At 40.7% G+C, this 144,179-nt stretch overlaps 3 protein-coding genes and 3 long non-coding RNA genes across 25 annotated transcripts in view; 3 read left to right on the forward strand and 3 right to left on the reverse strand.

The window, feature by feature from the left end:
- Window positions 1–6,527: 6,527 nt before the first annotated feature.
- LOC125095676 (uncharacterized) lies at window positions 6,528–9,074 on the forward strand. Its single transcript, XR_007125922.1, has 3 exons — window positions 6,528–7,292; window positions 8,202–8,208; window positions 9,064–9,074. It is a non-coding gene; the product is annotated as an uncharacterized LOC125095676 (long non-coding RNA).
- Window positions 9,075–13,132: 4,058 nt separating this feature from the next.
- Window positions 13,133–79,518, reverse strand: SLC19A3 (solute carrier family 19 member 3). Of its 17 annotated transcripts, none has more exons than XM_047721603.1 (8): window positions 52,799–53,195; window positions 49,271–49,449; window positions 45,552–45,636; window positions 35,937–36,097; window positions 33,142–33,955; window positions 28,827–29,019; window positions 22,705–22,846; window positions 13,133–13,862 (listed from the first exon to the last, which is right to left on the reverse strand). In XM_047721603.1, the coding sequence occupies exons 4-8, from the start codon at window positions 36,084–36,086 to the stop codon at window positions 13,686–13,688; spliced, it is 1,476 nt and encodes a 491-aa protein (XP_047577559.1). In that variant the 5' UTR covers window positions 36,087–36,097; window positions 45,552–45,636; window positions 49,271–49,449; window positions 52,799–53,195; the 3' UTR covers window positions 13,133–13,685. The 17 variants fall into 17 exon arrangements, with proteins under 17 accessions (XP_047577559.1, XP_047577561.1, XP_047577549.1 ...); XM_047721605.1 differs by lacking the exon at window positions 52,799–53,195 and adding an exon at window positions 36,993–37,149 and having other exon boundaries at window positions 49,271–49,724; XM_047721593.1 differs by lacking the exons at window positions 35,937–36,097; window positions 45,552–45,636; window positions 49,271–49,449; window positions 52,799–53,195 and adding exons at window positions 66,164–66,315; window positions 79,008–79,518 and having other exon boundaries at window positions 13,133–13,596; window positions 13,712–13,862.
- Window positions 53,646–57,441, reverse strand: LOC125095324 (uncharacterized). Its single transcript, XR_007125849.1, has 3 exons — window positions 57,430–57,441; window positions 56,191–56,199; window positions 53,646–55,507 (listed from the first exon to the last, which is right to left on the reverse strand). It is a non-coding gene; the product is annotated as an uncharacterized LOC125095324 (long non-coding RNA).
- Window positions 79,519–81,947: 2,429 nt separating the features above from the next.
- LOC125095323 (small cysteine and glycine repeat-containing protein 4-like) lies at window positions 81,948–83,437 on the reverse strand. The gene has a single exon (XM_047721609.1). The coding sequence runs from the start codon at window positions 82,949–82,951 to the stop codon at window positions 82,385–82,387; it is 567 nt and encodes a 188-aa protein (XP_047577565.1). The 5' UTR covers window positions 82,952–83,437; the 3' UTR covers window positions 81,948–82,384.
- Window positions 83,438–101,397: 17,960 nt separating this feature from the next.
- Window positions 101,398–103,770, forward strand: LOC125095523 (antifreeze protein Maxi-like). The gene is made up of 2 exons (XM_047722014.1): window positions 101,398–101,497; window positions 103,370–103,770. Exons 1-2 carry the CDS (start codon window positions 101,398–101,400, stop codon window positions 103,768–103,770), a joined length of 501 nt encoding a protein of 166 aa, XP_047577970.1.
- A 2,841-nt stretch (window positions 103,771–106,611) lies between these two features.
- The window catches only part of LOC125096304 (uncharacterized), a 39,866-nt gene continuing 2,298 nt past the window's right edge, over window positions 106,612–144,179 (forward strand). The window contains exons 1-4 of one of the 4 annotated variants that reach the window (XR_007126131.1): window positions 106,612–106,727; window positions 119,844–120,047; window positions 121,175–121,351; window positions 140,017–140,093. This is a non-coding gene — a long non-coding RNA (uncharacterized LOC125096304). Of the gene's footprint in view, window positions 106,728–119,843; window positions 120,048–121,174; window positions 121,352–129,616; window positions 129,688–130,716; window positions 131,611–140,016; window positions 140,094–144,179 lie in introns of those variants that run through there. The other 3 variants (XR_007126130.1, XR_007126129.1, XR_007126132.1) reach the window with 3 other exon arrangements.

A 144,179-nucleotide genomic window follows, 5' to 3' on the forward strand; every position in this document is an offset into this window, starting at 1 on the left:
TTCACTGAAAAGTTTCCAATTAAATAGGACATAGTAAAAACAAGGACATGAAAATTCCAAAAGAAGAGCTGACATCATGGAGTTCCATCAGATAGGATCATGTTATTATTCTTAGATGTATGTGATTATTTCCTTCCCATGTATGTGCTTTTATGTCTACTCCTTTTTTTATCTTGTATTTCTATTTGTCAATAACACTTTTTAAAATTTTCTAGTAAAAACTTTAATCACTAAAGTTTCTCTTTGCCTTTATTTTGATTTTACCTTATCCCACCCCTTAGAACATCTTAATCTCACTTAAACATCCCTTAGAAGATGAGTAATCCCTTAGAAGATGAGAATAGTTTTCTTGCCACTACTGCCCATGCATTCCAGCTATGAACACCAATGGGACACTTGAAAGAATGATGTATCTATATTCTGAATTCTATTTTGAAATGACAGTTACAGAGAAACAAGTGCCCCCCCAAAAAAGAAAGAAGTGTCCCTAATTCATTAAGAATTGTGTCCCTAATTCATTAAAAAAAAAAATCCTGTTTTATTCACAAAGAACCAATTCAAACCCATTTTCAGAAATACATCTGCTACCAAAATATGGATGGTTTCATTTGCTTTAGATTCCCATCTATTGTGGCCATTTACTCTTTGTGTCAAGGGCAGAGTTCCACCCCTCCGAGCAGGCTCTTTCATTTTTCCCCCTATAAACTCAGCCAGCAGTGCCCATTTAGACTTTTGGTATTATTAGTTTAGCTTTCTATCTCCCTAACTACAAAAGGCAATGCCAGCAGGTTGTGCTAAGTGGGTCGGCATTGGTGGACATGAGACTTATCTTCATTCTCTTCTGTTTATATTAATTAAACCTCAGTTGGGGTCTTGCTGAGGCTCAAGCTTTCTTTTGACTTTACTTCAAATCTATTTTTTCCCCCTTTTTTTTTTAAGGGGGGAGATACAGAGGCAGAGGAAGTGAGAGAATCTCAAGCAGACTCCATGCTGAGCATGGTACAGGGCTTGATCTCATGACCCTGAGATCATGACCTGAGCCAAAATCAACAGTCAGATGTTTAACTGACTGAGCCACCCAGGCATCCCTCAGATCTTACTTAATAACTCAAACTGTGATGTGTGTTTTAAATAAAAATTTTTAAAAGATTTTATTTATTTATTTGAGAGAGAGACAGTGAGAAAGAGCATGAGAGGGGAGAAGGTCAGAGGGAGAAGCAGATTCCCTGTGGAGCTGGGAGCCGGATGCGGGACTCGATCCCCGGACTCCAGGATCATGACCTGACACAAAGGCAGGTGCTTAACCTACTGAGCCACCCATGCACCCAGTGATGTGTGTTTTTAAGTTGTATTTCAATTTTTTACAGACTCATGAGCTTAGAGGGGATCTGACTGGTCATTGAATGTGTGTCCTTTTGCCAGACTGTGGTAGTCTATTCCTGATAGGAAAACAGTTTTATGAGCAAGATCTCTTTCCTTTACACCTGGAGCAAACTAGAGTTGAGTTAATCCCCTATAGCCATCATTCACTTGGAAGATACAAACTGAAATACAAATGACATTTTATGATTCAGATCACGAGTAGTACTTAAAAGGATTTAAATATTTCAGAAGAATCTACTTCTTTCTTTCAGAGAAACTCCTAGATATAAAGGTGGGTCTAAGGTGTTGAAGCCAGTTCAAAGATAGAGTAGTTCAAAGACACCCTGCCTTAGGGTATCTTTGGGTGGGGTGGGTTGTGTACAAGGAATTGTAATCCAAGGCCAAGTGTGATGCTTGCTGCAGCTGTTTCCATCAGAGGTGGAGAGATAGTTCTCAAAAACACTCAGAGTGGCTTCAAAGCACTGTATCTCATGGCTTTCTTGCAAACTCTTCAGTGTATGTTCTCTCTGCCACTTTGGTCTACTTTGGACCAGAGCCAGAAAGTGGTAGAGGTCATTGTCCCTGCAATGTGAAGGTCAGCAATTGTTGTCTCTGCATTAATTTTCCTCATCTTTTGCCACAAGGCACATGTTTCTCAGGTGGACCCAGTACTGACAACAAAAAGATGGATCACAATTTAAGGAAAATATTTCTGTAGTTCAACTGAGTTCAGCAAATATTTTCATTATTCAATCTGATATGTTTCTGCCTTTGTTTTCAAATCCTTATAGGCCCTGCCTATACCTTTCCCAATTATTCAGATCACCTAAATGAAGACCCGTATTTTACAATTAGATTACAGAGAGGAACATTCAAGAACTGAAGTGAAATGCAGGTTGTGTGCCTTCCCATGCTTTCCAGCCCCTGTCACCAGAGCCCCCATTCATGGATCCTGTGTGATTTCCTTGTGGATTCTGCGATAGCTTTATGTACTGGGAATTAGTGTGGACCATGTTCAGGAGGAAGAAGAGAGAGCTAAGTGTGACAAGGAAAACCAGGAACCACACTGTGTACATGTGCCACATTGTGGCTGCAACATCAGCACGTTTCTTTCTGTGTGTCAACTTAGAATTTGAGGAAGCTCATCTCAGACCCTCTCCTCAAAACTTATCTTCTGAATTTCAAGGGGGAAAGGAAGACTATCTTTTCAGGGGCTCCCTTTGGAGATTTTACTTGACATGGCTACTCAATTCATATATTGTTTGGTGATTTCATTGCATTTGGTCAATTCAGCCTATGTAAGCATCTAGTTTGTCAGGCTCGGCTGACTCCATGTGGATATGTGGTGTTGGAGCAAGAATGTCCTTCTGAAGACAAACCACAGGGGCTTGTCTTCCCTCCACCCCAGCTTCACCACCAGACCCAGCTAGGAGACCCCTGCCTCCTTTCTCTCTCAGCTCACTGCTAAACCAACCATGATGGATTAAGAATCTGGAAACCACAGAAAAGAGCCAGGGATCACTATGGGAAATTAATAGAAAGGGTGTTCAGGAACACATTTTGTTGTGTGTATGGTGTGGACTCCTTCAGACAATGCTGAGGGGGTGGTATGAAAGTTTCCCAGTTTGATTATTTTGAATCTAATGCTCATCTTCTGACATTACATCTGAAAGCCTATTTTGTAGTTTGTAGTGGCTGACAGACAGACTTCCATGGCCCCTACCATGGCTCCAGAAGAACTTCTGGGAGAGCTGCTTGGGAGGGTACAGATGCTTAGTGCGGTGGTGGCTGAATGAAAAACACTCATGGACTATAGAGCTAATGGGCAAAGAGATGTGAGAGACTCAGGGCTTCCATTTATGTTGCCTGTTGGAGTAATTCTCAGCTATGAGGCCATGACAGTCAGGATCAACATGCAGTAGAAAAAGACTCTAGGAGTAGAAAAAAGTGAGCATCATAAACGATAAGCCTCAAAAGTGACAATGCTCTTCAGTGATCAAATGACTACGCAGAATCTGTATGAATATTCACGCACTCAGACTGCTGTTGCTAAGACTCTATCAGAAGAGAGATTTAGGAAGAGTTTAGTTTATGACCTTGGCACATCCTGCCAAGATAAAGGATGTGCCTGCTGAGTTCTTTGCTTCTTGATAGACCTACAATGGATTAACCATTTACTAACCCATCTATATCCATCACAAACAACTTCTCTTGCTTTTAATTCATTGTCATGTTCACCTATACACTACCTGCCTCATGTTGAGATTGAAATGCATTGTTCCAAGGGATAGATAGTTTAGAGACTGGCAAACAAACAAACAAACAACAACAACAACAAAGGTCTTTGAGGCTGATTTAGTATAATTTATTAAGAGTTGTTTTGCATTTACAGAGATGGCAATGCAATGGTAAAAATAGGACATAAATAAACACAAAGTTAAAGGCATTTCAAGAACACAAAACATTAGCTATCTTGATTCATTTTTGTCAAGGCAATATTTGAAAGTTAATGGACAGAGGAGGCTGCCCATTAATTACTTTGGCTGGTGTTTATTAAATGCAAACAGGATGATAGAAACCACAGAATGTGGGATTCCTGTGGGTTGGTGACCAGGCTCAGGTCACGCTTGTGACTTAAAAGTCAGAAAGGAGCCGACAGAAAGGGAGGGGGAAGTCTTACCTACAGCATCGTTACCTGCATCACTTCCCCAGAAGCCGGCCGGCTGCCTAGCAGCAGCATTGCTGCTTGCAACAGCACTTCTGCTGGCAACAGCACTTCTGCTGGCAACAGCCCTTCCCACCGCCGCAGCCACATGAGCCACAGCCACACGAGCCACAGCCACATGAGCGACAGGAGCGGCGGCAGCAGCAGACCACGGGGGTACTACAGCAGCCCCCGCAGCAGCCACAGCAGCAGGGGCAGCAGGCGGAGCAGCAGCCCACGCGGTAGCACCTGCAGGTGGTGCAGCTGCCACAGCCACCACCGCAGCCACCACAGCCGCCACCACAGCCACCACAGCCACCACCACAACCACCACAGCCGCCGCTACAGCCACCGCAGCCGCCACAACTTCCACAGCCACAGCACCCCATGGTGTCAGGAGAGAGGACTCAGGAGGGAGTAGAGAGGAGCAAAACTCAGGAGGTGAGAGAGGTCTGATGCCACCTTCTGCTGGTGGAGCCCTTATATACCAGCACTGGGGGGAAAGCAGGAAGACACATGACCACTTCCTTGTTGCTATTTGGCTCTATTTACAGGGAAGAATCATATCATCTCTTATTTGCTTCCCTTTTAGATATCTTTGTCTTCATCACATGTTTAGTTTATTGTTTAAATAAACCTTTATTCCAGTTTAACTTTGAAAAAAAAAAAACAAAGTTCTAAGGAGGCATTCTGGGAACCCAGAGCGTAGTGAAGCTATCAACAGGAATGGACCGTATCTCATCTTCCCACGATACCTGTGTCTGTGGGGCTTGCAGACCACACCCTGGGCCAGGTGATCTGTGAGCTCCCAGGGGCTGGGATGGTCCCTGACCTCAAAGAGCTTGTAATGGGAAGTAATCCTGGGAGCTGGGGATGTGACAGGCCAGATAACATCATTGCATTTATTGACCAGTGAAAATTTCTGGAGCTGGAAACTTCGACTCCTTTCCTCTTCATGTGAAGCATACCAGTGTTCTTTCTCACACCCAGGTTCTAATGACTATTTTAAAACAAATAAATCCTCTTAAGAGTCACTTTAATGTAAATGGACAAGGAATTAATTTTTAATTTTTGTCTTTGAGTAGATAAGATCAGTTGATGTCTTCACTAAGGAGTCTGACCTTGGAGATTTAGAAAGAAGGGTGGGAACTTTGAGGGGTGCACGTACAGAGGCCAGAGATGCAAGGAGGGGCCCAGTGTGGTGAGAAAAAGAGTGTGAAATATGGTGAAGTGTGCAGCTGCGGTCCTGGGTGGGATTGGAGGGCTAGCGACTAACAAGGAGGTGATAGAAACATAGACAAGGAAAACAAGAGCACCAGTGGGCTCCTCATCACGTGTGCTGTTGGAGGAGCCCTCTGGCCTCTGAGGGAGTTCTGCAGACCTTCATGGAGATTCCCCAAACTATGATTTATAACTGGCTTGCTGCCCAGAGCCTATTTTCCCAATCTGGTGAGATTGTTCTTCAGGAATCTGAGTGAGAGGAAATGTTGTAAGGTCCCAGAGGCATGTTGGCATTGTTATTCATGATCTCAAACTATTTCTGAGGTTTGTGGACCAAGGCATGCATTTCAACCACCCAGCTGAGATGGGCTAGGGTGCGGGGGACAGTGGGGTAAGAGATAGAGGAATAGGTGTGAGAGCTTTTAAGGAGGCACAGTCACAGAATTCAGTGGAAGACCAGATATGGGGCTAAGAGAAACAAAGGATTCAGAGCTTTTTAATGGATTGTCAGCTTGATGGAGAAGACACAGCGGAGGAATATGGCTTTTTTTGGTGGGGTTGGTGATTGGGTTGGGGAGATTATGCCTTCAGCCTGGGGCCTGGGACATGGAAGGTGGATCTGGAGCATGGAGGAGATTTGAAGTTGGAGGAAGGAATCTGGGAAATGCACATGGAAACTAAAGCCCTGGGTGTGGATGTGAGCACGAAGGGAGAGAGTGTAGCAGGAGAGACAGGAACATCAGGTCAAGATTTTCAATAGACAGCTTACAAGGTTGAGGAAGAAAAGAAGGTCATTTAGTTTAAAAACAGTCCACATCTCTTTGGAAATACAGCTGTGAACATGTAACGTCACAAGAACTAATATGGCCCATTTAACGAGGTGTAAGATTCATGAGAGTGATAGATGTGAAAACCATTGGAAAGAAGTGGCTTGTTCAATTTGGTTATTCATATGGACTCTACCTCTCTGAAGTTTCTATTAGAGCGGGGGGTGGTTTCTGCTGATGATATGGAGAGAAACCCATTGAGGAGAGGCAGAAAAGGAGCGAGCAATAATTAAGCGATTTCATTGTTCTAAATCTCAAAGCTTCGGGCGCCTGGGTGGCTCAGTTTGTTAAGTATCTGCCTTCAGTTCAGGTCATGATCCCAGAGTCCTGGAATCAAGTCCCGCATCGGGCTCCCAGCTCCATGGGGAGTCTACTTCTCCCTCTGACCTTTCCCCCTCTCATGCTCTCTCTCACTTTCTCAAATAAAATCTTTAAAAAAATTAAAAAAAAATCTCAACGGTTCATCTTTTTTTCTCTGGAAATGAAGACAACTCCAGAAGGTTAGCGTCTCTTTGCCTCTAAAATGACTTTAAGAAGAAAAGCTAAAATAAGAAAATGTACTGGGTCAAATATCACCCATAAGAACGTAAACAAGGAATAGCCCTGGATGAGCTTCTTGTGGAAACTGCTTTGGCAGCAGTGAGGAAGTGCTGGGTCATGTGTCCTGGGTCACTCACTCCATCATCTTCCTCCTCAAGATGGTACATAAGGGGCTCCCCCAGCAGAAGGCGGCATCAGACCTCCCTCACCTCCTGAGTCTCCCTCCTCACCTCTCCTGAGTCCTTACTCTCCTGACACGATGGGGTGCTGTGGCTGTGGAAGTTGTGGTGGCTGCGGTGGCTGTGGTGGCGGCTGCGGTGGCTGTGGTGGCGGCTGTGGTGGCTGTGGTGGTGGCTGCGGTGGCTGTGGTGGCTGTGGTGGTGGCTGTGGTGGAAGCTGTACCACCTGCAGATGCTACCGGGTCAACTGCTGTCCCTGCTGCACCGGCTGCTGCGGATGCTGCTGCACTGTCCCCGTGGTCTGCTGCTGCCGCCGCTCCTGTGGCTGCAGTTCCTGTGGCTGTGGCTCGTGTGGCTGTGGCTCATGTGGCTGCGGCGGTGGGAAGGGCTGTTGCCAGCAGAAGTGCTGTTGCCAGCAGAAGTGCTGTTGCAAGAAGCAATGCTGCTGCTAGTTGGCTGGTGCATAGGTGCCACCAGTACCCATTCACTTGGTAAGACTTCCGCCTTCCTGTTGCTCTTCTGCCACCTGATGGTCCTGAAAATACCCTCTTCCTGTCTTTGGTGCCTTAAGTCCTTCCATCAGAAGAGTCCCTGAACTCAGAGAAATCATCTAATGGAAGAAATACTGATGCAGTGGAGCACCAGAGTAATTATGCAAATTACTAATGAAATCATGATCCGAATACATTGGTTTGATGGAATTCTAGTGCCTTGCAGGTTTGTCTTTGACCACTTTTTTCTGTCATCATGCATAGTCCTCCCCCACCTTACCTTTTCTCCTTCCTAGGCCATTACATATACTCTCTAAATTTCCCTAAGAAAATAAACACGAGAAGTCCATAAAAAGTGTTTCTTTTTGTCCTTTGTTGTGTTTGAGGTGCATGGAATCCTGGTTGTTCTGAAACTTGAGAATTTACCTTTGCACCAAGTTTTTAAAAACCCTTGCAGCTGTAACAGGTTCAAGCCCCAGCCAGTCCTTGGGACCACCCTCTCCTCTCAGTGAAACTTCACTTTCCTGCCAGCCTCCTCCCTCCCTTACCAGCTCAGTGTGGCCAACTCCCCCTGAGAGACACAGTCCTCATGTACTAATATAAGGATGTGGCCCTTCAGCAGGCATTAAACACTACATGGGCATTCCCATCAGGACCCAAATACAGAATTTAATAGTGGGCCTGAGACCTTTTGGGCTTTCCATGGGGTTTCTTTTGTGGACATATTAAATCTTTTCCTTCTCCTCTTTCTGTTTTTTTGGTGTATGCAGTTTTCTTCTTTCAATTATTTCAGTAGGTAGTAACATTTGATGATAACAGAGACGCTGAAACTTTTCTAAATTTTTAAAATGCATTCAGTTGCCATAAATTCTTCCAGTGCCTCTGTCTTCTCAATTACCTTCAGCAAAAGTAATACATGAAAAGAACCCCTGGGGAAAGCGGGTTTCCAATGCTTTTTTGAGGGGGGACATCCTTTCTTCCACTGCTTCAATTTTGTCCACAAGAAGATAACCTCTTTTCTTTTCCTTCCTTTCTCTTTCTTTTCCAGTTCCTTTCTTTTCTCTCCTCCCCCTTCCTTGTCCTTTTCTTTCCTCTAATTATTTTCTACAGATTTTTTTTCAGCTGTTGAGATTCTGCTATTTTATTAGCAGTAGAGACTGTAGGCCAAGGAGATTTTGGATCACGATGGTTCAGTATTTTCACACATTGATGCATTTGTCCAAAAAAGGGAGGAAGCTCTGCTGGATAACATGTTCAAATGAAATAAATTAACCACATCTCTGGGCTCAAAAACAAGATCTGTATCTCTGTGGACCAAACACAGAACAGAAATGCAGAATGCCAGGCTGCAGCCATGTCCTTGCTGGGATCTGGGTCTGGAAGTGGGCTACAGACATGTGGAGAGTGGGAATATGAGCACAGAGATCAGATATTCCACACAGAGAGGGGATGATATAGCTAGGCTCACTTGAGATATAGTGTGAGGATGGGTCCCCTTCTGTCTTGAAAAAATCCTATGACTCTTTGCTGCCTAGGTTTCTGGCCTATAAACTGGTGTCCACCAGAGACATATGGATATAGTCCCAAGATCACAAATTGACTTAAATCATCCAGAGGCTTGAGAATAATCTACGATATCCCATTACACTATGGGGTGAGGCTTGGATGTAGGGCAGGAGAATATAACAGCAAAACTTCTAGACAGGTAAAAGCCAAGGTGAGGGTTGAGGTAAGAAGAGAGAGTGAGAGAAGTGAAAGTAGAAACAAAGCACTTCTCACTTAAAGGAAGTTGGCAAAGTTTCAAAAACTCTTTGTAGTAGGAAGCTCTAACATGGTTCCCTGTGATCCCTGTGTCCTGGTGTTCATACCCTTGTGAAATCAATCATCGTCCCTGGAGTACGTGCTGGATTTAGGGACTAATGAAGAGAATACCACAAAAGTGACAGGACGCCACATTCTTGATTAGGTTACAAAAATCTGTGACTTCCCTCTTTAAGCCGATCCTTGATTTCTTGGCTTGCACACTTTGATGAAGCAAGCTGACATATTGGAGAGGCCCACATGACCAGGAACTGAGCACAGTCTCCAGTCAACAGCTAGCAAGAAATTGAAGCCTTCTGCTCAGTGGCCACGAGGAACTGAATCCTGCCAACAATTACATGGACTTTGAAATGCATCATGCCCCATTCAATGCCCTGCCTCCTTGAGATGACCACAGTCCAGTCAACACTTAGCCTATGGAAGACTTTGAAGTAGAAGACTCAGCTAAGCTGTACCCAGATTTCTGACCCAGAAACTATGAGATAATAAATGTGTGGTGTTTTAAGCCACAAGTGTTGGGGTAATTTGTTATAGGATACTAAATAACTAACACATTTGAAAACATCAAATGTTAGGAAAGGGCAGCAAGGGCGCCTGGGTGGCTCAGTGGGTTAAAGCCTCTGCCTTCGGCTCAGGTCGTGATCCCAGGGTCTTGGGATCGAGCCCTGCATTGGGCTCTCGGCTCAGCAGGGAGCCTGCTTCCTCCTCTCTCTCTGCTTGCCTCTCTGCCTACCTGTGATCTCTGTCTCAGATAAGTAAATAAAACCTTTAAAAAAAAAAAAAAAAAAGGAAAGGGCAGCAAACTTGGAACATGAATTAATTTTGGATGAAACTGACTTTATAGAACTAACAATGTCTTTTAAACAATATTTTTTGGATCCTTAAAACAATAAATAAAAGAATGACTTTCATTTAAAAATGAATATTTATTGTGAAAATACAGGTAAAAACAAAATAAGAATGGGTTGCTATCAAAATCCTGGGAACAAAAAAAATGAGTTGAAATAAAAACTCAAGCAACAAAATAAGACACTATCAAAGAGAGAATTTGTGAATTTCAAGATGGATATCAGGTGTTCGCTTAGCACACAACAGAGAGAAACAGAGTCCCAGAATAGAAACTGAAGTAGCCTGTCTTGACATGAAATCTAATCTGGGAAAAAGGTTTTGAAGACTTTCCCAGTAGGGCTACTTCTTATGCCCAAGGATATCTTTCTACTACCATCAAACTTATTCATGTTGGACTTATATTCCAGATACATTTGGATGGATTAAATTTCAGGCAACTTTTACTCTACTAAAAATATTGGGATCCAAATTATCATGAAGCAGTGGTAGCATTTTCCATTATGACTGCTACTGAATATTGAATTTCTTAAAATTAATTAGAGTCCTCTGGCTCAAAGTTCAAGTAAGAATTCAGCAAACAGTTCATCTTTTTCTTTTCTATGGATTATCAATGAGCCAACACCACAATTCTCTGTGAGTTAGACTATTCTGACCACTGCTTTGGCTCCATTGTCCTTTATGATAACCACACCCATCTTGTCTTCAGCAACTAAGTGTCCCCATGTAGCCCCTGTGTCCCTAGGATCCTTTGATCTCCATTGTATATAAGTATTCCAGTTCATTGATAACAGTTCCCACTTAAATTATTGATCTATAGAGCAAAGCAAGTTCTTCTAGCATGCTGGGCTATTCTCTTGAATGTATTCGCACAGTTATGATAGAAGGTGTGTCTTCTGGATCCTCCCAAGTTGGGTGAACAAATCCACATGATAAATCCACTCTAACATCATAATTTCAGCAAGCTTTCGAACACCTTCTTCTAGAGCATACCAAGGCAGTTCTGGCATTTCAGCTGATTTAGTGTGTTCCACCTGTGACTTCATGTTTCAGCTAACCAACCAAACTGGCAGCCCATATCAACAAATTCTGCTTGATCCAACTTTATGTTCCTTCTACCATGATCCCACATCCTTAAGATCCATTCCCATACATATTATCTAGATTTCTGTTTATAAAAACTGGGAGAATCATGTAGCTCTTTTGGAGCATAATGCATCTCCACACTTTTTTTTTTTTTTTGGGCCTGCCGATACTTGAGACTATTTATGGGTTTAGAGACAAAGAGGGGTGCTGTGGAGGTGGGTCTGAGGAGACTCAACAATGTCTTGCTACCTCAGTGGATGCCATTACAGGACTACCTCATTAGGCAGGGGTGGAAGGACAGCTTCTAATGGCAAAGACTTGGCTGATCTAGGGCTTAGATATCCCCAGCTTTATTGAGATCTGACCATGTGTCCCCATTCCAGTTTTCAGGATTCCATTCATTCCCAGTGAATGTCCTCACTTTATCAGAAGACACCCTGCAAGGTCAGGAATTCAATTTTCACTGTAAAGCAGCCAATTTCAGAATGAGACTCTTGGTTTGATTATCAGAAATCTCCACTCTGTGGTTGCAGGAGACAATGGTTTATTCAGGGAATATATTAGAGCTTTCAGGTCATTAATACAAGCACTCAAGCTGGGAATTTGAAGCCCTGATCCTATCCTTTTTTCCTCCCTTATTTTCTCCAGTGCTGCCAGGAGTAACCAACCAATTCCATTTTTCTCTTTAGTTTAACTAAAATAGTCTAAGTTGACAAATACAAGACAATTCAGAATCTCACCTTCTATAGGTACTGCTGAATGTTGACCTCCCCACCCCCAAATTTATGTTCATCTGGAACCTATAAATGTGACTTAATTAGGGTTGACCTAAATCCAATATGGTTGGCCTCCTTATACTAAGAGGAGACTTTGGACATAGAGACAAGGACGCACAGGGAAAACATCATGTGATAACAGAGGAACAGATTGGAGTGATGTGTCTACAAGCCAAGGGATGTTAAGAATTGCCAGCAACTGCTCAAAGCTAGGAAGCGTCAAGGAAGGATCCTTTCCTAGATATTTTCAGAGAGAAAGTATGGGCCCACCAACACCTTGATTTCAGACTTCTAGCCTCCAGAACTGTGAGAAAAGAAGTTTATGTTGTTTAAAGTGACTCAATTTGTGGTCATTTGTTATAAGAACATTAGGAAACTAATATAGTATTTGATTAGGAGTATCCAATGGTGACACTTATGTGTCTAAAATCACATCATGCCATGACTACTAGTGCCTGTTTTATGACCAGAAACAGATTCATAGTGGCTTTAAATCTAACTAGATCAGAAAACAAGTTCCAGAAAACCCAGAAGCTGTACAGAAAAGTCTTTCTTAAAAATCTGTCCTCTACAACCACTCCTGGTACCAAAATCTGTATCAATCAGAATTTAGCCTGAGAAACAACCAGTGGAGATATATATTGAAAAATTTATTTAAAGGAGTTGGCTTACTTGATTGGGGGAGCTGGGGAGGCCAAGTCCAAAATTCACAGGGCAGGTCATCAGGACAGGTAGGCTAGAATTCTCAGGCATGTCCTCAGATGGAACTTCTCCTTCCTCTGGGAAGGCTCAGTTCTGCTCTTAAGGCCTTTCAACTGATGGAATTGGGCCCATCCAGGTTATCTACTTACTTAAAGTCAACGGATTATGAACTTTGATCACATCTACAAAATATATCACAGCAACACTTCGATTAGTACTTGTTTGAGTAAATAAGGAACTTGAGAACCTAGTCAGGATGACACAAAAGACTGACTGTCACAAATTACAACAAACTTATCCATTAGTTTGAAAAGAATTGAAATCATTACAATATTCAATCTTTTCATGTAAGGTCATTGTAAAGTTTAATAAAAACTTTTTTCCTTGAGGCGCCTGGGTGGCTCAGTGAGTTAAAGCCTCTGCCTTTGGCTCGGGTCATGATTCCAGAGTCCTGGGATCGAGCCCCGAGTCGGGCTCCCTGCTCAGCAGGGAGCCTGCTTCCCTTCCTCTCTCTCTGCCTGCCTCTCTGCCTACTTGTGATCTCTGTCAAATAAATAAAATCTTTAAAATTTTTTTTCCTTATTTTTTGGCCTAATTTTATAGGAATTAAATGATTTTCCTCATTCTAACTTTTTTCATAGTATATAGTATGAGTATAATCATAATGGTTATCACATGTAGATCATTTACTATGCATCAGGCCTGCATGAGAAACTTTTTAATCTACTATTCAAACCAAAACAAATCACACTTTTATGAAGTTGGGCACAAAAAGCCAGTATACATCATTCACTCTGTGATATTTCATGTTTCTGTTCTTGCATGGTCCCATTTGTCTGATTTCCATGTTCTTTTGGGGTGGATTCGAAAGTATTAAAACTGTATTTAGGGTCCTAGTTGCTCATCAAGTCCATAAAGATGGCTGGTTTCAACTTGGCTGACTACAGTTTTTGGTTGTATCCAGTTCACCAGCCCATAGCAGAGATTTTGATGTGGTGTTGATAAGGTTGATGATAATCCTGTCTTTTATGGTTTCTTAATCTAGGACAAAAAATTAAAATGTCACGTAGTATAGCACCATATATTTTCAGAGTTGTCCTCCCTTTGAGTCCATGTTAGGAGGGACCAGGCTAAAACTGTGTTACTGTGTTCATACCAGACATGGAGTTCTCCGGTTCACTTGGATTCTGACCAGTAGCAGTAGACCTACATTTTTCCTTTCCACATTTGACTGAACAGATTATGTAAATGCTTCTCATCAGGAAAATTCCAGCAATAATAGAAAAATAACTCCCATAAATTAAAAACTACAAAAGAAAAATAAATTAATGAATGACATTAAAATGGGTATTCAACACTGAAGGTAAATAGTGATGCTTTATTACTAGCTGGGAGATCTTAAATAGGTCATGGATTTTCTCCATTTTCTCAACTGTGAAATTAGAATAATAACAATATTTACACATTTGTTGTGAGGATTAAATGAGTTATTACATATAAGATATATAGAAAAATACCCATGTAGTAGAATTCAATCAATGTTAACTGTCTGTGCTTCTGAAACTCTCCATCTATATAGTCTTCCTTCTTGCTTGCCTTCTTTTTTCATATTCACATTTAGTGTATGAAATTGGGAGTTTATTTTTTTCTTAGAATATAACATGCTTGACAGTATTCTATCCAAAAAAATAAAAATAAAAAGAAAGAAGACAGCATATCTATTCAAAATATTGAAATGATACTAATAGATGTACAGAAGTTTAGAACTTGTATATGTTTCTAATGAATTGATGAAATGTTTAATCATTTTTAATGATTCTTCTTAGATATACAGATCAAGAGATCTTAATTATGTTTTATCTTTTAAAAAATTTGACTGTATTTGCTTTTAAAATTTTTGTTTGCATGGTATGAGTTTTCCTTCCTCCCTCCCCCCCAAACTTCACATGTCTTTGTAATATTAAATGTGTCTTCTGTAAATAGACTATAGTTGTAAACCTTTAAGAATCTAACCTGAAAATACATTTTTATTTTTTTTCCTGGGTTGTTCAGCTTTGAATTGCTTGATTTTTATTTTTGGAAAATTATAAACATTCACAAAAGTGGACAGTATCCAAATGCCCATGAATCCATGACCTGTTTTCATCAATCACCAGCTCATAGTCACTCTTGTTTCTACAATTCCCCAATCACTTCCCCTTTCCCCTCGCAGATTAATTTGAATCCAGTATCATATAATGTAATAAATATTTCAGCTTGTATCTTTAAAAAGAGGGACACACAAGAGCGTCACCATGAATCGTTAATACACCTAAAATATTAGCAATTGTTTAATGTCTTCTAGTCAGTATTCAAGTTTCCCTGCTTGTCTCATAATATTTTTAGTTTCTGGGTATGAATCAGTATTCAAATAAGATCCACACATTGTGATTGATTACTGAATTTCTTAAGACACTATTGATCTTTTTTTAAAATTTTATTTGTTGAAAAACTAATTTCCCAGATGTTGGGGTTTTTTGGTGATAATTCTGGGTGTCATGTAATGAGTTCTTTTGCTTCCCCTATTTTCTGTAAATTGGCTGTCCAATCTATGAATTAATTTGTTATTTTAGTGGCAACTAGCATATTTGTGTTTTTTGCCACCATATTTTTCCGATTTTTATGCTCCTTAATTTTCCCCTCCTTTCTTGAGCTCTTTCATGTGACTCTTTTTCCACATTCTATTTAATTCCTCTCTTCTGTATAAAAATTGCATATTCTAATTTTTTTTCATGGTTACACTTGAAATATTGACTCTTAATAAACAAATCAGTAATGTATAAAGGTGATGGTGGTGGGAGTTGTCTGCCTTGGGTATGGGCAGTAAGTGGGGAGAACTCTGTGCAGAGAATTTTAAAACTATAATAAAACTGATTAAAAGTCTGTTGCATCTCATTATCGTCATGCTGCAGCAATTTAAACAATGCTGGTGATGAAATCCGCCTCCCTCCCAGATGGACTCCCAACCCGTTCTCTGCTTAGTGTGTCGTCCTAGCAGTTTCTAATCAATAATTCCTCCCTCCTCCAGAAAAGCACAAAAATCCTGAGTTTTGAACATCCTCTACTGATAGATACTATTGTTGTCCAGTACTTTGGGCATCTTTTAAAAAAACTCCTTAAGATATAAAATATAAGTATTATTGTTTTATTTTTTACTTTTAAAGATTTTATTTATTTATTTATTTATTTATTTATTTTAGAGAGGATGGGGAGGGGCAGAGGGAAAGGGAGGGAGAGAGAATCTCAAGCAGACTCCAAGCTGACTGCAGAGTGCGACAGGGGGCGCCATCCCAGGACCCGAGATCATGACTTGAGCTAAAATCAAGAGTTGGATGCTTAACTGACTGAGCCACCCAGATGCCCCTAAGTATTAATGATTAGTGTTTGTTTAGATTTACTCACATGTTTAGTTCTTTTTTCACATTCCTTCTTTTGGGAATACCTTCCTTTTGGGATAATATTCCTTCTTCCTCAAATGCTTACTTTAGAAATTGTTTTTGTAAAGGTTTGTTGGTGATAACACACTGATTCTATTTCCGTTTGTCTGAAAATGTCCTTGTTTTACTCTTATTTTTATAACAGAGTTTCTCTTTGTCTATGATTCTGGGCTGGCCATTATTCTCTGTAACACTTGAAGCCATTGCTTTGCTGGCTTCTACTGTAAGCTACTGACAGGTCCACTCTCGACCACCTATAGCTGATTTCCGTTTCTCTAATTTTAAGATTTCTTTTTCTTTGGTTTTCTGCATTTAACCATAGTGTGCTTAGAAATGAATTTCTTTTTACTTACTCTTTTTGAGATTTTGGGGGCTTTTTTCTTAATTCTGAGAATACTTCTGGAAAATTCTCAGTGAATATTTCTTTTTTGGCATCTCTTTACTGCTTTTATTATCTCTTCAAGGAATTCCAGATAGATATTTGTTAAACTTTCTCAGTTTCATCTCCACATGTGTTAATTTTCCCATTTCCTTCTTTCTTTGCTGCATTTCTTGGTGATTTTTTCCCCCATTCAGTAATTTTTCCTATTATGTGTCTAACTTGCTCTTAACATATTTAAGTTTCTAATCTCATGAGTTCTATTTTTCCCAAATATTCACAAGCATTCATGAAGTACCTCATTCCATTCTCATGTTATTATTTTCCTTTGTGTACAAGCCTGTCAAACATCTTTATATTCTAATGCTGGAAATTCTTCTGTCTCAAATCTTTGTCAGTCTGATTCTGCTTTTTATTATTTCACTTGGCTGGCTCATGCTACTTTATATCCAGGCACGATTTTGGACTTTTTAAAAAATAATCTCATATTTGGTGGCATTTTATCTGTGGCAATTTTTTTTTTTTTTTTTTATTTCTGTATTGAGGGACAGTCTTTCCAGAGAACATTTGTTTTGATACATACAGGTACCTGGGGGCCATTATCAACCAGGGGCATTTTAAAGTAAATACTCAGCTTTAGGAAAAGAAAAAAAATGTTTAGCCTGTAGAAACTGGGCCCTAGAATTATGTGAGTGCTGGCTTATGAAAGCAAATTTCCAGGGTAAATTCCTCTGATACCACCCAGATTCATCTTCTATGTTGGCATTTCCCCCATAATTTCATGTTTTGTTTCTGCTTCACCACTCATGGAGGATATAGCTTTTGGGGTTGCCACTAAAACCAAAATTCCAGGTCACTGGGAGAATCAGCAGATGCTCAAGCACATGAGAGATTCAGTGCTTCCTTATCTATCTGGTTTCCTGTTCCTGCTTTGACCTCTGCGGAGTGTTCTTATTTCTTACCAATTCAGCCATTTATTTAAAAAAAAAATCTTAAATTTATATCCAGGAGTTCTAGGTGTTTTGTAGTGTAAAGGACTTTTTCTGATATCCAGTTATTGTTGCCTTAATGGAAATAAGCCTTTCTTATTTTAGTATTTCTTAAATTCTATAGCTCTTAATGGAAGTAAGTCTTTCTTAATTTAATATTTAAAGAAACAACAACACTTGTTTACTTTAAACTTCAAACAATGTGGACACCACCCTTCTTTTCCTTCTTCAAACACAATCCCTCAACCCCACTCCTCTCAAGGTATTTGCCTTCAGACCATTTCCACTAGAACAGAAAAGTAAGAAAACAAGACAATGTCTGAAGATCAGGGCTCAAACTCACTGAAAATCTGTATAGGCAGTTATTTTGTTTGATAATGAAAATCTGGGCTTACCTTCAGTTACTCTTTAAGATTCCAAAAATGGTTTATGAAATAGTGAAACCCAAATCCAACAGACCACACATCTCACATGTTTTGAGTTAATGAATGCGGCCTGAAAACATTCATCTGAGCTATCTGGACTAGCCAATAGTCCATGCTTTAAATACATCAAGAAAAATCTCAGAATTGATATGGGAGGCTTCCCAGAATCTAAAGGAATCCCCATTCCATGCACTCAAAATAATAGCGTCACTGTTCTACTTTTTGTGAGATAATCTTTCTGTTTAGAGTGCCACTTCCCTTATTAAGCCCTTTGGGGTTAAAACTAAAACTCCATTTTCATGATTCTAATTTTTATTTAATTTAAGGCAGCCAAAAGTACCAGTTATCCTAGCTAGATAATCTAATGGAGTGTGTAATCGGGGGTACATCTGGTCCCCTAGTGGCTGAGTGCAGTGGCTTCCTGCCAAGAGAACTGGGGAGGATCATTTCTCATTTCTCCATGAGGACATGGCAGATAGAGCAGAGCAGCAGCTGTGGTGTCCATGTCATCGAAGGGCCACTTTGTATCAGTGGCCTTCCCCTTTTCTTTTTCTTGTGTGCTTCCCCAACTTGGTGGTGATGGGGTTCAGGACAAGTTACTCCCAAGTATGACACTTTGGCATAGTGAATGTTTTTTAACTGAAGGAGTCTGAGGCACGGCAGGTGCAGGAAGGACTTTCCGACCTTCCTTTGGAGCAGGTCGTAAGAACTGAGTGTCTACACCCGGAGGAAAGGAACATCCTTATCTCCAAAGATAAAAGGACACAGAGAGGAATCTGAATGAACAGGCAGTGTGAAGTTCCCCCAATTTACTATTCTTAGTTCATATCCTTTTTGTCCTATCATATTTTTTTTTTCCCATAACTTTCCACCCTTTATCAAATCTAGCATAAAAACATTCAGGCTCAACTATTACTTGGGGTCTTCACTTCCTTACGAAGGTTCCTTTGTTACACAAAACTTAAATCAAATACATTTGTATGCTTTTGCTAATTTGTTTTTGTTACAGAGATGCAGCTGAGAACCAAATTGGGTGAGAGGAAACAATATTTTTCCTCCCTGACAGGATCAAGTGTTGCTTTTCATGTTAAGCTTCAAGATCATCCAGCGAGGAGGCTGGTGAAAGTAATGAGATTCATGAATGGGAGTTGAATGAATGTCAACTCTCTCAATCAATAAAAAACTGATGATTGGGGCACCTAGATGGCTCAGTGGGTTAAAGCCTCTGCCTTCGGCTCCGGTCATGGTCCCAGGGTCCTGGGATCGAGCCCCGCATTGGGCTCTCTGCTCCGCAGGGAGCCTGCTTCCTCCTCTCTCTCTCTGCCTCTCTGCCTAGTTGTGATTTCTCTCTGTCAAATAAATAAAATATTAAAAAAAATGATGATTACCAGTGTGTTCTCCATTCCAAAGGGCATCTCTGCAAACTGAAGGGTGGAACCGGGTGGGGAGTGAGAGCAATGGAAGGATATAGTAACAGGTAACCAACCTGTGAGTAATTGGGTGTTTTCATGTGAAACCTAACAACGGGATTACTTTTTTAAAGATTTTATTTGTTTACTTATTTGGGGAGGTGGAGAGCAAGCATACAGGGGGAGGAGCAGAGGGAGAGGATGAAGGGTATAATTTCCAGAAGACTATCTGCTGAGTGTAGAGCCTGATGCCAGGCTCCATCTCAAGACCATGAGATCATGACCTGAGCTGAAACCAAGAGTCAGACACTTAACTGACTGAGCCACTCAGGTGCCCCTCAAAAGGATTATTTTTTAAAAAATTAACCTTTTTGGATTTGTGTGATTGTTCACCCACTCCGTCTAAAAGTCCCTCATATTTATACCTACGAATTTTGTCTATTTTTTAAAAACAAAATTCCCCCCTGAAAATTATTTTATATCATTAGTGTACCACAGTGTTCTTATGCCTTCAATAAAGCTATATTCTAAAGTTACTGCTTCTTACATAACTAGCTAAATTACTTCTTAGCTTTTTCTAGATGAGGTAAAAAGATTCTTTTAGCTGCTCTCATGGGCATTTTTCCCCTAGCCTTTCAGTAATATTCAAAGATATACGTGGAAACTTTTTTTAAAGATCTCTATGGTCCTTTTAAATTGAGAAATCTATAAAAGCCTATGTTGGGATAACAGGCTGAGAAATAATGAGGAAGTGGAGGAATTAGTTCAGGATGCTTCAATGCAAATTTCTTCCCACCGAATCTCTAAGTTCTATGAAAATGCTGACTTAGGTTGTAGTTTCTATTTTTTAGATTCCAATCTTTTAAAATGGCACTTGAAATTATATTAAGAAGCTCATGGGATATCATTAAGTGCATAACCAATGATAAATGGACATTTATGATCGAGACTTGGGAGTTATTAATCAATATAGCTCTTTATTCTTGGTTTTCTGAAATTAATCCAAGCGTATTTCATTAGATTTCTACCCAAAATCAATTTTAAGAGGGCTGCTTTTCAAACCCAGAAATCTGCAGTAACACTTTTTTGTCTGGGGGATATTTGATAGAAATAGGGGTTGTCTTCCCTTATGCCTTTGGACTGTATATTTTGTGCTTACCCTGCTCTGGCACCTGGGGAAACTAGTACTTTATTTAGGAGTTGAGTTTTACTTTACCTAACTAACATGAAAGAATCTCAAAGAAAGTTGTTGTAGCATTGAGGATAGTGGCAGAGATGATAAGACAAGATAGGAATACAAAGAAAGATTTTAGAGGAGTGCCCTGAATCTAGATCCCTTGGTTGAGAAGATAAAAGGATTTGGAAATCTTGGCTTATCAGGGGAAACAAAAATGAAGCGTGACTTTTTCTGCCAAACTTAATTTTCACCCCCGGCTTTGGATGTCCACGTGAGCTCCTCCGAAAGGTCAAAATTTATTGATTTTCCCACAAAGTTGTCATTTAAATCAGGTTACACAAAAAGTGCAAGGAGGAGGATGGACAGACTGCCAGGCAATTTTCTTCTTAAGTTCTGGGTTGCCTCCTTCAGTTCTAGGAATTCATTAATTTCAGATTAAGACTCAATGGATTTGTGGAAAAATAAAGGAGATATCTGGAGGATATTCCTGCAGAAGTCCTCAGAAAAGGTAAGTGCATCCTAACAGAATTGACTCATGTGAGTATCTCTTGTTTCTTTGTATTAAGAAAGGAGAGAGACACATCTATGCATTGAGTGCACTGTAGCCTGGGAATGGCAAATTTTATAGGCAGGCATTTAATCTGTGTAAGAACTCATGAAGTAGGTATTATATTTTCCATTCTACTGAAGAGAAAACAGACATTAAAAAAAGAAATTACAGGGGGCACCCAGGTGGCTCTGTTGGTTAAGTGTCTGCCTTCAGCTCAGGTCATGGTCCCAGGGTCCTGGGATCGAATCCCATATCAGGCTCCTTGCCCAGTGGGGAATCTGCTTTCCCCTCTCCCTCTGTGCTCTCTCATGCTCTCTCGGGTAATAAATAAAATCTTTAAAAAAATTATATCTCTAGGGGAAGAATGAGGAAATGTGTGGCAGGTACAGATGAAATAAGATTGGCCATAAATTTGAGTGATGGATGCCTGGGATATCATGACACTATTCTTTCTAGTTTTATAATAGAATTAAAAGTTCTTAAGAAATCACTCATAGGGGCACCTGGGTGGCTCAGCGGGTTAAAGCCGCTGCCTTCGGCTCAGGTCATGACCCCAGGGTCCTGGGATCGAGACCCGCATCAGGCTATCTGCTCAGCAGGGAGCCTGCTTCCCTCTCTCTCTCTCTGCCTGCCTCTCTGCCTGCTTGTGATCTCTGTCTGTCAAATAAATAAAATCTTTAAAAAAAAAAAGAAATCACTTGTAAACATCAAGATTTATATCCATACTTTGTTGATTTCAGGCTTGTGCTCTCTTGATCACATCACATACCCAATGATTTCTAAAAAGCTGGAAAGCTGGATGATAAAATAGGAATTTAAATTTTATTTTAGAAAGTAACAACTGATCTCTTTATGTCTTCAAAAAGACACGAGCCTATAGTAATCTTACTTTTAATATTTATTCAATGAAGTTATCTTTCCTTCTGTTAAACTAGTTTGAGATTAAAATAGATTTCTTAAATACTACTCATTCAATTGTGTATCCTGAAATGATTTCTTTTTCTCTTTTTGTTTTTAAAGAAGATGACTCAATATTCTAAGCATTTGCATTAGGGATGTGTAGAGACATGTAAGATCTACCATTTTGTCCATGAGACTGAGTAGGCTTATGAAATCTGTGAACTAAGCATTCATAAGATTGAATTTTAACCAGGGCAAGAAAAACATTTAGCTGTGGGTAATGAGAACCTCTTAAACTGGAATGACTTATGGGTCTATTTTAGGTAATGCTTTCATTCTTTCACCTGCTCAATGAAAAGGTCACCTGTTTAATGAAAAAGTTTCCTAAGAAATAGAATGTATTTTAACTACATCGTATTTATACCTCTCAGTATAAAATTATTCCAGTGAAGACACCGTGCTAAATGAAAACAAGCCAGAAATAAAAGGCTATGTCTCTATGATTCCATTTATATGACTTCCTAAAATGACAAAACGATAGGGATTGAAAACCCATCAATTGACTGGGGAGGTAGCATGGAGAGAGGCAGCTGACAGCAAGGGGGGCAGGCATTGTCTGGCTGAAAGGGTGGTTCTTTATTTTCATGTGGTGGTGGCTACACAGCTGTGTGTTTGCCCAAATTAATAGAACTGTAAATAAATTTTTTATATGTCAATTTATTTTATGAAAATTATATCTCAGCAAGTCCAATTACTATGTGTAATAATATAAACATATGTATGTGTGTGTATAGTTTTCAAAGTATACCTCTGTGTCAGTGAGGGCACAGAGGCATGCCCTTACCTGGATGCTGACCGGAAGCCCCAGTCCCTGGTTGTCAACCACAGCTACAGTCATGACAGTCTGGATCACCAGGGCAATGAAGGTGTTGATTCCGAACACCAGGGCATAGCGTTCCACACTGAGATTAACAGCAACCTGAAATCTAAAAGTGTACAAATGGAAAGAGTTTTGAAAGTACACATATGTGGGCTTCTATTTTGTTCAAAAAAATTTTTTTTATTCATTTGGGAGAGAGAGAAAGCAGAGAGAGCACACAAGTGACAGTGGGAAGAGGCAGAGCAAGAAGGAAAAGCAGACTCTTCACTGACTAGGAAGCTCTATTCAGGGCTTGATGTGGGGCTCCCCAGGACCCTGGGATCATGACCCGAGCTGAAGGCAGATGCTTAACCCACTGAGCCACCCAGGTGCCCACATATGTAGGCTTTTGAATACAGAGCAGGGAGTTGTGTTGTTTCCAAGATTTGTCTCCCCTCAGGCAGCCCAGGCTTCTGTTGAAGTTCTTGCTGAAAAGTTTTTCTAGCAGAGAAAAAGGAAAGAAGGGTAAATGGAATAGTGAGGTGTTATATTTTTAACATTCCATGTGATGTGATATATTATAAGAATTTAAAACTAATTAACCTTCTCTAAAATTAAGCCAAATATTCCAAATGTTCTGTAACTAAGGAACACTGAACATTATTGGACATGGATATGGTTTAACAGTCACTCTTTAACCTTGATATATCAATGAGTAAATCACAAGTCTATTCGATGAGTTTTTACTTATTTGGATTCTCTGCTGGATCATTGACTGTCTACATTAGCAGTTTCAGAGTCTAATAGATGAATTTTTCTCTGGAAAACTCACAAATTATTTGCTCTCACAGTTGGTTCAGTCTGTTAGTTCATTTTAAATAAATGATTGGGTTTTTGAATTTAGTCAGGCAAGACTGAAATATATGCATTCAAATTCTTCCATCTAATTTAGCTAAAATATTTATAACCTGAATTTATTTAAAAATATGAAAACAAATGGAAAATTTTAAACAATTTTTACATCCTCTCCCCAAATCCTCACATTAAAAAACAAATATAAGCATTTTAAAATTATGTGATTCAATAAAAATGTATTATTTCAGTGCAAAACATTACCAACATAACAAAACCCATAAATTATCCTGAATCCCACAAAGTGAATATAACATGTGGTCCAGGTGAGCCTTATAATTTCAGGAGTTTTTTGCTCTGCTAACAAATTTTCGTTTGGGGGAAAAAAAATGCTATACTAGGTAGATGCTCTTGAAACCTAGATTAAATCAAATGGCAGATTCCCTTTTAGTATACAGATTATTCCAGGTTGGAATCTTGATTTAATCTGTACAGATGCTTAAACAAAGTATCAGTGATTACTTTGTTTTGGATAAGACTTTCATATGTGGTAGATTCAGATAGAGGCGTAATGATGACCTCAGGCTCAGCGTGGCATTGAATGCTAAGCTTTTTCAGACTAAACCCAAAAATTACTTCCCAGGTAACTGAAATGACAAGGAATCATAGTATCTAAAACCTTTTTCAAAGCTCCTATTGGGTCATTTTACATAGGCATAAATCTACCATGCTGAGTACACTGCTCAGGGCTAATAAATTCTTGGGAACTGAATTGTATTCATGTTCTGTTAGGCAATTAACACTAAATACAGATAAGCCTGTAAGATAGTCTGTAATTTAAAGATAGAATCACTTTGAAATTTTATTTGATCATTTATGTTCCATATATTATGGCATTGTGGGATTCAATTTATCCATTTACCCTGTATGTTAAAGGAAGTCATAGGAACAATTTATAAAGCAAAGAAAAACATTGCTTTTTGCCCCCCCAAAAATTCAATAGCCTAAAGTTTTTTTAATGTTATATTATTGCATTTGTTCGTAGTTTTTTTTTTTTTTTAAGATTTTATTTATTTGAGAGAGAGAGAACATGAGCAGGAAAAGGGACAGAGGGAGAGGGAGAGAGAAGTGGATTCTCCGATGAGCAGGGAGCCTGACATAGGACTTGGTTCCAGGACCCCAGAATCATGACCTGAGCTGAAAGCAGATGCCTAACAGACTGAGTCACCCAGGTACCCCTTGCTTATTGTTATTGTTGTTGTTGTTTTCCAGAAATGCTAACCAAATGTTCATTATGAAGCAGGGACTTCATGGGCATACCAGTGCACGAGCGTGATTCTACTTTCACTCCAACAGGGAATACTTAACTGGACCCAGATAACGGCTTTGACTAATATTAATTAAATTTATCACTTTTGTCATGAAACAGAAATATGAAGTAAATATCTTCTTCTGTAGAATAATCAGATTTTTTTATATGAACTTCTTGTATCACATGATGGTTGAAACCATGGATGGTCAATCACCTTAGAATTTAGAATTTAGAATTAGAATCTTCCAAATCTGAACTCTAATCCTTTGCATTAGAAATACACTTATCCTACACATGCTAAATTTATTTTAAAAGTTTCTTAGAAGTTAGAGTAGTAAAAAGATGTAAGTGAGGTTACAGAGACTGGATTCACCTACAGAGAAAATTATATTCTATTAGTATTCTGAAGTTGGACATGGGAGTGATAATTTCATTTAGCACCAAATTTCGTGGATATTTGAGGTCAAGTTCTCTTCCCCACTCCCCTGTGAGTGTGTATCCTAACACTAAGATACTATTTGTTGAGTCCTGCCCAGTAATTAGATAATTTAATTAATGTAACCAAAGTTAATTACATCTAAAATAATACCCCTTTTCACTAAGGTTATCAGTCATCTGACTGAATTGACATATTAGATGAAAGATGATCATTGAGCTTTATGTAGAATGCTCTGATCATACTGTCTGGGAAAACCCTGACAATCAAAATATGAGTTCCATCTTCATGGCCTCTCAGAATCTTAGCATTCTTACTATTCCTATAGTTTAACCCTTGCTTCCTCATGTGTATAATAAATCATTCTGAGAATTTCTCAAAACATCAAAACATTTGGGTTGTTTGTTTTTTCCTAAACCATCTCATATTCTGACAGTTAATCTTACAATTTTTTTTCAAAATTTCCTATTTGTTTCTTTAGTAGAGCAAATTGACTCGCTTCACAGTATGCAATAAATATGCAGATGGCTGTGAACCAATCTGTTCTGAAATATTCAAGAATAATATACTTTTTACTTTTTCACTATATGAAAGCTGTGGTCAACAACAGTAAAAATAACTGAAAAAATTTTTTTTACTTATTTGCAAGGTCTCCATCTTCCTAAATGTAGCCATTGAGCATTAAATCAAACTAATTTAGGTTTGACTTAAGTTCCTTTTCCAAATCAAAAGTTAGACTGCTGAGAGAAAATGAAACCTTTCAAATAATTTCTAAAATAAAAGTGGGGGAAGATAGAGATCTCCTTGTTAAGATGTTGATGGTCAGGAAAGACTAAAATAACAATAAGAAAATAACAGGGCAAGCCAAAAATCATACTATTCCATAAAGAAAACATAAGTATAGTAAAGCTGCTGAAAATAAAATAAAAATAGAAAATCTTAGAAATAGCCAAAAGCAAAATTATCATCACATTTAGAGGAAGAACAACAATGAGAATGACAACAAACTCCTTAAGGCAAGCTGGAAGACAATGGAATAATAATAAACACTTAAAGTGTTGAATGGGGGAAAAAACACTATCAACTTAGAATTCTAATCAGCAAAAATATACTTTAAAATGACATAAAATGTATTTTCAAATAAATAAAATTTGAGCAAAATTGTCACCAGGTGGCTTGTACTAAAAGAAATGTTAAAATAAGTTTTCAGTGTGCCTGGGTGGCTCGGTTGGTTAAGTGACTGCCTTCAGCTCAGGTCATGGTCCTGGAGTCCCAGGATCGAGTCCCACATCAGGCTCCCTGCTCAGTGGGGAGTCTGTTTCTCCCTCTGACCTCTCCCCTCTCATGCTCCCTCTCTCTCATTCTCTTTCTCAAATAAATAAATAAAATATTTAAAAAAAATAAAATAAGTTTTCAGGCCCGGGGAATCAATAGCAGATGGAAACATGGACCTACAGAAAGAAATGAGAAGAATTAGGAATTGTAAATCTATGAGTAAATATAAAAGATTATTTTTTTGGTCCTAATTAAAAAATTGTTTTCCTGTTTAAAGTAAATAGACTAATAATGTATTGTAGGGTTTATAACAGAAACTGGAGTAAAATCTCTAAAACAGTAGAAGGCACAGGGAGTAAATGGAATTATGTTGCTGTAAAGTATTTACACACAAAGTGGTATAGTATTAATTTAACAAAAACTGATGAGTTAAAAATCTAATCCCACTAAAAACATAAAGACTTAGCCAAGAAAAACAAGAAAAATGGAATTAAAAATGAAAACTCAATTAACTTCAAAAGAGGAATAAAGGCAAATGAAAGGTGGGACAAATAGTAAACAACAAACTGGTAGATAGAAACTCAATTGTAAGTTACATGGAGTTCATGGGTGAGCCTCTTGAATGTACAAATTAATGTTTTAAATGAATGTTCATGCATTTTTTGAATATATGATTAATGCTTTTGATCAAATCTGGGAACTTTCTCACCATTATCACAACACTTTTTTTCTCCTTTATGTTCACTTCTTCTGGGACTTCATAATGCATATATTGATATAGTTTTTTGTGTTCCATAGGTCTCTAAGAAAAATTTAAGGCCAAATAGCATGTCCAAGATTATACAGCTGATGTTAGGTCAAGGAAAATATTTTTAGATGTTTGCTTTGTCTTTGATCAACTTCCTAATTAAAATTAAACATACTGCCACACAGGAAATTATGAGCAATACCTACCTAGTCCTTTTTTAGGCATTCTCTAGGCAACATTCATCACTTCCTTAGCTCATTTTCTTTCTATTCTAATTAACCGAGATAAAATATTCCCTATCTTTAAACTACTGTATGATTTAATGTTTCTTATTTTTATATGTAGTTTTATAGAACAGCTTCAGTTCTACAGCTGCTCTGAGACTATTTGATAATTTGTTTCAAAAAGAAACAGATGTGCTATGATTATTCAAGCAAGTAGGGGGTGAAAACTAAACCGAGTCAAAATTAGATACAATCACATATCAATAAATAAAACAAAATCAAATTGGAGAAATTAGAACTATGGTACACTGTTGGTGGGAATACAAAATGGTACAGCCATTATGGAGAACAGTATGGAGGTCCCTGAACAAATTAAAAATAGAACTACCATACAATCCAGAAATTCCCACTTCTGAGTATTTATTGAAAATAATTGAAATCAGGACCTAGAAGAAATGAGAGCACTCCCATGTTCATTATACTGCTATTCATAATAACCAAGATGTGGAAACAACCTAAACGTCTGTAGATGGATTAATGAATAAAGAAAATGTGGTATATACGTACAACCGACTATAATTTAGCCTTAAAAAAAAAAAAAAAGGAAATCCTGCAATATGGGACAACATGGATGCATATTGGGTACAGTAAGCTACATGAAATGTTTCAGTCATAGAAGGACATATGTTGCATGATTCCACTGATATGAGTTGTCTAAAATAATCAAATTCATAGAAGGAAGAATAGAATGGTAGTTTCTAGGGGCTGCGTGAAGAGGAAAATTAAGTTGCTATTTAATGTGTATAAATACGTATCTTTCAGTTATGTATCATAAATAGGTTCTAGCAGTCTGATGTACAGTATTGTACCTACAGATAACAATCCTGCAGTGTGCACTTAAAAGTCTGCAAAGAGAGATAGAACTCATGTTACATGTTTTTACCAAATTAAAAAAAAGGAGGGCTATAAATGAAAAAAATTGATAAAATTATTCTGTTAAATAAATACAATAAAAAATATAAAAAATCAAAACCTCAGAGCATATTGCTATTTATTATGAGAACTTTGAATTTTTTTTGCCTGATTAATAACCTTAATCAAGTTCCAGGAGAAAGTCTGTTAAAATAGGAATATCGTTGTTGTCTCTTATATTAAGCATTAAATATAACATTGCAAATGCTATTCAGAAGAACTAGAAGAATAAATAAAGAAACCTGTTCTGTTGCTTGAGATTTAGATAAAGAAATGACAAATACTTACGCTGCTATCGTTATGAGAAGCATGTAACTTGACTTGAATATCACGAAACCAGCGTAGCACACCCAAATATTATTTGTGTAATGCATGAGAAGTAGAGAACCTGCATCCACTGCTGAGAACATTGCCAGGGCCATCTCTCCCAGGAGATCCCAGTTGACTTTCACACAGCCTGCTGTGAAGGCTGCCAGAGCCCCTGGAAAGGAAGGAATCAATATATATTACATCTTGTCATTCCACACATACAAAGTAGGATGATGTTTTGTTAAAATTCACACTGGATGGGCACTGAAGCATTTCCAGGCTATGTTAAAAAAAAAATGTTGACCAATCATGAACTCTGATTGAATGACAGTCACTTGATCCACCTCTGGGAAGTGTGCATATCTTTTTCTCTTAAAGTTTGAAATAGACCAACTGAATTTGGGTCTCCATAAATCACAGACTGGAATGGCCCCAGAGAGGCCACTTTTTCCTTTCTTCTTCCCTTTGCAGAAGATAAAACTTGGGTTCAGAAACCTGGTGTCAAACAAAAACAAATCCAGACTTTGATAGGGGGAGGCTTTATTTAGAAAAAAGAATTGCAATAGGAAGGACACTCTGATTGCCAAAATCTGCAAGCATCTTAAAATCAAACAGAAAGGGGCGCCTGGGTGGCTCAGTTGGTTAAGCAGCTGCCTTCGGCTCAGGTCATGATCCCAGCGTCCTGGGATCGAGTCCCGCATTGGGCTCCTTGCTCGTCAGGGAGCCTGCTTCTCCCTCTGCCTGCCATTCTGTCTGCCTGTGCTCGCTCTCTCTCCCTCTCTCTGACAAATAAATAAAAAAAAAAAAAATCAAACAGAAAAAGGGTTTACTTTTATAGTATAATCCTTCACTGTAGGGCAAGCAGCCATAAATGGGATCTTTGGAGAGGAAGCTGGACAAGGAAGGGGAAACGATCAGTGGAGACTGACAGGAAAGTGTCCTGCTGCGGTCCATTTTCAGAAGATGATGGGGGCTGGGGCACATTCCACCTCGTGTTGTGTTTACTCAGAATTGGGGCAAGCAGAATGTAAGGGGTCTGTAATAAGGAGACGAGCCTGACTCAAGTTCAGTCAAGAAAAAGCACCGTGGAAGGAACAGTCAGTTGTGAACACTTGGTGACCAAGTGAGGCACCAGGTTCTTCAGACTGAATGCCAGCCCTTGCTACCATGTCCTCCTCTGTGCCGCATAACAGATGTTCTAGCAAGAAGGGATTCTCTCTCTCTCTGTCCTTATCCCTGTTTTCTCTATCTTCTCTATAACATCAATTTAAAAATTCCCTCAAATCCCTAAAACATAACTATCTTCTTTTTAAGAATTCTCTCTATACACTTCCCCCATTTGTTGGTTTAATCATTCCCCTCTTTGTTGACTCATTTATTCACCTACTCACTCATCAAATGTTTCTGAGCTTCTCTGTGAGAAAATATGGTGGTAAACATTGGCTCCTTGCTCTTGAAAATAATATAGCCTACTGGAGAAATGAGATGTATCAATTTTTCATTTTAATAGTGTGTGACAGAATTGTAGAAATGCTGACCTTAACTCAAATTTAAACTAATCGTAACCTAGTGGTTCTCACAAAGGTGTTTTTGTCCTTCAAGGGAGACATGGCAGTATTTGAAGACAATTTTGGTTGTCATGACTTGTCAGGGGTGTGGGGTGGTGCTGGTGGTGGTATGTTAAGGGGATCTAGTGGGTTGGGACCGATGATGTTGTGGAACATCTTACAAAGCACAGGACAGCCCCCCAGGACAAAGAATTTCCCTGCCCAAAATGTCAGTATTGCTGGGGATGAGAAACTCTGACCCAAGCCCTACATGTAGTCACAAGACATACCCCCGGGACATATTCATGTGATGATATGTATTATATGGGTGTACATATAATATGTTCCTACAACGTGCTGTGAATGAAGTAATCAGTTGTCAGGTTTCTTGCTACCCTTAGCTTTCTTTCTTAAAGACATGGCTTAATTTACATAAGGCATTAGGTCAGCAAACCAGTCTACTTCACCTGGTTTCTGCCTAAAAATTTGACACTAATTAGGGTTCTTGAAATCACAAAGAGACTAAGGAAAAATTGTGTTTGGGGAGCTTTTAAAGAATGAATTTTATGCACATTTTACCTTTCCTACACATGCCTTCAGTAAGGGTACATTATCTAAAGAGAAGATTGTTTTCTCCCTTCTCCCAAGGAGCAAGTCCTTAGAGAGGAAAAGAGTCTAAGGTAAACAAATCCTAGAACAGGTTTCTAGGAGTCAAAATGGAATTTTTAGAAAGGGAAGTGAGAAGAATATTATCTCAACAATGGACCCTGAAATGTTCAATAAATATATGGGTGTGGAACACCCCAACTTCAAAAATAATATCTTCAAAGTCTTATTTGATGTGAAAGCTTTGTTATATCAGGAAAAACCATGTGCGTTGTTGGGCTCACTTCAAAGACAGCTCTGGGCTCTACCCTTCAAACTCTAGAGGATTAACCCTGTGTCAACCCATCTTCCCTCCTCTTCACCTCATTTTCTTTGGAAAAGGATTTTAAACTTCACAGAATATGTTCTGGGAAAAAGGAAGAGTCTGCGGACAAGAATCTGAGAATCCCCAAACCACGGTAGCTTCTCAGCCAGGAGGGAAGTTTTCGAAAGTCGAAAGCCCAGGATGGGGTTGAGGGGGAATCCTGTAGCAGAAACTGGAAACCCTCATTCTCCCAGAGATCTTCTCAGGGTCACTCAGTCTCGCTGCCTCTTTCCTGCGGCACAAAATGCAGTATCAGAAATCCATCAATAGGTAAATAAGGCTGAAGCAAACACTTAACCAGTCAGCTCCAGGAGAAGGAATAAATACTCAGGAACACACATAGCCTCTTGGAGGTCCTGCCTCTCCCAACATGTCACACCCTGCCTTCCTCCTTTCCTAGCACTCTTTGTCTCCCGCTGCCATTTTCTCCACACTCAAAGATTGCTATTTGTTAAGAGCTACTGTGGAGAGACACAATTCTTACTGCTTCTTACTAATGTCAAATGAATGGAAGTATATTGTGTAGAAAAGACCAGAGAGAACAGTATACAAGGTAATACAATAAGCTAGCTGTGGAGAAGAAATGGGATGTAAGATTATAAGAATCCTGTTTTTTTTTTTAAGATTTTATTTATTTATTTGACAGAGAGATCACAAGCAGGCAGAGAGGCAGGCAGAGAGAGAGGAGGAAGCAGGCTCCCTGCTGAGCAGAGAGCCCGATGCGGGACTCGATCCCAGGACTCCGAGATCATGACCTGAGCCGAAGGCAGCGGCTTAACCCACTGAGCCACCCAGGCACCCCAAGAATCCTGTTTTGATTCACTATTATTTCAGAAAAAATCTGGATATAATAGGGAATGGGGAAAGCTGAGTAGAGAAAATAATCTTAATCAGAAGGCAACAAGTTTTGGCAAATCTCTGCATGTAGAGTTAAGGAAAGATATAAATAAATTATTTGAGTTGTCTCAAAAGGAACCTTTGAATGATAAAGTAGCTCATAGAACAGTAGCTTTCAAACTTCTTTAACCATAGCCCGAAAAAAAGAAATATGTTTTATATGTCCACCAGTACATACATATTTGTATGTAAACAGTTTTCACAAAACAGACCTTATCCCTATAAGCTGCTGTGCTCTGTATTCTATTCTATTCTAAATTTTCTATTCTGTTCTTTGATTTAAAAATGCTGGTCAGAAATCCACTACATTTGATTTCAAAATCTGTATTCTATAAAGGGCCAAAGAGTAAATATTTTAGGCTTGCAGACTACATAGCCTTCTTTGTTTTTATTTGGTTGATTTATTATTTTTACAGACCTTGGCATATATTATTTTTTCCCTTACAACCCATGAAAAATGTAAAAATTATTAGCTTTCATGGGTCTTGGGCCATTGTTTGCCCACCTCTGTTAATAGTTTGCAAACCACAGTTTATCAATTAGAATTAGAGAGCAATTAGAGAGGAAAGTGATTTGGTAGCTTAACCTTAAACCATTCAACTTTTTATGGCCAAACCAGGTTTGGCCAGTGGGACAGAAATTTGCAGTCCCTGTTTCTAGGGGGTAGGCAAAACTTTATTTTCCATGGATAACTTCATCAATCTTCCCTTATATTCATTGCCTCTTTTAAATTTTGTGTTAAAGCTCTTTTTTTTTTTCAGAGTATTTGGTTTTTAGTATTGAAGTCAGTACAATGAATCTAAGACTATGATTTGGAAGACTATATTTCTTGCACTAAGAACAATAACTGCTCTGAAAAGATTAAGTCTGGTATGCTGACCTCCAAAGGTTGCAAGGGCTTCTACTGCTCCATTATAGATTGTAGAACTCTGGGACGGTGCCTTGTAATCCCACAGGATTTGAACATAGTTCAAAACCTGATTAAAACCTGCTGTGGAGAAGGCCCACCACAGGGACCAGTAAAAAAGTTGCTCTGAGGAGTAGCACTCCTTCAGATCTTGGAACCACTGCACAAAACCCGTCAAAGTTATGTTTTCCGGCTTTGGAGTGCTTAACGAACCATCATCCAGATTCCTTGAAAAGGTGAATATTTTTTGGTAGAGTGGTTTGTGACCCTTTTGAGGTTCCTCTAAGAAAGCATCTCTTCCTCTTGGTTTTGGAGAAGCCCCTGTGCTGGGTTTTGCATGAAAAAACATGCTCTTTTTAGGCATTGGTAGGAGAAGTGAGAAAAGAAAGGCCACAGAGACGGAGGCCAAGGATATGACGTTGAGGCAAAAGTACGAGAGGCTGGCCAGGGACACCAGGAGCTGGGCCAGCACTGAGGCCGCTGTGTAGGCCACCAGCGTGATGCTTCTGCAGTAGCCGCTCACTTTCTGGTAGTGCTCGGGGCTGACCACGCTGTAAATGTAGGCATAGTACGCCACCTCGGTGGCGGAGACCATCCCATAGAAGAACTCTAGCACCTGCATGGCTCTTAATCCTTGGCCAAATACAAGAAACAGCCAGGTGATGATGAAGCTGACTCCTTGCAGGATGATGACTGGTTTGTAGCGGACATAATCGGTCAGGACGAGCACAGGGAGCAGCAGCACCAGGTAAGAGTATGTCCAGATTGGGAAGATCTCATTTGTGATCTGTAAGGTTAAACAAGGGAGGGGCATAAGGACCAAAGCACTGGAAGTGAAATACACCATAGATCTCTGACATAATATATTATCCAAAGGACATGTATCCATGCTAAGACACATTGCTTGGCCCACATCAATTTGATACTTCACATGAGTTTCTGACAATACAATGGAAAGTCATGGGAAATGGAAATTCAAGGAAAACAAATGGCCCAAATCATGGATATTCCTAACATGTGGGTTCCCCCCTCCAGTATAGAGAAAGAGCAGTTATTGTTCTTAGTTACCTGCTTCTTACATTTTAAAATGGAGTATCATCTGCATAAGCCACTGAGGCTGGGAAAGAGGCCATAATGCATATGTTAGGCTTACCAGCTTTCCCTAGGGCAGTGTCGGACTGCTCACGTGCTGTTGCCTCTCCTTTTAAAATAGTTGACTCTTCTTCAATAAGGTTAAAAAGAATGTTTCGGTACTGACAGAACCTAACCATATTTGCCTGTGATCCACATCAGTATGTGCAGACCATCAAGAGATCATCTGGGTCATCAGGAACACATAGGACAAATGACCAGTTCAAGACCGAATATCAGAAGGAATGCTAGTCTGTCTTCTGTTCTTCCGCATTCTTGGCCTTACTCTTTTGAGCTGCTTTGGAGGAGCCACGAGAAACCAGTTATTATTTTTCTTGTTTAAGTCAGCTTTGGCCACAGTTTTCCAGGAAGGAGTCGGTGGTATCAGCAAATCATCTGAGCCCATCAATAGAACATAATTATTTTAGCTTCTATAAGCTGAATCTATAGTGGGTGGGAGATGATGTAAAGAAGGCTGGGGTAGAACCCCTTAAATCCTTCTCAGATCCCAGGGTCCCAGATCACTGATGTAAACCTGCCAACTTACTGAGCCCGAGAGTGTGTTTTGACATAAACTATGCCCTGACTCCTTGAGTTCTCAGGTCACCTTCTACCTAAGTGTTCTTATAGTTTGGTAGAACTTCATTCTGGCTCTTCCCGACATCAGGTAGTCACTAACCCGGGAAAAGCTATGTTCCAGATCTGTTTTTAGGGACCGTCTCTGGACTCTAAATCCAGTCCAGGGGTATCTCCCAGACAAACCTATCTGCACCTACTGGCATTCATGATTGGCATGTACCTTTTTAACTGGGAAGGAAAATGGTGGATGGGTTTAGAGGGAAGACTTTCCTTGGTGTCCAGTAGGGACATGAGGATGTTTTTCAGGAAAGGGAGGCCAAAGGAGATATAATTGTAATGACCCATCTGCTGAATAACCAACCCGTAAAAATGGGTGCGACATTTTTTCCCTAAGGAAATTGAATCGATACAGTGCTTTGTCTGATCTTGTTATTGTTTAGTGATTAAAGGGAAGGTTCTTAAATTTTAGCGTGTAGCCGACTTACCTGGAAGGTCTATTAAAAACCAGACATTTAGACTCAGTAGATCCGGGGTGGGGCCTGAAAATGAACATTTCTAACAAGTTACCCAGGTGGTGCTCTTGCGTGGGTCGACGGACCATGCTTTGGGAAACACTGACTCATAGGCTCCTTAGGATTAGATCCTATGACCTGACTAAAAGCCAACAATAGCCTTCATATTTACACATAAAGAGGAAAAAAAAATCTTCAGAGGATTTTTTCATATGCTTTTTCCCAATTTTTCCCCTGTAAATCTTATACTATCCTCTAAGGTTTGTGCTTATATCTAGGTATGGCTGCTTTATTTTAGATTCATAATAATAATCAATGACATCCAGGAGTATTGTTTTTATGCAGCTCAAAGGTTGTTTTGAACTCACCCCATTTGTGAGGTAGCAAAGAGTTTTATATTTTAAATGACAAATACACAGAAATCATGAAGGCCCATTTGTTCGTCTTTGAGATTGTAAGAAGTGTTGATACTTTGCTCCCACCCAAGGCTTTAGACATTGGTTCTAACAAGACATAAATCTAAGATAAGCATGTTAGTAAACTTACCACACTGAGGCTTATATTTTTATCTGGTCCTGCTAAATAAGGTACGACAAATGGTTCTGATGGTTTCATCATTGAGAAAAATCCAAAGCAGCAGAGGTTTACTGTGGGGAAAACCCAGGAATTGCTTGGTGATGTCCGGCAACAATTCATGGATGGTTGGACTATTGGAGAAAAAAGGAAGTCCGAAGATTGATGGTTTCTTTTCATAAAACTTGTGTTCTTTTCCCCATGCTCCATTTGTCCTATGGTCTTAAAAATGACAAAAAGAAAATTGTGTGACAGTAAATACACATATCACAGGTCAAAATACAGGGACTTGAGTCTTGTCTTTGGATTTTTTGGTTTAAAGAGAAAACTAATGGTTACCTGAAAACACTGCAGTAAAGGGGTTAAGTTTCATCTCAGCTGGAGTGGCAGGGTCACTGAGGAAAATTTACTCCCCAGTACCGCAAGCCAGTGGGTTTCTCCTGTAATCTTTTTCAGTAGAAAGGAGTCAGGGAATTTCTCCTCAGGCAGAAATCTTGGGCATAAGATAAGATTGGTGGAATTTTGATAAACATAGTTGCTAAGCAAACATCTGCTTCATGCCCCCCTGTCATGAGCCTATTACCCTGTAGCAGCTGATGAACTGGAAATTCATTTTAATGAGTGCTTTAAAATGGTGAATAAAATAGCCTTTGGGGAGTGAAGATTTATAAAGCAGATAGACCCCTTGCTTTTTCTAAGAATCAAACTCAAGGTGAACCTTGGTTTAGCGTAAGAAACCTCCACAGATTTGCATTGTCATCCACCCAGGTGACTTGATTTGTTTTTAATATCTCTTCAGAAGAACTCCATGACATCTAGACAACATGGCATCATGCATGAAATTCAACAGGACTTAAAAGTATTTCTGTGAGGTAATACTTAGCACTTGCTCTGTTCCTGTTCCGCTTACATTGTTAATACTGAAACGTGAGAACTTAAGTTCAGGAGGTTAAGCCTGAAAGTCTGCTGAGGGAAGATACGTGTAGCCCTTAGGGAGGCAGTTGACTGCTCTGAGAGAACGTCACTCACTCAGTCATTGACCGTTTCCTCCCTGAAGCTTCCAGACCCTCTCCAGCTTCTCTCCCTCCTTCATCTATGCTTCCTCTCAGTCACAGCCCTGACAAAGCAGGGTGCCCTGACGGTCAAGGGCAGGGCTCTGGAGTCAGTAAGGTCCAAATTCTTCCTGCTAATTACAAGCTTGTAAACTATGGCAAGTTACCGACCTCTTCAGTACCTCAGATTTCTCATCTGTAAAGTGGGGATGATGATATCTACCTCGTGTTGTGAAGATTACACACATTACTACAAGCTAGAACAATGCCAGTCAGTAAGCACACACTATGCGTTCTGTGGAAGGCATGTCTTTGGAAGACACTGAGGTGCCTTTGACGTGCACATCTGTTTGTTAGCCTGGCAGTTAGGGGGGCAGGATGCAGGGATTCATTTTTGTCACTGAGTCTAACACACAATCTCACACATCAAAATTCTCCTGGAAATGTTTGTTCAAAGTACAGCCATTGGGCCAAACATGGTTTCTAACTGACCAGAACAATTCAAATAATAATAAGGAGATATTTCCCAAGTTTTCTAATTACTTAAAGTTGTTCTCTGGAGTAGGAAATACAAGCCACTGTTTGCTTTTCAAGAAATGGAAGTTTGGGGTGCCTGGGTGGCTCACTGGGTTAAGCCTCTGCCTTCAGCTCAGGTCATGATCTCAGGGTCCTGGGATTGAGCCCTGCATCTGGCTCTCTGCTCAGTGGGGAGCCTGCTTCCCTCTCTCTCTCTGCTTGCCTCTCTGCTTACTTATCATCTTTCCCTCTGTCAAATAAATAAATAAAATCTTAAAAAAAAAAAGAACATAGAGGTTACTTTTTTTCCCCCCCAAAATTTATTTATTTATTTGAGAGGGGGCAGGGAGAGAATCCCAGGCAGAACCCCCACCACCACCCCGCTGAGCATGGAGCCCAATGTGGGGCTCAATTCCAGGACCCTGAGACCATGACCTGAGCTGAAACCAAGTGTCAGTCATTTAACCAACTGAGCCCTCAGATGCCCCTGGAGGTTATCATGAAAATAGCTTTGGATCAATGAAACGAGGATTTCCTGGTGAGAAGAACACGGCTTTTGCAGTTGAGAAATTCAAATCTGGACTACACCTTTTGAGCTGTGTGACCCCTGGACACAGTTTCTTAAGGGGCTGAGGTCCCAGTTGTCCTCATCTGGGCAGGTGGGTAACTTCCCTTTCCACCTCAGATGTTGGCAGCCGGTTTGTCGAAGAGTGTTGAACTCAAGATGGGTGGATTTGTTGGTCTGACTAGAATACGGAATCCGTTACCACCACCATGGGAAGATTCACGTGACAAGTGAGCATGGGGAGAAACAGCCAGAACAAATCCTCTCGAATGTGACATCGGGAGGGCTCCTCTCAGGACGGGATCCAAGTTGGCCCCCTGCTGGTATCCTCACTGCAAAAGGACCCTGCGTTTTCATTTCTCTGTGGTGCTCTGCCTGCATAGCCCCTCTGAATTGAAGGGCTTTCCTTATGGCCTGTGGAAAACTAATGTGAAGAATGTTGAAACCACGAGGCATGTGCTATTTCCTGATATGTGGTCTCCGCTGAGACTGACGGGAGTGAAGAAACCAACATGATAGTTGCAAACATTCCTTCCTTAGACCTCCTTTTCTAATTCCAAGGCATTTTCCTCTTTTTAAAACTAATGGTGGGGTTATAGCTTTAAAAAAGAGGCAAATACTGAATTTACAATCTCAGGTTACTCTAGTGGTGTGATTTTAATAGTTCAAGCAGGTGATATTTCTTAGTTGTTTTTTAACCTGTTGCTTCTAAGGTTGTTGGAAATTAGTTAAAAAGTTACCAAACAAAGGCCCTGATTTGCTTAGTTATGTCAAAATGTAAATTTCTAGTCTTCTGGAGGAGGACGTTGGGTGCACTGAACACAGTGGGCTTCCATTTCAGGACACAGGTCCATCCCAGGTGTTTCAGGAGGGGAGTTCTGCAGCTTCGGGGCCCTTGCTGTTTGAGGAGCAGGTGCACTGCCATGAGTGGGTGGGCATTTAATAAGTATCCCAGCTATTACTGCGATGTGGACCTTCTGATGTACTTAACATAGCTGGCTGAACTTAGTCAAATTCCTTTGCCTCTCTGAGCCCCACTGATTAAAAGAAGGTAACAGTGATCTACTTTATTATTTGTGAAGAGTACATGAGGTCAACAGGAGACGACTCAGGGTACTGCCTAATACAGTAAATACCAGTGTCTTTCCCTGGCCTTTCTTTGAGAGTCTGGTCTAGTCCCAGTGACCCAGGAAATCACACCACCAATGAATCCCTGATAAAGTAACAGCTCATAATGTTAGACCCACGTAAGTTGAATTATTGATCATCAGTACACAATGTAGGAATAATTTCAAAATTAATTTAAGAGAATAAGAAGACACCAAAAGAGTAAGTTTACAATTTAAGATTGCGAGGAAAACTATTTCTTTAAGGAATTAAATTGTCTGAAAGCCCTTTATAAATACTAACTTACATATGAGATCAACGTCTTTTAATCAGACCTTTACGGTTTGCCATAAAGGGAACATAATCAATTTAGTTAGGGTTTGCTTGAAACACATGCTGTCCACACTTATACTTCTCCATTTAAATGTTTTACTAAATTCATTTAGATTCTTGTCTAAATTAGTGAACATTTACTGGAAATACTTTTTAAAGAATTAGGAGAAAATGATCTCTATATTCCAGCTCACCATGACTCAGTATTAAAGTGTGTGTGTTCTTTTTTTTTTAAATCTAGATGACTTAAGTCAGCTTTCCATGTCAACATTTTCCATCTGAACCTTGCTCTGCCCTTTCTAACCAGCTGTGTTGGTTAATACACACTGACCAAAATCATCATTTTTAATGGTGATTAGACAGATTTCTTTCTAGTTGACTTTCAGTGTTCATATCACTCATCTTGCTATTTGGATGCTATCAGGTAAGATTAGGGATTCATTTCAATGGCATGGTTCCCTCGCACCCAGGAAATCACAAGGATTAATGAATTGTTGAGACCAGTTTTGGTACTGGGAAGTGATGTGGTGCTGTAACGAACATAAAAACGTGAAAGTGATTTTGGACTGGAAAATGGGGAGAGGCTGGAAGAATTGTGAGATACTAGATAGAAAAAAATTTAGAATGCCTTGAAGAGATTGTTGGTAGAAATATTGCCATTATATGCACTTCTGTTGAGGGCTCAGAAAGAAGAGAGGAGGAGTGCTACAGAGAAAGCGTCTATTGTTTTAGAGAAGACATATCTCACCAGGAACAGAATGTTGCTAGAAATATGAACGATAAAGATGCTTCTGGCGATGTCCTAGATGGGAAGGAGAAACATGTTATTGGACACTGGAAGAAAGTTGATTTGGTTCTAAAGAAAGGTTGTAAAATGGCAAAGAACACAGTTTAATCATGTTTCATTGTTGGAAAGAGAGTAGAACTTGTAAGCAATGAATTTTGCTTGGAGATAACTTTGCTTGGAGAGTTCCAAGCAGTGTTGAAGGTACAGCCTGGCTTCTTCTTTCTACTTATAATAAAATGTGAGAGAAAGGAAAAAAATCGGGGGAAGAACTCCGAAGCAAAAAGGAATCAGCACCCAGTGACTTGTAAGATTCCCAGCCAATCTAGAGAGCATATTTTATAAAGAGTGCCAACAGTGTGGCTGGACCATCACTGGCTAAAGAGCTCAGGTGTTTGGCTGATGGATCCAATCAACCATCTTGGTAGAAGCCAGGAATGGAGATGGGGTTATCCTGGAAAGCTCCGTGGAGGACCCTCTGGTCTGATGGCTTGGACCTCTGTGAATTGCATTCTACTGGTATAAAATTGAGAATGTTATACCAGTAGAATCACTACCAGCTTGGCTTAATAGGGGCATGAAACAAAAAAGGGAGTGAGTCTGAGAGCAGAGGCACAGATGCAGAAGTTTGGGCTGATGAGACCCCCTCAGGCCTATAGGGTGAGGCTGCTGGCCTGTCAGACCCAGAGGACAGAGCATTGAGCCACAAGGAATTATTCTCAGGTCTTGAAATCTAATGGAACTTGCCCTGCTGGATTTTAAGTCTTCCTTGGGACCCATTACCTGCCTTTTCCCCTTCCTATTTCTCTTATTTGGAATGAGAATATCTATCCTATGCCATGATAATTGTATTTTATAAGCAGATACCTTGTTCTCTGGTTCACAGATGGAGGGGAATTTTACCAAAGGATGAATCATACCCGGGTCTCACCCGTAGTGACTTATATGATTTAAATGATGAAATTTGGGACTCTGAATTGATGATATTTAGATGGCAGCCTGGATTTAGAGTGAATACTGGGATAGTTAAGACATTTGGGAATGTTAGGAATGGGGTGAATGTAATTTTGTACGTGGGGGGTGAATGTGAATTTTGGGAGGCCAGAAGATGGACTGTTAAGGGTTGAATTATGTCCCCACCCAAAAAATACGTTGAAGTCCTAATTTCCAGTACGTTAAAATGGAACTTACTTGGAAACAGGGTTGTTGCAGATATAATTAGTTAAGATGAGGTCATCCTAGAGTAGGGTGGGCCTTTATTCCGATATGAGTGAGAAGCTCATAAGGAGAGACACAGATACAGAGACCCACAGGGAGAAGGTGGCCATGTGCCAACAAAGGAAAAGTTTGGAATGATACATCTACAAACCAAGGAACAGTTAAGTATTGCTAGGAAACATCTTAAGTTGGCAGAGGCAAGGAAGGCTCTTCCCTACAGCCTTCAGAGGGAGAAGGGACCTACGGACACCTTAGTTCTAAGCTTCTAATCTCCAGAACTACGAGAGAGGCAATCAATTTCTGATGTTTTAAACCACCCAGCTTTGTAGTGCTTTGCAGCCACTTTAGGAAGCTGATATTGATTATAATACACCTAATTTAAAATTTTTTAAATTTAAATTCAATTAATTAACATATAGTATATTATTAGTTTCGTGAGGTAGAGGTCCGTGACTCAGCAGTTGGATATAACACCCAGGCCTTGTCACGTCACGTGCCCTCCTTAATCCCTATCATCCAGTTACCCTACCCCCTACCCTCCTCCCCTCTAGTAACCCTCAGTTTGTTTCCTAGAGTTAAGAGTCTCTTGTGGTTTGTCTCTTTCTCTGTTTTCATCTTATTTTAATTTTCCCTCCCTTCTCCTTGTAATTTGAATTTTTGATAATTTGGACAAAATGTATGATATATTATTACACTTTAAAATTTTTCATTGAATATGTTCTATCCTGGATTTCCTTGTATTCATACTTTCATTATTGTTAACTATAAATAGGACAAACGAGTCTTTATTTACATATTGAATGAAATTTCCCAGTTCGTTTTTATAGCTACCTATAAATATCTTCACCTAGCTAATAAACATTGGTTATACCCCATAAGTTAGTGGTTCAAAAAACTGAAGTGTTCTCATTGTATGAGTTGCAGAAATGATAAAAGAGTCCCTCACTCTTTTAGGTCACCTGCCTAAGCAGACTGTAATTTTTAAATAAAAATTTATAAATTTCTTTAGAGCTTAGTCATTGCTGGTAAGTTTATTTTGTATTGACATTCCTGCTGAGATACTGATGTCAATAATGACAGCACTCCTTTTCACTGAGTCTGTCTTCTTTATCAAATTATCAAGTTTTAGAAATGAGTGTGCCACATGGTAATGAAGGTGTCTTTTGTACAGGAGACTGATGTTCTCAGGGCACCTTTGGTTGGGTTTGTGCTTTTAGCCAACAGAAACTTCAGTCACCCCAAGTAGTCAGGAAGCCTTTGGGGAGGGAAGAAAAAGGAAGGAAGGAAGAAAGCCAGTTCTGTTGTAGTTGTAGTAAAATTGTTCTAACTCATTCATTCACTCGTATTTGGTTTGCCTGGTCTGAACAGAGCATAGATCCAGCATGCCAGGCCAGGAAAAAGACTTATGATGGAAAGACCATCTTGTGTATGTATTAAACACAAGTTAGAGTTACAGGGTTTTCACCACTACTTCACAATGCAAACCCTATGTTTTACGATGGGCATTACCATTACAGAAATTTTCTTTAAAGAAAAGTGGGACAGGCTCATTCTAGAACCTTCTTTTGTCATTCATGGCAATGCTACAGATAAATTGGGTCCAGTGGTATTGTTGGAGTGGATGTAACTCATACTGAGTCTGAAAGAATGGCATAAAGTGAAAATTGTTGAACGAGTCCTAGGTAGAGAAACTCCTCTGTGAATTTTTGGTTGTTAACCGAGCTGTTCCAAGTTCTTTTTTTTTTTTTTTCTTAATTGAAAGCGACATGGTACTCCCGCCTGTGGAGGATGGGCTGAGCTGTGATTTTGCTTCTCATTTGGAGAAGGTGTTTAAACACCAACTGTCGGGTCTCTTCCCCACTTACTGATTCAGCATGTCTTGGCAAGGAGGCGATGAGACTGAGAATTTTCATTTCTAACAAGTAGCCAGGTGGTGCTGACCGTTGGGGACCTCACTTTGAGAATCACAGATTAGTAAACAGCAGTTTGGGGCCACTCTGAGGCTGGAAGTGTTAAAGAGATTTCTGTAGTAGTTTTAGCTTTATTCTCTTTGCGTATTAGGCACTAGAGGGCAGTGTGATCCCAGCACATGGGGACAGACAGCCGAGGATGTCACAGCAAATCAGACCTTTTTCAGCCCAGGCATCTCTGATTTTTATCTGCTTTGTTTATTGACGGTTAAAATAGGAATTTAGTAATTATTATTATTTTTTTTTCACATAGGAATATATATGTCAGAAAGGCTCTACTGCCAAAAAAAAATTTAAAAGTTGTTCTCTCTCCAGTCCCTTCTTTTTGAAGTCCTAGGGCCTGCTAGCTAGACAACAGGGGTGACGGGGGTGTGTGATTTCATTTCCCATTATTCAGACAGCTATAGTACTGAAAGATAAACTGGCTCCTTAGAGTCCGGTATTTCTGATAGTGTTTGCAATGCACTCAAATTCTATTCATAACAGAAATAGAGTTTTGAGACCAAATAAGTTCAGAAGCATTGGGTTAAATGAAGTTACATGAGTTCTTTTGCTGGAATGTTCCTCAGAGTCTTTATTTGTACATTGGAAATCCTTGAGAAGAGGTTGTAGAATGCAAGTCCACTACAAGTATTTTGGAAAGAATCACTAATCTGGTCCTAATTCTTCAGTTTTCTAGAAGTAGAGACCGGAAGATAACATGGCTGCTGGGTAGTGACAGGGCCTGTCTCCTGAGTGCAGCTCAATGTACTTCCCATGGGATACACCTACAGGCCTGCGTGCAATGACAACACCCACGTGGGTTAAATGTGCTTCCTGTTTGGGGCTATGAGTCTTCCTACTCCACCTGTTGGAATACTCCTCCTCCAGGTGCTTGCAGGCTGCGCCCCATACTTTCCAACAGATGGGGCTCCAAGGTCCCTTCCTAGACAGAGTCCTTCTCAGGACACCCTGTCCAAAATTTTTTTTTCTCCTGTGGTTAATGCTTTGTCACCACTTGCTATATATTAATGTGCTTAATGGTTTTTGTCCATTTCTGCCTTTTAAAATAGAAGAGCCAGAATCATCCTGGTGTCTACTATATTCACATTTAGTAGGTGCTCAATTAACATTTTTTGGATAAATTATCTAGTGTTGGCAAAGTATATAACCTCAGATTGATTATCGTATCAGTCAGGGTTCTCCAGAGAAGTAGAATTAGTAGGAGTTATATATGCTATGGGTTAAAATGGCAAAAGCTAGTGTGTTTTATGAAATGGTTCTAATAGGACCCAGATAACCTAAGTGCTATATGAATTTACAGACAAATTTCCATTTGCATTTCTGGGCTTAAAAGTACAATATCTGACGCTACCTAGTAATTGTTTAAATTTAATGGTATTTTATTTGTATACATCCTGGTATGTTACAGAATATTCTTACAGGCTTCAGGAAGTTTGGATTTAAATGTTATTAAGGTGATAGGTATTTACATTTATCCAAAGGGCTCTCTGAGAAGGGATTCTACCCTGGGTTTTACTGCAGTTAAGGTAACTGCCTTGGAAAATACTAGCCACTTCTTTATTTTCTATCTTCTGCATCTCGCAGGAGTGCTTTTCATGAGCAGACTGACCCAAAACCATACAGGGAATTAAAGTCAGCAGATGTCCCAGGCAGGAGGGAGGAAGCCCTGGAAGGTGGCGATGGTCCGTGGGGATGACATCGAGTTACCAACAGCCAGAGAAGCACAGATATTGGTGAGGTTAACTAACAAGATAAAATCTACCCTTTGAGGAGACCTCCCCTGCTCAGCCTCCCAGAGCTTATCTTCTCTCCTTGAATCCCAAGATCCCTCCTGTTTCGCAGACAATTGAGGTAAGCGAGCAGGGAGTGGGGGTGCGTGCGTGCGTGAATGCCTGCAGTATTAGATATAAAAGAAACCTGAAAAGAGATGTGACGTGTTAAAGGACTCGTATGTTAGGTACCTGGCTTCTGGTATTCTTAGCCTGAGCAGTGCTGTCTACAGTGAGAGGTACAAGCTTCCACAAGGGCGTTCACACTTACTTGCTAGTAACAATCCACGAGTCCTCTGGTAATTTCACTTTGAAGGAAGGTTAGAGATAATGCTCACCATGGAAGAAGATGTTCTCTGGAAAAGAGTGAATAGCGTTGAGTGGAATCTTGGCTTTGGGAGGGATGACCTTCCAGGTGATGTCATGTAATCTACCACCCACTCTAACCCTTCATAAGGGGGGGCCCACATGAAGGTTGATTTATTTGAAGATCTATTAGATTGATTGTCCTCTTCTTTGAGGTAAAGTAAATACTGATCCAGTTTCTATTAATAAAGCTCTTACTTAAGCAGAGTAGGAGGCAATAAAAATCAGAAACTGAACGATGTCAGAATGACAACAACGAAAAATATTTGCCAGAGGTTAAATTGAGATAACTGCTTTCCATTTACTTCTATTTTACAGAAAGTAGGGATTTTCTCTCCCATATGGAATGCTTTTGGGGTTTTCTAGGTCTTTCTTGTGTAATCAATGAAATGATTATCTGTGGAGCCATGGACGAGCCTGTTCTCTGTGCTCCTAGAAGCCCACACTCTTCTTTAATTCATTATGTTTCTGTCTAGCCTGCTGTGGGTGGTTTGCCCAACTCCGTAATTGAACATGGAGCTGAACTTCTGGTCTTTTCTTCTCCATGACTTTCAGGGACCTACAGCTATTTCTACTATCCTGGAGATGTTGAAATTCCTCTGCCCTCTGAATTTTGGTTTGAGAAAACCAGAGATCAGCCTAATAGAAGAAACACAATCGCTGACTTGATGGGGATGGGGGAAAACCTCAGCCTTCGCGGAGAGAAGAGGAGAAGAATAGGCAAAATCCCAAGACTGAGCAAGAATATAGAAATGGAGGAGGTGATAATGAGAGAGAAGGGTATGGAAGTTATTTCTTGCAGCTAAGGAGAGCGATAATTCTGCTAGTACTTTCCAGGATCTTGAGTTCAAATATCAGCTCCATCGTTTTCTAGCTGTGATTTCGGGTGTTCACATGTGGTAGTTGATACTGTCTTTGACCCTCCAGGCTGTCTCCAGACAATGTTCATTTCTTCAGAACTCACTTAACTTGACTACTTCATCGTGGTCTACTTGCCGATATTCACTGACTTCCCCATCTCTCTTCCTCCATCTTCCAAATCCTTGGCATCAATTCTTCAACCCAAGTCCTGCTATTATTTTATAGTTCTTCAATATCCACCTGAAATGCATCTCATCTTCCCAGTTCCTCAGTCTTCTCATCTGCAGGGACTCCTTTTTTCCATGCTGTCTCCGTTCCCCATTCTCATGGCCACACCCTATTCTCCTTCTAATAAGGGACCTCGTCAACTGGCTTTATCTACAATTACCTCTTCTTGCTTAAGTCATCAGCTACCTTGGTCATACCATTCCTTAGCTCCATTGAGATGTCTCTGTTTTGCTTCCAATATCTCAGCCTTCTCTTTTCCTTCTTTCCCTTGTAATTTCTACAATAATCATACCAATGCCCTAAATTCCATTGCCTGTCCATGATTTGATCACATCTGTGTGGAAAAAAAAAACCTCATCTTCAGGTTTTTTCAGGGTACATTTCTTAGTTGGTGATTTTGCTTTCCTGATCTTGTCTTTTAGACTCAAAACTAAGTTCTCCATTAGGGCTTTCCCCATGTTCCATGGAGATCCTGGAGTGCCCTTCCAAGAGAGGGTACTGGAATCTCCTGCATGCAATTTTCAACAGCTACTCAGAGATTCTCTAGATTTTGATGCACCCCTAATCTGAAGACCACTCTGATACCCCCACCCAGACTGCTTTCCCAAAAAGGGACCACCTGAGTGTTGGGTCTGCATGCTGCCTGGATTAGTGATGCACAAGGGGGGCGCGGCAGGGTTACATGGCTCAAAAGACATATGCACACAAGTATCTGAAATTCTTCAGCCCACAAAGACTCTCATCCCCTCCATACCCCCTGGAAGCCCCTGAGAGGTCAAATACAGCAAGTCTTCTTCTGATACCACTTTAGTTTGAATAACCACCTGTAAATATCACTTCTAGGGACCTACTTCAATCTGGCTGTGCCTGTCTGTTCACATTTCCTGAGATTTCAAGTGCTCAGCCTGTGCTCCAATTGGGTAGCAATTCTCTACCCAAACCAAATTAATTCTTCCTAACCCATATTATCAATAAGCATGTAAAAATAATACCGCTGGGGGTTGCCATTGACCCTAATACCTGCTTGGGTAGACATTTATACAACATACTTTCTATGCCTTGTTTTTAATCCTCTGAAAATTTTACAAAATAGATATCACCTCCACTTGACAGTTAAGAAAGCAGCCATTCCAGGAGAGATAATGTAGCTGGCTCAGGGTCATGCAGTTTAGAATCCAGTTCTGTAAAGATGCAAGGCTTGAACTCTTCTTCTTCTACCTGCTGGATGGGGCATACTGGTTTTGTTTCCTTCTTGCATTCCTTTCAAGTTCTTTCATGGTCTTGTTTACTTTCTCCTCTGCCCTTGCTGGCTATTCCCTAAATTAGAACTGCATCGTATACAACTTAAGGTTGCCATGTAAAATGATGAACATTGGGGTACGTGGATGGTACAGTTGGTTGAGCATCCGACTCTTGATTTTGGCTCAGGTCGTGGTCTCAAGGTTGTAAGATTGAGACCCCCCCCCCATGTTCGGCTCCCCACTTGGCAGGGAGTCTGCTTGAGATTCTCTCCTTCTCCCTCTGCCCCTCCCCCTATGTTTGTGAGCACACACACTCTCTAATAAATAGTTAAATCTTAAAAAAATAAAATGATGAGCATCATTAAATGTCACATATTACCCCAACTGATAATAAATGTAGCATGCATTCTCTTTTTCTTATTGAAGTGTAATTGACATCCAATATCCTGTTAGTTTCATATGTACCTCATAATGATTTAACATTTTTAGACATTATAAAATGATCCTCACAATAAGTGTAGTTACTATTTGTCACCATACCAATTTATTATAATAATATTATTATATTCCCTATGCTGTATAATATATTTCCATGGCTTATTTATTTTGAAACTGGAAATTTATACCTCTTCATCTTTTCACCTGTATTGTCCAACTCCAGCCCCTCCTCCTCTATGTTATGTATCTGTGAGTCTGTTTCTGTTTTGTTTTATTTATTTATTTTTAAATTTAGATTCCACATATAAGTGAAATCATACAGTATTTGTCTTCCTGTGTTTGACTTATTTCCTTCAGCATAGTACCCACCCGCCCCAGGTCCATCTATGTTGTTACAAAAGGCAAGATTTCATTCTTTTTATGGCTGAGGAAGGCAGCAGGCATCCTTGAAATCAGTTCAATGGACATTTACAGAAGTTGTTTTGAGGATGCTTTGCCTTTATTGTTACACCTAATAGTGTATAATTTTGAGTAAATGTTGCAGCCCTGTCCAACCCTGGACAAATTCTAAAAAGCAATGACATTTAAACTATTATTTGACTCATGTACCTTCTCCATGACAAGGAGTAGAATAAGAATTCTATACAAATCATTATTTTGCTATTGCCCTCTCTGTTCTGATACACCCCCCACCCCGCCCCGGAATGAATACTTTACCATACTTTCTTTTATCATATGAAGATGAAGCAAAAGTGGTCCCGTATTTGGTGGAACCAGTATCTATAGCAAAAACTAGAAAGGTGTCTTTCATCAGCTGCTTCCTCCAGCAGATAAGTTAAAACTTGTGCGGGCTTACCTTTGTGGTCTTAAAAGCGAGAGGAGAGGAGGCTTTATACAAAAGGAAATCATTAGTCAGCAAAAACTAAAATTCACAAGATGAGCATGGTAGTCTGTCCTCTGCTCCACTGGGACACAAAGCCAGCCACCATCAGCCACGATCTCAAAGTTCCGGTCTGTAGGGCAGACCCGTAACACCTGCAGAACACCTTGATTGAGCAATGGAGCATGCTGTGGCACGCCGTGGCATGCTATCCTCGGCAGACAGGAAGGAAGGACCAGTGTTCCTTCTCCCAGAGTAAGGAGATCTCCACTTCTGCATCAGCAGGGAATTGATCTCTCCTGGTATTAAACACAAATCCCTGCTATCCTATCAACAACCGCTTAGAGACACTACGTTTTCGGATTTTTTCAGCACGAAATTTTGTGAGTGGCCAGAAGACCAGTCAGACACATTCCTGCTATTACTTCACTAGCTTCCTATGATAATCTCACTTCCCCCACCCCCCAGCCTCATCCAAAGTCCTATTTGCTTCCTGGAACCTCTCATCTGGTTGAATTTTTGCGTGCGCACACTTGCCTTGCTCTTCCATGACATTTGACTTTAATTCCTATTTCCAAAGCTAGATGCATTTTGCCCCCTTCCATTTCCTTCAAGAAAGACTCCCTTTCTAGGATCTCCAGAGCAATTTGGTCTCTCAGTGGGGAGATTCAGGTATCCGCCTCCCTCTCTGGCTGCTGCTAACGTCCTGTCCAATTTCTCCTGCCCTATTGCTTACGACCTGTTTTTGAGCCACTTCCAGACGTTGGCAGCTGACTCCTGGCCAGCATGTTTCTCCCTCTATGTGGGCGTAGCTCACAGGGCTGGCGTTCATCCACCAGTCAGCACTGTGGATTTTATATAATAACCTCAAAGCTCACATGCATTCTTAGGTCAGTTGTCCTTATAATCATTTCAAAAGACAGAAAAGGAAAGAAAAAAAACAAAAAAAGGACAAGGCTCTTATTTTGTGTTTAGTGGAAGGGAACAGAGTGTGGGATGTGCCTCCTCCCCAAATACTCTGTGAATTTGCTGTGGGTACTGCAGCCTCCCCCTACCCCCAAGATTCATCTCTTAGCTTTCTTTTTTTCAAATTTAAATTCAATTTAGCCAGCATCTAGTACATCATTAGGTTCAGATATCATGTTCAATAATTCTTCAGTTGCACAAAGCACCCAGTGTCCATCACATCATGTGCCCTCCTTAAAGCCCGTTGCCCAATTACCCCATGCCCTCACCCACCTCTGCTCCAGCAGCCCTCAGTTTGTTTCCTATAGGGGCGCCCGGGTGGATCAGTTGGTTAAGCATGTGCCTTTGGCTCAGGTCACGATCCCAGGGTCCTAGGGTCAAGCCCCGTGTCAGGCTCGATGCTCAGTAGGGAGCCTGGCTTCTCCCTCTGCTCCTCTCCCAGCTCACGCTCTCTCTCTCTCAGATGAATGAATAAAATCTTTAAAAAAAAAATCCGCGAAAATGAACTTTTGGGACTTCATCAAGATCAAAAGCTTCTGCACAGCAAAGGAAATAGTCAACAAAACAAAGAGGCAACCCACGGAATGGGAGAAGATATTTGCAAATGACAGTACAGACAAAAGGTTGATATCCAGGATCTATAAAGAACTCCTCAAACTCAACACACACAAAACAGATAATCATATAAAAAAATGGGCAGAAGATATGAATAGACACTTCTCCAATGAAGACATACAAATGGCTATCAGACACATGAAAAAATGTTCATCATCACTAGCCATCAGGGAGATTCAAATTAAAACCACACTGAGATACCTACCACCTTACACCAGTTAGAATGGCCAAAATTAGCAAGACAGGAAACAACATGTGTTGGAGGGGATATGGAGAAAGGGGAACCCTCTTACACTGTTGGTAGGAATGCAAGTTGGTGCAGCCACTTTGGAAAACAGTGTGGAGATTCCTCAAGAAATTAAAAATAGAGCTTCCCTATGACCCTGCAATTGCACTACTGGGGTACTTACCCCAAAGATACAGATGTAGTGAAAAGAAGGGCCATCTGTACCCCAATGTTTATAGCAGCAATGGCCACGGTTGCCAAACTGTGGAAAGAACCAAGATGCCCTTCAACGGACAAATGGATAATGAAGATGTGGTCCATATACACTATGGAGTATTATGCCTCCATCAGAAAGGATGAATACCCAACTTTTGTGGCAACATGGACCGGACTGGAAGAGATTATGCTGAGTGAAATAAGTCAAGCAGAGAGAGTCAATTATCATATGGTTTCACTTATTTGTGGAGCATAACAAATAGCATGGAGGACATGGGGAGATGGAGAGGAGAAAGGAGTTCAGGGAAATTGGAAGGGGAGGTGAACCATGAGAGACTATGGACTCTGAAAAACAATCTGAAGGCTTTGAAGGGGCGGGGGGTGGGAGGTTGGGGGAACCAGGTGGTGGGTATTAGAGAGGGCACGGATTGCATGGAGCACTGGGTGTGATGCAAAAACAATGAATACTGTTACGCTGAAAAGAAATAAAAAATTAAAAAAAAAATCTGCTAGTTTCCTGAGTCACCTTGCCTGCTGAAGAGAAACTCCAGTGTGATACCTCTAGTAACATGGTCTGTGGAGTGGACACAGCTAAATTCTCTAATACTGTTTTGTGCCGCCCCCGTCCCATGCCTTTTTTTTTTTTTTTTTTTTTATAATTCCGAAGGTCTGGAAGAGCTAAACTGGTGAAAAAAATTTGTAAAATGACTTGCTTCCCATTGCCCAGAAAGCTGACATTATTTGGCAACTATGTTTTACACTCTTCCTTATAACCCACCAATTCCTACAGTGTCCCTAGAATAAACTCTAACTAGAAAGTTACGGATGGACGCTGGGGAAACGTCTACCAAAATTGGATACCTGACAATGGAAATATAAGCATTTAGTTAAATTGCCCAGACCTTCACATAAAATAACATTTTAATTTACTCTCTAGTGTTCAAGCAGGAAAACCATGGTAAATTTAGATTAAAGCCAGCATATGTTGTTTTAATCTGGGCCAGGATCTGCTGGAGCAGAAGCTGATGCTAGAGGAAGTAAGGAGAGTTAATTTCTGTTTCTCTGCTGCAGATAGAAAATGAAGAAGCCTGGGTTTTTGAAGCTTTCTGATTAAAAATAAGCTAACTGCAGGAACTAGAACAATGTCTGGTTCAGACCAAGCACTGAATTAATAATTAATAAAAATGTTCTACTACTTAGAATCTCTACTAGGACAGTTCAAGATTTTCAGCCTCACGCAGACAAGTTTAGCCTCCTTTTGCCATTAGAGCAATGGCAAAGTTTGAGTTTCCAAAACTCAAAACGTATGCTCTGCACTATGGTTAGGCAGTACCATGAGATATTTGAATTGCAACTGTCCTAGGAAAATGCCACTTGTGTGGTCTCTCAATCAAAACTCAGGCAGCTCAAGAAAATATGTATGCCTGGACAGCTCACATTTAGAAAGGTAATTATTGCTAGTAATATCGGCCAAGACTTACCAAGCCTTGATTGTGTGCTGGGAGCTCTTGGGTACTTGATATACACGTCTTTGCTCATTCAGTCCTCACAAAAATCCCATGAAGTAAGACTGCTCTTGTCCCCATTTTATAGATGAGAACACTGGAGTGCAAAAACCGTGAAGTAAACTCCCCCCCCCCCCACCGAGTCATGCAGCTCGCAGGAATATTTTCAGTGGGGCAGGTTGATGGCATGGACTAAAATCCCCCGGAAGCTCCATCAAATACCACATCAGACCTTCCCATACCTTCTTTCATTGTCAGGGAGACAGGAGGTTGGCAAATTCGACAAGCTATCTTTTCTCAGTTCTGCTTATTTTTATTCCTTTCCGGACGAGTTCTGCTCTCTGCCTCTCGCACTGCCAGTGCTGGAGATCGCCCGGCTCCCAGTCCTCTGGGCCACTTCCCTCCCTGCCAAACTGTCAGGACATAGTCCAGACATCTAGGGATACACCCCCTGAAGCCAACTTCCCCTGTAAAGTCCAACAGAGACTTAATGTTTGGATCCAGATCTTTTTGAGAATATGGGTGGCTGGGGGAAAAAAATGCCAGCCAACATCTTCCCCAGGCTACCAAGATCGAAGGAACTTAATTCAGAATTTCTTTAGAATTTTGTGCTCAGTGGCTCAAAGTCCTAGAACCACAGACTCAGAGAAGACCCCCAGGGCAGCCTCCCTCCCACTCAGTGTAGACGCAACCAGAACCCTTCCATCGCCACCACCGCCCCCCCACCCCCAGCCCCCTGGCCTCCCACAGGTGATGTTTTTCTGCCTCTGCAAGAGTAAAGGAACATCCAGTCAATGATCAGGTCAGAATATTGTGGTTTCGTCTTGCTTTTTTACTTTTCAACTGAATTTGAGGTGTTTTGATACACAGGAGAGTATCTATGCATCAGGAAAGAATGAGACGGACGCTGTCTAGACTCTAAAGCACATTTTGCCAGTTACCTGATTCTAGCTTTTCGTTACCAGGGAGCTATTTTCCAGCTCTGGACATCTCAGATATCTAAAAGCAACATGACATAATTCTTAGGGACAGGCATGCAAGTGAATTCTGTCCAGTAGAGGGACCATCCTCTTTCCACGAGCCAAAAACTCTCAATGTTTCCAGTAAGCATATAAATGAGAAGGAACTCTCGATTCTTTTCTGATGTTGGAATAAGTAATAAAGAAGAAGCTATTTGTTGGGGGTGGCGATGGTGGGGGGAGAAACAGGTGAAGGAGGTAAAAAAAATTAGAAGAAATTAAATAAGTAAAAAATGCAGAAAAATTCGGAAAACAACCCGAAGCGATCCTGCCTGTGTTCTGCTATGGCAAGTGGGTGCACCTGTCCCCTTGGCCAAGGGAAATGGTATGCGTGCGCCGCAGCCACGCAAACTCAGAGCTGCCGGGCCGCCGGCCACCGCTCCCAGACACCTGTCATTTTCCCATGACGTTGGTAAGCACTTCCCTCGGACCTTTCAACACCCGCTACCGTGCGTGCCCCTTCCTGAAAGACCCGGTGACCCTGCTTATTTGTCAAATGTGCCCCACGTGCCCCTTCACGTGACACCTTCCTTAAACTGGATCTAAATATTTCACCGAAATCAAGGGCCTAGTATAGACAAAGGGCAAGTGTAGACAAGCTAGAACCATAACCTTTTTCTTCTCAGAAATGTTTACTCTCTTGTCATTTTGAGCCCCTTACTTCTGTTATTTGTTTATGAAGTCTGTCATTTCCACGAGTCCTTCTACATACAAAACAAAGCATTTAACGTATTTCTCCATAAGGTGTTACAACCAGTCAAGAAACCCCACACCTTACAAAGCAAATCTATGTTTTAATATTAAAAAACCTTTCTCTTTAATGAGATACCAAATGAAAAAAAACCTCTTTTCAAAATACTCTTGTCTTCTGCGTTTGTTCCTTTTGATTATACATGTACATTTAGGTTACTCACGCATGTTCCAAAAAAAAAAAAAAAAAAAAAAGAAAAAAATCAGAATGGTTACATGTAAAAAATAAAAATCTCCAGCTCCTTATTCTTAGATGCTAATTTATATCCCAAGAGGCTAAACACTTTTTAAGAGTTAGCATTTCAATTTTAGTTATGGGTAATTTACGTGGTACAAGCATCAAAAGCCATGGAAAGATGCCTCTTTCTCCCCTCCCCCTTCCTCATTACTAATACCAGGTAACTGTTAGCAGTTTTATTTGTCTTCCAGAAAAGTTGTATGAGTGAATATAAGCTGATACAGGTATTTTTCACCTTACTTTTGCACAAATAGTGAACTACCATACTCATTATTTTGGCACTTGACTTTTCCCACTTAATAATTTATTTTAGATACTTTTATCACTATGTAAGTCTCTTCCTCAATTTTTTATTCAGTTAATATTATTACAAGTGAGTATATTGATGCACCATAATACATTTTCCCTGTCTCAATATAATGACATTTAAATAGCTTCTAATCCTTTGTTCTCAGAAACACTACTGTAGTGAAAAACACCTGTGCGAGTCATTTCCCAGGCAGGCAGTGTTCATTAGTAGTGTTTATTTCTACCAGAGAAATCTATAGGTAGAATTCGTAATTGGGAGAGTGCAGAGTTTTCCTTCACAGCAATGAAGCAAATTTATACCCCCACCACCCATCTTTGAGACTGCCTGTTGACTCATCCCCAGAGAACCAAGTGTATTGTTACACTTTTCTAGTCTGCCCTGGTGAAAAATGGTAGCTCATTAATAAATGTTTCCTTCATGAGTTACTTTAAATATCATCTACATGTCTGGGCCATTTGTATTTTGCCTTCTCTGAATTCCCTGTTCACATGCTTTGCCCATTTTTCTATCAGGTAACTGATCTTTTTCTTATCGGTTGGTATTCATTCTTTCTAAATTAAGGAAAGCAGCTTTGAAGCGTTGTAATATATACTCCAGATTATCATCTGTCCTTTGGGTTTGTTTGCAGTGACTTTTCTTCCATACGTTAAGTTTAGTTTTATGCTGTCAATTCACTTTATTACATGACTTCAAGGTTTTATACTACTTTAGAAAGATTTGAGGTTATAAAATAATGTTTATATTTTTTCCCTAGTATTTTTGTGGTTTCTTTTTTATTTTTAAGTTTCATTCTTTTCTTCTTTCTTAAAAAGAAAGATTTTTTAAATTTACTTGACAGAGAGAGAGAGACAGCGAGAGAGAGAATATAAGCAGGGGAAGTGGGAGAGGGAGAAGCAGGCTTCCCACTGAGTAGAGAGCCCCATGTGGAACTCGATCCCAGGATTCTGGAGTCATGACTGGAGCTGAAGGCAGATGCTTATGACTGAGCCACCCATGTACCCTTCTTTTTTTTAAATCTGTGCTTTAACACATATACATATTACATATGGACGGAGTTATTCTTTCATTCTTGGGTCCAACTTTGTTTTCCTTGAGGAAAATTGTTCCAATTTATTAAATATTCCATCTTTTTCTTCCTTTTGTATGAGAGGCTATCTTAATCATAGTCTGACCCATTAGGAACTAAGAATTGATTCAAAACTTTTTACTCTTTTCCGGTGGACTGTCTCTTCATGTTGCTATGTTACTGCAGATGAGAGTTTAAATAGAATTTTATTCTCTGCAAATAATTTAATTTCATTTTCCCACTTGACAAAGTATTTTTTTGGTTCTTTTTTGTTAATGTTCCAAATACAATTTAGAATCACTAGTTCTGGAAAAAAAAAAAAACGTTGTATTTTTTTTACCTCCGGGATAGGATTTAACTTATAAATTCATTTAGAAAGCATGATCATAGGGGAAGAGAGGGAAAAGTAAAACGACAAAACCAGAGAGAGACACAAACCATAACAGACTCTTAATTATTGGAAACAAACTGAGGGTTGCTGGAGGGGAGGGGGTGAGGGAATGGGACAACTGGGTGATGGGCAAGTAATGAGCTCTGGATATTATATAAAACTGATGAATCACACACCTGAACCTCTGAAACAAATAACACATTATATATTAAAAAAAAAAAAAGGACGGGGCGCCTGGGTGGCTCAGTGGGTTGGGCCGCTGCCTTCGGCTCAGGTCATGATCCCAGGTCCTGGGTTCAAGCCCCGCATTGGGCTTTCTGCTCAGCAGGGAGCCTGCTTCCTCCTCTCTCTCTGCCTGCCTCTCTGCCTACTTGTGATTTCTCTCTGTCAAATAAATAAATAAAATCTTTAAAAAAAAAAAAAAGGAAAGCATGATATCTTTATATATTTTTTCGTCCTAACCAAGAACAACATACCCTTTTCCATGTATTTAGGTATTACCTTGTAATCTACAGAAGTGTTTGTAGGCATATTCATATATGCTTCACACATGTATTAAATAGATTGCATGTAATTATTTTGTATTATTTTTGTCCTACCATAAATTGGGTCTTCTACTCCCATGAATCTTCTAAATGGTTGTTGTATCATGAAGGCAGTTGACTTCATATACTTTCTATATGCTGCGATCTCAGCTTTTAGCTGAGTTTCCTGGGTATATACTTGCTTTCAGAATAGTGAGAGTTTTACTTTCTCTTTTACAGTTCTTCTCTCTCTCTCTCTCTCTCTCTCTTTTTTTTTTTTTTTGCTTGTGTAATTGTTTTGGCTTGTACTTCTAGTACAATAATTTAAATGAGAATAATAGTGATCATCCTTTCCTTGGTTTTGATAGAAGTAGGAATGTCATTAGTTTTCTCTACTAACTAAGTGTTGGCTTCGGGGCTGAATTTTATTTTCAGTCCATAATCGAATTTTAGAATTTGGAGGAAAGTGTATTTGAAACATAAATCTTGAATCAGCATTCTTTATTTCCATGGCAGACTGTTCCATGTGGTCCTCTTTTGAAGTTTCAAAGGCCACAAGCACAGGCGATTCTCAGCACAATTCATCAAAAATTTAGAAAGGCTCTTTAATATTTTTGCACACCTTATTTTATGTAGCACAATCTCTGCCATTTAAAAAGTAGGTGTTCCCCCTCATCAGTGTTTTCTTACTTACAAATACTTTTAGAAACTCTGGAAATTTCTACTTAAGTTTTTCTATTTTAGAGATCACACCGACATGGCATTGAAACACCCATCTAGGGTTATAGTAGGGAGAAAACTCACTGCCACCCCTAGGGCCCCCAGCAATTGACTTGAATGTCATTCTCTGGGCACAGAGGAATGTCTGGGGCTATTCCTGAGGTAAAGTTTCAACAACAAAGCTCAGCAGAACACAAAGTAAAAAGTAATCATGACAGAATTAAATAGGTGATATAATCAAATAATAGCTTGTGATTAATACCATGTTGTCAGGATTGAAGAAAGGTCCTTAGAAATGGGACCAGACCTTGAAATTCTCGCAGAGAACTGCAAGTAATATAGAAATACACTTAATGAAAGAAGGAGGCAAATGGTTATGTGATTTAAAAAAAAAAAAATGTCCATCTCTTGCCTGTTTTGGTAAGATAAAATATCTAAAACAAGTAAAGGGGTCAGTCCAGTTAGTATTTCTGCTTACGAATGGGGAACATCAACTACAGGTTGAGTGAAGTTTTCTCGTGGTTTGTTTCCATGCCATTGATATGTTCTAGGGAGTAACCAAAACCAGAACTTCCCAATCCTTGCTACTCATTGGAGTACCCAATATCGGCTATTTGACTGAGGTCACGGGTCTTGTCAACTGCATCCAGCTGGGCCCGTAGTATCTAGTCTAAAACTAAGATTTTGTTGTGGTTTTGAAAAGGTTCATTGAAATCCAGGCTTTGGAAGTGTGTCAGTTTTTGGCGCTCAGTGACTTTGTGACCAAGAAGATCCTTGTTCAGTGGATGCAGTGGCTGCCGTAAGGTCAGAGCTTTGTTCCTGTAATGACATTCCTTGGTCCCTCTGGGTGGAGCTCATCTGGATTCTGACTTGCTGGAGAGCTCTGTGCTTGCTTTTGGCATTTGATTGAGTAGATGATATATGTGCTTCTCATTAGAAAAATGGCAGCAATAACTGCAAAATAACTCCCATAAACTAAAAACTAGAGAAAAACAAATGGAATTAATTAGACACACATAAAATATGACTGTGTATATCATTGATAATACACAGTCATGGCACTTATTTGCTTGGATTGTGGGATAACTAAGACCTAGGACTTTAACATGCGTCATTTACATTTTCACAAATTTTCTTCTATCTTAGAAGAATCAGCTATAAAAGTGTAAGAAATGCAGTAACTAAGAAGGTGGGCTCTGGAGCCAAGGTTACTTGGGTTCAAATCCCAGTTAACACCACCAAAGTGAAAAAAACACTAAATCCTACTGATCTATGTGTTTATGTCTGCAGGGTAGTGTAATGCTATGAGTACATTTTATATAATGAGGCTACTTCTTACATGCTTTTCCCTCCCTTTCCCAGATCCAAATGTAAAATGTGAAATTGGGCTAATTTCAAGTCCCGTGGTAGAGTAGGGAAAAGGAACTGAGCTCTGCAGCCATGTACCATTTCTAGTCAAATCTCCTAACCCTTGGAAGGGGATGATGGGAGGGAGAGCAGACATACAGGGGACACAATGACCGGAGTAGCACCTGATGAGGTGTTAGGAGCCACAGGCAAACACTAACCGACTGTGCTTATTGCTGAAAACCTGTGTTATGATATGATAATTAAGGAATTGCTTATTTTAAAATTTGCCCAACTAAGCAATTCAAGAAATTAAATATTGGACTACCTAGGTATTCTGCATTCCCCCAACTACCTGACTAGGAAAACAGCAATACTGCAGCTTACCTGAATGCTGATTGGCAGGTTGAGTCCTTTCTGATCTACAACAATCACTGTCATAATGGTCTGAATTACCAGTGCCATGAAGGTGTTCATTCCAAACACCAGGGCGTAGCGTTCCACACTCAGATTAACTGCGATCTGAAATCTGTCATTGAATGTTGAATTACATTTCTTTTTAAATAAAATACACAAGGGACTCTTATCTTTAAAAGGCAGAAACTGAAGATAAAAGCGATGTCTTGTAACCAATACTCTGTCTAAATCTCCTCCAGTTTAGACAAACAGGTAGAGCAAAGAAAGGGAATTAATTTTAAAAATACAGTTGAAGCTGAATTAAAATACCCATTGAGGAAATACAGCACAATTACTCTAATCCAATTTAATGCTTCCAGAAGTGAAAACTAAATATTCTAAGTTCTCATAACCTGAGAATATTCGATGCTATCTGGTTTTAGATACTGTTTCACAGTGAATTTTTATGAAAATGCCAGCAATATCCCATCTGTGGAATCAGTTGGAGAGTTATTCTTTTTACTGTCAATTGTATCAACAGTTTCAAATTTGGGTAGGTGAGGTATCTATTCTTTGGAAGATGCAGATCTTGGCTGGCTGTGCAACTGAGTGAATCTGTAATTAGTTTGTTTTTAATAATTATATAGATTTTGACATCTTACAACTCACGAATGACTGGCTAGTGTATGTTATTTAGAGCTCTTCTGTGGAACAGAGGCAAAAGACTTTTGGTTCTGAAGATTCTTAAAATGAAAAGAAGCAATATAATCCTACCTTAACAATGTCCTCTCGCATGAAAAGAGAAACTTAAGAGACATGAGTTTGATTCATTAAACTGACATATTTCCATTAAAAAAGTAAACTTGCCAATAAGCTTATTCTCTTTCTTTTGTTCCATGATCTTTTCGAAGTCTGCTTATATTCCTGTTTCGTCATTTCCTTATCAAACATTTTTGACACATTAAATCCCAAAACTTTTTTTAAAAATTTATTTGCCAGAGAGAGAGAGAGAGAGTACATACAAGCAGGCAGAGAGGCAGGCAGAGGCAGCGAGAGAAGGAGGCTCCCCGCCGAACAAGGAGCCTGATGCGGGACTCGATCCCAGGACCCTGGGATCATGACCTGAGCCGAAGGCAGAGGCTTTAACCCACTGAGCCATCCAGGCGCCCCTAAATCCCAAAACTTAACAAAGTTTCTGGCTCTACTTCTTTCAAATGATTTGAAATTCAAATATTTCTTATCTCTTTTGGTTAATACCAAAGCCCATTTCCTATAGTCAGCTGCCTCTGAACTTCCATATGGAACAAAACATTTTTCATTGTTAAAAGTATGATTTCTGGGATATACAGTTTTTTATAATCATTGCATCTACTTTTTTCAATATCCAACTTTTTATAACTTGCTGAGCCTATTTTGCTTCACACAAAAGTACATACCTGGAATGACACAAACAACTAAACAAAATTAACAATAAACTTAATCATTCAAAATCAGATTGCACCACACCTTGTTAGGCCAAAGAGTCTGAAATAAAAATCACAATCATTGCTTTCGGTTATGAACCCACAGAACTCTTTTTTTCCCTGATGACTAATCTTAGTAACATTCATAGGGCAAATAGTTAAGTGAAAACATGGCTTAACTATGTCCCATTTAATACATAATCAACATTTAAAATACTACAATTGATTAAAATCCTTCCAAAGTTCTGCGAGGAACTGTAGAAATGCTAGTGAAGAGAGAATATGGTGTGGTTTCAGGAGTGGAGAGAAATGGTTGGTAATACTTACACTGCTATGGTTATAAGCAGCATATAGCTGGACTTGAATATCAGATAGCCAGCATAGCATGCCCAGATGTCAGTCGTGTAATGCATGAGAAACAGAGAGCCTGCACTAATGATGGAGAAGATGGCTAGGGCCAGCTCCCCCAGAAGATCCCAGTTGACTTTCACATAGCCCACTGCAAAGGCAGCCACAGCCCCTGAAAAAGAAACATTAAGGGAACTCCAACACATTGACTTTGTGCATGGGATAGGTCAACATGCTCTCTTTACAAAGCCACATCCTGGGCAAATCTACAAGGTGAATACGTGGTTTTCACAGAAACAGTGTGATCCACCTAAACGTGGATTTATCCTTTTCTCAACCGCGTTTTCTTTTAGCTTCTCTCTTTACCTCCTCTTCTTTCAGTCCGGTAATTGCCACAATTTTAATTGGCATCTGCTGCATGCCCTGCAGAGCACCCGGGAGAGGGGCCAGAAAGGTTCACAGCAGTGTGGGGAGGAAAGATACACAAACCCAGTCACTTGCTACAACATGCAAGGGGCTGGGACAGACGAGAGTGAAAGGGCTGCTCTGATAGTATACCTAGCCTGTCCATACTTGCCTTTCTGGTTCATTGTCAATGGGTTAAGGATGTGTTGCACTGGGTAGAAAAGTCGAGTCTTCACCTAAACCTTCTGATCTCCATCTCAGTGTCTTTGAGATCTGGTCTCATTTACTTGAGATTTTCAGTGAACTCTGTATTGACTTACGGAGTTTAAGAGATTGAATAATTGGCACTCATGACAGTTAGTATTTATAGTTCTTTTTATCAAAATGAAAGGTAAAACGTTTTATCAAAACGAAAGGTATTTATGTTTCAAATCACTGATATTTGATTAACTTTTCCATGTGTGAGCCAGGAAAGAATCAGTGCTACAAAGGAAATAAAATTCTTTCCCCTCTCCCCCAGAATTTGGAACATAGGAGAAAGAATTTCAGTGAACCAATTCCAGCACAGTCTTGGTGTGCAGGAGTTAAGGTGAAGCCCCCCAAAAGAGAGACAATAAGAGAACAGACACCACATGAGTTTCTGAAATTTTTGGTAAATGAGGGTGTGGAAAGCTCCTACTTCCTAGAAAATATCTTTAAAGTCTCAGTTGAATTAAAGTTTCCACTTACCAGGATATAAATATTTATTGTAGAGTAAACTTCAAAGGCAGATTTCCTTCTGCTTTGGAATCTTGACTCTCACATTTATTCCACTTCTCACTTAAATCTCTTTAGAAAGCTACTTTGGGAAATTTTTGGTGTGGAACCTAGAATTGCTAAAGGTGGGCACTAGCTAAATCAAGTCCTTTATTAACAAAACTCTTCCCATTGTAATTTGGAAGGCTTGATAGTACAATCTATTTTACCAAAATAATAAAATCTCCTTGCTTATATACAAGGTGAGCATTTTCCTTTGGATATAAAAATAACCTGGAAGAAGAAGGGGCATTATTAACCCCTTTCCTGATGGTGAATTGGAATCTTAAGAATTTGGCCAGAATTTGGGGCGCCTGGGTGGCTCAGTGGGTTAAGAATTTGGCCAGAATGGGGTGCCTGGGTGGCTCAGTGGGTTAAGCCGCTGCCTTCGGCTCAGGTCATGATCTCAGGGTCCTGGGATCGAGTCCCGCATCGGGCTCTCTGCTCAGCAAGAAGCCTGCTTCCCTCTCTCTCTCTCTGCCTGCCTCTCTGTCTACTTGTGATCTCTCTCTGTCAAATAAATAAATAAAATCTTAAAAAAAAAAAAGAATTTGGCCAGAATTTAATCATTTGGTGCTTAATCCTGAGCTCTTGAGTTATTTGGCTATAACTCTACCACATTGAATAGAAGTGTCATGGTCCTCTTTTTCTTTTTTCCAGTGACTTCTATTTAAAAAAGAATATTAATATGCCCTCCAAACAGAACCAGTTTACCACCATGGAGTTTAGCAACTGAAGAGATAAACTTAATGGGGGTAGCCATTAAAGGAAGATAAATCAATGTCTGCTTACCTCCAAAGGTTGCAATAGCTTCTACTGCCCCATTATAGATGAAAGAACTCTGGGATGGTGCCTTGTAATCCCACAGGATTTGAACATAGTTCAAAACCTGGTTAAAACCTGCTGTGGAGAAGGCCCACCATAGGGACCAATAAAATAGTCTCTTGGAGGAGTAGCACTCCTTCAGATCTTGGAACCACTGCACAAAAACATTCAACGCTACATTTCGTGGCATCGGGCTGCTCAAAGGACCACCATCCAGGTTCCCTGAACTGGTGGGTATTTCTGAAGTGGGATTCTCTTCACCGCCTGGTGTGTTAATTTTGTAAGGTGCATCTGACACCTCATTTTTGTTCGGTTGCTTCCATATTTCTTTGCTGGATTTTGCATGGAAAAACATGCTCTTCTTGGGCATTGGCAGGAAAAGGGACAAAACGAAGGCCACAGAGACGGAAGCCAAGGATATGACGTTGAGGTAAAAGTAAGAGAGTCTGGCCAGGGACACCAGGAGCTGGGCTAGTACCGAGGCCGCTGTGTAGGCCACCAGTGTGATGCTTCTGCAGTAGCCGCTCACTTTCTGGTAGTGCTCGGGGCTGACCACGCTGTAAATGTAGGCATAGTACGCCACCTCGGTGGCGGTGACCATCCCATAGAAGAACTCCACCACCTGCATGGCCTTCACTCCCTGGCCAAACAAGAGCAGCAACCACGTGATGATGAAGCTGACTCCTTGCAGGATGATGACTGGCTTGTAGCGGACGTAATCGGTCAGGACGAACACGGGGAGCAGCAGCACCAGGTAAGAGTATGTCCAGATTGGGAAGATCTCATTTGTGATCTGTGAGGTTGAAAAGTGGAGCACGTGACCATGAGGCACTGGGAGGGGAAAGGAATACCTTTTCCGTAGTACATTACTAAGGTATAGGTGGCTTGCCCAATAGCAAATTCCATATCCAGTTGGATGGGATGTTCTTCATATTATGGAAAAGCACAAGAAAAAACTGATTTTCCAGGAAGAGAGAGTTCCTCCCCCTTCTCCAAAACAAAACCAATTTATAAATGTATGCACCTCCCAACATAAGAATATATTTGCTTAACATGCGATCTGAACTCTCTTAAAGTTAAATAGTATATACATTTGAGTTAAATTATTTAAAAAATGCTCAACAGACACTTTGGAGTTTTTCAGGCTCTTCGAAAATACCATTCCCTCTTGTTCAAAGATTTTTAACATTAGACAAAGTGGCTACAAAATTAAAAGAAGTGACAATCTTTTTGTTTATTTGATCCATCACCGTGTCATAAATGTCTACGAACATAAATGTCTAATGAACACTTGTGAAGACAGCAAAGAGTGAATAACCTTGCAGAATTACAAAGTGGGAACAAGTAATGCATTAGATTTTCCTCCTGGCCAAATTTGCTGGGTTCCCAAAGCCTTTTCCCTCCCAGTTCTACTGGTTAATCTCTGCTTACTCAATTCTGGCCTCAACTTGATGTGGGTATTTTGCAGCTATCCTCAGAAATGCTGCGGACCTCAGTGATCAGTCCTAGAAAGGAAGGACGGAAGGGGCTGATCTTTGGGGCAAGATATGGGTGTAGGGGCAGCTCCACCACACTAGCTTTTGTTTTGTGCCTCTGTTATCCATAGCAACCTCTGTGGACCCCAAGGTCAACGGTGAGGGAAAGTTCAGTGATTGGAAAGGCTAGTGGGACTGAGTGGCACCTTGGAACCTGGGTACATTAACTGGTCCATAGTGGTTGCAGAAGCAGACCCCACTGGGTTCACTGTTTGATTTGGGACCTGTATTTGTTAGTCCTTTGTTTTGTCTTCATCATGATAGGCTTCTACCTGGAGAAAATTGGAAACACAGCTGTGGCAAACTGATTTTACACCACCGCACAACAAGTTTGCTTTTCTCATCACCAAATTAACGAGTATTGAGGAGCCTTCCAGGTGAAGCCACACTCTGCAGGACTTCCGTGGCTCTGGCTGGAGATGGGAATAAAACCAACGCAGGGTAATTCTCCAGTTGGGTGAGTGAGTTTTCTTGTTGCACTTATTATAAAAAAAGGACATGAATCTTTGAAGTAAGAGAATTTGGCCTTCTGGGGAGGATAAAACTATGATAAAGCTGTGAATGTCTCACCGGCTGGTTGATAGTTTCTCACAACTGAGTAACTATCCTCAAGAACTGATATGATTCTTTATCAGATCCTGCTTATACCTCTGCAGCCCAAAAGTTTGTGAGGACTGGAGGCCTGGCAGAGATTTTACTCTAGGATTAGTATAACAGAATCAACTGAGCCTTCCCCGAAAGTTACCATGGGTTAAGACTAATGGTAGAACTCCATAAAAGTTAAAATATTTATTAGATATATAATGTGCTACTGTTCCCATTTTTGTAAGTGTGAGGAGGGAAAGTAGTTTGAATCATTGTATTAAATGGCAAATATCATGAAAATGGGATCACTGAGGTCAATGGGTTAATGTCTCAAGTAGAATGAAGCCCTAACCCCACATCCTGTTCAAATCCTCTAAAATTAAACCATGTTAAGATATGTCTGTATGTGGGTACCTGGGTGGCTCAGTGGGTTAAAGCCTCTGCCTTCGGCTCAGGTCATGATCCCAGGGTCCTGGGATCGAGCCCCGCATTGGGCTCTCTGCTCAGTGGGGAGCCTGCTTCCCCCTCTCTCTTTCTGCCTGCTGCTCTGCCTACTTGTGATCTGTCAAATAAATAAATAAAATCTTAAAAAAAAAAGATATGTCTGTATGTATATTCACTTACCTCTGAGGTGGTCAGGTTTTTATCTGGTCCAGATAAATACGGTATAAGGAAGGGTTCTGAGGGTCTCATCATGGAGAAAAATCCAAATAAGCACAGGATCACCGTGGGATAAATCCAGGAATGACTTGGTGAAGTTCTGAAACAATCCATGGCTGATCAAATGGAAACAAAGTCAAAATTAGCTGATGTTTAATTACTTTTGGCATCCTGGATATAATGCAAAACCAAACTCTAAATGTTTTGTGAAAGGATAAAGTTTCATCTGTCTGCAGTTGAAATGGAAAGGTGAGTGATGAATGTGTTCTCAAATATTCCTTAGGGCTCCAGTCAAACCATCCTCTGTCAATGGGCCTCTTACTCATTATTGCTGGGACAGTTACACCTCCTTAGTGTTCTTCATCATGAACATGGTAAGGAGTACTTACTAATAAATGATAAACATGGGTTAATTAATACTTGAAAGTAAGTAAAACATTGGCTGGTGAGTTATTGGTGTCCACGTGGTAGGTCAAGTACCTCTAGGAGGTCAAATCCAATTTACCGCAGATTTAGTGGCTCAAGTTACTACTAATCTGCTCACTCTATTTTGTACTATGACCCTGAAATCTTCCACACACTGAATGGCATGTGTTTATTTATACATTTATCTCCCCATTAGACTGTCCCTTGCATTGTATGGTGCTTAACACATAACATATGTGTTTTTGTTAGACACTTTTGTTAGGTGTCTTCAACCAGATAATCTGTAATTCTTCAGTTAAAACAATTAAGCCAGATAAATATCTGACTGGCCATTTTTCCCCATCTCTCCCCATTCCAGACTGATGCTAAGTCTACTTTGGGAAGGCAAGGCATCACTTTGTAAACTACTCTTCTTTTCATTACCGCTTGGCCCATTTCTTCTCTCTGTCTGCAGTTTCACACCACTCAGTAGGGCAGGGAGCTAATTAATAGTTCATGCTTTTTTTTTCCTAAGCCACAAATAAAATTGCTTGAAATTCAAACTTCAGACAGAAAATCCAAAGGAGAATCTGAAACATGAAAATTCCCTCTCACTCCTTCATATTTGGGATCCAGCTTTTTTTCACAAAGCCTCCACATTTTTGGTGGCCTTGGATGGGGAAACAAACTTGCTGTAGGATGCTTTTCTGCATATTATCTAATTAAGTCCTAATAATAATTGTAAAATAGATAGCATTCTCCCAAATTCCCAGGTGAGCGTATAAGAGGTCCAAGGTATCCTACAACTGGCTTCAAACCACATGGTCAAGATTTGAATCCAGATCTCTAGGAATTCTCTCTGGGTCCTCTCCTGTGCTCCACTCTGCCTCATTCTGGTGGCCCTTCTTCCTGGGCTGCTGGCAGCAACCTAATGACAACCTTTCCTTGCCGTGAGGAATCTTTAGGATGACTGTGTTCATGAAAACACTTTCTTTCCTCACTGCAAGGAAAGGATCTCTCATTGAGCTTCCAGGACCAACAGTAGCTTGAAAGTGGACCCAAGAGAGAGAAAGTGATACTCCAGAAGAGCAAGTCCCTGGATGCAATTCCAGGTATCCAAGAAGAGGAATTTGTTAGGGGCTAGGGAGGTGTGGAGGACCTACTGGACCACCCTATCTTTTCACAAGTTGACCCCAGACAGTGGCATAGTCCTCTCAAGTTAAATGAGGGGAACGCTGCCTCTGTTTATGTCAACAAGACCCTTACTAGAAACAGTGCAGAGACAATGGAAATCAGAATTTGGATGAGATTATAACTGTGAGTAATGCTGACAATGTGAAAATTTTGCTAGAAGCATACTGGGTTTGACTGTCCTCAGCCTTCAATGTCTGGGATTTATCTCTTCCTGGGTTGTTGCTAGAAACACTGGCAAACTACTGGGGCCTTCTTTCTTTGTGAGTCAGTTCTTGTAGAAAAGTCTGGCATGGGAAGGCAACTACTGAGGCTTGGCTATCTTTCAAAACTTAATGGGGTCTTAATGGGGTAACATCCACTGACTCTACATTTAGAACATTCTTTCCATCTATGCTGACTGTGGATTGACGCTACCTTCAAAGTCATCATCTTCTCCATACCTCTCAGAGAACTAGGTCTGCTCCTATGGTTCCCTGGGGTGTTAGGAGTCCCTTGGATTATCTATCCTTTCATCTCTTTACTATCCTAATACTCCTACCCAATGGCATTTGGCTGGAAAGGTCACACAGAATAAGACCGTCTATGTCCCATGAGAGTGTAAGCAGAAGAGCAGGACTTTTTGTTTGGTTGGTTCATGGCTCTATGCTTAGTGCTTATAACAGTGTCCAATACATCGGATGTCTAGCAGAAGGAAAAGTATGAAGGTCAAACCTCACCACTGAGAACTAGTAGAGCTTTGTCTGCATTTCCAGAGTGTACTGCTAGCTGCATCAGGTGAAGGCCAAGGAGGTCCTTAATTCTACAAGTGTCTCAAGTTCAGTTGTGCATCTAAAATGGGGTAATGATGCTAACTACATGTGTGCGCTTTCAGTTGAGCACCAAGCACCTTGACTGCTATCTGGAGGCACCATGTTGGGCACAGAGTGACAAACACATGGCATCTCTCTCCCCTTTTCTCTCTTCATGTTGGAGGATCCATAGTGATTCTAGCTTAACAAGGCAAAAACAAGGGAAGATCTCTGACCGTAGTTGAAAACTGAGAAAGCTCTGGGGGGCTCACACCTGCATCCTAGGATGCTGGGCTTCCTTTCCTTGCTCCTTTGCCAGCCTCCTTCCCACAGAAAAAAACACAGGCTCCAAAGCTAGATTTTCTGCCAGAAGAAATAAGGTAAGGCATCTAACCAAACACGAGCAGGAATCCTTTAGCCCGGGGAGGACTGGGCAGAGCAGCAGGAGTGACCAGGCCAAGTCTTGCCTTCAGCTTGCAGGGCTCCAGCCTAGTCACTGCCTGCTGGGAGACTTCTCAGAGGCGAGTATCTGGCTCTTCTTTCCCCTTCCCCCAGCCCAGGGTCTCTTTGTCTAGCACTGGCCTCATTCCAGAATCCTTTCCTACTCTGGCCACTTAACAAAGACCTTGTGAACTTGACTCGCCCATCAGATTGCCTGGGAACTGGATAAATAGGGGCTCCTGGACTCCATCCCTAATGTGTGGCTCAGGAGGCCAGGGAATCTGCATTTATACAGAATGATTCTGACACAGGAGGCCCAAGGACCACTCGGCCCCTTCCCATGCCCCGGGGTAAACCGGCTGCATGCCACAGCTTTGGAGCTTAACAAGGTGGAGAGGGCAGTGGATGGAAATTGTCCAGGAAGTTTTTGCAAAACTACACATAGACATGTGACCCTGAAATTCTTTTCTGGCTTTCCAGGCCCTGAAGAGTCCAGGACATTTGGAAACATCCTCAGGTGACTCTGATGTTTTGGACATGCCTCTCACACTCTGTCTGCCCCAACCCATGAACCCTTTCATGTGCACAAATCACTCCCTATTTGTGACCCACTCCTTCCCAGGCAGCTGAAAGCCTTTTCCAGTAGGGGCCCTGGAGTGTCTGTGTCTCACTCTGAATAAATACCATACAGCACACGTGTATCTGAAATTCTCCAGCCCAGCAGCCCAGCATGACCTTTCACCCACCATCTGAAGGCAGTGATTCTTCTGTTACTTATGTAAGAGGCTGCAAGTCACACAAGTAAAATGACAGCAATCTATCAGCTATTGTCTGCTTGGCTCCTGCTTTACACCAAATATTGTATTCGTTGCTGTACATAATTATTGTCTCTAGTCCTTAGAACAATCCTAATTATATATATTATATATATTGATCTATAATTATGTGTTTTAGATAATAATTATATAAGATATTTATTATACAAATAATTATAATTATTAAATTTGGTTTTATTAAATAAATATAATTATATGATATAATATATAATATATTTATTTTTTTTAAGATTTTATTTTTTTGACAGAGAGACACAGTGAGAGGAAGAACAGAAGCAGGGGGAGTGGGAGGAGGAGAATCAGGCTTCGGGCCGAGTAGGAAGCCCAGTTTGGGGCTCGATCCCAGGACCCTGGGATCGTGACTTGAGCCGAAGGCAGACGCTTAATGAGTGAGCCACCCAGGCACTCCTATAATATATATTTATTATATTTAATATTATATGTAGTTGATCCTTAACAGGTTTAAATTGCATGGGTCCACTTACAGGCAGGGTTTTTTTTATAACAATACAGTACTGTAATTCTATCTCCTCTTCCTTATGGCTTTCTTCTCTAGCTTACTTTATTTTAAGAATACAGTAGAAAGGGGCACCTGGGTGTCTCAGTCAGTTAAGCATCTGCCTTCAGCTCAGGTCATGATCCCAGAGTCCTGGGATCAAGCCCCATGTCGGGTTCCCTGCTCAGCAGGGTGCCTGCTTCTCCCTCTGTCTGCTCCTCCCCCTGCTTGTGCTCTCTCTCTTTCTCTCTCTCTCTGGCAAATAAATAAAATCTTAAAAACAAAAGAATACAGTATATAATACATATAACATACAAAATATGTGTTAATCGACTTTTGTTATCAGGAAGGTATCTGGTCCACAGTAGGCTACTCATAGTTCAGTTTGGGGAGAGTCAGAAGTTGTTAAGTGGATTTTCAACCATGTAGGGGGTTGGCTCTCCTAATCCCTATGTTGTTCAAGGATCAATTGTCATTACATATTTTCAGTAAGTATCTGAAGTGTCCCCAGTTTCTCAGATACGGGAATGGAGCCTCCTCAAACCTCATGGCCACTCAGCTAAGAAAGGTTGGTTGAGTTCAGGGTCAGGTCTGTTGCGCCAAGTTCACATCTTCCTTCTACTTCTGTGGTTCGGTTCCCGCATCCTGGATATTTTCCTCTCGTTTCCTCACCAGCCATCCACACAGGCACTGTCAACGTGGCCTCTAGGTTTCCAACTGAACAATCTGCCCAAATCATTCCCTCTCTCCTGGAGAAACCTCTGGCTAATGGTCTCATAAAAGCTTGAAAGTATTGATCACCGTCTTTTATTTTTGTCTTACTGGGGAGACGCCGCTCTTTGGGGCCATCATGACTCAGACAATGATACTCAAATTACACAGTCTGTGATTTCTACACTTTGGAAAATTATTTCATTTTTTTCCTTGACAGGTTTGTGAGGTAGACAGAGAGGATGGTATTGGCCTCATTTTATAGATGAGGAAATCGAGGGCCAGAAGCAGGAATATGTGTGCAGGTTTTCACCTTTAACCAACATTAGAGCCTGGACTTGTGTTTGGTTTTCCCACTTCCAAGTTCAGTAATCTGTCCTCCCTGTTGAGATACCTGGTCATAGCCTGGAGCTTCCAATTCCCACTTATTTTAGAATAATGTTTTTCAGATCGTGGGTGGCAAAAAAATTTAGTGTGTTGCAAACAGGATTTTTTTTTTATGTCCTTTTTGCAGATAAAATATAATAGGTATCAAAGTACACCATAGAGTGAGGCTAATTTTTTCTGAGCTCTTTTTGGGGTTACCAGTATAGAAATATACAAGAATGATCACAATGTATATTACATCTTTCTGTGGGACACAGTCATGGGGTTAGAAGTTGCAGAGGAAAAGGGCGCCTGGGTGGCTCAGTTGGTTAAGTGTCCGACTCCTGATTTCCGTTTAGGTCACAAGCTCAGGGTCATGAGACTGAGTGCCGTGTCCAGCTCTGCACTGGGTGGGGAGCCTACCTAAGATTCTTTCTCTCCTTTTCCCTTTGTTCCTCCCCCATGCTCACCCAAGCTCTCTATCTCTCTTAGAAAAAAAGAAAAGGAAAAAAAAGAAGTTGCAGAGGAAAATATAGGACTAAATATTTATTCATGTCTCTCAGAAGCATCCCTGTTAAGGTCATCATAGAATACCTGTTCTCTTTTGGAGGGTCTCAGCCTTCACAGCAAAGCACCATCCTGGAAAAAACTGTCCTTTTGGTACTTTTCCATTTATCATTATTTTTGACCTTGTAATTTTATCCTCCTCCTAGAGAATACTCTAAACCTTCCCTCACTTCATTGATTCTTATTCAAGGACAGGAATCAGATTGATTTTCTCACTTACTGTGTTTTCCAAATAAGATAATCCTCTTAAAATTTGCTCCTGTAGTAATAATTCTCATATATGACTCATATGCTCCATTACCACTTTTCAAAAGCACAAGAACATCTTATGGGCAGTTGGTTAAAAGAAAATACAATAAAAGTATATTCTTTAAACAAAAGTCAGCTTATTGGACTATCCTGATTTGAAATCTATAGTGAAAATGCCAGAAATAACATGAAAGACTGAGAGAATCAGCTGCTCCTTCTAGAGGAGACATGGAGCAGCAGCTGTATCTCCCCCAGAGCTTACCTGGGGCAGCTGGGCAGTGTGGGAGAGCTCTTCAGAGGTCTAGCAACAGCAGATGGAGGAGGTAAACGCTGGGCATTAGCCTCTGTTGGCCTCGGGTGGGGTGCAGTCTCTTTGCTCTGCCTGCCCAGTGGACTAGAGAGCACCTACTTCCGACCCAGTTGCGCCATCTGCACACGTGCAACACATCACGTGGGCCCCAGTGGTAAATGGGCCACATGCACTGTTGGGGTTACCAGCCAGCACATGTGACCTTCTATGAGCTTGGGAGACCTCGAACACCTTTGCACTGGGAAGTGACTCATCTAAATTACCTTGGAAATGATCTGTTCCTCACTCTTTTTGCTGGTAAGAAAATAATGATGATTTTTTTCATTAAAATTCACCAAGGACCCTCCAGAAAGAGTCTGGTCTCTTCTCTCAGTCTCTACTTGGGGTCTATTTCTGGAAGGCCACCTACTTCTGCTGCCACTTCCCTTTCTTCAGGGTCCATAGGATGCTGTAGCCTTCTTCAGAATCACAGTTCCCTGATGAGTGTAGCGAGACCAACTTTGTTTTATGGTGCTCATAGACCTTTCCCCATCTCCTAAAAAAACATAAGGTTCACTTATGTTTCAGCTATGATCAAGTTGTGCTGGGTAGCTTCTCATTATTTTTATTCTCATCTTCCTTAGAATAGTTTCTTTTAATTCATCCTCTTATGTGTGTTTCCAATCTCTTGCTATCAGAGTTCAAGTATTTATCTGTGCTTTCATACCAATTATTACCATATTATTGACTTTTTCCCTTTTTTAAATTCTTTTAACCATGTCTTTAAATCTTTCCAACTGGCTTCAGGCCAATATCTTTTCTGTATGAATGTGCATAGCTTTAATAATAATAATCATAAGTATTATTTGACTTATAATAGTGTCCTCGAAATTCCCAATTTACTTATATTGACCACAAAAGAAGTTCACTGGTCGTTATAATCCTATGGTATGGAGAAAAGAAAACTTTTTGTTTATCGTTGCCAGGATCCCCATTTGGATTGAGTTGTAAGGTAAACCTAGAACTCACATTTCCTGGTTGCTGAAGTCTACAGCCAGTCACTTGGCTGTATTTCCTTAACTAACTTATAGACTCATTGTGTGAACTAAACCTTTTCCATATTTGTCCATTTAAAAATTTTCATGTGTTTTTTATCTATACCCTGGAGAACTGTACTGGGCCTGTGCCAATGTAGACCTTATCTAAGTGGCAGGCATGGAAAGTGTCCAATTTCCTAAACAATAGGCTATACATGTATACTACTGTGTATATATATGAAAACTTTGTGGCCACAAATATTTCTAGGAGTGTATTTCCATTTGCATACAATAGGCAACTATTAAAAAGGAAGAACTATAGAAATTGGCATACACTGGTGGGCCTCCTGTCTCCTTGAGGCCTGGGTGGACCTCCCAAGTTAGGGGGACTTTAGGGTGGATTCCTCAGCCCACTCTGAGAAAATGGAATTCTCCTCCCACTGCTAGAGACTTCAGAGCTGTGGCCTCCCTGATGCCGAGGAACAAGATGACCTATTAAAGCAAAGATGTTTCCCAAATGTGGTTTTTCCAAAGGTTTCCCACAACCTAGGGCCTGGTGTCATCAGAAAGGAACCATTTCCTCAAATCCTCTTCTATGTTTGTTTAGAAGATGCTGCCAAGATTAACTGAGGTGCTAATAGGTTTGGAGAAAACTATCTAGAATCCCCAGTCTCCACTCAATTCCTGTCCGATTCCCCCTACCAAACATTTCAGTCATTTCAGAAAGGGTGCCTGACATGGCAACCAGCCTCTGAGAATGGGCTGGCCTAATTTTCACACTATTCTCCAGAACCTTTACTGCAGTCAAAACATCAATTTCCAATAACACAGCCTCAGGTTGGCATTTTAAAATAACCATGAATCTCACCACCTCTAAATGCCAAAGGACTTGGGACATCAGGTCAAGAGAGATGACATCTGCAAACGGTTTCACTCCCCAAGCTCCAAAGCTGTTTTAAAAACAGAGTGAGGGCCAGTATTGGTCCCATTTTCCAAAGACTCACCGTTCAGGTTTTTCAACGCTCCTGGAGCCAAGCCCCTCACCAGACAGAAGCAAACCCGAAATCTGACTACTGAGAACTGAAATATATGCCTGTCACTGACAGCAGATTATAACAGTAATTATGCCTTTCAATCTACTTGCTATTAATGGAGAAGAGAATAGGACTTTGAGTGAAAACATCCAAATAAAGGGAGGGACTGTGTGCATAAGTCAAGCCAGCCAAAGTGGGAGATAAGCATGGGGAAGTGATCGCAGGGAGTTGCTAAATTACCATTACTCTGTTGCAAAATCAGGGATGGGAGGGTGGTTTCACCAATTTCCAGTATCTTAGCCTTCATCTTACTTAAAATGCATTTCACTGATCTCTACTTCACTCCATACGCCAAAACTAATTTGACGTCATCTATTCTAGGAACCACAGAGTAACCTCTAGGGAAAACAGATGATTATGACACAGGGATTGCAAAATGTGTCACCGAAATGGTAAGACTCGACTTAAAATAAATCGATAAATTGGATTTCATCAGAAAACCGTATCTGCTACTCAACAGATACCATTAGGAAAATGGAAAGAAAAACCACAGGTTTTCCATTTTATAACCACTAGAACACCTAAGCACAAAAAGACTAGCAAACCGAATGTTAACAAAGATTTAGAATTCATACACATTGCTTGTGGGAAAGTAAAATGATACCAACTCTTTGGGAAACCATTTGACACTCTATACAAGAAAATTCATATATTCACAATAGTGAAAAAACAGGAAGAAGCTGAAATGTCTATTAAAAGTGAATGGACAATATTATATATATAAGCAACAATACTGCTTTAATCAGCAACAAGAAGCATTGAACTACTGCACAACTTGCACAAATATTTAAAAAGCTATGCTCTATCAAAGAATCCAGACACAAAACTGAGATTCCATTAATGTATATAAAGTCCTAAAACCAGCAGAACTAATCTACAATGTAGAAACTGGATCAGTAGTAGGTAGCCCAGGGTGGGAGACAGGGGAGGAACTAACTGCAGTAGAGCACAAGGGAACTTTCTGGAGTGATGAAATATCCTATATCTTGATGAGATATGGATACATGGGTGTATATAACTGCAAACATTCAAACTTAAAATCCATACTTTATATTGTATGTAGATTATGCCTTAAGTAAAAAAAAAAAAATACATTCTACTCCTTCTCCCCATCCCCTACCCCTTAAAAACATTTCACTGTGGGACTCTCTGCAGCCTTGGACTTTTCTTATTGTAAGCACTGAGGTTTTTCAAATTCTACATGGGACAGTCTGAAAACAGAACAGCATCTTTCTAACTGGGTCTTCCCTAGAAAATTTGGAACAGAAACTGTGCCCACAAATCAGAGCTAGGACAGACCCACAAGCTTTGGAAGCCTGGTCACACAGAACATCCTTCGAAATAATACAAAGAGAAAGCAGAGTTACCTGTTTCTTTTGTGTCCTGAGCTTATCTCTTTCTAAAACCGAGTCCAGTTTCCTGCCTTCAGATCCAACTCCTCCTCCTTCCTGATGTTCCCTCCTCGGAGTCCCTGTCCCATTGCCCCTCCCTATCCTGGGAGTCTGGAGTCCTTCAGAACTGAGCTGTCAAGAGCAATGGCTTTATACACCAGAGCCCACCCCCTTCTGAGGGCTTGGACACAGGAACCCACCTCTTCCTCAGCCACCCTCTTTTTGGAATCTCATTAGAAGGAAAAAACCCAAACAAACAGACAAACAGATCTTTGTGAAACAACAGAGAGGTAAACATATCAAAAACACTTTTTCCTGAATGTTAGAACTAAAATAATCTAGTTTTTCTCGAATTTTCTATTAAGTGACTTAGAATCTCAGGAAACCAAGAAGTAGAACTATCACCTACCATCCATAAGGTTTTCTGTATCCCCCCTCCATCCAGCCTCCAGGAAAAAAAAAAATGACAAAAGCAAACACTAGGGAAGTTTGAGGAAATGAAGCTCTCCACACAACTTCAAAAAGCATGAATGAGGTATGAACTGCATACTCAACATGCAGGCCAGAAGAGTTCTGCTTCTGGTCAAGACCACTCCAAGAGCAGATGCAAGTGATCTTTTGAACACATGCTTCGGATTCCATTTTGTCATCTATGGCATCATTCTTTTTGGCTCGTCTGAAACATTTGCTGATGAACTCATCATCCCCTTCCAGGCTTCATCCTTCATCACCTCATCCTTTTCCAAAAATTATCTTTTTTTTTTTTTTAAAGATTATTTATTTAAGAGAGAGGGGTGGGAGGGGTAGAGGGAGAGAAAGAGAATCCTGAAGAAGATCATCCCCCTTAAAGTGTGATGCGGGGCTTGATCTCATGTCCCTGAGTTTATGACCTGAGCCGAAATCAAGAGCTGGATGCTTAACCATCTGAGCCACCAAGGCACCCCCCAAAATTATCTTTTCATACTTGTTACCATTCATCATGTCTCTAGCCTATCCAAATAACTTCCAATTTATTCCTTTATTCTAAATGATTTGCTAATAGTTGTTAATAACTGAATGGACTATTTAAAACTCTGACATCTTACTGCAGACCTTCCCGGCTTTAGGCTTTATCCCCTACTCTCTTTTCAGGTTTGGGTTTGTGGTGGCCACAGTTCAGTGGAAAAAACATGACTTTGGAGTCCAAAGCTCCAATTCCTCCTCACCTCACCCCTATTTGTGGCAAGTACTTAACCTCCTCAAGCCTGTTCTTAAAATGTGGATAACCAGGGGTGCCTGGGTGGCTCAGTGGGTTAAGCCGCTGCCTTCGGCTCAGGTCATGATCCCAGGTCCTGGGTTCAAGCCCCACATCGGGCTTTCTGCTCAGCAGGGAGCCTGCTTCCTCCTCTCTCTCTGCCTGCCTCTCTGCCTACTTGTGATTTCTCTCTGTCAAATAAATAAATAAAATCTTTAAAAAAAAAATGTGGATAACCAGATGCCTGGGTGGCTCAGTTGGTTAAGCATTTGCCTCTTTGGCTCATGATCCCAGGGTCCTGGGATGAGCCCCACATCAGACTCCTGGCTCAGTAGGGAGCCTGCTTCTCCCTTTCCCTTGGTCTACCACTCCACCGACTTGTGCACTCTCTATCTCTCTCTCTCTCAAATATTAAAAAAGAAACAAATGTGGACAACCACATCCACCTCATGAGGTTGTTCAGGAACTGCTCAGTCTCGTTCTAGGCACATAGAAGTTGCTCAATAAAGCTTCCTTCCCATCTGCTTCCTGTAAACACACGTAGCAAATTCAACCAGAATGAACACAGCTGGGCACTCATAGATCAGAGAGTGTAATTTCAGAAAACAGACACAGTAAGTAACTTCACCTAAATTCATTTAAATATTTATCCTTGAATTACCCAACTTTTAGAAACCATTGATAATCTCTGAACAATAATGACTGAGCAAACCTAGTATTTTTGTTCATTTCAGCTACTTCCAAGGCAGTGTGAAGAAAAACATATTCAGAAGTTAGTTATGTTTGGTTCTATTTAAAATATGTACCTTGGGGCACCTGGGTGGCTCAGTGGGTTAAAGCTTCTGCCTTCGGCTCAGGTTGTGATCCCAGGGTCCACGGATCAAGCCCTGCATCTGGCTCTCTGCTCAGCAAGGAGCCTGCTTCCCTTCCTCTCTCTCTGCCTGTCTCTGCCTACTTGTGATCTCTGTCAAATAAAAAAATAAATAAATAAAACCTTTAAAAAATAAAAAAAGTTAATAAAATATGTACCTTAATGAAAACACACCTTTGCTCTTAGGAGATACAAATGTGTTCCAGTCTTGATAGCAGCAGAGACAGTTCTGTATGAATATTTGTAGAGAACATTTTCTTTTTAAACTTTAAGTAATCCAAATCCTCACATCTATTGCGCATTTATAGCGCAATCCTGACTTGACAAATAATTAGGTATCCTTCCCAGAAATATTATTGTAAGATATGGTTGTGTTTTCCTTTAATCTCAGCTAACACAGTCTCTAAATAGAGTCCCATGTCCCTTCATTTCCAAGTCCCATTTTTCTCACTGGGGCCTTTTTCTCCGTTCTTGGGTTGGTATCTAGAATTCTGCGCTCAAGTTTCCTTTCAGTTAGAAGCTGTGCACGTGGGAATAACGATGGGGGATGCTGGCCATTTACCGGGGTCGTGGTCTCATTTAATTGGCTTGGCAGATGGCTGAAAGTGAGATTCTCGCAGACCTAGTTGGGGAGCCTCAGCACCGGGCAGGCAGGAGAGCACAGGGGCCTCAGCGTGACGTCGCCCAGGGCCCGCGATGGAATCCAGGCCGGTCCCAACCTGTCCACAGCCGCAGGTACTCGTCCCGCCCGCGCCGCGTAAACTGGAAGGCAGAGGAGTGCTGCGGAACAGGGGTGATGGTGTTTCTGCCAGAAATTCGCCTCCCGCAGCTAGTCTTACCTAGAGGAGGGGGTGTCTGGTCGCCAGATCGCTCACATCCCCAGAGAACAAGCCCCCGGGACAGGACCCCTCTCGGCCGACCCACGGGGTGAAGCTTGGCGCTGACTGTAGGGGCGAGGGCGGGAGCCTGCCACATACCGAGTTCCGAGGCCCCGCCCCGACGTTTTGCATATGCTAACTAGAGGCCTCCCGAACCTTTAAACCCGGAGGAGGAAATCTGAGATCTGCGGACAAAAGCTTACCTGGTACCCCAGGTATTGGAACCCGAAAGGAGCAGCTTACAATAATAGCCTGACATATCAATGTAACAAAGCAGCATGAACTGAATGCAGTGTGCATCTATTTATAAATATGTCCTTGCCTATAAATCCATTTACTTTTCCCCAAAACTTGTAAGAGGCACAGTTAAGATGCCCATCCTGCGCTGAAGTGAGGCAGAAAGCAGTGGGGCTAGTGAATGGAGAAGTCTGGATTTTTGTTGGGGCGTCCTGGATCCAGAGTTAATGTTTATAGTCACTGTGTTTTTGTTTTGTTTTATTTTATTTTATTTTATTATTTTATTTTTAAGGTTGTGAGGTGGCATAGTTTTCTTATGCTTTGAGAATTTTCCAACACAAATAGTTCAACTATTAAAAAGTTTTTGTTAGGCAGAGGTGGTTTAAAAAAAAAAAGCATTATGAAGTTCTCATTGATTAAAATGGGGGAAAAAAACAAAAACAAAAATCTTTTTCATTATCTGTCGGTAAATGGAAAACCCTCCCCAAAGATAAATACTGTTTGGTTTCTAGTACTCTGGCTGGAAGTGAAATTGATTACAAGTCTCCCATGTGTTTTTGGGTTACCGTCCTGTTTTTGGCTTGGATTTTCTATTTTCACCTTCCTATGATTTGCAGAAAATTGATTTATAAATTACCAGGCTACCCACTGGGAGTGGGAGTACCCTGCTCATTGTGCAACAGAGTGCTCTTGAATGTTGACTGACAGGCCTTCCCAGAGGACACCGGAATTTTCTTAAAGGTCCAGAGTGTCACAATTTCCTCTGCAAAGAGAGGAGCTCATTTTGGACCTTGAGTTGCCTTCTGTATTTCTCTGATAGTCCTTGGCCATAGTGTAAATCAGAGAGAGATGATGAGGAATTCATTTACTTGGAGGAACGTAAACATATTTGCTGATTAAGTAACAAGAGGTCTGGATTTCATTATGTATTATCCACTGTTGGGAGGGGTATAGATGAGGTCATAGATGATAAGAGACTGGTCATGTTGATAATTGTTGACTTGGGTGATGGTTCATAAGACGGTGTTGTACTATATTCTCCACTTCTGTTTATATTTGGCATGTTTCATAATAAAAAAAAAAGTTTACAAAATCACTTATTCATTAAGAAGCTATTTATGGGGGCACCTGGGTGGCTCAGTGGGTTAAGCCTCTGCCTTGGGCTCAGGTCATGATCCCAGGGTCCTGGGATCGAGCCCTGCATCGGGCTCTCTGCTCAACAGGGAGCCTGCTCCCCTCCCCCTCCCTTTCCCTCTGCCTACTTGTGATCTCTGTCAAATAAATAAATAAAATCTAAAAAAAAAAAAAAAAGAAGAAGAAGAAGAAGCTATTTATGGGCACCTGGGTGGCTCAGTCAATTAAGTGTCTGACTTTGGCTGAGGTCAAGACCTTGGGATCATAGGATCAAGCCCCAAGCTGGGCTCTCTGTTCAGCAGAGAGTCTGTTTGTCCCTTTCCTTCTGCCCCTCCCCACCTACCCCTGATCATGCTCTCTCTCTCTCTTCTCTCAAATAAATAAATAAATAAATAAATTCTTAAAAAAGAAAAGCAGCAATTTATTGGGTATATATTATGTGCCAGATGCTGTTCGAGGTGCTTGAGATACTTTCAGTGAACAAAAGAGTGAGAAATCTTTGCTTTGCAGAATGTACATTTGTGCATGGGATGAGACAGAGGGGATACCATGGGGTCAACATGATAAATTCTGGAATTTTATGGTATGTTGGAAAGTGTTAGGTGCTATGGAAAAGAAAAAAAGAAAAAGAAGACAGAGTAGAGATCAGATGAGGATGTAGAAAATGGAGGAGAGGACTAGCGTCACACACTGGGGTGTCCACAATGGACAAACACACAGAGGATGAAACAGAGTCACTAGGAAGAGGATGAAAGTTTATTAGGGAGGACGGGTGCTCATTTGTGTCAAATGCAATGGGAAACAGGGAAAAAAGCCCCATGGAAAATGTCAACCACTCACTTGGTCTTCTTACCCAGCAAATGAATTGAGTGTCTCTTATGGTGGTACTCAGCTGTACACTCAGTTGTGTACAGTGATGTACACAAAACTCTATTTGACTCATTGACAAGGAGTAGAGAAAGGAGCCTGGCATAGAATGCTGTTTTGTAATTGACTCTCCCTCTCTCTCTCAGACATCAGCTTCAAAGGCTTGTTCTTCTTTAGATCCCTAGTGCTTGGCTTCATACCTAACACAGCACTTACATATCTGCTGAGTGAATGAATGAGTGAGTGAAATGTACAGAGCAATGGAGTGAAACGCGATCTGTCATGTAGGGTTGCCCAACACTTACAACCAGAATTTAGCTGCAGACACAGATATCAGGAAGACATGTGTAAGAGAGCCAGGAATTTCCCTCAATGGCACAACGACCGAAAGTTGGGGTTCTACCTGCCCCACCCCAATTTCTATTTTTACTGTAAAACCCATTATAGCACAGTATAGGACCAATCACCCATGAACCGAAGCCTACCCCAAGTCTTTAAATATCACCATTTGTCTCCTCCTCCATTGACCTCAGTCATGGGAGGGGTACACATCTTATACAACAGAGAGACACATTAGAATAATGTGAATAATTTTTTTATTAAGAATTACCTTTTTTTTTTTTACAGAGGCATAGAAATGGAAAGAAGTTAGTGAATGTACAATAGAAATGCTCATCATAAGTAATTTTTTGAAGAAAATGAAATATTAACTATCATGATTTTATTTTATCAAGCTTATAATATAAATAGATGTTTGACCTGGGTGCCCGTATTCCTACTCCCTAAGGCTGACGATATACAGTGCTCCTTTATCTTTCTTCCAGATGGAGACAAGATTTCAAAGATGACAGAGAATAGTTACCTGCTGGATGTTACCTTCTGGAAAATACAGGGAGAAGAAATTGGTGTCACCATGCTAGCACACTGAAGGGGAAGAATCAGCCCTAAAACTCAGAGCACAAGGACAGAATGAGCAGCTCTAAGACATCAAAGTAATAGGGCAGCAGCTAGCAGGCAGGAGGGATGGAGGAAGGTCTTACGAAACGCAGTGAGCAAAGCCCCAGACATCCCTCACGCTAGAGGCAGAGCTGACCGGCCGCCTAGCAGCAGCATTGCTTCTTGCAACAGCACTTCTGCTGGCAACAGCCCTTCCCACCGCCGCAGCCACATGAGCCACAGCCACACGAGCCACAGCCACACGAGCCACAGCCACATGAGCGACAGGAGCGGCGGCAGCAGCAGACCACGGGGGTACTGCAGCAGCCCCCGCAGCAGCCGCAGCAGCAGGGGCAGCAGGCGGAGCAGCAGCCCACGCGGTAGCACCTGCAGGTGGTGCAGCTGCCACAGCCGCCACCGCAGCCACCACAGCCGCCACCGCAGCCACCACAGCCGCCACCACAGCCACCACAGCCACCGCAGCCACTGCTGCAGCCACCACAGCCGCCACAACTTCCACAGCCACAGCACCCCATGGTGTCAGGAGAGTAAGGACTCAGGAGAGGTGAGGATGGAGACTCAGGAGGTGAGGGAGGTCTGGTGCTCTGTGCTTCACGGACCCTTATATACCTGCTTCTGGGCCCAACCCCAGGCATGTGGCCACTTCCTTGTTGTGGTTTGCACCAGCTTCCTTGGCCGAATTTCACAAGACCCTGAATGTATTTCCTCATTGAGCACCTCTGACTTCATAGAATTGTTTTAGCATTTACTTCTTCCTCCAGTTGCGCTTTTAATAAACAACATGTTTCTGAATGTTTAATCTAGTTTACATCGAGCAGTCTTCAAGCGCAAGGATGACCAGCACAGGAGTCTCCCGGGATGAAAGCTCATGCATTCTGTGAGCATCAGGGTCCCTTCTCCGAGTGATCATCTTTCCCTGGGTTACAGGCGAACCTTTCTCTGCTCGCAGGTAGTCTTTGCTGAATGCCAGAGAAGGTGGGTCCCTCTTACGGAAGCAAAGCTCCCCCATTTGCTTCTTTTAACATGTCATAAAGTTCTCAGGCTACAAAATCCAGAAGTTTTCTCATTGATTTTCAGATTCACTTGGTCCTTGACTCATGGGTCAAAAGATGGGAAGGTCATTTGGAAAGGGATTGCTCTGGGGCTGGAGGGTTTGTGATGATATAAATCAAAAAGAGCTTCCCGCACCAGCTCACATCTCCCTGTGTTCTGCACTCAAGGGGTAGTGGGTGGAGCCAAGTTGGCTCCAAGGCCCAGGAAAACCATGGTTCCTCTGTGCCTCAGTTTCCTTCATTTAGGTTAAGTCATATCTATTTTTTTAAGTAGACTATGTGTGTGTGTGTGTGTGTGTGTGTGTGTGTGTGTGTGTGTGTGTGTGCCAACTTGGCTCCACCCACTACCCCTTGAGTGCAGAACACAGGGAGATGTGAATCTTTTTTTTAAATTTAATTTAAATCAATTAATGAACTTATAATGTATTATTAGTTTCAGAGTAAAGTAGACTATATTTTTTAGGCCAGTTTTAGGCTCACAGCAAAACTGATCTGAAGGTTCTGAGATTTCCCATATATTCCCTGTCCCCACACGCAGTCTCCCCCAACCATCGGCGTCCCGCCCAAGTGGGACAATTGTCACAATGGAGGAACCTGACCTGACGTGTCATTATCTCCCAAAGTTCACTGTTTTCTCTCCGGCTTGCTTTTGGTGTTATAAATTCCCTGAGTTTTGGCAAATGTATAATGACAGGTAGCCACCATTATAGTATCACACAGAGCCGTGTTCTGCCTATCTGTCCCTGTTTCTCTACAAATCTCTGTCTCCAGTTTTAACTTTTCCAGAATGTCTTCTCATTGTAATAATTCATGTTTAATTTGAAAAATGTGCAGTGGACACTTGAACAACTTAGGTTGGAACTCCATGGTTTCACTCGTAAGTGCATTTTTTTTTATAAATACAGTATAGTTGTGTAAATGTATTTTCTCTGCCTTGTGATTTTCTTTTTCCTTTTTTTTTTTAAAGGTTTTTATTTCTTTGACACAGAGAGAGAGTGCACAAGTAAGCAGAGCAGCAGGCAGAGAGAGAGGGGGAAGCAGGCTCCCCACCAAGCAGGGAGCCCAACTTGGGGCTTGATCCCAAGACCCTGGGATTGTGACCCCAGCCGAAGGCAGAGGCTAACCATCTGAGATGCCCAGGCACGCCACTGCCTTGTGATTTTCTTAACAGCATTTTTTTTTCTCTAGCTTATTTAAAGTAAGAACATAGTATATAATATATATAACATATAAAACGGGTGAATCGATGTTTTATGTTATCAGTAAGGCTTCTAGTCAACAGTAGGCTATTAGTAGTTAAGTTTTCGGGAAGTCAAAGGTTATAGTTTAAACTGTGGGGGGGGGGTTGGTGCCCCAATCCTGCATTGTTCAAGGGTCAACTGTATACAGTTTATGCCCTGCCTAGCTTTGTGTCACCAGGCCTAAAATAATCACAGTAAAATCTTGACTATTACATATTGAGGTTCACAATAAATGTAGCAACCTTACTTTGTCACTGTAGCTTCCATTTCTAGCTTTCGTAAAAGAAAGAAACTAATCACAGGTACCTTATCGTGGTTAATGTCCGCGCAGTCCTAGGAGGTAAATGCCATTAGCACTTGTTCAGAGGGGTCAAGGTACATGCTGAGTGTCACACCTGGGGTCTGAGCCAGGATTCCGACTCAACTCTGCTTCACCTTGGCTGAGCATAACAAAGGGACAACTATGTCCCTTCAATTGTAAGATCTGTTCTGTTTTCTCAGAACCTACTGCTGACATGTCCAGGCTCTGTTTTTCCTTTCGGCTATAACTTTGAGATTCAACATCACTCGCAGGGATTACAACTAGTTCCTGTCATATTTAACGTATGTTGGGTAGAGTAGTGGTCCTCTGAGGCTATGCTTCTCTGCAGAAATGCCTGCAGTTCTGAAGGAGCTCCCGGGTCTCATGATCACTTGAGTCCCCTCTGCAAACGTCACCGTAGGCTGCAAAGCCTAAGGAAATGGCACATGACCTTGGCCTTCACAACTAAGTTTAATTTCTTGGATTTTTTTTTTTATATTCAGAAAGATACTATGACTGGTTATTAAAAAAAACTATATTTCAAGAAGGATACCTCACCACCCCCATTTTCCTCACCTGTGGCCTTTTGAGAGTTTTCTGGTCTTACTCAAAGCTCAGCTGAAACATGTTGTGTCTGTATCATCATTGCCCACAAAGCACTGCCACTTTTTCTACTCCTTTTTTCTGCCATCATGTTGCCAGATTATATACTTTGTGTTCCTGACCGGACTGAGCTCCTTGAAGTCTGGGGTCATATTTTATTTATATTTTCATTCCCGTATCAGGAACACAGAAATGAATTGAGAAAGGGATAGATTGGTGGGAGGTGAGTCCAAAATGCATCGGCTGAAATACTATCCTCCATTGTGATGGTATTAGGAGGGGGGCTCTTGGGAGGGGATCAGGTCATGAGGGTGGAGCCCTCATGAATGGGATTAGTGCCCTTAAGGACCCCAGAGAGCTCTCGCCTCCTGTTTCCATGATGTGGAGATACATCGAGAAGTCAGCAACCATGAAGAGGGGTTTCACCAAAACCTACCATGGGGGCATTCTGACCTTGGATTTCCAGGCTCAAGGACTGTGAGTGCTTATAAGGCACCCAGTGTTTGGTATTGTGTTTGAGCAGCCCAAACTAAGACAGATGTGATCAGGCAAAGGAATTTGGGCCAAAAATCTTATCACACTGAAGGTTTCCAAAATGACACTGAGGAGGACGCAGTGGCAGATCTTGGAAAAGATGGGGTCTTCTTACCCAGCCTGTTAGCAACAGGAACAGAGGGGGAAGGAGGCATGGGATATAAGCCCCAGGCCAAAGTTCCAAGATGGTAGATTTGTCCACGGCATTCTCCCAGCTCTGTTTTTATGGCCTCTTTCCTATTTCTTGGATCACTACCTTTCTATTCCCTGCAACCAAGGTCTCTTGGAAACCATTTTGAGCTCCCTGGGGTACAGCATAGTATACAAAGTTCTTGTCCCCAGGCCCCTTTGCCTGGCTTCCTGTCTCTTCAGCCATGTTTGTGCAACCAGGAGTCAGAAGGCAAGCCTGCTGCTTCAACAAAGTTGCCCACCCGTTTCCCTCACCAAGCATAGCTTTTCTCTGTATTCCCTTTTCCCCCTCCTGCGGGGGTGAAAGATAGAATGCTGGGTTGTGCTGACAGGCAAAACAGCAGAGACTCATGTGGCTTTTTGTTTTGTTTTGATTTTGTGCTGTGCTCTACTTCATTTTTTAAAAGGGGCTAGGATTTCATTTTGTTGGCATCACTAGCATTTCCTGTGATTTTTCTTACTACTGACCGCCTGCCTCCCTGTGGTATTTGACACAAAAGAAAGTGATGAGAGCACAAATCAAGTAACTCCATCCAACAACCGTTTTTTGAGCTCTGGCCTCTCGTCAGTATTGTGGCAGGGATCAGTCAGCGTGGGTGAGCCCCTCCCCGGCCTCACTCACCAGCCACCCCACATATTTCACCCCTTCTGAATCATATGTCCCAGGGGTTCTCTCTAAAAATTTAAAAAGAGAGAAGAATTTCATACAAAATCCTTTTGCGGACTTCAAGGGCTAGTTCTGAACTTGCCTCCTTCGCCCCAGTGCTAGGATATGGGATATTTCCCTTACATTTTGGTAGAGTTCTGGATCTCAATGGGGGCTATTTTGCCCATGTCTGGAGACATTTGGGTTGTCATCACTGGGAGAGAGTTTGCCGTAATTAGTCAGAGGCCAGGAGTGCTGCTCAGTATCCTAGAATACATAGGACACTCCCCACGACAAGGAGCTGTCTGGCTCAAAATGTCAGTGCCACCAAGGTTAAGAACACTTACCACTGCTTTATCTTCCCAAAGTATTTTCCAAAGAATTTTCTCAGCTATCATTTCAAAGCAATATAGTCACCTGAGACTCACCTAAAAAAAAAATACGTCTCAATAATAAAGAAGCATTCAGCCCCTGGCATAGATGATGTTCTGTGCTGGGAGGTTCTGTGATGGACCATTTTGTGCCATTATTTGGTGTAAGTTTTAGAACAGGATCTAAGGCTGAGTGTATGGCCATCCCTAGGAGACCATAGGAAACAGGCAAAATGGGTCATGTCAGTAGCTTTCAAATATACACTGAATATGAATTTAAAAAGAGATGCACATAGTTAAAGTACTTCTCTTCATCTGCCTGCCATCGCGGGCATACCATTTTTCAGGTAGTTTCCTCTAAGACTACACTTGATATGCCAAGCACTCAGATTCATGTTTTGTTGTAATTAGGAAAAGTCTTCATATTTTAAATGTGATAGGAATCATAAAAGAGGAGCCGTTGCAAATATTTACTTGTGCTTTCTAAGCAGCCTCCCAAGGTGAAAGGTACTACACAGCAGTACACGGTGGCCGGCTGGACGGCTCTATAGCAGGGAGTGAGACTTTCATTCTTTGGTAAACATCTTTGATGAAGGTAGCAAGGCTGATTCTGCAGTCGGCAAGGACATTCAGCCTGACGCTCCTTTTATTTCTCCAGTCTTTGGTAAGAGGACTTCTGGGCTGGGCATGGAAAAAGCCCCCTTCCTGATGTTCATTGTCGCTGCGCGTTCAGCCCCAGGATGTTGTGCTGCATGGGCTTTCTTAGCATGTCCGTGGCTGTTGACAGCATCCCCTTCTCCATGGCTCCCAGGAGCCCTTGCTGGAATTTTTAGGGCATTTATTTGACTTAGAAAAATAAACAAATAACCTAATAAATCCAGCCAACATCACAAAAAAGGAAGTAATTAATAGATTATGAGATTTCTCCCATGATGACTGAACTAAATAGCATAGTGAAGTGGTCATGTGTCTCACTGTCCCTACCCCCAGATCGGGTATATAAGGGGCTCCCCCAGCAGAAGGCGGCATCAGACCTCCCTCATCTCCTGAGTCTCCATCCTCACCTCTCCTGAGTCCTTACTCTCCTGACACCATGGGGTGCTGTGGCTGTGGAAGTTGTGGTGGCTGTGGTGGCTGCGGCGGTGGCTGCGGTGGCTGTGGCGGCTGAGGTGGCTGTGGTGGCGGCTGTGGTGGCTGCGGTGGCTGTGGTGGCGGCTGTGGTGGCTGCGGTGGCGGCTGTGGCAGCTGCACCACCTGCAGGTGCTACCGCGTGGGCTGCTGCTCCGCCTGCTGCCCCTGCTGCTGCGGCTGCTGCGGGGGCTGCTGCAGTACCCCCGTGGTCTGCTGCTGCCGCCGCTCCTGTCGCTCATGTGGCTGTGGCTCGTGTGGCTGTGGCTCGTGTGGCTGTGGCTCATGTGGCTGCGGCGGTGGGAAGGGCTGTTGCCAGCAGAAGGGCTGTTGCAAGAAGCAATGCTGCTGCTAGGCGGCCGGCCAGCTTCTGGGAAGATGCTGCAGGTAACTGTCCCATTAATAAGATTTTCTTTCTTCTTGACAGTCCTCCCGGATTTGAATGTCACCAAGGGTGACATGACACTGGTTATCAGGCTAAGGAGTTTAATACAGATCGCCCAGTCCCTGAGATCCTGCCTCTAAATGGAAAACACCAACACAATCCCCCATCACCAAAGTGTGAGCCCAACAAAATAGAGTGATGATTGTTAATGCTATCCTTTCTTGAAATGTGACCGCTGAAATATGTGTTTCTATTCCTTTCCTCCTCTTTTTATGACTTCTATATCCCAAATCTCTGCTAGTTTCTGTTTCTGTAAACCTAAGACAATGATTTTCCTAATAAACCACATAAAACTGACATTCAAAGTCTCACCAATGTCTCCCCTCTTGTCCTTACTCGACGGTGTCTCACCCAAGGATGTGATTATACCCATCAAAGTAGGACCCCTGGTGTTTGAGATGGGTTTGGAGTAAGTAATGAGTAATCTGTCATTAATAGGTTTTCATACGATGGTCATAATTTGGTGGCTTCAACTATCCTCCTGTGCAAGCCAGCAAAAAGATTAGGGCAACACTGTATCAACACTCTCTCTCCACCTCCGGATTCCACTTTTCTATAAGATTTTGATCTCGGTGCCTACAGTCAGGGGAAATTTAATACCTAAAGCAATGCGTATTATTTAGGTTTTAGTTATTTCTGTCTGGTCCTATTAACAACCTAAAATCTGACTACATATTAATGAGAATTTTTATTCCATCACCAGTACTAGTTAACTGTGTCTTTGTCAGGTTGTGGTCACAAAATACCAGCGTGATCACAAGAGAACAAATCTATTAGTAGATATTGTGAGATACCCAAACACTTTCTTCACTTAGACTATATTCTGTCATATCAAAATATACTATAAGGACTGAAAAATTAAAATGCCACCATGGGAGAGGATGCCTGGATGGCTCAGCGGGTTAAGCATCTGACTTGATTTCTGCTCAGGTCAGGATCTCAGTGTCAGGAGATCCAGCCCCACGCGGGGCTCAGCAGGGAGTCTGCCTGAGGATTCTCTCCCTCTCTCTCTCCCCCTTTGCCCCTCCCTCCACTCATTCTTTCTTTTTCTCTACATAAATAAAATCTTTAAAACACCACAATGGGTTGTCTTCAGACCACATGTCTCAGTGTCCCTTGAAGGCGAAACCACACACAGTGTATGTAACTGATGAGCCCACATTCAGAGTGCAGTACCCTTTCATATGAATGACGCTTTAGACTTTTCTACTTAATCTGTTTCTTGTGGAAAGCAAGGGACAGAGCCAGGGGCAGAAGGGCGCAGCTCAACGTTTCAGGCAGCGCACAAGATCTCGGGTCCTCTCTCTTTCTCTTCCATCCAGGAAGTACTCAAGGACAGCAACTGCTTCAGAACATTGCCCTGAACAGAACAGCAGGAGACCCCAGCCCAGGGAGCAAGGGAAAAGCACACACCAAATTCCAGTGTTGGGGATGCTTCCGACGAGGCCCTGCTGGGGTTCACAGGATTCAAGCAGAAATGGGTACCTCCTGCCTGGTGCAAGTCTGTGTTCACAGACACCCAAAGGATGGTGGGTGATACTGCCTGCTGGGAGGGGCATTACTTGTTACCACTTGCCAGCCTTCACACTAATGTGTACATCAAAGGAACGAGAAAATAATATGAAATAGATTGCTTCACGTACCACTGGGGATCACCAACTCTGACAGACACTCCTGGGCATGGTGGGACACAGGAAAATAATCCAGGGCTGGGAGCATTCCTGCACTAATGGAAGGAGATTAGGTCTGAGTGATAAATGTTTACTTTTGAGGATACAGGGAAATAAGACATTGGCACCAGCAGCATGATATTTTTATAGATGCACCATATTTCCTGATTTTACAAATGCATAGAGAGTAACTACAAGGTGTTAGACACTATTCTAGGCACTAAGAGTACATCAGTGAACAAGACATATAAAAAGTCTCATTCTCATAGACCTAACGTCCTAGTTGTGGGAGTGAGATAATAACACTAAGGAAATGATATATCATATGGTATGTTAGAGACCAAAGACTGAACATACAAATGGTCAATGACCGAACCATATACAAAAGCAGAACTCTCACCTATAATCAGCAGCCACCAGGCAGGAAACCAGCCTTTATCTAAGCAAGTTGTGCAGGCAGCCCATCTTCTACCTGCAGGTCAGATTTCCAGAAACCTGATCATTATCTCCAGCAAACAATCCAGGAAGTCAAGTAATAAATCCTGTAATAATCAGCCCCAACTGGTCAGGACCTGATCAGTCACTGGCAGCTTCCCAGATTTCTTTCCCTGCTTGCAATTTAGGACCAACTAGAGAGAGAGCCAGATATGCCCCCCTTCAACCAGTCACATAGGATGCCCTGCTGCCAGTTAGCCCACCTCCACCTTCCTCTGGCCACAGGCTCCCATCAGGGCACACTGGGAGCCTCTCCTTTTCCACCTGAAAGCCTCTGCCAAAATGCAAGCCAGAATCCCTTTGCTGTAGTGAGCTCTGAATAAATAAACTTTGTTCTTGTTGATCTCCATTTATTTCCAGGAGACTTAACAACTCCACCCTTAGGGCGTGTAGGAATTCTCCTACACATGCTCTAGCAGATAGATAAGAAATGTTCATAGCAGCACTGTCAAAAACAGCAAAACCCTAGAAGCAACAGAAATTCCCCTCATCCAGAGAGTAGATGAACAAATGAATTTTAGTGTATTCACAGGAAGGAATGTATATAAGTGTAATAAATCCGTGTCCGAAGATAAGCAAAGAAAGGGTGAGCATAGGTTTTAGGGTAAGGACTAACCTGGGTGTAGGGGTGCAGAAGAAAGGGTTGGGGTGGTGAGGAACCTTTTAGACCATGATGTCAAGGCTTTATCCTGTTACATTATCCAAAGAATTGGCAAACTAAATAAAGAAGGCTATTCTTGGAGTATATTAAGAACCAGAGGTTACAGTCCATTGTTTTCTGTGCCATGGAGGTCCTTAAAAAAATAAAGTATGGTAAAATGTGATGTCATGAGGTCATGGTGAAGGTGGGAGACGTTTGAGCACAGAACAGGAAGTGCGGAGGGAGTGAGGTGTCCAGTTGTCAGGGTCAAGAGCACTGGGGACTGTGGGGCTATAAACAGAGGAGAGGGCTGGGAGCAGGTGTTCAGCAAGGTGGTGGGGGTGGGGGGCGAGGAATTGCATCTCAACTGTCAGTCCAGGTCATTGCAAACTTCAGCCTGGCTGTGGGTGTCATAGTCCCCCTGAGGAGGGCAAGTTAGAGATAAGATCACCTGACTTTCTCTGCAGAAAGATTACTGTAATTGTACCTTGAGAATTGACAATGGCAGGGGTGGGATGGGTGCGGCTCCACCCTGAGGAAGCTCCTTTTGGGGGTGGGGGAGTGGAGGGGGCAGTGAGAGAATCCCTCAGGGCATGAGGACCTGGCTGATATTTTGTTTGCTGTGCTGCTTTGGAGCTGTTTGGGTAGACCTGTTTCTCTTCAGGCACCTACTTGCCTGAGGCAGGGGTGGGCATGGGAGGGGAGACTGTGGGTCCTCTTGTTCAAGCCAATCATCACAGATGGTCTGGAGCACTGGCCTTGGGTCTCTAGGAGAGATGTTCCAGTTCAATTTTAATCCCCCAATGAAGGAGAAAGTATGAAAATGAATACGACAGAGTTATGTACTTTTCAACAGAGGCGTAATATTCCCAGGCCACATCCCATGTGTTGCTTGGACTTAAATACTCCGAGCATCAGGAGGTAGGGCTGTTGGTTAATTGAGTTCTTAGGTCACTGTCCTGCTGTGACCCTGGGGGCAGGAGGCAGACCCTATCCAGGAGGGTGGGAATAAAGTGGAATTTACCCTGAAGGGAACAGATTTTCCCACCTTCCACCATCTGAGCCAGCCCTGACAGATTTCAGAATAGGACATGGGGTGAGGCCCTGCCTGGGGCAGGTGAATCCTTCTTTCAATGGAGTTGAATTGTGGTTTGTGACTCCAAAGGGAGCAAAGATGCTGGTGGGCCTCCTGAAGGAAGAGGAGGGGTAGGCAGTAAAGTGGTAGGAGGTGGGAAGAGGCACCTGCCTGTGAAGAGCCTGGCTTGTATTTGATCATGGTTTAAATCACGCCCTGTTATCTTTGAACCTGCAGAGACTCGCCATTAGTTGTAATCTGAGGCCTGAAAGATCATGGAGAATTAAAGGAAGACTTTGCTCTACCCTTGGGATGAAGAGAGAAGGTTGTAAGAACCGTGGACACCCAGGGCGCTCTTCTCTCAGGCCAGCAGAGCGGGGACCCCCGAGATCCAGCTGGTGGCAGTGGAGGAGCTCCCTGGTGATGTGGGTAGGCGTGGGGTGAATAGGGGCAGCTGTGCCTGGGTGTGGGATCTGGAACCCTAGGGATCTCTCAGGACAAGCTGAGCAAGAGAGTGTGCAGGGCAGTGCAGCAGTGACCACCTGAAGGACTGAATTCCAGCCAAAGCCTAGGGCAGAGCCAGCCATGATCACTGCATGTCTCCCTCTCCCACCCTCCCCTCGCCCCTCTGCTCAAGGGTGCACGCATGAGCTCTCTCTCAAATAAATAAAATAAATCTTTAAAAAAAATAATATATGGAATCCAAATGGTTATTATGCAGATTAAATGAGTCAGTGCCTGGCACAAAATAAGACTTCAATAAATGTTACCTATACATTACATCTTTTCTCGCTTCTGATTATTTCCTCGGAGCAAACTCTTAAAGGTGGACTGACTAGATCAAAGATTATCCATACTTTGCTGATAAAAGCTATAAATTTGCTCTCTATAAAATATTTATCAGTTATTCCCAGACACTGTGCCTGAGGGTTTCTTTATACTCTGCAACCAACATTAGATATGATTAAAACAATGTTTTGTTAATTCAGCAGATGAGAAAATTAATGTTTTTTTTTTTTATTAGTGAAGTCCACTGTAAAAAAAAACCCACAAAAACCCAACTTTAACCTTATATCATGAACTCCCACGGACCTAGCTTTAACAATGATTAATTCATAGCCAATTATTTTGAAACAAATCTGTAAGAATTAAAAGTATAACCACAACACCATTGTCATGCCTAACAATTAAGAATGCTTCTTTTTTAAAGAGAGAGAGAAAACAAGCTAGGTGGGGGAGGAGCAGAGGGAGAAGGGAAAGAGAGAATCCCAAGCAGGCTCCATGCTCAGTTCGGAGACTGATTAAGGGTCTCCATCTCACAACTCTGAGATCATGACCTGAGCCATAATCAAGAGCTGGACATGTAACTGACTGAACCACCCAGGGACCCCTAAGAATAATTTTTGATTAATATCTCTTAGTAATTAGCTATGTTCAAATTTCCCTAAATATCTTATTTTTAAAACAGTTACCTTACACCAGTTAGAATGGCCAAAATTAACCTGACAAGAAACAACAAGTATTGGAGAGGATGTGGAGAAAGGGGAACCCTCCAAACGATGATGAGTTTGTGCACCTTCAAGTATTTCAAAGTCTCCCGCATGAAAACAAGCCCTTGGCCTTGTCCAGCTATCAGACCAACAAGGCCAAGCATGACGAGCTGGCGTATTTCTAGCTCCCACACTGAGTGGGGCCCGTCCATGTGTTTCTGTCCACTGTGAACACATCTGGGATCAAAAGCAAATGTCGTTTCTCCATGGGGCCACTTGGGGGGCGGCGGGAGTATCACGCACCTCTCTTGTGTCCCTGCCTTTCGTCCCTGCCTTTGTCTTCCTGCCTTTTGGTGGGAGAGACAAAGCACTGTCACTGATCTTAATTACTTTCAAAGATGGCTTATATTCTCTTTAAATACATATTTTTAAATCTTCATGAACTTAAAAAAAAAAAATTCCCACTGTTGGTGGGAATGCAAGTTGGTGCAGCCACTTTGGAAAACAGTGTGGAGATTCCTTACGAAATTAAAAATAGAGCTACCCTATGACCTTGCAATTGCCCTACTGGGTATTTACCCCAAAGATACAGATGCAATGAAAAGAAGGGCCATATGCACCCCAATTTTCATAGCAGAAATGGCCACAATCGCCAAACTGTGGAAAGAACCAAGATGCCCTTCAACAGACGAATGGATAAAGAAGATGTGGTCCATATATACAATGGAATATTACGCCTCCTTCAGAAAGGATGAATACCCAAACTTTGGTATGAACATGGACAGGTCTGGAGGAGATTATGCTGAGTGAAATAAGTCAAGCAGAGAAAGTCAATTATCATATGGTTTCACTTACTTGTGGAGCATAAGGAATAACATGGAAGACATTAAGAGAAGGAAAGAAAAAGTGAGTTGGGGGAAATCAGAGGGGGAGATGAACCATGAGAGACTGTGGACTCTGAGAAACAAACTGAGGGTTTTGGAGGGGAGGGGCATGGGGGGACGGGTGATCCTGGTGGTGGGTATTATGGAGGGCACGGATTGCATGGAGCACTGGGTGTGGTGTGGAACACTGAAAAAATAAAACAAAATTTTAAAAAATTAAAAAAAATTAAAATAGAAAAATAAAAAATAAAAACAGTTATCTAGTTAGGGTTCTAAGAAGACTCATGTGTCCCTAGAACTGGTTGAAGCCTTTCCTGTCTATTCTAAAGTGAGTTTCCCCTGCAGCCCTCTCTGTGTCCTTGCAATTTGTCTTTGCTGTACAGTGGGTTAGTTTTCCATGGCTGAATTCTGGAGTTGAGAGACTCCATCCCCGTGGAATCATCTAGCACTCTGGAATTCCAGTAATCAGATCTAGTGGCCTGTTAGGATTCCATATCTAGTTTTGGATAAGCTTGCTTCATTGGTGGTATTGAATTCTTCTATCAAGAGATACATCATTCTTTTGTCTCACTCTGTGTGATATAGTAATCCCTGGCTAGTCACTACTGACATCCATGAACTCATTAGGGCTGCTTTTTCCTTCCTCTTCATTACCTGGGCTCTATCTGCAGAGGCAAATATCCTCTTCTCAACTCTTTGGTTACTCTGAGGTATGTTTTACTTACGAAAGGCAGAGTAAATGCCTGATTCTCCACCCCACCATTTTTAAAAACCTGTTTCAAAATAATGTGTTAATTTTCTGGCATCTTCCAAAGATGACTATGAGGTTTACTTTTTATTTTTTGGTATTATTATGAACTCATGTATTTAAAAATATCTAATGTGTTCAGTACATTGCAGTTATTATTATTTTTTTGATGCTCAAATTGTCACCTCAATGTGACTCTGTTACACTTTGTAGCTTCCTGTTTTCCAGAGTGACAAGATATTCAGGGCTCAACTTGTGCATTTTGTGACCAAACCAGGAATCACCCATTTTTCAAGGAGATCTGGTTTATTATTTTTTTAAAAATGTGTGATTCTGTCCTTTGTACATTTTTTCCATATGGATTTGTAAGAACTCTTTACATATGAAGATATTTATCTTTTGTCTGTCAGATGAACATATATAGTTTTCCCAGTTAAAAAAAAATTGAGACTTCATGTTGAGTTACGTTAACATTTTTCTTATTAGTGAAGAAATGTTGAGTTCATATTGAGTTGTTGGCAGATGTTTAAATATAAATTGTACATATTAATATTTTTCTTATGAGTTTTGGTCTTGGTGCCAAAATAAGCAAGACCTTCCCCATTCTAGGAATATAAAACTATTCTCCCATGTTCTTATACTACATCATGGTTTTAATTTTTATATTTCAATATAAAGTACAAATATTGAAATATCTTTATGTAAATATTTAAATAAAAAAATCCATCTGGAATTTATGGAGATTTGGTGTGATGTAAAGTTTTTATTTTTAAAAAAAGTCACTGTTATGCATGTTGGTTCCATTGACAGAAGCTAGAGTAAGAATACATGGGACCAGCTGGGTGATGGACATTGGGGAAGGTATGTGCTATGATGAGTGCTGTGAATTGTGTAAGACTGATGAATCACAGACCTGTACCCCTGAAACACATAACACATTATATGTTAATTTAAAAAATTAAAATTAAAATTAAAAAAGAATACATGGGACTTCTCCATAATATTTTTAAAATTACAAGTCTACATGATTTTTAAAATAATGGAAAAAATCATTTTTTTGTTGTTGCTGTTGGTATCCCAGTTTATATTTCCAAATGGTTAGCTAAATGTCTAATTGCTTAGGTATCTTAGTGGTGAATATGAGGAAATTAGACACAAAATTGGCTATTATGTGGTCATTTAAAACAGTTTCTAAAAAGCAAATATTCAATGTAAGGGCAATTATATACAATTAAATGGTAAGTCAAAAATCAGAATAAAACCTATGTATTTATAATACTCTTCATTTTGTTATATAAATACACAGAAAATAATACCAAGGTTATTAAAAGGGAAAGAATAGCTTAACAATGACAAAATCTGGTATTAATTAAATAAATATTAATTAGCTGATTGAATTTAGCATCACCACTAAGGGATAAACAGACATCACATACTTTCCAATAGCATGTTCTGAGGGGAAAAAAAAAATCACATGTGTAGTATTCCTGCAAATGTGTTTAACCTGAATTTTATCATGAGGGAACAAACAAATTCATTCTGAGGGTGATTTTGCAAGAACAACTTGCCAGGACAAAAATAAAATGTTGGAGGACCATTCTAGATAAAAGCCAACTTAAAATACATCTTTGGTTGGAGCCAGGTTGACATTATTAAAATTGTCAATACAAATTACAAGGCATTCTTGGGATAGAGAAACTGAAGATTGTCTGTATTTACATAGTAGCATGTATCACTATTAAGTTTCTTAAGTGTGAAAAGTGTGTGGTAGTTTTACGGAAGATCTCTTTTGGAAAATACGTGCTAGGGGTCAAGTTTGTTAAGGGTGAAGTTTCATGTTTGCAACTTATTGTCAAATGAAAGGGAGAGAGAAAAGTAAAATTCTGGCGAAATGTTCCTCGTTGGTAAACTTAAATGAGTGGTATCTTATTGTGATATTCTCACAACTTTCCTGTAGATTTGTGATTCTCCAAAATAAAAATACTGGGGAAAAACTAAAGCCTAGGAAAGCAGTGTCAGGAAATACGACAGGTGCAAGTGGTTATTACAAGCAATGTTAACTTTCACGCTTAGAATTTTCTACATTTTGGGACACCTGGGTGGCTCAGTTGGTTAAGCATCTGCCTTCGGCTCAGATCATGATCCCAGAGTCCTGGGATCAAGTACCACATCAGACTCCTTGCTCAGCAGGGTTCCTGCTTCTGCTCTGCCTGCTGTTCTCTCTGCTTGTGCTCGCTCTCTTGATCTTGATCTCTGTCTCTCTGACAAATAAATAAAATCTTTAAAAAAAGAATTTTCTGTATTTTGAAATTGTTTATAATGAATTTACATTATTTTAAATTCAGAAAAAAATGTTTTGAAAGAAGGAGGGAGTTACCACTCTTGTTTCCTCCATTTTTCTCTCTGAAAGTTTCAGGTATCTGAAGTCATGGTAGGTGGACACAGGGAAGAAGTGAGGGCAGCATTTCATGTCTCTGGGTGGCATCTCCCCACGTTTGGTAAATGGAGAGTGGAACCATCTTCACTTCCGTCGTGAATGTGTTTGGGGACTGGCTCCTCTCTTCCGGTGTGTCTCCTTAGAAATCTGCGGGACAGTGCAGGTCCAATTCCCCAACTAAAGAACATCTTAAGGACGTATAGGAATTTGAAAACCTGCAGAGAACAAGTTTAGGGTGGATTATTTAATGAAACCTATAGATTAACCTAACTTGATTATAAGACTTTCCTGATTGTTTCCCAATTGCTTTACTTTCAACCCAAAGTCTGAGACATTGAACACTTTGGCCAGTTGGAAGTCAGAGACACCTGTGTCCCACACAGCGATGAAGGCACTGTCACTGTCACAGCCACAGTTTTGCCTGGACTCTGTCAGCCGCAGGTCCAGAACCATTTGCGTAATTGAAGAGACACAGTGAGTCCCCTGAAGCAGAAGAATTCGGAGCACCTCTCTCTTTGGGTACGAACATTCCCCGAAGCATTAATACTTCTCTGGGGGAGGTGATGTCACAGGAACACTATAATGCTTGGGGGTGCTCATGCCATCCAAAAGCCTGTGGGATTTCCATCAGGTAGGTTTTTCTTTCTAAAATCACCCTAATCCATTTTGCCCCCCTCCCTCCCAGCCACCCCACTCATGCACACCTTGCTGATAACACCTTTCCCTTGACTGCATGTTATAATATTTTGGGTAAGTTTGTAGTCACATAAATTATCTTTTTGAGCTCGCAAATCACCCCTTCTGAGCCCTTCTAAGTTCACAAGAATCTCACCCCTATTTTTTTAAATTTTATTTTATTTATTCATTTGCAAGAGAGAGAGAGAGAGCACGGAGACTGACGATGTGGATCTGGATCCCAGGACCTGGAGATCATGACCTGAGCTGAAGGCAGATGCTTAACTACCCAGATGCCATGGGATCTCACTCTTTTTTTTTTTTTTTTTTTTTTTTTTAAGACAGAGATAGCAGGAGAGAGCTCAAGCAGGGAGGAGATGGAGAAGCAGGCTCCCCACTGAGCAGGGAGCCCGACCTGGGACCAGATCCCAGCACCCTGGGATTATGACCTCAGCCAACGGCAGATGCATAACTGACTGAGCCACCCTGTCACCCCAGAATCTCACTCTTTTTGACAGCTGTATAGTATTCTGATGTATAACTATAACATTTAATGTGACCTCAATGGCAGACATTTAGGTTTTTTCCTGGTCTTTAACTACACCGCAGTGAATGACTTTGCCAATTATATGTCTTTGCCCAAGATGTGAAATTTCTGTGTTGAAAGAAAAGCATGTGCTTAAAAAAAAATGTACAGATTGCTAAATTGCCATCCTGAGAAAGAGTACCACTTAGCATTCTCACCAATATTGTAGAAAAGGGACAGTTTTTCCATGCCCATGCCAACAGATTGCTATTCATTTTTCAAAGATAGCTAGTGAGGACTGGGGAAAAAAAAAAGAAAAAAATCTTCAAGAGATTTTGAAGGCCAAACTTCCTCATTATCCTATCCATGCTTATTTCTCGCAAGCCGATCGTGGTGGTGTGTATGAAATCCTCTATGGGAAAACCCTTTTGCAAATGGGATGGCAGAGTTTTCCTCAAAGCTTCATAGCTCCAAAAGCTGACTTGTGTACATTTCATGTGAAAATAAATTTCTAACTGAGGAGCAGTATTATGATTTCCCATAAGGGAATATTTAGGTTGTAAGCAGACCTGAGTTGGCTAAAAACTTATGGGAATTAATCTTTTGTGGCTAAACCCAAATTTTAAATTCAACTGAGGAAATCCACTTGTCAAAAGGATGCCATTCCCAAGTCAAATTTAAATTGTATACAAAAATCTGTATTTTCACGAAATTATTTTGCCTTGGAAACATACGCATGGATGGCCACGATAGACATCCTGATGCCTGAGATTTTATCAAGCTCTGTGTGTAGGCTTCACTATTACTGTTGGTTTACTTAAGACCTTCTTGAAAAAAATTAAAATATTTCAGGTTATAGTATAGATTTGAAACAGATAAAATAATGAAAAATATAATGTTGGTTAAATTTACAGAAGTAGTTGACATTCACAATAAATGCAGGCAACCTCAGTGGAGCCCTTTCTTCCTGGCTCAACACCACCCGTTCATCCTCCCTGAGAGGTGATCACCAAATGAGAAGCTTTTGGGAGTCAATGTTTTAAGGATGACCTAGTAGAGTTTATTAGAGATTATTAGTACTATAGCTAGAAATGCAAAGCAGCAGCCAAGAAATCAGGAATCCATTGTACTTAGAGATGAGAAAGGCAGACCCCGATGAACAGCCATGAACTCAGAGTAAAATGATCCTACTGGTCTGACCTCAGGGCTGCTGTGGGAGGCTCTTCTGGTGTTGGGAAGTGCTCACATCTTTTGGTTAAATGATTCCTTTTGGTTTAGATTCTTCTGAGGTGTGAAATCATGAGTCACTCAAAGCAAAAAGAGAAGACGCACAAGCAAGGTCCCAACACAGAGCCCCAAGCGATAAATCTCTCACAGCAGGGCAAATAGCCGGTGAGCAGCAGACAGGGACAGGCTGAGGGAGTCTGCCCCCCATGCCTACTGCCTGGGGCAGGTGCCAGGCCTGCGTCTCCCAGGGTTAGCCGAACTGCCAGCGTCTGCCAAGCACAACAGTCACCAGCGCTACAGATGAATGATCAAGATGTTCTCCATCTTTCTCCCCTGGTTGTCCTTATATGAGACCTTTGTGCTAGTGCTCCTAGGAAGTGAAGACTCACTGACACTCCCGAGTGTGAGATACTTAACCGAAGAGAAAATTCCAGGACATTCTGGTGACAGGGAGACAGCTGGAGCAGATAGATAGGATGGAGGGGAGCCCAAGCGATGGGAGCAAGTAGACACCCCAGCAACACCTGCACACCACCCGCCTAGCAGCAGCACTGCTTCTTACAGCAGCTCTTTTGCTGGCAACAGCCCTTCCCACCGCTGCAGCCATGGGAGCCGCAGCCACAGGAGCCACAGGAGCCACATGAGCCACAGCCACATGAGCTGCAGCTATAGGAGCTGAGGCAGCAGCAGACCGCAGGGTTACTGTAGCTGCCACCACAGCCACTGCCGCTGCCACCACAGCCACTGCCACCACCACCATAGCCACCGCCACAGCCACCATGGCAGCCACCACAGCTACCACAACTTCTGTGGCCACAGCACCCCATCGTGTCAGGAGAGAGGACTCAGGAGGGAGTAGAGAGGAGGAAAACTTAGGAGGTGAGAGTGGTCTGATGCTGCCTTTTGCTGGGGGAGCCCTTCATGTATCAAGTCTACAGACCAAGCCAGCACCTTGCTGTTTACCCGTCTTCCCAGGAAAGGTCTCACGTGGCCTTTACTCCCTTCCTTGTTGAAGTCTCGGTCCCTCAATCTTGCTAATTTTAACCTTAACTGGTCTCTTAAATCTATATTTGGATTAGAACATACTTCTAAGAGGTGTGTGCCCATGAGAATGTACATGTGTATGTATTTTTTGCCCCAGGGCCTCCCCTAGAGCCTGGGCCCGTGTAAGGGCCACTGACTAGTGGACAGCTGTTAAGTAAGTGCCTGAAATATTTAAGAACAATCCTTACATTTTTATAGCCATGGGGTTCTGAGTCTAGAGCCAGGTAAAATCCCATGTTTCTGTATATACTTCTTAGTCATCATGGGTTTAAGGAAACAAACAAACAAACAAACACTGTTTTTCTCTCTACTGGGTTTCACCACCCACCTCTCTGTTACAAAAAACTTTCTGAAAGGATAAGTGAAAACTGGATTGAAAAGAGAAAAAGTAGGCACCCCTAAATGTATTCTTTCTCCCCTTAAAACCCAGATAGGCATTTCCTGGCTCCCTGAGACTCTTCCTTAACAAGAATCAATTGCTCATTAACATTTTCTTAAAACATTGTATGATCTCAGACGCTAAAGATGTAATTGTGGGCAACCTGCTCCAAAGTCATCGGCCAAGAGTGAAGTTTTTGCTGCTGTTTGTTAAATGACTGAGGGAACAAAACATAAGAAAGGTTTCGTGGGGGTGGCTTTCTTTCTTTCGTGCCTCTCTCAGGTTGAAGACCGGTGGCCAGGCCCCCGTTTCAGACCAACCAAGGCCAGGAGAATTTTTTCTTTTTAAAGATTTTTATTTATTTATTTGACAGACAGATCACAAGTAGGCAGAGAGGCAGGCAGAGGGAGAGAGGAGGAAGCAGGCTCCCCGCTGAGCAGAGAGCCTGATGCGGGGCTGGATCCCAGGACCCTGGGATCATGACCTGAGCCGAAGGCAGAGGCTTTAACCCACTGAGCCACCCAGGCGCCCCGAGGAGAATGTTTATATGAGGTGATCGTTCTCCTCATGGCTGCCTCTGCTGCCCTGGAGAGCCTGCGGCTGGGACCAGGACTCCAGAAAGGCTGTTCTCACTGGATTGTTGTGAGAACCCACCTCCTCCACTCTAGACGACCTGCGGGACCGGAAGCCACTCCCCCCCAGTCTATCTCCCAGCTTATGCTGCAGCTCTAGAGGGGACACAACCTGTCTCTGGCGGGTCTGCACTCCCCCGAGAATGCTCCTGTCCCTGGATTTACAACGGACACCTCTTTTATAAACTTACCTTTTGAAAGTCAGAGAAGGAAGACTTAGAATGCCCTTCATGATCTACCGGTGGTCCACCGGAAGGCTGTCAGGATGCTTCTGGCTCTCCATGTTGGTTGCCCCGCATCGTGGGAAAGCCCTGCCGTGGGCACGGGAACCCTGTGAAAGTTCTCTGATGGCTCCTGTCCAAGACCCATGCATCTTTGTCAGGCCCATGGAACTACATTTTTTCCTCCACGTTAGCCATCATTTTTCTACATTCCATCCACAGACGATGCATCACACAATGATTTCATTCATAGCAATAAACTCAGAGTTTACTAAGCCTGCTGCTGTGCTAAAAATAGCAGTGTTACTATGGCAAGGGTGTTCAAGAAGGAAGTAAAGGAAAGGTCTTGTGAGATTCTTCCATGGAAACTGGGCTGAAAAATAAGGGGGGGTGCCAGTATATAAGGGGCTCCCCCAGCAGAAGGCAGCATCAGACCTTCCTCACCTCCTGAGTCTCCCTCCTCACCTCTCCTGAGTCCTTACTCTCCTGACACGATGGGGTGCTGTGGCTGTGGAAGTTGTGGTGGCTGCGGTGGCTGTGGTGGCGGCTGCGGTGGCTGTGGTGGCTGTGGTGGCGGCTGCGGTGGCTGTGGTGGCGGCTGCGGTGGTGGCTGTGGTGGAAGCTGTACCACCTGCAGATGCTACCGGGTCAACTGCTGTCCCTGCTGCACCGGCTGCTGCGGGTGCTGCTGCACTGTCCCCGTGGTCTGCTGCTGCCGCCGCTCCTGTGGCTGCAGTTCCTGTGGCTGTGGCTCCTGTGGCTGTGGCTCCTGTGGCTGTGGCGGTGGGAAGGGCTGTTGCCAGCAGAAGTGCTGTTGCCAGCAGAAGTGCTGTTGCAAGAAGCAATGCTGCTGCTAGGCGGCCGGTGTGTAGGTGATGCTGGGGCCTCTGCTTGCTCCCATCACTAAGGCTCCCTCCCTCCCATCAGTCTGCCCCCGATGTCTCCCTTGGCTTTATGACACCCGCCTCCTGGTTCTCACTCAGAATTTAAGTAAGTTTTGCCATTTAAAAAATCATCATGTGGACATTGTATACAATGTCATCCAAGAAACAAGAGAGAGAACCTCTTGATTACTGAGCTCGGCAACCATAACTTCTACTGTGTTCTCTTCTTTATGTTTTTTCCTATCTAGACATTAAGTCTTTTTGTATTTACCATAAATATTCTGTCTCTTCTGTGGCCACAGAAGCTTTCCAGATACTCTCCTAAAAATCTCTTAATAAAGTACAAAAATAAACTCTGAACAGTTGTTTTTGTTTTAGTCTTAGAGTTATTTTCATTAAGCTAACATTAATTATGTTCCTCCGTGGGTTGGGGCTGTCAATACACAAAATAATTATGCCTTGTGTTATTATAATGTAGTCATACACAAATAACCACGAACACAAGGCAGGATAATGAACATGTCTAAAGGCGGGGATGTGGCGTGTTGTGGCAGGGGCAAGTCCACATGGTTGGGCGGGGAATGAGGGTAATGGACTGGAATAGTTTCAAGACATACATGACTTTGGGGGTGTGTTTTAAAGAATTAGTGAAATTTTGACAAGTGGAGATGATTGAGGCAGGATATTTCAAGGAGAAGGCCAAAAAGCAAGGGATGGGAAAGTTCAAGACATATATTGGAGGTTGCAAGCCATGAGTGTAAGCGAAATACGAAGTCTGGGCATAGTTGGAAATAAGCAATCACAAGACCAGGTATACAATTTATAGTGAGAGCAATGGCCGGCATTCACATTGCCCTTAAAAGCCAGCATTCTTCTAAGAACTTGAGTGTTTTGATGGAAGCCATATTACTATGCCCACTGCACAGAAAGAGAGGTTAGGTAATTTGCTTAAAGCACATGGATGTTGCTGGTCGTTTTTGAGAGTTAACTGGTTCGTGGAGAGAGCTGAAGCTGTGTCAGCAATCCTGGGAAAGACAATGAGGACCTAATACAACAGCAAATGGAAACCCAAAGTGTATGTGTGAGTGATAAAACCATAATACAAAACCCACCACTGGAGGACCATGTCTGCAATCACAAAATGGGCAAGATACCAACAGTGATTGTTATGGACTGAATAATGTCCTCCCTCAACACCATTCATGGGTAGAAACCCTAAGCCCAGTGTGATGGTATTTGGAGATGATGTCTTTAGGAGGTAAGTAGGTTTAGATAAAGTCCTGCAGGTGTGAACTCATGATGGGATTAGCGCCAGCAAAAGAAAAGGAAGAGATGCCAGAGTTCTCTCTCAATCTCTCTCTCTCTCTCTCTCTCTGCCCTGTAAGGGCATTACAGCAAGAAGGTGGCCATTTGCAAGTCAAAATAGAGCTCTCCTGGGAGTCAATTACACTGGCACCCTGATTTCAGACTTCCCATTCTCCAGAACTCTGAGGAAATAAATCTTTGTTGTTTAAGTCATTGAGTCTGTGGTCTTTGGTTATGGCAACCTCAGAAAATACAGTGATGTAATGATACATAGTGACTTCTAGTCTTGTTTCTGAGTGCTTTAAGGTACTGTTCAAGGCAGCCTGTTTTTAAATTCATATTAAATATGGTCAACATAGGTGAGGAACTGACCATATCTATCCTTTAAGGTCATTTCTCTCACTCTGTAAGGTGAGGGGGTGAAAGGACTTGATAACAATGTAAAAAAGCCATCCAATAAATCATACAGTAAATTCTCTCACAAATCACTCTGATCCTGTTCACCATGTATGTATGTATGTATTTATTTATTTGTGGGGGGGGCGCAGATGGAGAGAGAGAATCCCAAGCAGGCCTTAGCTTGGTGTTCTGAGGAGTGGCACATTTCCTTGATTTGCTAACCTGAAAAGATCTAGACTTGAAAAAATTGTCTTTTTGGTCTTCTTATCGGAACTTGATCTTTCACATTCATTTCTAAGAAGACTATTTGGATTAAGACTGTAGACTAAAAATATGTATGGATGAAAAGACTTAGCACACATTACAGTTTGCTAATAATATTATTAGAATGAGTGGATGCTAGGGGCGCCTGATTGGCTCAGTGGGTTAAAGCCGCTGCCTTTGTCTCGGGTCATGATCTCAGGGTCCTGGGATCAAGCCCCGCATCAGGCTCTCTGCTCAGCGGGGAGCCTGCTTTCCTTCCTCTCTCTCTGCCGGCCTCTCTGCCTACTTGTGATCTCTGTCTGCCAAATAAATAAATAAATAAATCTTAAAAAAAAAAAAAAAGAATGAGTGGATGCTAATTATATGTATATAACCTATATGTTTTATATGTTTACATGTTACTCATTTAACATTGTGTCATATATGTTATCTTACATAGGTTATACACATTTATATATATATACATATCAGGTTATGCATGTGTTGTATGTTATACACAATATTTATACACATATATATACACACATATGCACTCAGATTATGAATTTGATGACTCAACACGTGAGATTTCTTCACTCACTTGTAAAAGATCACTAGTGATCTGGGATGGTATGTTTTCAGATACAGTTGTTCCTGGGAAGGCTTGCTTCATCTCCTTCCATCTGTTCCTTCTTGATTCTGGGTCCACTGTGGCTCCTGGGACTTTGCCCACGTGTTTACTTTACCCTCTGTGGATTCTATGATCCCAGATATCACAGGTTAGAGCGTTACCATCCAAAAGACCTTTGGTCACTTCAAAGCAGCCAAAGCAAGACACAGGATATTCAGTCTATACTTATGGACAGAATGTCCTGGAATTGTGTTTATTGGCTGTCTGGGGAGGAGGAAGGCGAGCATCAGTGAGAAGGATAGGAGTGTGCTGGGAAGGATCAACAGGTGAATAATGATGTTTGACTTGGCTAGCCTGTCAATGTTGGAAAGGTAAGATTTGGCTTATCTCAATTTTTTTTTTTTTTTTTTTTTTTGGACCTGACTTCTGGCTCTCTTTGCTGTTAGAGGTTAAATGGCCTGTTTCGTTAATATGCCTGAAGTTAAAACAGAGCCTTACTGACTTGTTTAATCTACGATCGAGGTTCTCTCAACAAGAGAATGTCTTTACACCTTGGCAAGACCCTGAAGTATTAGCATGGTGCCTTAAATATCTCCTACATTTTCAACTGCTTTGAGCAATTATTTCTCTTTTACATTTGTCAGACTAATTAAATTAAAATCAGATGATATTGAACTCAACCTACTATGATAAAGAAAAATACACTTATATTTAGTTTTTATATGAGATAAATTTCAAGGGTCACTTACTAAGAAATGTAGTGTAACATACTCAATGACTTTTTAATTTACTTCTTGTAAGGACATCATCAGCCAGGAGTGGCATACTGTGTTAGTTTCCTAGGACTGTGGTAGCAAACCACCAGAGGCTGGATGGCTTAAATCACAGCAAGTTCTTTTCTCAGCCCAAGATCAGAGTTTGGGGAGGTTTGGCTTCTCCTGAGGGCTTTCTCCTTGGCTTGAAGTTGGTTATCTTCTGGCTGGATCCTCACCTGACCTTTTCTCTGTTTGCATCTTTCTTCTTGTAAGGCTAACACCAGTCATTTTGCATTAGAGCCCCACCTGTACGATAAGACCTGACAAGGTCTTATCTCCAAATACCAGAGGACTTGTATCCTTAGAGAAACTCAGCTCAGTGGAACAGACACACAGGAGAATGTCAGGAGGTAATAGCTGCAGAGATTGGAGTTGTGTGGGTGTAAACCAAAGGATGCCAGATTGCCAGAAAACCAGCAGAAGCTAGAAAAAGGCAAGGAAGGGTTCCTCTATGGATTTCAAAGGGAGCAGGCTTCTGGATTTCTGACTTCTGACTTCCAGACTATGAGATAATAAATTTCTGCTGTTTTAAGCCGCCCAACTTGTGATTCCTTGTTACAGCAGCCCTAGGAAACTAATACAGGGGTTAAGTACCCTGCATTTAAGAGTAACATATAAAGAATTGCTATTGATTTCTTTCATTTGGTCCTATATGTGGTCACTGTGAAGAGCTCTGTCATTAGCACTAATGATTTCTTAGTTGATTGCATTACTATTTCTAGGTATCTTTGTCTTGCTCCTGATAGTAATGGCAATATACCTAAAGCCTCTCCATTAAATATAATGTTCGTTGTAGATTACTGGAACATTTCTACGTTGCTAAGGGGTACTTTTTAAAAAAAAATAAAAAGCTGTCAAGTTTTATGAGATGTATTTTTCTGTATAAGTTGAAGTAGTCTTAACTTTTCTCCTCAGTCCATCAAAGTTGTGAATTTTATAAGTGAAATGGCCCTACACATTTTTTTTTTTTTTGGCATCGTCCCTACCTAGTTTAGAATCAATATTAACACTTGCCTTATAAAATGAGCCAGGCAGCTTTCTTTTTAAAAAATATTTCATAGAACAGTTTTATAAATAAGAAATTGAGCATTTTAAAGAATTTGGTAGGATTAACTAAGAAAGGGGTACTTGAAAATGTATGTGTAGTTGTTGATAATTTTAAAAAATGCAAGGTTAATTTAAAAAAGTTAAACAAATTGATTCCCAGTAGAGGGAAAGATGAAACAAAACATGAATGAGGGATATTTATATAACCGATATATAACCGAGGGATATAGAACTCACCAACAGTGAGTAGATACAGCAAGACAATGAAATTACTTTAAAAATTATTTTTAAAAAGAGGAAGACACACCTTAAAAAAAAAGTCAGTGCTGGCATAGTTAACATACAGTGTTATATTAATTTCAGTTGTGCAATATAGTGATTCAACAGTTCCATATATCACCCGGTGCTTGTGAAGGGAAGTATACTGTCAGTCTCCTTCACATACTTCCCCTACCCCTGCCTCCCTTCTGGTCACCATCTGTTTGCTCTCTATAGTTAAAAGTCTGTTTTTTAGTTTGTCTTTCAATTTTTCCCCTATTCATTTGTTTTATTTCTTGAATTTCACATAGGAGTGAAATCATGTGGTACTTGTCTCTAACTTATTCTGCTCAGCATTATACCCTCTAGCTCCATCACTGTTGTTGCAAATGGCAATATTTCATTCTGTTTTACAACTTAGTAATATTCCATTGTACATGCATACCATATCTTCTTTATCCACTCATCTACTGATGGACACATGAGCTGTTTCCATAATTTGGCTTGTAAATAATCCTGCAGTAAACATAGGGGTGCTTGTATCCCTTTGAATTAGTGTTTTTGGATCCTTTGGATAAATACCCAGTAGTGCAATTGCTGGAGTAGGATAGTTCTACGTTGAACTTTCTGAGGACCCTCCAACATACTCTTTTCCACAGTGGCCGCACCAGTTTGCATTCCCTCCAACAGTGGCACATTCCTTTTTCTCCACATCCTTGCCAACACTTGTTTTTGTGTTGTTGATTTTAGCCATTCTGACAGGCGCCGGGGGTCTCATTGTGGTTTTGATTTGCATTTCCCTGATAAAGAGTGATGTTGAACATCTTTTCATGTATCTGTTGGCCCTCTGTATGTCTTCTTTGGAGAAATGTCTGTTCATGAAAGGCACAGCAACTTTATGATTTTCTTTTTTTCGGAAACATATTTATTTGAGAGTACACATAAGTGTGCCTGGGCATGTGGAGGGAGAGAAAGAGGATTTCCTGCTAAGCATGGGGTTCACATAGGGCTGGATCCCACAACCCTGAGATCATGACCTGAGCCGAAACCAAGAGTCAGACACTTAACCAAATGAGCCACCCAGGCGTCCCTATGATTGCCTTTTTGGGCCCAAGAAGGCATCAGCTGGTCGAGCTTTTGAAAGGAGGTCATAGTCTAGTGTCCCTCCCTGCAAGTTATCTTCTGAACACACTTCTTGTGTGTGCACTTAACACACTATGGGTAAAATGTTACATGGGTCTCATAGCATTTCTCTGCCTGACTTTGGTTGGGAAGATGCTTACATCAACTTTTCTGCACACTCCAGTGAGGAGTCCGACTGCGTAATGTCTGTATTTCCATATTAGTTTTTCTTCTTAGTGTGTCTCACATAGCTCCAATGCTCCCTTTCATCATGTTTCAACTCTTTATCTTTCTGAGTGTTCTTTTTATAAGCCATCTCAAGTCCTTTGTGAAATCAAGTGGAATATGAATAAGCAAGCACTTCAGTCAAGGAAAATGTTGGTAGCTACTTGCCTTTGCTGGAGCTTCCCAGAATTCAGCTTCTCTGATTGGTTCCTATTGGTCTATCCTGAGCAGTTTTCTTTCTTCTAACATATGCATAGGAAAAATGCATATGTTATGAAAACCCATTCTTTATGTGCATTTCCCCTCTTCTTCCATCTACCTTATTTTGATGCACAGTGAAAAATGGACCCAATAATTCCTCCAAACACTAAATTGGGCATAATGCCAAAGAGAGGCAGGTAAGATTGGAAAAGAGGAACTTCACCTGTACCACGATAAATTACCTTTTGTCTTGTTCAGAGAGGTAGATTTTAGTAGTCTTATCTTGTGGAAATTCAGATGTCATTATTTTCAATGATCTATGTAAATTCTTCTTTAAAGTAGACATCTTTTTTCATATTTTTAAAATTGTTTTTCTCTCATCCCACTTAGCCATCTCTCAAGGCCATATTTGCTAACAAAGACTTTTGAATAGCGTCCATTCAAATGGAAGAGAAAAATGGTTTGACCAAAGGCCCTCAAGACATGCACACAGGACCACCTCTTGTCCTAATATCTGATTGGAGGTGTAGCCATCTGTCTCTGTGTCATCTCATGCTGTGACTGGTCTCAAAAACCCAAACTACAACTCCATAATATGTTTTCATTCTTGTTTTACAGAGACTGCTTTTGGAGATATCAAATCCAAATTTGAGATTTATTTATTTATTTATTTAGGTTTTTATTTGTTTTGAGAGAGAGAGAGAGAGAGCACAAGTAGGGAGAAAGGCAGAGAGAGAAGCAGGCTCCTCATTGAGCAGGGGGCCCGATGTGGGGCTTGATCCCAGAACACTGAGATCATGACCTGAGCTGAAAGCAGTTAACAACTGAGCCACCCAGGTGCCCCTGAATTTGAGATTTCTTATTAAGATGTCATGATGTCCTTTTTCTGAATGAAACTCACTCTTGACTTCACTCCTTCTTTTCTTTCCTTGTCATTCCTTCATTTTCATTTCAACACTTGAAAAAAATCATATATATGTATATACATATATATGAAATGTATGTATATATTTGAAATATATGTATATATGAAATATAGGTGTATATATGAGATATATGTATGTATATAGGTATATATATATATGAAATAAAGTGGCACACAACTAATAAATGAATACAGTGTTTAGAAAAATATATTTTTTTTTCTTTAATTTTGTCCCAGATACAAATAACTTTTCTGGTAGCTTTTTTTTTTTTTTTCAGTACATATAAACAACTTTCCTTTTTATTTTTCTATACATCCAAATGAAAGATTGCAATAAAAATCCAGTGGGAGTACATGATAGGGCCATTTTTATGTCATTATGTTCTGGCATTATCTGGGAAAGTAATTTAAAGCATTTCATTAGATAAATGCCTTAATGAGATTACAAATGGTTTGGAAGGGTGATACTTTACCTTAAAAAATCAGTATAAGGATATTGAAATAGAATTATCATGATAATGCAAGTTACCTTCACTTGAAAAAACAAATGCTCCTCCCTGTCAAGAAAATGTAATTCTTCTTTCTTTTTTTTTTTTAATTTTTTATTTCTTTTCAACGTAACAGTATTCATTGTTTTTGCACCACACCCAGTGCTCCATGCAATACGTGCCCTCTCCAATACCCACCACCTGGTTCCCCCAACCTCCCACCCCCCGCCCCTTCAAAACCCTCAGATTGTTTTTCAGAGTCCATAGTCTCTCATGGTTCACCTCCCCTTCCAATTTCCCTCAACTCCCTTCTCCTCTCCATCTCTGCTTGTCCTCCATGCTATTTGTTATGCTCCACAAATAAGTGAAACCATATGAAATTGACTCTCTCTGCTTGACTTATTTCACTCAGCATAATCTCTTCCAGTCCCATCCATGTTGCTACAAAAGTTGGGTATTCATCCTTTCTGATGGAGGCATAATACTCCATAGTGTGTATGGACCACATCTTCCTTATCCATTCGTCCGTTGAAGGGCATCTTGGTTCTTTCCACAATGAAAAATAAAGCTTCATTAGTTTTCAAAAATAGCTTGTTATGTGTATACCTTCACAATCACACTGTCACAGCATATTCTGCATTCAAGGACAACTCTCTTTTCATTGGACATTTTTTGGTTAAGACTCGAATCACGACAACCTTCTTTGACATGTTTAGGAGTCACTGAGCACTAATTCCATCTTTCAGTCTACACTTTACAAAGGAGGACACTTAGCACATCCCATAACCAAAAGCTTTCTGCAGGCTCAGATATCGGTGCCTCCGTCTGCTTAGATGTGAGCAGAGGTGCTGTGTTTACTGGTGGTGCCAGCTTATTTATTTATTTACTTATTAATTTTTATAGATTTTATTTATTTATTAGAGACACAGTGAGAGAGGGAACACAAGCAGGGGGAGTGGGAGAGGGAGAAGCAGGCTTCCTGCTGAGCAGGGAGCCCTGATGCTGGGCTTGATCCCTGTACCCTAAGGTCATGACATGAGCTGAAGGCAGATGCTTAATGACTGAGCCACCCAGGCGCCCCTGATGGTGCTAATTTATGAGGAACAGTTGTCTGAAGCCCAGGAGCGGGTCTTGAAGGATTAACTTGAAGCAATAGGTGAGGAAGATCAAGGTTGATGTTGGAGTCTTCATTCCTGTTCTTCTTCTGTCTTAGGTCAGTGATGGTGATGGGGAGGGCTCGTGTTTTCAACTGTCTTCAGTGACTCATGTGTTCCCTTTCTTTCTCAAAACCTCCTCTCAGGAAATATTTGATAACATAAGTCACTTCTTAAAGGTTGAAGGTGACTAGTCCCAAGCAAAATTTCATTTAATTTTAACTGGGAACCGTGTGCCTTTGCAGGACTGTCAACTGTGATTACTAGTTGGGACTGAAGCGCTTTTGTGATGTTCTGCACAAGTTCTGGTCTCGAGAGGAAAGATGCCTGCATAGATAGCACACAGAATGTTAATCCACTTAAATAATAATTATGCAAAATAAGAGTTAACGGTGTACTAGATAATCATCTAACATTTCTGTGCTGACCCTTTGGCACATAGCTCAAGAAAGTTGAGTGCATCCAGATTCAGAGAAGGACAAAGTTTACTAATGGCTGTAATGCACCTTTATGGCCATTTCTCTAGGTTCTGTTTTTCTAGCAGGGAAAATGGTGTCTTCAACATTTAACACTGAGAGCTACTGTTCTTCGTCTTCAGAAGAGCATGAGCTGTTTTGTTAGGGGTGGGCACTTTAAAGCAAACAGTGATAACCACTGTAGAAGATCTCTTGTTTTCTTTCTTCTTTTTTTTTTATAGGGAAAATTACTAAAGTGGAATCATGATGTATTTAGGTGTGTGCAACATACCTTATAAAAAAGATAGCATGTGGTGGTGCCTGGGTGGCTCAGTGGGTTAAGTGGCTGCCGTTGAGATTATGGTCTCAGGATCCTGGGATCAAGCCCCTCCTCACCCCCCATAGGGCTCCCTGCTCAGAGGAGGGTCTGCTTCTCCTTATCCCTCTGTCCCTGTTTGTGTGTTCCTGTCTTTTTCTCTGTCAAATAATTAAATAAAATCTTTTTTTTTTTTTTTAAAGAGAAAGAGCATGTGTTACACAGATACACGTTATTCATAGATCAATATGCATGCCCTCCCCTCCACCTTTCAGGTTTCGAGTGTGTCTTCCAGTTCTCAGAGTGGAAAGCTGAAAGAAGGCCAGAAAGACAAAATGAATTTATCTTTGGAGGACAGAGGAAGGATTAAGTAAGGAAAGAAAATGGGTAAGTCCCTGCAAGAAGAAAGCCAAGGCTGAGTTCTTTGGGAATTCATGGGTCATCTTCAGAAGGTAAGGAGAGGAGAAGGTGGGCCATGCTGCGATGCAGAGGCTCTTGAGAGACTGGAGGGTAAAAATGTTTGGGATGTTTTTCCCTGACTTCTACAGTTTGCTTCCTACTTTTGAACTCTGCTAAGAGATTGCAGTGAATAGTCATATCTTATTTTTTCCTGGATAACTTGACTCTGCTAAGACAGACCACAGGGCAATGCAGCCTCACAGAGAAAGTACACATCTATCTGTCTACCACTCTGTCTAAACCGGTGTTGATTTTATATCATGAAAATAAATCATGGTAATGGAGAAATGTCCAGCAATGGACAAAGTAAAAAGCAAAAGTCCACTGTGAAGTTTGTCACTTAAATATAATCACCTTTACATTCGGTAGCTACACTCAGATTTTTTTTTGTCTACATATATACTAACATACAGTTAGTATTTGCAAAACAAGACTAAGTTCTATCTATACACCTCAGTGCAACTTTCCTTTTTCACTTGTTAAGACTGCATGCCATCTCTCTGGCCTCTCCATATCTTTTAGAAATTCTTAAAAAGTTTTCCATCTCATAGATTTACTGCAATTGTTTTTAAAACTTTGTCACCATTATGGGGTATTTAGGTTGTGTCCAGTTTTTTGATACTGTCAATAGTGCTGCATTGAGAATCCTTGACCATATGGACATACAGATTCTACCATAAACGACCCTTCAAAAAATGTAAAAGGTTCTTATAATCCTTTGTATTTCAATGTTATCAGCTGTAATATCTCCTCTTTAATTTCTGGTTTTACTTATTTGAGTCCTCACTCTCATCTTCTTGATGAGTCTGGCTAAATTTTGTTTATCTTTCCAAAGAACCAGCTCTTAGTTTTTTTTTTTTTTTAATTTTTAAAAATTTATTTATTTGACAGAGAGAGATCACAAGTAGGCAGAGAGGCAGACAGAGAGAGAGAGAGAGAGAGAGAGAAGCAGGCCCCCTGCTGAGCAGAGAGCCCGATGTGGGACTAGATCCCAGGACCCTGGGATCATGACCTGAGCCAAAGGCAGAGGCTTAACCCACTGAGCCACCCAGGCACCCCCAGCTCTTAGTTTTATTGATCTTTTCTATAGTCGTTTTGTCTCTATTTCATTTATTTGTCATCTATTTCATTTATGCACCCTATATTGGGTACTTAAATACTTACAAATGTTATACCCTCTTACTGATTGACCTCTTTATGATTATGTAGTGCCCATCTTTGTCTCATTACTGTTTTTTGTTTCAAAGTTTATTTTACCTGATATGAGTATAGCTACTCCAGCTTTCTTCTGGTTTCCATTTGTATGAAATATGTTTTTCCATCCTTTCATTTCCAGTCTCTGTGTGTCTTACATCTAAAATGAGTCTCTTGTAGGCAGCATATAGATAGGTGTTTTTTTTTTAAATTGACTCAACCATTTTATATCTTTTGATTGATTTAAAGTAATTATTGATAGGTATGTATTTATATTCTGTAACTTGTTTTCTCACTATTTTTATAGTTTTCCATTCCTTTTTGTTCTCTTGTTCTCTTCCTTTGTGATTTGATCCTTTCCTTTCCTTTCCTTTCCTTTCCTTTCCTTTCCTTTCCTTTCCTTTCCTTTGAGAGAGAGAGTACACATGGACGTGAGGTGGGGAGGGAGGGGCAGAGGGAGAGAGAGAAGCCTAAGCAGGTTCCATGCTCAGTGTGGAGACTGTTGTGGGGCTCGATTTCATGGCCCTAAGATCATGACCTGAGCTTAAATCAAGAGTCAGATGCTCAACTGACTGAGCCATCCAGGTGCCCCTGATGGTTTTCTTTAGAGGTATGCTTATGTTCCTTTCTCTTTAATTTTTGTATCTTTACTATAGGCTTTTGCTTTGTGGTTATGACAAGGTTTACATATAGTAATTTATATATAAAACAATTTATGTTAAGTTGATAACAACTTAAATTTGAAATGAAAGAGACATTACAACTGATACCACAGAAACACAAAGGATAATTAGGGACCACTATGAACAATTATACGCCAGCAAATTGGACAACCTAGAAGCAAGGGATAAATTCCTAGAAACATAGATCCTAAGAGGCTGAATCATGGTGAAAAAGGAAATCTGAACAGACTGATTACTAGTACAGAGATTGGATCAGTAATCAAAAACCTTCCTATAAACCAAAGTCCAGGACCACTTGGCTTCATTGTCAAATTCTATCTAATATCTAAAGAAGAATTAATGCTAATCCTTCTCAAAGTCTTGCAAGAAGTGGAAGAGAAGGGAACTCTTCCAAATTCATCTTATGATGCCAGCATTAGTTTGATACCAAAACCAGACAAGGATGCCACATGAAAGTTATAGGCCAATATCCCTGATGCACGTAGGTGCAAAAATCCTCAACAAAATGCCAGCTAACCAAATTCAACAATACATTAAAAATATTATACTGGACCTAAAACTAATCTAAGATTTTATGTCAATTACACTTCAGTTTAAAAAATGGGTTATAAAAATAGATTGTACACCAAGATCAAGTGGGATTTGTTTCAGGGAAGCAAGAATGGCTTGACATCTGCAAATCAATCAGGGTGATACACCACGTTAACAAAATGAAGAATAATCATATAATCATCTCAATAGTTGCAGGAAAAGCATTTTACAAAATTTAGCTTCTATTTATGATAAAAACTCTCAACAAAGTGGGTAGAAAAAGAACCTCAACATAATAAAGGCCATCTATGACAATTCCACAGCTACAATTCCAACATCATACTCAACAGTGAAAAATTCAAAGTCTTTTCTTTAAGATCAGGATCAAGATGAGGATGCCTACTTTCACTACTTTTTTTTTTCAACATAGCCTAGAAAGAAGAAGAAATAAAAGGCACCTAAATTGGAAAGAAAGAAGCAAAACTATCACAGTTTGCAGATGACATAATATTATGTATAGAAAACCCTAAAGACTCCACCAAAAACTATAGAACTAATATATAAATTCAGCAAAGTGCAGTACACAAAATCAATATACAAAAATCTGTTGTGTTTCTATACACTAAAAGTGAACTATCAGAAAGAGAAATAAAGAAAATAGTCCCATTTACAATTGCATTAAAAAAAGAACAAAATATCTAGGACTAAATGTAACAAAAGAGGTGAAAGACCTGTATGTCAAAAACTATATAATTAATAGAAGAATATGAAGACCCAAATAACTAGGAAGATATTCTGTGCTCATTGACTGGAAGAACCAATGTTGTTAAAATGTCAATACTATGGAAAACAATCTACAGATTCAGTAAAATCAAAATATCAATGGCATTTTTTCCACAGAAAGAACAAATAATCCTAAAATTTGTATGAAAGCACACACCCACAGAAAAACCCCAAATAGTCAAAGCTATCTTGAGAAAGGAGGACAAAGCTGGAGGTATCACGCTTTCTGATTTAAATCTATGTTATAAATTTCAATGCTATAGTAATTAAAGCATTATAATATTAGCAAAAAGATCAGACACTAGGTCTATGGAACAGAATAAGGACTCCAGAAACAAATTTGTGCATATATGGTCAATTAATTTAAGACAAAGGAAACAAAAATATGCAATTGGGAAAGGATAGTCTATTCAATAGGTTGTGTTGGGAAAAGAAGAAAACTATTTTATGCTATATGCAAAAGAAGAAAACTAGACCATTATCTTATACCATCTGCAAAACTCAAAATGGATTAAAAACTTGAACATAAGGCCTGAAACCATAAGACTTTTAGAAGAAAACATAGGGAGTAAGCTCCTTGACCTAGGTCTTGGTGGTGATTTTTTGAATCAGACACCAAAAGCAAAGGAAACAAAAGTAAAAATAAACAAGTGGGACTACATCAAACTAAAAATCTTTTACATAGAGAAAGAAACTATCAGCAATATGAAAAAGCAACTTACTGAATTGTACCAAATGTTTGTAAGTTATATATCTGATAAGAGACTGATATCCAAAATATATAAAGAACTCACACATCTCAAAAAACCCCAAATAATCCAACTGAAAACTGGGCAGAAGACATAAACAGATATTTTTCCAAAGAAGACATACAGGTACATGAAAAGATTCTCATACATCATTATAGTCTTAATCACTGAGGAAGTGAAAATCAAAACCTCAATGAGATATCACACCTATCAGAATGGCTATCATCAAGAAGGCAAGAAACAACAGGTGTTGGTAGGGATCCAGAGAAAAGGGAACCCTCGGGGCGGCTCAGTGTGTTAAAGCCTCTGCCTTCGGCTCAGGTCATGATCCCAGGGTTCTGGGATCGTGCCCCGAATCCGGCTCTCTGCTTGGCGGGGAGCCTGCTTCCCTTCCTTTCTCTCTCTGCGTGCCTCTCTGCCTACTTGTCTATCAAATAAATTAAAAAAAAAAAAAAAAGGGAACCCTCTTGCACTATTGGTGAGAATGCAAGCTGATGTAACCACTCGGAAGACAGTATGGAGGTTCCTCAGAAAATTAAAACTAGAAATACCATATGATCTAGTCATCTTACTATGGGGTATTTACCTAAAGAATACAAAAACACTAATAAAAATTTTTAAAAATTAAAAAAAAATCCTATTGGATTATTTGGTTTTTAGATGTTGAGTTGTATCAGTTCTTTATATATTTGGATACTAACCCTTTATAAGATATGTTATTTGCAAATAGCTTCTCCCATTCTATGGGTTGCCTTTTAGTTTTGTTGATTGTTTCCTTCACTGTGCAGAAGCTTTTTATTTGATGTAGTCTTAAGAGCTTATTTTCACTTTTGTTTCCCTTGCTTCTGGAGATACATCTGGAAAAATGTTGCTACACTCAATGTCTAAGAACTTAGTGTCTGTGTTCTAGGATTTTCATGGCTTTGGGTCTCACATTTAGGTCTTTAATCCATTTTGAGTTTATTTTTGTGTATGGGAGGAGGTGGTCCAGTTTCATTCATTTGCATGTCCGGGTCCTTTTCTTCCTGTCTTGAAAGGAGAGTGAAAAGGAACTCATGCCCACCTTTGAATCCATGACACCGGCCTATGCTTAGATCCTTCCTTTGTGGCTCAGCATAATTTCCTGAGCTTTTAAGGTCAAATCTTTATACTTGGCTCCCAGTTTCATCACTTTAATAGGAAAAAAAATGCATTTACATAAAACCAAAAGCTGTCTTTATTGGAAAATGAGTGAATTTGTACTATGTGAAAATCCACTCATGAAAGTCAGATACCAATACCAGTAATTATGAGACTATGTAATAACTGTGACTAGAGTATTGTATGGAACCTACACTGGAACAGAGAAGAGGAAATTTTGGGGTGCTAAGGGAGATATAATGAGGAGGAGAAGTTCCATGAAGAGCGTAAGTGTGGGTAGGCAGAAACCGCCTTGTATACAGTGATGAGTGTGAGAAAGGCATGTGGGGTGGGGAAGTGTGTGACCACAGGTGGTGGAGATGACCTACAGTTAATCCTGAAACAACCACCCCTCACCCCCACCCCGTGACTCTTTGTAAGCCATGCAAAGCCAAACTTTATCTTCCAGGCAGTCATGAACCAGACAGGACTTTGAAGCAAGGGAGTGGCAAGACCAGATCTGAACTCTCCAAAGTCCTCTCTGATGAGGAAATGGTAAAGCAAAGGGTTTGAACAAGCTATTCACAGGGCAGGGGCTGTATGACTGGAAAGGCTGCAAACAATTCAGAAAATGTGAAACCCCTACGAGAGAATAAGAGACTCCGGTGAAGTGGACTTTCTGCCCTTCATGTTCAAACATGAAACAGTAAGCGGTGTGCCCGGAGGGGTAGACATCTCAACAGAAAATTATGATATAACAACAGTTAGCTCTTCCTGCCTGTTTTATCAGGGGACTTTCTGAGCCCTTCCCATATATTAGCTCATAAAATCCATGCAACGATTCCATGATCTAAATTCTGTTTTACCTCTATCTTACATGTAAAGACAATGAGGCACGCAGAAGCCTCTGGGGGTCTACCCACCGTCATTTAACTAATAGGCAGATCTCACTCTTGAATTGAGGCAGCTTGGACCAGGAACTGAGCTTTTAAACACAGCCCTGTTCTGCCACCTGGTGGCTAAAGGTGGAAAGTGCAACAATAGAGGTGTGTCTGGGCCAGTGTGGGGAGGTCAGTGAAGCCTGCGGAAGATGCGAACTTGAACCAGAAGTTGGGAAGACATCTGAAGACAGAGGCGTTTGAAACAGACGGAGAGACACGTGCCAAGGTAGGAAGGCGACAATTTTGGCGCCCTGCGCGGGGAAAATGACGATCCTGGTGAGCCAAGAGGTAAGTGGGACATGTCAGGAGATGAAGTGGAGAGAGGTTATGGAGAGCACGTTATAGGGTACCTCGTAGGGACTGGGACTTTGAACTGGGACTTTGGGACTTTTGAGCTGATGGGAGAGCAAAGCAAGGGAGCAATGGGGTGAGATTCCCATTTGACACAAATTGTCCAGCTGCTACAAGGAAGAAGGAAAATGGGTTGGGAGAGCTGAGATCAGGCCAGAAGGCCAAAAGATAGCCCCAGGGAGAAGGTGAGCTGCTGGTGGAGGGCGGGAAGGACAGCACAGTCAAGGAGGGTTTCAGGGGCCAAGTGGTCAGAGCTTGCGAGTGGACGTGAGGTGGGGGGATGAGACAGAGGGTGAAGAGTGATGTTGGGGTCCACAGTCATGATGATCTGCAGTGAAGAGGAAGCAGGAGATCAGGTTTGGGGGCACCAGGAAAAAGACACGGGTACAGTTGTTCATTGTTTCTGAAGCTCCGTAGCAGTGGCCCTCTATCAGGGAAGTTTTTGACCGTAGGAGATATTTGGCAATGTCCAAGACATATTTCATTCTCATAATTGACGGTGGACACTGTTGGTTACTGCTGAACAACTTACAGTGCCCAGGACACCTCCACAACAAAGAATTATGTGACCCCAAATGTCAATGGGGCCAGCCTCAGGATGCACCGAGGTCAGTGTCACCTGTGTGGCTGCTGAGTTCAAGTCCCAGAGCGGGCCCCCGACTGGCTCCATCATGCGGGGTCTGTCCCCACCATGCTGCTCCAGGACCCAGAGCAGAATAACCCCATCCTACAAAAAAAAAAAAGGCCTTGCACTCCTGGCAGATTCCCAATGCATCCCACAAAGGGCAATGTTCATTCAGGGTTCCCTGCCCCACAGGAGGGCTTTGTCAGCCTCTGAGCACTAAGAAGTGCGTTCCAAGGCTCCAACAGCTAGATTACAGCCTTATCTTTGAGGAAGCCACTGGATAAAGTTGGCCACTAATGGGAGTAAGGTTCTCCTTCAGGTGGTATTAGTTTGTTCTGACTGTAGGTTCAAGGCTTTTCTCCTTTCCTTTCTCCAAGGCTGCCTTCTTAGGAGCAAAGAAGTGGACCAGGAGGCTCATAGGAGTTGCAGCTTTATGGGCTGGCCCTCCAACACTTGACTTTGGGATTGATTCTCAACAAAACACGAACTCTTCTTCACTATTGGTGCTGTGAGGTGCAGTTCCAAGAATAGGGCTGCAAACCCACGATGGGTAGGTGAGTAGAGAAGGGTGGGCAGCTTCTCCAGGATGCCTGTGGGCCCCTCCCTCTACCAGCAGCTCTTGACCACAGCGGCCAACCAGGCACACATCGCACCATGCTGCTTGAGAGAAAGTAACCTGCTCCCCCTAACTGCCGTCACTGGGTTGACTGTTGAGAACAATTTTCTTAAGAATCATCCCTTGTTTGCGTGTGCAGGATGTTCTGGAGGGCAGAAAGAAACCTGCCTTAGGTGATTCAGAGACTCTTCATACACTGCAAGTTTTCACGGACTCTAATACATTACTTTCTTTTCTTGAGGCAAAGTCAATATTTAAGAAAAGAGTTTGCTGGGGTCCTGGGTGGTGCAGTGGCTTAAATGTCTGATCCTTGGTTTCAGCTCATGTCGTGATATCAGGACCCTGGGAAGGAGCCCTGTGTTTGCTCTACACTCAGCCCAGAGTTTGTTTGGATTTCTCTCTTCTCCCTCTGTCCCTCCAACCCCCGACTCCCCAGCTCAGTGTTGCTCTCTCTCTCTAAAACAAACAAATAAATCTTAAAACAAAACAAAACAAAACAAATGAGTTTTCAAGTTTTGGGTACCAATTTTAACTGAGGAAACCACAGCTTAGAGTCTGGATGGGCAATGCACGAAGACATAGGGATCCTCTACTGACAGGACACCCTTCTTGGATGCCAAAAATATTTATGAAATGAATGACAAAGCAGGACAGTGTGGGGTAAAGCACAGCTAAGCTCACATTTGCTAGAAATAAGTTTTGTGGCTTGAGGGTGCTAGTTGACTCAGTTTCTCCCCTGGTTTGGAAAAATTGCACTATTTGCTTATGCAGGGGTGGCGTAGGAATCAATGTTTAAATGTTTCGCCATAATAAGATAAGAGGTGAGTGAGAGGAACAGAATGCAGGCTGCTGGGTCAATGACGATACACATCATTCTTCTGTGTCAAGAACTGTAGAACGGTTTCTCCTCCTCACATTCCTCCCCCCGTGGCCCGATACTAATTTCTGTTGACTTTGGATGGGGTGTGTGTGTGTTGGGGCGGCGGGGTGGCAAGTGGTTTCCTGTGAAATGGGGAAACGGGAAGCAGCTCCACTGTTTGTCTTTCTCTGACAGATGCCTTCAGCCATTGTCAACTGTCTTCACGGTTTTGCATCTCAGCTTTCTATTTATGAGGTAACACAGGTGAAAGAAATAGGTAAGGGACGAAATGAGCTATCCTGCATTGACCCATGCTCAGGTGGCTTCACCTCCTGGAGCTTCTGGAAGGGAGTGCTCTGTCTCCTGGGAGGTGTTGAGGCCTGGGCTCTCTCAGAGAGACCAGACATCAGGCCTGGAAGTGAGCACCCGGTTAGACAGCAGCTCTCCTGTCCAAGTGGCTTCTGACCAAAAGGACAGGATTGGCTCCCTCCCAGCAATGGTCTTTCTGCTACCAGATTTCAAAACAAAGATCTGGAATTATAGAATGCAGAACAGTTTAACTTGGTGACACTCCTTTTCTGCTAAAGTTCCTGGGAAGGGTCCCTCTTGCTGAGCACTGTTGATGTATTTAACTGGTTCATAATTGATAACAGTATCTAAAGGCAATGGCTTGGAAATGGTTCCTACGTGATTTACTGTTTGCCAATAACATTGTAGTCTTGGCTCACGGATTAATTTGGAAATTCTCCAGGGCCTGAAGCCTTCCTGATTAAGGCACCTAGAAAAGCAGTGTGAAGAACATGTCCTGGGCTAGTGTGTAAACAGATGCTGAATGAGGCTTCGAGGCCAAACCAGAAGTGCAGGGTGCCCCGGGGCCCCATATTGACTCTGTGGGATTCTACCTGGTAAGTTTGTCTCTGCTTCTTTGTCTTTAAGTGGGCATGTGCCTTGGTCACCACGTGGAAGTTAGTCCTGTTCAGCACCTGGTTTCCTCTTGCCACTCTATCAAAGCCCCACAAGCATGGTGGATCATGATGTCACATGTCTGTTGTCCTACGGTTCTGGAGGCCAGAAACCAGTCTCATGGGGTGAAGTCAAGACATGGGCAGAGCTGGTTCCCTCTGGAGGCTCTGAGGGGAGAAAGATGTCCTTGCCTCTTCTGGACTCTGGAGGCCTTATGCCTGTCTCAACTCAGGCTATTCCCCACACCCCTCTGACCCCCTGCTTCCATGTCGCTCTACTTTCTGCCTGTTCTGCAGTCAAATCTTCTGACTCCCTCTTCTGAAGACACCTGTGATCATATTTAGGGCCCACCCTAATCATCCAGCATAATTTTCTGATCTCAAAAGCCTTAATTGGGGCTGCCTGGGTGGTTCAGTCAGTTGAGACTCTTGATTTCAGCTCAGGTCATGATCTCAGGGTTGTGAGATCGAGCTCTTGTTTCGGGCTCTGTGCTCAGGCGGGTCTGTTTGAGGATTCTCTCTCCCTCTCTTTCTTTCCCCCTTTCCCCCTTCTTTCCCCCTTCTCGTGTTCTCTTTCTTTCTCTCTCTAAAATAATAACTAAGTCTTAAAAAAAAAAAAAAAAGAAAAGTCTAATCAGGGCTGTGGAGTCCTTTCTGCCCTGTAAGGTGACATTCACAGGTTGTGGGGTGAGGACCTCGTGATCTTTGGGGGCCAGTGTTCAGCCGACCAGAGCACTTTTCCTTCAACATTAGTCAAACTGGGTGACTCAGAGGATCATGTTTAGTCTGGGGGAAATCCTCATAACATCTGAAAATATTTGCAAAATAGGAGGCTGACACGATTATGCTAAAAGCAAAAGTTTTAGTTTTAGGAAGTGCTATCTGGACAAATACTTCCTTTAGAATCCTTTAGGAATACAACCTGCTAGCAAACAAATTTGTTTGCTGAAATGCCATTTTATTTGAATGACAGCTTTTTATTACAATTGATATTTTTATTTTATATATTGTTACAGTTGGCACTGTCATGATGACTTCTACCAGTTTCCCCCATCTTTGTCTGGTAGGTGTTTTCCTTAGAGTCTCCTAATTTCTGAAACTCCTTTCCCCTCTGATCATGAGTCATGGAGCTTTGAGCTATGTGAAGGTGTGCTCCCAACTCGAGCACAGTGCAGGGAATGTGCTTCAGCTGAAGAAGGAGACAGATGGGTGCTGGAGGAGTGTTTCATTTTGTCATGTTAGAAATGGTGAACATCCTAGAGAACATGGTTGAATGCTTGATGGAGGTAGGAGCACGTTTTAAAAGGAGTTTTCAGCATTGATCTGAATGTCAGAAGATCTGGTTCTAATCAGATGACAAATTTGGGGCCGGTTATTTGCTTTTTGTGGTTATTGGTTCCTCACTTGAAAGAAAAAGGACTTTCCTACATTTTCTGTGAGTTCCCTTCATCCTTTCCCACACTAGGATTCTTATAAGTTAAGTCGACTCTGACAAGTTTCTCCACCAATTTCTCAAAGGCCTTATGAGGGCTTCTGGGTCATTATAGAGATCCTCCTCCAGGTACTTTCTCCTTGAGATTCCCCAGAGTGACACGAATAAGCTCTCAAAGTGCAAAGCAAACAAATCCAGAAAACAAACAGGGAGGGTTTGAAAGCTATAGGAAGCCCCGTTTTTCTTTCTTTCTTTTTTAAGTAGGTTCTATGCCCAGCATGGAGCCCAGTGTGGGGCTTGGACTCATGACCCTGAGATCAAGACCTGAGCTGAGATCATGACCCTGAGATCAAGACCTGACTGAGCCACCCAGGTGCCCCAGTATGGAGCCTTTTCAAATTGGCTTCTCTCACTAAGTGACATACATTTATGGTCCCTCCATGTTTTTCACATGGTTCAATAGCTCCTTTCATTGCAGCGCCAAATAATACTCCATTGTCTTCAGGTACCACTGATTATTTACCCATTTACCTACTGAAGGACATTTTGGTTGCTTCTAAGTTTTGGCAATTATGAATAAGGCTGCTATAAATATCGATGTATAAGTTTTGGTGTGGTCATAGATTTTCAGCTCCTTTGGATAAATACAAAAGAGCACAGTTGCTGGATCATATGTTAAGAGTATATTTAGTTTTTATAAGAAACCACTCAACTGTCTTCCAAAGTGGCTGTGCCATTTTGCATTCCCACCAGCAGTGAATAAGAGTTCCTGTTGCTCCACAGCCTCACCAGCATTTGATGCTGTCAGTGTTCTGGATTTTGGCCATTCTAATAGCTATGGAGTGATATCTCAATATTGTTTTAATTTGTATTTCCCTGATGACATATGCTATGGGGCACTTTTCATATGCTTGGATACCAACCCTTTATCACATGTTTCTTTTGCAAATATTTTCTTCCAGTCTGTTGCCCACCTTTTCATTCTCTTGATATAATCTTTTTCAGAGCATATGTTTTTAATTTTAATGAAATCCAACTTATTATTTCTTTTATGGTTTATGACTTTGGTATTATATCTAAAAAAATCACTGCCTTACTGAAGGTCATGGAGATTTTCTCTTATGTTATCTTCTAAGCGTTTTATAGACTGGGGTTTTAGTTTCTGTTGATTTTTAATGCAAACACTTTAGCTTTTTTGTATCCTTGTCTTTGCATAAGATGAATCTACCCACTTATGACATTTTTGTTTGTGAAAACAGGTCCCTTGCCGAGAGTATTTCTGGCAGCAGGCATTAAGATAGAGGCATGGCATCCTTTTTCTCTATGTACTTAGTTATCCTTTAATATTCATGGAGGGGAAGGTGAAGATTGTCTAGGGTAAGAGGATCTTGGGCTCAAACAGGAATATAATGTTCCTCAAACAGGAATATAATGCTCTGAAAGCATCACTTTTTTTCCTAAACCAAATAGTACAAAATAGAACAGTTGCTTTCCAGTAACAGATAATTATTGTTTCCTATTTCTTCTTTGGCCTTCTTAGGGTTATAAATGCCTTTTCTTTGAACATAATAATGAACTACTTTACCCTTCCTCCATATATGGACATTTTACCTTTTTCACCCAAAGTAAAATAAGCAGAAAAGAGGCCAAGGGGTTCATGTTAGATCATCAAATATAACACTGGAAGATCTGTATTGGAGTCCTGGTTCTCCACTCACTAGATAACTCACACTGGAAAAGCCACTCTACTGATTTGGGCCTCCATTTCCCATCTGAAACATGAGTGGTTGTCCCAGACGACCTCTAAAGTTTCTGTGAAAATATCAGTGAGCTCTAAGTAGGTCACTTTTTGTTGTAGATTTTTCCACATCTAAGTTGACCCTAGAAAGATTTCAAATCTATGTAAGTCAGTTTAAAAAAGAAAGACAAAGAATATAAGAGAGGAAATGATGAGTCTACAGCTTTCCGTTTCTCAATTTTTAAAATCAATGTTCTGGTATTGTCTATCAGAATTTCCATTGATCATGGAAAAGGCATTGGACTGCTCCTCTGTCTTTCTTGTTGATTAATAATCTTTCATTTCTATTCCACCTTAAGTTCTAGGAGGGCTCTCTATTTTTAACTTTTTTGGTACTTTGATAGAGCATGCGAACACCGTCAATACTGATTTCTAAGAAATACTGATGTTGAAATTTATCCTTGGTGTTGTGGTGTTTTGTCCCCCTTGATAGAAACTGGAAAAAAATCTCTCCCACATCTTGAAAACTGACATGAAAAGCAATGCTAACAGTAACGATTTTTCTTATAATGAAAAAAAAAATGTCGACATTTACACGTTTTGGTTCACTTTTTTCTTCCTTCTTGTGTGCTGACATGTGCAGTCCCAATCCACATGATTAGTCCTCACTTGTTGTTCTTTACTTGGCATCATTTCACACAGGCCATTTGTTTAAAACAAACAAACAAACAAACAAACAAACAACCCCAACAAAAGTGTACTAGTATAAATTCATGGTTTCTGCTCCAAGTTTTAGGTTGCTAGGGGTGGTTTGACCTTCAGAGAGACTTTGGTTAGAAGCAGATGGGATTATATGATGTTTGTAGCATTATCTGATTCTTGTTGAGATGGAGAATGTGAGGAGCGTGTAACAGAGCTAGAAGTGATTTGAAGCCATCCAGGGAAACATATCTCACTGTCATGTCCCAGAGTGACTTGATTTTCTTTGGATTCTTCTTCCCTTGAAGACTTCAAGGAAAAGAAGAAAGGAAATCTTCCGTCATGAGAGAGAAAACAGCAGAGAGGCATAGGTGAGGCCTTTGGACCCATGCACAGAAGAACTGGTTCTTGTATCTGGTTGTAGAGGAGTAAGGTCTTGTAAAAGTTATTTTTTTCCCCCTGAAAAACAGTAGAAATGCAAGATTAAGTTAAGACAATAATAACAGTGTGCTTTGACTGCACTCAGGTTTGTGCATCAAAATTTTGTTTTAAAAAATTTCTCTTCCATTTTGGAGTAATTTTAGACCTACAGAAAAGTTGCAGAAATAGTACAGAGCACTCCTTTGTACCTTTCACCCAGATGTCCCCATGCAGCCAGCATCCACAACCCTGGAACATGTAGTAAGACTGAGACCATCTCATTGGCACTTTCTTATGAATTAAACTCCAGACTTCACTGAATTTCACTGGTTTCCCACTAATTACCCTGTTCTGTTCTGGGATCCCCTTGAGGTGAACATTTTACATTTAGTTTGTCTCTCTCAGTCTTCCTTTGGTCTGTGACAGATTCTCAGTCTTTCCTCATGACCTTGATGGTTTTGAGGAGTCAAAGTTTTTAAATTTTTTATTGTCTGTAGTTTTATTATTTTATTTTATTTTTATAATTTTTTGTTATGTTATGTTATATTAGTCACCATACAGTACATCATTAGTTTTTGGTGTAGTGTTCTATGATTCATTGTTTGCATATAACACCCAGTATTCCATGCAATATGTGCCCTCCTTAATACCCATCACTGAGTTCACCCATTCCCCCACCTCCTTCCCCTCTAAAACCCTCAGTTTGGTTCCCGTAGTCCTTAGTCTTTCATGGTTCATCTCCATCTCTGATTCCCCACCCCCCCTTCATTTTTTCCCTTTCTTCTCCTAATGTCTTCCGTGCTATTCCCTATGTTCCACAAATAAGTTAAACTATATGATAATTGTCTTTCTCTGTTTGACTCACTTCACTTAACGTAATCCCCTCCAGTTCCATTCATGTCAGTGCAAATGTTAGGTATTCATCCTTTCTGATGGCTGAGTAATATTCCATTGTATATAAGGACCACATCCTCTTTATCCATTCATCTGTTGAAGGACATCTTGGCTCCTTCAACAGTTTGGCTATTGTAGACATTGCTGCTATGAACATTGGGATGCATATGGCCCTTCTTCTCACTACATCTGTATCTTTGGGGTAAATAGCCAGTAGTGTAATTGTTGGGTTATAGGGTAGTTCTATTTTTAACTTTTTGAGGAACCTCCACACTGTTCTCCAGATTGGTTGTATCAACTTGCTTTCCCACCAACAGTGTAAGAGGGTTCCCCATTCTTCAGAAACTCTCCAACATTTGTTGTTTCTTTTCTTGTCAATTTTTGCAATTCTATCTGGTGTAAAGTAGTATCTCAATGTGATTTTGATTTGAATTTCCCTGATGGCTAGTGATGTTGAACATTTTTTCATGTGTCTGTTAGCCATTTGTATGTCTTTTTTGAAGAAGTGTCTGTTCATGTCTTCTGCCCATTTTTGGACTCAATTATTTGTTTTTTGGGCGTTGAGTTTGAGAAGTTCTTTATTGATCTTGGCTACCAGCCCTTTATCTGTAGTGTCATTTGCAAATATCTTCTCCCATTTCATGGGTTGTCTTTTTGTTTTGTTGACTATTTCCTTTTCTGTGCAGCAGATTTTTATTTTGATGAAGTCCCAAAAGTTCATTTATAAAAATACTTTTTTAAAAGTGTTTTTTCTCTCTTTCTTTCTTTCTTTCTTTCTTTCTTTCTTTCTTCCTTCCTTTCTTCTTTCTTTCTTTCTTTTCTTTCTTACTAAGAGATAGCCTGTCAAGTACCCGGTAAATGGCAGTGTCTCTCACCATTACCTGTTCTGCTTCCTAGTGGGTCAGTGTTGTCCCAAGATCAACATAGCAGGATGTGCCTAGGAGAAGACAGCCGGTTTCTAGGGAGAATGTCTAATAAATCATTCTGAATGTCTAATAAATCATTCTATTTCATCAAGGGTAAATGTTCTAGGCATAGAGCTGGAAAAAGACTATTTTTTCCCAAATCAGAGTTTTAGTGAGTTAACCAAAAAAAGAGTCCCAATTTCTTCAAACCCTGGGCAAAAAAGACTTCCCTTTGTTCTCAGAGTGAGTATGTGGAAGGTTCCCAATAAACCTTATTATTATTTTTTTTAACAGTTGTATTGGGATTTAAGTCACATGTCATATCCTGGTCCTGGCACAGGAGCTGTCACATCCTGGATTACCAGGCACTTTTGTTCCACAACAATTTATTGATCCAAAGGTATGAAGTTTGAGATAAGACAGTGCCCCTCTGGAGTGTCTTTCACAAAGTAGATGCACAGGATTTATTGCTGAAATTACAGCAGGATAGTATCAATGCTCATCCTAAGGGTTTCATTCCGTTCTTTGTTGTTGCTGAAGGAGCATGAGCTTTAGAATCAGTCATACGCAGGTTTTGATCTTGGCCCCAGCACTTCATTGCTACGTGACCTTGGACCAGATGCAAATTTCCCTGAGTTTCATTTTCCTTATCTGTAAAATAGGAACTAATGAGCGCATGGTTATAATAATCATTGGTTGAGACACCATCATTGTTAGCAAGAATTCCCTGATTCTGGCATGATTAGTTCCCAAATATAATTTTGAGAGACACTGGAATAAGTAAAAAGAAATATGAAATCCCCTAGCTCAAAACTTTTGTATGTTATTCGTTAGTATTTGAAAATCACTTAGAACAAGATCAGGTCCATAAGGTCCATAAGTGCTATGTAAGTATTAGGAAACAAAGACATTTCATGGGAGATAACCAGAGCTCTGAATAGTGTGGAAGAGCTGATCACTATGTTAGCTGAGAGGTAAAATTTAGTTGTACTTTTGAAGAAATAATCTCACCTACAGCAAAGAGAAACTAAGTAGGTCTTGAACATATGTCTGATTCTCAAACCAGCAATCCCTAACATACCTGCCTTCATCTCCAGTTCTATTTTGAAGACCTCCACCCTTCTTGCTAGAATATCCCCCACTTTGCCCTGCTTTATCCACTCAATTTCAACTTCAGTGTCAGAGACTTTCTCCCCAAACCTGCTTTCTGTCCTCTATTTCTCTTGCCCAGATCCATACAACACCAGGGAGATATAATCCTTAACACTTTAGGATAAGAGTGCTCCATGTCAGCATTTTCTTGAATGTGGACTCCATGGTGGGACCCAAAGAGTAAAATGAGAAACTAGCCAGTGGTTTCATCTTTTCATCTGTCCTTTTCATCTGTCCCAAAGCTGCCTTTGGGAGAGAGAGGTGTTTGGCAGAATTGGTAGAACTTCTGGCGTGGACCATTTCCTAGTGAAGAAAGCTGAGGATAAAGAGCTGCTGAATGAAGAGCCTCTGCCTTGCATTTGGAGGGCTGCTGAAACCGCATAACCAGCCCAAGCTGCTACCAGCCTCCTGCCTCACTGCTGTCTTTGCAGATTTAATACTTTAGTGAGGGGCTGGGGTCATACTGCTGAGCCCACAAATAGTTGCTTGACCTTGAACCGTGAAACCAGTTTGCAAATCTTTAGTTGTGCACTGTTGAGATGTGTCCACAACTTTGGTCTTGATTTCCATCCTCCCTTCCTCCCTCCCTCCTTCTCTCTGTCTTTCTTTTCCTCCTTCTCTCCCCCTCCTTTCTCCCTCCCTCCCTTCCTCCCTTTCATTCTTTCTTTCTTTCTCTTTCTCTTTCTCTTTCTTCCTTTCTGAAGCATAAATCTTTCAGAGTGGGTGTGATCACAGTCTGCGTATCTAATCTGTATTCTTCAGTTTAGGCATATAGCCAGGAAAATCACGCCAATGCAGTGTATTTACATGTTTCTGGTTTTATGGCTAAGAAGCTTTGGTAGATAGATTTAGAGAAATGATACTTTAAGCAAGAAAACAACATGTGTGTATCTTGGAGTTGGTGGTGCAGAATGGTTTGGCAGGGGGGCGGATCTCTTGACTCTGCAACTGCTTAGTTTTAAGACGTGGACAAAATTCTTGGGTGTGCAGTTGTCTTATTTGTTGAGGTGAGTGAGTGAATTCTAAAATCACTCACAACACTGAAATTTTACTGTGGATTTGAACATTCTACTCTCTTCCCTCCAAATCATTTGTATATTTTAACTTGAAGCTCTGAATTGATGAAAATAGATGACAGAAATAAAACCGGTTCACATTTATCACCTTTTCCAATTGGTCTGAGTTTTCCTTTTGGGATTAAAAAAAAGGAAAGAAAAGAAAAGAAAGGAAAGATAGAAAAGAAAAGAAAAGAAGAGAAAAAGAGAAAAACCACCAGAACTGATTGGCTTGGTCCCAGGACCAGGAAACTACCTGCTTAGCCAGGCATAGTAGGGAAGCCTTGAGATAAAGAGCCTGGGAACAAGGTATCACTTAGATTTTCTAAGGAAGGGGAATCAAATAGCGCGCAAGTAACACCGTGTGATTATCTGAAGAGCATAAAGGAAAGAAAGAGAGGAGTGCCAAGGCTGGGAAAGTACCATCTCGGATAAGAGAAATCCTGGAATCCAGCCCATAGGAAACGAGCAAGCAATTTGGAGCCCATTTTGTGTCCAAGAAAAGACTCTGGTGGGTTGAAAGTCCTTTGTGTAGTGAGCTTAGGGAAATGAATCAAAAGGAATGAACATGCAAGTTTCTTCAGAGCAAACCCAAGGATTTATAGAAAAGCTCCAAAGCAGAGGTTCTTTAACTTTTTGAAATTACAGATTCCTTGAAGACTCTGGTGGAAACCGTGGTCTGCCTCCTTAGAAATATGCACCTATGCACATAGAACCAACCTTTCTTTTTTTTTTTTAGACAATTTTTTATTAGTTTTAGACTCATAAGAAAATTGAGAGGAAGGTACAAAAATTTCCTATATACTCCTTGTCCCCACATATACACAGCCTCCTCCACCATCAATATTGGCACTAGAGTGATGTCTGTTGTAATCAGTGAACCTGCATTTATAACTCATTGTCATACAAAGGCCATAGTTGTCATTAGGACTCACTCTTGGGATTGTTCTTTCTATGGGTTTGGATAAATGTCTAATGACATGTATCCACCATTATAGCATCACACAGAGTAATTTCACAGCTCTGTAAATCCTCTGTACTTTCCCTATTTATCCCTTCCTACCATCTCCAACCCTTGGTAGTCACTGATCTTTTTACTATTTCCATATTTTTATCTTTTCCAGAAGGTCAGATAGTTGGAATCATATCGTACATAGTCTTTTCACATTGGTTTCTTTCTCTTAATACTATGTATTTAAGGCTCTTCCATTTGTGTGTGTGTGTGTGTGTGTGTGGTTGGCTTGTTAGCTCATTTCTTTTTAGTACTGAATAATAGTCCATTGTCTGAGTGTACCCCGCAGTTTATTGAAGGACATCTTGGTTACTTCCAAATTTAGGCAGTTGTGAGTAAATCTGCTATACATATCTGTGTGCAAGTTTTTGATGGTATAAGTTTTCAACTCCTTTGAGTAGATACTAAAGGAGTATTGTTGCTGGATTGTGTAGCAAGAGCATGTTTAATTTTATAATCAACCACCCAACTGTCTTCCAAACTGGCTTTGTCATTTTGCATTTCCACCAGCAGTGAATGAGAGTTTTTGTTGCTTCACATCCTCTGCAACATTTGGTGTTGTCAGTGTTCTGGATTTTGGCCATTCTAATAGGTGTGGAGTGGTATTTCAATATCGTTCTACTTTGCATTTTCCTGATGGCATATCTTTCCATATGCTTATTTGAGATATACATATATATATATATGCATATAGACAGATAGATATAGATATATATATATATCTTTTTGGTGATGATCTATTAGTCTTTGACCCATTTTTCATTGGGTTTTAATTGTTTTTTTTTGTGGTTTAATTGTTGAGTTTTAAGAGGTCTGAACATGTTCTGCACAGCTTTTATCAGATATATTTTTTGCAAGTGTTTTCTCCCAGTCTGTGGCTTGTCTTCTCGCTCTCTTGACCTTGTCTTTCACAGAGCAGATGTTTTCAATTTTAATGAAGTCCAGCTCATCAATTATTTCTTCCATGGACTGTCTTTGATGTTATCTCTAATCGTCATTGCTACACCCAAAGTCATCTAGATTTTCTCCTACATTATCTTCTAGAAGTTTTGTAGTTTTGCATTTAGGCCTATGATCCATTTTGAGTTAATTTTTATGGAGAGTGCAAGGTGTCTGCCTGGATTCTTTTTTTTTTTTTTCCCATATAGATACCTAGTCTTTTTTTTTTTTTTTTTTAGCACCATTTGTTGAAAAGACCATCTTTCTTCCATTGTATTGCCTTTGCCTCTTCGTCAATTCACTATATTTATGTGAGCCTATTTCTGGAATTTCTATTTTGTTCTATTGATCTATTTGTCTATTCTTTTACTAATGCCATACTGTCTTGATTACTAAAGTTTTAGAGTAAGTCTTAGCATCTGGTACTGTCAGTCTTCCAACTTTGTTCTTCTCCTTCAATATTGTGTTGGCTAGACCTAATATTTTACATATCATTTCTGGGATTTGGTAAATATCTTGAAGACCATCAATGGGTCTTAGGAATTCACAAAGTTGAGATTAATAATTCTTTACTTTAGAAGTGTTGTAACAAATCTCAGTAAGTAATAAATAATTATAAAGGCAGAATAGTTAGGAAAGGCTTCATGAAAAAAGAGTTACCTCTAGTAATGCTAAGAAAGACTGGAAAAGGGTATAGGGGAACAGAGAAGAGCAAGGTTGCTAAGATGGAAATCCAAGCAGTACAGCTGAAGAAGTTTGGGTTTTGTAATAAAGTTGATCAGAGTTGAAATTTCAATTCTACTATGGTCTAGGATATGAAGCTGGACAAGTGTGGCTTATCATGATGCTTAACAGTAAGATATGCAGTGACAATTCCAATCTTTCTCTCTCTATGGACAATATGGAAGAGAGAAATGATGGAGAAATCTCATGCACCAGAGGTCTGGACTGATCTGCGTTCAAATCCCAGCTTGAGAGGAAGTGTTATATCTATGAAGGATATAATTCTGAATTATAAATATTAAATAGGTATTTTAACTTTTCCCTTTCTCTAAAATTTCATACTCATAGTTGTTGCCCCCTCCAAAATCTCTTCACTTCATTTTCTTTATATTTTCTCTCCATGATCATTCTTCTTTCTCATTTATGACTTCTGTTAAGATCTAGCTCATACAAAATGATCTTTTCTGGTTTTGTTTGTTTGTTTTTAAAAACAGCCCTATAGGAAAAGTAGACTGGTCCACCATCATATTTTCTATTCTCAGGGACCAACAACTGGAACAAAATGGAGAATAGGTGTCTCCATGTCATTATTACAGTAGTCTCTGATTCTGTGATGGGTGAGGAGGCTGCTTTAGGAAACTATGGCATTAATTCAGAAATGGAGTTCTGAGATATGAGGCCAGGGCAACTATGGTGGGAGAGAAGAAAATGAGTTGGAAGCCAAGTGTGTAAAAGAATTAGTGACCAACAGATATGGGAAATGAGGGTGGGGATAATCAAAGGAAACTTCAGTTGGTTCATTCATCTGGGACACATTCTTGAACCTCTACCAGTGTGGAAAACAAAGTCCCATGGGATTTCAAAGTAAAGCGTTATTTCATCCTATTATGGAAACTACTGTAGAAAAGTAGCCTTTGAATTAGTTCTTGAATGATAAATAGGGTATGACCATCCACCAACAGTGATGGGCCAGGTATAGGGAAGAAGGAGTAAAAGGCATTACTTCAGGAATGGGAAGATATTGGGGAAAGACCCTTGAATCAATATGTCCATATTGTTGAATGAGAGATAAGACCAGAAAAAATCTTGGATTTCTAAAAGACGTCTTGGGACCTTGTACATTGAGAGGTGTGGGCAGAGCTCCAAAAGTGAGGACCTTCCCACCTTCTGAGAGTCTTTCCCAGCCTGTAGATATTATGGTGAATGTTGTCCAGTCTAGTGGACACCACCTTCCCAGGTGGAAGCCCTGAAAGCCTGGCTCCGAGGGGGGTGGGACAATCCCAGAAGCACCAATCAGTCCCATTTCCCTGACCCTTGGCTCTGTCTGTGTCTGAGGCTGATTCAGAGGTTTTGCATTTACTTTCTGAAGCAATGTCTTCTCATTTGGAATCACACCAACTTTTCCTCTTGCATCTTGATCACAAGAAGCTCATCTTGAATCCCTGTTTGAGTTTGTGAGCATCATTCTCATGGTCCTGGAGAAGGGGATCAGGTAGTTCATGTGTGATCATGCTAAGCTACTCTTAGTCACTCCTGGGAACTGAATTCATTTCAAGTTCTAAAGCATTTACTATGACTTGCTGCTGACAGATTACTTTGTACTCCAAAATCAAGTCTCTTCCTGGCATACAGGAAATAGTAAATAGGTCACAAGAAAGGCAAGAGTGAAAAGATCAGCAGTCTTTAAACTGCATGAGTTGAAGCTGAAGAGGAAGCTGGTGGAGTCCTTGCCAAACCTCCTGGCAGAATGGCACACGTGCTGGGGAAAATTCTGTCAGAGAGTGTCACGCACACCGTGGGTGGATTGTAAATGCTCTTGGAATGATGGGATAGGAGTGGAGCGAGGCTTGCTCTCCCCCCCCCCCCCCGAGGATCTGCACATGAGAAATTTTTACAGGTGACAGGAGGTAATTTCTTCATATCGAGGAACTTTTAAAAGTCTTTCACACCAACACTGAGTGAGAATGTTTTATTTATTTATTTTTAGTACCCCATTTCCCATATCTATTTTCTCTCTTAGCTGAGGAAATGTTAGCATCTGCTAATGCTTCAGACAACTTTTGAGATGATAGTGAGGGAGAAAGTAAACAACTTCATTTCTCCTTTTCTGTAGTGTCACACGTCATATATATATATCATATATATATATTATATATATATATCCCACCACCTTAATTCACATCTTCACAGTTTGCCATGTTCTCGAAGGACAGGGGTTCTTGGATATCAGGAGCACCCCAAGAATGCTCCTCAGATTTATAGGACATTGGTTGCCTAAATATTCAATGTCCTTTAATAGCGTAGAATCTGACACACTGAATTGAGAACCTCATTTACTTCTATTTCTCTTTCTTCTCCTTCTCCCCTCCCTCTCCTTGTGTCCCCTCTACTCCTGGATTCTAATCTCATTTCCATCACTGACTACCTGTGACTCTAGGTAAGTTGTTTTGGATTTCTTGGTTGTAGTTTCTTTATGTGTTAAATGGAAATAATACTGGTCATTATTGTATATAAATATATATGTAATAGTAGTATCTCCCTTAGGAGGTTATTGCAATGATGAAACAAATAAATACACATAAATACACAAAACACTTATGAAAATGCCTGCCTGTTTGTTTCAAGGTAAATGTACTTTTTCACTGATTCACATGTATTTAACTGAAACAGATACTTCCCAACCACCAGGACTCTCTCTTTTGCATCTTTGTCTTGACCACACTGCTTAGTGTACTGAAAGCAATACCATTACCAACAGCTCACTCTGATTCCTACTTAGCATGGCACAAAGCACTTTCTCTTGCATTGCCTCACCAGCCCTCTCAGTGATCCTTGGACACACATTTATCCCCACTTTGTGGAGGCAGATCTGAGGTTAAAACTCAGTGGCTTGGTCAGGGCCACGTGACCAGTGTGTGACCCAGGTGACATGAGAACTTAGTCCTTTAAACTCTGGCCTGGTGATGCTTCCTCCAGCCAAACTGATGGCATATGTTCTACCACTATTCATGTGTGTGTGTTTTAAAGTTTTATTTATTCATTTGAGAGAGAGAGAGAGAGAGAGAGCGCAAGTGCACACAGTGGGAGGGGTAGAGGGAGAGGGAAGAGAGAATCCCAAGAAGACTCTGTGCTGAGGGAGAAGCCCCACATGTGCCTTGTTCCTTGTTCCCATGACCCCGAGATCATGACCCCAGCCAAAACCAAGAGTCAGACGCTTAACCAACTGAGCCACCCCGTAACCCCTACTCCTGTGTGCTTATACATGTTTCTAAAATGTTTCTTCTTTCAAGTTCTGTAAAGTTATTTGACCATTTTTGACATTTGGTGTTAATTTCTTATTTATATACATGGCATGATTGAAACTCCTAAAAGATGAAGATTTTCAGTCTTTCTAATATGTTTTATTGCTAAAAATTGTAGGAAGTATAACATTCAGTCTCTTTCTCTCCTCCCACCAAAATCCTCCTTCAATGAAATCTCTCATTACATTTAGTTTTCTGGGTGCTTTAGATAATTATTTATATTCCTGTAATTATTCTATTATTTATTGTGACATTCAACAAGGGTGCAAATTCCTTGTAGTTGGAGAGAGGAAGAATATCAAGCCTGAATTATTTTCTTAGTCGCCTTCACTCTAAAACAAAAGCTTTCTTATTTGTAATGGCTAAAACTATGTGTACAAGCTACTGACTTACTCTAAACTCCCCAGAGCCTGTGGGAGGATCAGATAATATATTTTTCTATTGGGGACAGCAGTGGGAAGTAAATGCATACATATATATACACTTGTCAGTGAGTAAAAGGGCCAACATGTTTTTAGAGTTGGTTAAGCAAATTGTACTCCTAGATCTCATTATTGGGCACAGAAAATAAGAAAGGAAAAGAGAAGTAGAAAGAGAGGGCAAAGTACATCTTTTACTTCATATGTTAAAAGGAATGAGAAGGAGAAGGAAAGAAGACAAGGTGACAGAAAAGAAAGAGGAAAAAGGAGAGGGAGAGAGAAAACAAGCTCAAATTCCTAAAGAAAACATGTGATATTGAAATAGGATAAGTGGAGAGTAAGAGGAAGGTACATCAGAGATCTGTATGAAGGCACTTCATGTGCTCCCCAGGGTCAATGATGCTTTGACTTCCCCATTCCTATTTTTATAACCATCTTTCTGAAAGTGATTGTGTATCTTTACTAATTAGTAAAACATAGTTTTAGGGTGGAAAGGTTTCCAGTGACTTTCACTGTGAGATTCACAATTTCTTAAAATTATATTATACTTGTTCTCAACTTTTTATTCTCCCTGTGGTCCTGCTCATCCTTCAGCTTGGGTGAAAATCATCTGTGGCACTTGACTTATCTCTGAGAGAAAGTTCTTTACTAGAAAACTTTATGACACAGATGTTTGAAAGTCTGATGGTTTTCACTTGTGAGTCTCTACCTAGGGAACACAACCGTCCTCAGAAAGGGAGGAAACATTTCAGAAGGTGCAAATCTTAATAGTCATGATATTGATTAAGGTGTATCCTTTGGGTTGGGCTTCATAATAGATTGGGGGTTTGTTCTGGAGATGCTGTACTGATTGTTACTTCAGAATAGACCAGATTTTGTTCTGGCCCATTTACCATCACTCACCAGCTCCCTTACGTGTGGCGGGCTTCGATTAAGGTCTGTAGGACAGAAGCAAATCAGTAAGCCCATTCAGCAATGAGTCCAAAGATTTGGCCTTGTTGGTTTCATTCCCTGGCCGGCACTATATCACTCCACCTAGGTCTTGCAGCAATCGAAACATCTTTGAACCAAGCCAATGATTCATTTAGACTTCCTGAACTACATATTGACTCCAGGCAAATCAGTAGCTCTTGCCTTGAGCTAGAGGGCATGATGGAGCATTCCAGTTGTTCATCTGATTCTGTCATTGGGTTCACTCCCAGTGGGCACCTGTGGAAATGCGCTATAAATGGTAATGTATGTAGTTGGAAATGACAAGGTAACTTGGGATAAGTCCTACTATGAGTGGAAGTATAATTAAGATGGTGGAGTGTAACACAGTCGAGAAATATAACAAGATTCAAAATGGATGCTTGCTTAGGGTGAGACCATGGTGAAATATAAGGAAGTGTTTATAAGCTTATTGGTTAAACTGGCTTATTATAAGCTGATTAAAATTATAAGGCTATTCAGAGTGGAATGGTGGTTACCAGGGTTAGGGTCTAGCAGAACTGGGGAGATGATGGTCAAAGGGCACAAACGTGCAGTTAGAAGATGAATCACAACATTGGGTTATAGTCAATGATGCTGTATTACATGCTTCAAAGTTGCCAAGAGACTAAATTTAAAATATCCTCACCACACACACATACACACACATCATAAGGCTATCATACTGTAAGAGTTTATAGACATTTCTTCTATTTATTGGAAATGAATTTGCTAATAGTAATATCTATAAAAATAGTTATCTTATGTCATTGAAGAGTTTATTACTTCTAAAAGAGAATTCAAAGAGCAGTTATTTGCACATTGCTTATTTTCTGATGGAGATGCTAAGATCCAGAGAATACACTGACTTCTCCAATCACATAGCAAGTTACCGTTATGGCTAGTTATTCTTTAGCCCCCACCAGCAAAGTAATCTGTGTTTCTGAAACTGTTTCATGGAAACATTTCACCAACCTAAGAAAGCAACTTCATGATTAAATTTCAAAACAGCTACTACCTCATGTAAACTATTTCTAGCTAACTTTCACCTATTTTATCCTGCAAATAAAAAAACACTAAATATATAATCAATGTCCTCCTGGAATACTTATGTTTCTTCTAGGTCTACCCATGAAGTTAGGAGGGTAGAGAAAATTTTGCAAGACTTACTGTACTATTGTCCTGAAAGCCTGATATGAGGTATTCCAAAAAATAAGGTCATTCAGTCTCTTCCAGTGGCAACTTTTGCTAAAAATATTAAAACTATGAATAAAAGTAGCTCTTTAAAATCATGTTTCTGGGGCACCTGGGTGGCCCAGTATGTTACAGCCTCTGCCTTTGGCTCAGGTCATGATCCCAGGGTCCTGGGATCAAGTCCCACATCAGCACCTCAGGCTGTCTGCTCAGTGGGGAGCCTGCTTCCTCCTCTCTCTCTCTGGCTGCATCTCTGCCAACTTGTGATTTCTGTCAAATAAATAAATAAAATCTTTAAAAAAATAAAATAAAATCATGTTTCTAAGTTCATTATACTAAGAAATGTGGATTTTTAAAAGTTTTTAAATTAAAAAAATTTTTTATTGTATTCAGTTAGCCAACAGATACAATAGCCATCATTAGTTTTTGAAATAGTGTCCAATGATTCATTAGTTGTGGAAATGAGGATTTTTTTAATATGTGGGTTGGAAATAGTTCATTCTTCTTTGATTATAAAAACAATATGCTTATTATAAAAATTATATAAAATTATTAAAAATATTAAAAAGTGCATAAGTACAAATATACATGATTTCTCATAAGGGTTAACATGTTATTCATGATTTTGCTTCCTACTACTCTATTTTTATGCCATTAGCATTTTCCCCCTTGCATAAAAATGTTTTAAAGTTATTTAAATGACAACATATTATTCAATCCTATGGAAATTCTATAATTATTTTAATCACTGCCCTATTATTAACAATTTGGGTATTTTCATTTTCTTTCCTAGTCTACACAGGGCTGCAATGAACAGTTCTGCATGTCATTTTTGCAAACATTTGTGATTGTATTCTTAATAGATACAGATTGTCTTAAATAAATGATGAGGTTTAGTCTTCCCCAGAATAACCCCAGAAATGTCTAACAAGTGGACACTGAATCTTTCTCTGCAGAAGGGCCATGAACTTACATAATATTGAGGTAACTAAATGTCACATAATAGAACTCAAAACATGTCGACATGCTGGTGGTTTTGCTGATGCCATTTGTAAGGACCAAATGAGAATTGTTAGCTCTAATATGAAAATGTGTGCTCTGAAGGAACATGTGGCCCCAGCCCCATCTGTGCCCTAACTAAGCAGCATTCCTTAGCAAATTATTCTCTGCCTACTCGGATTATTATAGCTGGCTCCTTCATGTCAGCTTTGAGAAAGCATGCAGGGGAATTTTCAAGTTTACAGTAGGGAGCAACCAAGATTTCATCATCAGAGCAATAACTCAGTTAGATATTTAAAACCTCTAATCTGTTAAGTAAATACACTCAGTACTGAGAGGTTCCTTTGGAAAGTACGGGATTGATAGGGACTGCCCTCTGCCTTTTCATTGGTTCTCTTCCGGTTCTTCGATGTCCCTGGCAAAATATTTACTTTAAGGGTTCAGGGCATGGCATATATATTTCACAGCATGTTCTCTTTGCGCCAGAAAAAAATAAAAAGTCCCAGCAGTAATGAGGTCGAGGCTAGGAACTATCACAGTAGCTGACAGCATTCAGACATTTGCCACATTTGGACTTAAATTTCATGGAGGACTATATCTAGTTGCTTCCACAAAGCCTTAAGTGAATGCCTTTACTTCTATTTATTCATGTGAAACGTGTAAGAAATTGGGTCCATTCACTCAGATTTCTGGCAGGTAGTTTTGCAATCTCAAAACTTAAGTACGTACATATTTCTTGATCCTAAATTCCATTTCTTGGACTTATTTTAAGAAAGTGATTAAGAATATGTACAAAGATTTATCCATACAATATTTTTCATAGTACTATTCACAACAACCGAAAAGTTAGAAACAACCTAGGGAATTAAATCACAGACAACCATGTAATGAGAAACCATGCTACTATTTAACATGATGGTACAGAGAGTACATTTTTTGATATGAACATTTGACTATATCTGTATTCTTAAATGAAAAGAATAGGTTTTTAAACACATGTATGCCATGCTCCGACTTCGGTTAAATATACAAATAGACACAAGTCTGGAAGATTTTACAAAAATCTTTTTAACATTGTAATTCTCTAGGATGGTGAGTTAATAATCTTAATCTATAAATAATCTTAATCATTAATCTAGGGACACTTCTGTGGCTCAGTCTGTTAAGCATCTGCCTTTGACTCAGGTCATGATCCCAGGGTCCTGGGATCGAATCCCACATACCATTCCCTGCTCAATGGGGAGTCTGCTTCTCCCTCTCCCTCTATCTTTCCCCCTCCTCATTGCTCTCTCTGTCATGCTCTCTCTATCTCAAATAAATAATTAAAATAAATAAAACAGTTAATCTAAAATAATTAATCTATAATTTCTCTTTTGACTTCTTTAATATCTTTTTTCTTTTAATAGAGTATGCATCATGGTAATATTTCTAAATTATTTATTTATATTTTAGAATGTCTAAAGATTTTATTTTTTGAGAGACAGAAAATACAAGCAGGGGGCAGGGAGGAGCAGAGAGAGAGAGAGAGAAAGAGAGAGAGAGGGAGAAGCAGACTTCCTGCTGAGAAGAGAGCCCATGGTTGGGCTTGATCCCAGGACCCAGGGATCAGGACCCAAGGAGAAGGCAGATGTTTTACTGACTGAGCCTCCCAGGTACCCCTGTGGTACTATTTTTTCAAAAGTTCAGAAGATGTTTAAAGCTCTGCTCTTTCTACATTATGCCTCAGAGATTTTTTTCAACTTTCAAGAAAAGGCACTTGAGGATTTATGTCTTCAGCTTGATATATATGCTTTGTCTTCATGATAAAATCTTTTTGCAAGGAAAAGACTAAATATTCAGCCATCTCATTAAAACCACTCAAACATTTCAGGAGCTGCTCTGACTCTGGGAACAACGGATAGGCTGTGCTCATGTCAGATCCCAGAGTCTCACAGCAGCGTCTTCTACTACATTGAGATACCTCAGTGTCCTGCACACCACCTCAGAATCCTTGCACCTTCCACAAAAGGCTGACTTCTATTTGTCACATGGAAACCATCAGACTGAAATCAATCGTAAAACTGTTGAGTAGTATTTATTGCATTTTCCACTGAATATTGTTAGAAGAAAACTCTATCAAACCAAGCACAGCATTTCAGCAGTCAAAGTCCTTTAAGGAAAATACAATCAATGCTTTTTGGAGTGTTTAAGGAGTAAAACCTCATATTAGCCCAAAGAAATTTAAGTTAACATATATATTGCAGGCATAGAAAATCAAGACTATGTCTTATAGCACAATTTGTCAATTGGAGCACATTTTTAATAGAAATTCTAAAGATTTTATTTATTTAACATGTAAGTGTCTTCTAACTGTTCTACACATACAAACACATATCCAGTATCAACACTGAAAATTTTGTTGTGTTCTGTGGTATTTATCTTATTTCTTACGGGAATTTTAATCTCGTGATGTTTTGTGTAGCTTTTAACCCTCTTTAATCTGGATTCCAAGGCACAGATTTGGTTGAGCCGGTCAGAGAAACCCCTTTAACACTCTCCTTAATCTCCTCCAGTCCTGGAAGAGATTATACCGAGTGAATTAAGTCAGGCAGAAAGAGTCAATTATCATATGGTTTCACTGACTTGTGGAGCATAAGGAATAACACGGAGGACATGGGGAGATGCAGAGGAGAAGTGAGTTGAGGGAAATCAGAGGGGGATATGAACCATAAGAGACTGTGGACTCTGAGAAACAAACTGACGGTTTTGGAGGGGAGGGAAGTGGGGGGTTGGGTGAGCCTGGTGGTGGGTATGAAGGAGGGCATGGTGTAGTGCATAAACAATCTTGGAATACTGAAGAAATAAAATAAAAACAAAACAAAACACTCTCCTTAAATATGCCCAGTGAATCTTCATTGAATAAGGAAATGAATTTCTCTACTTCCTCTTCATTGAATAGGAGGGTCCATGTAAATGAGGTATCCCTTCCGGATCTTTCCTTTGACTGATAATACTTCGCATTCTTTGTCCCTTCCTTCTTACTTTGCCCTTTGTATATGTGTGTGTGCATTTATTTGTGTGTGTGTGTTTGCGTGAAAATACATGCATATGTTT

This window comes from Lutra lutra, chromosome 3 (genome assembly GCF_902655055.1).
Source record: "Lutra lutra chromosome 3, mLutLut1.2, whole genome shotgun sequence".
Lineage (NCBI taxonomy): Eukaryota > Metazoa > Chordata > Mammalia > Carnivora > Mustelidae > Lutra > Lutra lutra.

Bases quoted from the DNA above. Each gene is read 5' to 3' on its own strand.
- SLC19A3 (XM_047721591.1), bottom strand. From the start codon at position 79,143: ATGTGGCAGGCTCCCGCCCTCGCCCCTACAGTCAGCGCCAAGCTTCAC. The intron at 64,213-66,163 runs GTAAGTGAATAT...TCAACCTCACAG, and splicing joins AAAACCTGACCACCTCAGAG to ATCACAAATGAGATCTTCCC. The intron at 59,717-61,373 runs GTAAGTATTACC...ATTCAATGACAG, and splicing joins CTGCTTATAACCATAGCAGT to ATTTCAGATCGCAGTTAATC.
- LOC125095323 (XM_047721609.1), bottom strand. From the start codon at position 82,951: ATGAGGAAATACATTCAGGGTCTTGTGAAATTCGGCCAAGGAAGCTGG.
- LOC125095523 (XM_047722014.1), top strand. From the start codon at position 101,398: ATGGCAGCCACCACAGCTACCACAACTTCTGTGGCCACAGCACCCCAT. The intron at 101,498-103,369 runs GTGAGAGTGGTC...ACCTCTCCTGAG, and splicing joins AGAGGAGGAAAACTTAGGAG to TCCTTACTCTCCTGACACGA.